This window comes from Diadema antillarum, unplaced genomic scaffold (assembly GCF_040938485.1).
Source record: "Diadema antillarum isolate AM-2024a unplaced genomic scaffold, OU_Dant_1.0 scf00000057, whole genome shotgun sequence".
Taxonomy (NCBI): Eukaryota; Metazoa; Echinodermata; class Echinoidea; order Diadematoida; family Diadematidae; genus Diadema; species Diadema antillarum.
Window position 1 is genome coordinate 3,945,815 of NW_027270946.1, and position 144,179 is coordinate 4,089,993.

The 144,179-nt window shown below is 38.6% G+C and overlaps 2 protein-coding genes across 2 annotated transcripts; both read left to right on the forward strand.

The window, feature by feature from the left end:
• The first annotated feature begins 15,794 nt into the window (after nt 1-15,794).
• Nucleotides 15,795-78,361, forward strand: LOC139715938 (uncharacterized). Its single transcript, XM_071627488.1, has 19 exons — nt 15,795-15,854; nt 41,609-41,747; nt 45,530-45,777; nt 46,157-46,429; nt 47,975-48,068; nt 49,460-49,782; nt 50,615-50,744; nt 51,598-51,747; nt 52,282-52,375; nt 53,648-53,922; nt 54,589-54,682; nt 57,264-57,496; nt 58,477-63,359; nt 63,922-64,077; nt 65,900-66,051; nt 67,023-67,202; nt 75,989-76,180; nt 76,789-76,953; nt 78,059-78,361. The coding sequence occupies exons 2-19, from the start codon at nt 41,687-41,689 to the stop codon at nt 78,270-78,272; spliced, it is 7,917 nt and encodes a 2,638-aa protein (XP_071483589.1). The 5' UTR covers nt 15,795-15,854; nt 41,609-41,686; the 3' UTR covers nt 78,273-78,361.
• Nucleotides 78,362-99,879: 21,518 nt separating this feature from the next.
• Nucleotides 99,880-107,605, forward strand: LOC139715894 (uncharacterized). The gene has a single exon (XM_071627447.1). It carries the CDS (start codon nt 99,944-99,946, stop codon nt 106,601-106,603), a length of 6,660 nt encoding a protein of 2,219 aa, XP_071483548.1. The 5' UTR covers nt 99,880-99,943; the 3' UTR covers nt 106,604-107,605.
• The last annotated feature ends 36,574 nt before the right edge of the window (nt 107,606-144,179 follow it).

Genomic DNA, 144,179 nt, shown 5'->3' on the forward strand with positions numbered 1-144,179 from the left:
GGGTTTGTTGCATAAAGAGTTATGACTGATCTTATGCTTGATTTATCAAGACTATCTCAGGAAATCGAGCTCAAGATCAATATTGATCATAAGTCTCTTTCATAAAGATACATGTTCGATTTAAAGCACAAGTTGTTTGGCAGATTGAGTGCAACTTTGTTGTATATCATCAATCTGAGGTCAATCTTTAGATCAATCTTTATGAAAAAAAAAGGCCCCAGATATTTTATCTCTCCTCTAGTGACAGTAGCAGCATAAATGACTCTCTTTATGTAATGATGGTAAATTCATCAATGACCGCGGTCTCCACACGCTTTTGGTATCACATTCAAATTTGGTCGGGTTTCAGTTCTGAAATGGCATTAAAACCATCAAGCGAACCCTACACCAGGCAGCAAGAGGGTCACTGTGTGCAAGTGGCAACTTCTCCTATAAAACTGGATCCTTCAATCAATCAGACCAGCCTGCCAAGTTGGTACAAAAAGAAAGTACGACAAGATTCTTGAAGGACCTGATATCCAGCACTGAAGTGTACTATAATGTATTTCTTTATCGACATCAGAGAGATGAATGAAAATGAAATATAGGATATTATCATCTACTAATTGTCTCTGTCATATATTTTATCAAGTTCTACTTTCACTTTGAAGAAATTACTTCCTTACAGCTTACACAAACGCTCTCAAACAATAAGGCAGTCCAGACGTATCTCATGTGCACATTGGTACAAATGATCATCCTTTTTTTTTTCTCAGTTCGTTATTTGTTTGGCACGTCACTCATTTCAAAGCGACATCCAGATTATATGAATAAGAAACTATTAAATCACAGAGAATAACAAACTATTAAATCACAGACGCTTACATCTCCAAGTGAATCCACTAACGCCAACAGGTCTGTTACTACATAATGACCTTTTTTCTGCTCATGCGAAGACTGGAATCCCAAACTGGCTTATTACCACAAGGTAGCAAATATCACAACAGATCCATAGGTTTCTGTTGGAAAACGCTTATACTTTTAAACCGACGACAATTGGGTAAAACTATAAAGAGACAACTAGCTGAATTGACAGAATTATTTAGATACACAGTGATGTACTGGTGAGGCTTTCATCCTGCTTTGGGCAGTGTCACACTACCATTTGCAGCTGAAACAAAAACCCAGCATTAGCGCTTCAAAATAGTTCTAAAACGTAAGTTAGGGATAGAAACAACCCATGTAAAAATTTGAATCAGTATAATCGATGTTAACTATTGTTTAATATGTAAAATGTGAAAAAAAAACAGTTATAATAAAAATGTTTCGGGGCTAAATCTACAGTAACGGTTTATTGAGAAAAACAGTGATATCTCCTTATATTTCAGCTTTATTGCAAAATATTTATATGGTAGGATGTTTTGTGACACAACTGACCAACACATATGCATGAAATGTGATATCTTGAAATTTTTGTAAATCACTCCTCCCAAAGGTAAACAGGACCTTTAACTGACGTAAGATGGCAATTTACTATGAATATCAAATTTTCAATTTTGCTGAGAAGGTGCACGTGAACATTTTCAAAAGCCAAGATTGTTTTGGTGATCATTTGCTCTCCACTGGAGTACATTTGAAAAACCACAAAAAGTGCAGGTCTGCAAAATAGAATAGAATTACCCTTCAGTGGAAATGTGCATCAAAGTGTATGCTCATTCAGTAATGTTCAACTCGAGTCAAGATTCTTTGGCTTCATGACTGTGCACTCACACAGAGATTAGTGAAAGAGCTTTATACATGATTTGTCACGAGGACTTCCGAAGATATATTCGAGTTGGGCAGGCTCTTGCATAATTATCATGGTATCCTCATGCTAATGGACATGCACATATAAACTAACAAAATATTCATTGACTGCAGATCCATTGACAATAGTGGAATGTTGATGTATTATACACTGCAACAGGTAAGATATCTGCTGGTCATTTACTTCAGTAGAAAGTATAAGCAAGTTGTAACAACAAAATACAGTTAGACTGTGTATGACATTCTTTTGCATAGGGAAATAATACATGTACATGTATTCAAAAAAACATACATGTACATACGAAACATGTTTAGTAGTTGATTTCAGTGGTCTTTCGCTTAATTCATGCACAATGTTCTGATGACAGATATGGAATGCAGAAATGATATTGGTATGAAAGACAATTAGTTGAAAATACACAAGACAAGCTGGTACCCAATGGGTCATAAATGCACTTACAATATTTTGCATCTCAAGCTATACACATTGAATACATACAGGAAGTACTGGAGGCGGGAGGCAAAAGGTAATAACTCAAAACATTATACAATTTGTATCTATATACAAGGTTGTAGAAGACTGTACACAATGCTGACTCTCTCAGAACTGCATCAGTACTATGGATGCATAGCTATACACTTGGTGATCAGAGTACCATTTTCGCAAATACATGTAAATTTTTCATTGGCAATTTTTTTTTTTTTGTCGGTTGGGGAAAATATATGATGTGCATTACAACACAATCACGCTTCAAACAACCTCTAGTCTACATTTGACTGGTTAGCATTGGTCCACATCTGTGTGGACATACTCAGATCAAATGTTCCCTTCACATACTTGCCTCCTGGCTGGTGATGCTTTGGTTTTTATTATTATTTTCTAATATTATTGTTTTTTTTTATTCAAACCCAACTTTAGGCAATTAATCAATGGTCAAAAATCATTCATATGGAATGGTCAAGTTGGAATGTGCAAATGAAGGTTACATAGGAATTTGATTTGCCCAATGACCTCTCATAGGTTATTATTTCACATTTTTTTTTTTATATCACTGGGCTGATGCCATGGCAACATCAAACACGGGAAGTTTTGAAATCCTTTTTTTTTTTTCGAAATACAGTTTGGAAATGGTGTACTGATCACAGGATTGTAATGGGGCGTAAATAAGACTTTCCTGTCATTATAATTTTGGCATGTTGACCCGAGCAAATCTCAGATATATCCTGTGAAAACCCAGCCAACTTAATTATAACAATACAAATATATGTACAAAAAAGTACATAGAACTAATAAGACAAAACAAATTTTGAACATATTTTTCATTTTGACATTAAAAAAAAGAAATAATATTATATCAATATTAAGAACACAATGATTGTATGTCATTACAGACTTTTCCCTCTTTGCTGAAGAAAAACAAATGTAGAGGAATAAAAAATGAATACAAATTACAACACAAATGTGTAAGGTAAAAAACTATAGACATTATATGACGTCCATAAAGGAAATGTATTTCGCAAAATGAGCATAGAATATGAAAAACTATGAAGCAGCATTGTTGACATTTGATGCCTTATGAAAAGCAAAAAAAAAAACAAACAAACAAAGTACACATGATAAAATATTTGAATATCAATGCGCATCAATCTGCACATTCTATTGTTCCTCAAAACTCACTGTTCTATCACCCTGTGACAATAAATGATGGCCAGTTATCACTTTTCAACAATATGCATTATAGTATCAATAGCTACAGAAATGGAAAACAAACCTATCAGTACCTGTATCAACACCTAGAGAAATGAAAAACACAAAAATCTACGCCCACTTGAAAAATATGGCGAGAAAAGGAATGTTTAGTTGTGATAACAGCATGTCATACTCTCACAAGATTTCAGTATGATTTTAGTGTGAAAAAGCTGTGTATCTTGCCATAACAATCAACAATGTCTTTAATAAATAAACAAACATTTTAGTCTTGACAACGGTGGTCCAGCATTTCTCTATCACCCTGAGTTATTAGGAAAATATTATGTATTCAAGGTACTACCTAAAATTTTCTCTCAAATGATGAACAAAGTGTTTAACTCATCAATCCCCAAAACTCCACTTCTGTAGTTTGGTTGCACTGTATCTTTTTTATACAGTCAAACCTGTCTAGAATGGCCACTGAGAAATGAAAAGAGTGGCCAATGTAGACAGGTGGCCGCTATAGGCAGGTTATCCAACTTTGTGTGCATTGCCTACTATGTACATATCATCGTTGTATACATCTGTAAGTACTGGTATTACGTGTATGTGTATACGTATGCACACGTGTGTTTCATGCATTGGACAATGCCGGTGCTTATCACCAGTTGCACAGTAGCATGTGTACAGCGTGAAGAAAGATTAACACTAGTGCATTATCATGACTGAATGAGTTATGAATGCAACGGTGGCGATCACTGAATGTTGCCCATGAATGACTGGCACGGCTACAAAACAGAAAAACACAGTGAATTATCAGCTCGGCTACGACTCCATCAGGCCTGTGGCCGCTATGGATAGGTTAAAGGAACTGTACAGTACTGGTTGAGGTGGGGATTCATGTTTTGCACATTCCTATAAAGTGAGATAATGAGAAACCTCTTATGAAATATGAAAGAGCATGTAACTTTTAGAAGGGTTCAACATTTATTTGATGAAAATTGGTTTTCAAATGGCTGAGATATCCAAAAAAGTGATAATAATAAAAGGCGACAGGCCACAACTTTATTAGGATCTCTTTGTTTCACTTTGTTTTTGGATATATCTCAGCCATTTCAAAACCGATTTTCATCAAATAAACTTTTGATACCCCATGGAATTGCAAGCTCTTTGACATCTCATAGAGTGGTTTCTGAATATCTTGCAAAACATTAAAAGCTAAATCCTCACCTCAACCAGAACTGTACACAGCCCTTAAAATCTACTGCAGGAAACAAAATTTGTGGCCGCTGGCTGCGTTAGACAGGTGGCCGCTCTACACAGGGTCTTTAACAGGGCTTTTCTCTCGGGGAGATTTTTCAGTGGCCGCTTAGGCAGGTTTGACTGTAGATACACCTATAACAAAGTTTGATATTATTGGTGGCCCAGGGTCACCAGAAATACATGTTGGGTCACCACTTTTTAAGGAAAGGTATGTTCTGGTGACCCAAAAGAAAAAGTTAGTGACAAAACCTTGGATATATAGTTTTTACTCTTTTTGGATGTATATACATACATCAGGTAAAGTGGAATAATGTTTATTTCAGATGAGGATTATCAATCTTCCTTCTAATAACTGCTCAATCTATTACAACAGCTCCATAATTTGGCACCATATTTGAGGATTACTATTTTTTTTTTTTGCTCTCACAATGGGAATTTTTACCCTGAATTTGTGCAGATTTGACAAATTTAACGAGTCATATATCTAATCTTTCTTCATATAGAAAGGATATGAAGCAAAAATTTAGAGTTATCCATTGAGATGACACAATGGTAAATTGAACTGCAGCAAATTTCCACTGGAAGGGTATAGGTTAGTTACTGGTGGTCTAATCTAGGGCAAGTACAAGCTTGTACCTCCTGGGCAATTACCCCAGACCCTTCCCCCGGCCCTAATCCTAATCCTAATCCTGATACGCTGTTGGTCATCAGATACCGAGGAAAGCAGCCAGATCACGGCAACTGTAAAGATGGAAATATGCATGGTAAATTATTTTTTTTGCAGACTTCATGCTACTTTATGCTCTTGAGCGTGAATTATTTTAACCCACAAAAATGTCTTTGCAAATTTCTCTGCACATACCGGTAATGTGCTTCGTCCGCGATGCCTCCCTAATACGAGTGTGTGTGTGTGTGTGTGTGTACAATAGGTGTATGTGTACATGTGCCCTAGTACTATCAGTAGTATTCAATTGAGTGCATGTGTGTATGCAGTAGTTTGTGTGAGGGCTATACATTCAAATGGATCGGGCAGGACATATCGATACAGTGCACTCCCGTTATAACAAAATTCCAGTTACACGAAGTAAAAATTCAGGCCGCAACATTATTCGGTCCATTGTATTCTTATTGTCTATCTCTTCAGTTAAATAAATGTAACAAAATTTCGATATAACGAAAGGAAACTGCCGGTACCGAGTACTTCGTTATAACAGAAGTCCATTATATTCACACACTTTCTGTGAAGTGGATGAAAACACCAGTTTTGCCAGCAAACTTTGCAGCACAGATTCAAGAGCTCCAAATATTTTTTGAGCTACACAATGTAAAAATACACATTGCTTGACACTTGATAGTCTACAGATACTTAATAGTGAAGGGTGTGGCCCGCAGAGACTCTTCACTCTAATACCAGTATGTAGTTGGCAGGAAATATACCAGTCTGTCCCCTCACAGTGCCTTCCCACCAGTCAAACTGCTTTTCGGTCCTCGTCAGAATGACGATCTTGTCGCCGACCTCGAAGGTCAGGTCGCAGCGCAGGATGGCCGTGAATGGCTGGACGGCCTGACCAATCAGGGGCTTGTTCCATGCACTGTTTGGATTCCATGAGCCTTTAAAGGGAAAGACAGAGAAAGAGTCATTTTTTCACTACTTCTATTATTTAACAAGTGCAAACAGAAAAACTGACCAGAAATGTAATATAAATATCTATCAGTGGAAAATTGAGCAAAAAAAATGGGATTCCATCGGGATTCGAACCTGAGACCTCCGGATGCTAGCCCGGTGCTCTAGCGACTGAGCTATAGAAAGCCCTAGTGCAGTGTTCGTCCCAGAAACCCTTAATTCTCAATGCTCGAGTGGTCAGAAGCAATAGCAGTGTGTTTGTGTGTGGGACACACATACACACTTGAACCTGGCATGAACCTGAAGGATAATTCAACTTGGAGATAAATTTATGCGAGGGATCACCAAAGTGATGCAGCTTTTTGAGTATGTAACAAACGCAAACAGAAAAACTAACCAGAAATGAATATCTATTAGTGGAAAATTGAGCAAAGAAAATGGGATTCCATCGGGCATTGAGAATTTAGGGTTTCTGGGACGAACACTGAACTAGGGCTTTCTATAGCTCAGTTGGTTGAGCACTGGGCTAGCATCCGGAGGTCTCGGGTTCGAATCCCGATGGAATGCCATTTTCTTTGCTCAATTTTCTACTTCTATATGAGTAACATTTTCTTTAATTCAGCTTCAGGATCTTGTGATAAAACATCCCCCAGTTTACCACTAACAAACTTGATTATTTCATAAGTTAATAATATGATACAAGAACTTTCTGCAAAGGGATATCAGTGGTAAATTTCAACAGCAACAAATGTCATGGATGCGAATACATGTATGACATGATGATATACAAAGGCATGCATTTCAAGATATCTAAAAATTTCATCTTGATCGCATGTAAGTAAAATGAACTTGAACATTGCTTTTCATAGATCTCCTACATAAAACTTCAATATTAGCTATAGGGCAAGTCCAAGCTATTTTGCACCAGTAACGCGTGGGACATCACAAGAAGATTTAGCCCTATATTGCAATGTTAAGATTGAAACTTCATATGTTGGGTTGCTTTTGATAGCTAGTAGGTATCTTTGTTCAAAACAATAGAAATAATGAGAATCACGCATTCAGTATTTAATTTATGCAAATTTATTCTCCAGTAACGCGTGGGACCACAAAAATTGGCCTTTTTTTCTTCTTTTACTTTTATCTCAATTATTGTGAAAATACTCGGTAAACTATAAAATCATTGCAAACATCTTTTTCTACAATAATAACTGTACCTGAAACAAAACATTTCAGAAAAAATCATGAAACTGTTTTCTCTCAAGGTCAGTTATAGAAAGATAGGTATAGTAATGCGTGGGACAAGTAACGCGTGGGACATTTTTGTCACTATGAATATTGTGATGTGAATGGCACATTTGCTCAGAGAAACTTTAATATGGGGTACTAATTATCTAAATAGATGTATTTCTAATAAATTCTTGCAAATTCAAATGATTTAGACCCATCAGAACAATAGATATAATAAAAAATATGAAATGCCTGTGTTATCCTTTATTTTTTGACATTTGACTTTGAATGTGACCTTGAAAATAGCATGTAATGATCTTTTGTGAATTATTTATCCAAAGTGGAACTTTTCACCAAATTTCAAGTCAGAATTCAGAAAATTACAAAAAATCCCTCAATAATGTACACATTTCCCATGGAAGACTAAGATTTAGTACACTTCCATAGACTTGTACACAAATCGTCCCACGCGTTACTAAAATGTCCCACGCGTTACTAAATTTAATTGAAAATTGCAAGTATGAGAATTATCAGACTAACTTTTTATCTCTTGGATATGATTAAGTCCATTGTGAATTTGGTCTTTTGAAAGTTTCAAGTCAATTAAATCATTGACTTTTATGCAAATGAGAAATAATGACCTAAAAAAGTAACGCGTGGGACATGCTAACTTTGGCCCATCCCTCATTAGCATATTTAATCAGTTGAGAAACTGAAAATCACAGTCATGATAACTTGTTATTCAGACTTAAGGTCACCATACTTATTGTCATAAAAACTTGTAAAAATTAAAAGATATATTTTAAAACGCAGAATTTTTGAATGTCCCATGCGTTACTCTAAATTTTAATTCATGCAGATTAATTAATTTATTGCTGGTTATGCGGAAGGATTTTTACTTTTTCTTTTTGAAATTCATGTATTTTAACATCTTAGCTTTAAAATGATACCAAGTTTATGTAGATTGACCTATTTTGAATTTTCAGTCTTGTGTGATCAAATAGCTTGGACTTGCCCTATAACTAACAAAAGAAACAAAACGAAAAAAAGAGAGAGAAAGAGAGGGAAAGAGGGAGAGAGATTCTATAAAGAGGAGAGAAGGGAGAAAAGAAAGAAAAAGGAGAAGAGGAGAGAGGAAGGGAAGAAAGAGAGAGTTAAAACCAAAGAATGTAAGAATGAGGAGACAGAAAGATATTGATAGAAAAGGGAAAAATGAATGACATGAGATGTGAAGTGAGAGATAAAATGGAAAAGAAAGAAAAGGAGAGAGAAAATACTGAGACATACAGATATTGAGAGGGAGATAGAGAAAACAAGGAAAAGTAGAAATTACGCGGTGCATGTCCCCGCCGGAAGTAGCATTTAGTAGCAAAATGTACAATATAGGTAAAAAGATGAAGGTCAAAGGTCAAAGAAGTCAAAGGTCAAAATTCTATGTAGAAGTTCTGAAGCCCTCACCTAGTGCCATCACATAAAGCAAACGGAATCGAAATCGGGTTAGAAATGGCGAAGGAGTAGCATTTTGTAGCCAATGTACAATAAAGGTAAAAAAATCAAGGTCAAAGGTCAAAGAAGTCAAAGGTCAAAATTCTGTGTAGAAGTTTTGAAGCCCTCACCTAGTGCCCTCACATAAAGCAAACAGAATCAAAACCGGGTTAGAAATGGCGAAGGAGTAGCATTTGGTAGCAAAATGAACAATACAGGTTAAAAATCAAGGTCAAAGGTCAAAGAAGTCAAAGGTCAAAATTTTGTGTAGAAGTTTTGAAGCCCTCACCTAGTGCCATCACTTAAAGCAAACGGAATTGAAATCGGGTTACAAATGGCGAAGGAGTAGCATTTTGTAGCAAAATGTACGATATAGGTCAAAAATCAAGGTCAAAGGTCAAAGAAGTCAAAGGTCAAAATTCTGTGTAGAAGTTTTGAAGCCCTTACCTAGTGCCATCATATAAAGCAAACGGAATCAAAATCGGGTTAGAAATGGCGAAGGAGTAGCATTTTGAAGCAAAATGTACAATATAGGTCAAAGGTCACAACTGAAATTCTGTATACAAGTTTCAAAGCTCCCATGTAGTGCTATCATATAAAGCAAACAGAATCAAAATCGGGTTAGAAATGGCGAAGGAGTAGCATTTTGAACATTTTGATCACACACGGACGGACACAGGACGGACACACGGACGGACGGACACACGGACACACACACGTACGGAGCCCGTTTCATAGTCCCCTGCTCGAACTCGTTCGGCGGGGACAAAAAAGAAAACCTCATATCATCAAGATAGATTTGATGAACTTCTGTGTATGCTGAAGAGACCGACATCGTTGCAATCTATAAGAGACAGCAAGTCAACCAGATCAAATTCACAAAGATCTAATTAAACTACTGTAAAAGTGGATATTTTAGCGCTACTAATTTTTCGCGCTTGGCCCGGTAAGAAGAGTTTCGCGTGTTTCTTATTCTGCGGAATCAACACATTGACTACAGTCCGAACACATGGCATGCAAAAATATTCACATGCTTTTATTTTCGTGCTAGCTTCTGGTTGCGCGAAATGCGCGAAAATTTCAACACCGCGAAAATTTACACTTTTACAGTATCCAGCTCATATCTCTATCAACAGAAAGTATGACTCAGTCTAAACATCCTCTTTTTCATTTCCTGTCTTTGGGAAATTTGAGCTGCATATAAAACATGCAAGACTGAAAAACAAAAAGCTCATTTGACCCTTCTTGACTTAGAACTTTCACTCTCCCTCAAAGATGACATTTAACTCTCCATACAGATCAATTCCTTGTTTGTTCTCAAAGCAGAGTTTTGCCAATCAAAATATTTTCCACTGGAGAGAACAGCAATGCGATTGCTCTATTCCATCAAATACAATTGAAGCCTTGTTAATGCACTTAGAGGCGCATTTTCCAATGTTTTTATAGCTTTTTAACGACTTGTGTATGATCAAGAATTTATGTCTGTCACTTTCCACAGTTTCAACATCCAGCGTATTGACTTTTACAATGAAAATTATTGGAAAAATAAAGAGGTAAATATTACAGCAACAGCCCCATTACATGCTGCACTAAATATCTATCATATGGTTAGAATACATGACTGCTACCCTCACATGTGTGAAGGCATCAATAGTAGTTTGTATAAGTGTTCAGACTGGACAATCAGGTTAAAATTTATGACTGTTCAGTTTTGGTTATGTCTACATGTCTAGACTTACAAATTCTCTGTAGATTTGAACTTATCAACAACTCCTGATGTCACAATACAACTATAATAACTGAAATAAAAGTCACAAATCCTTTTGATGCTCAGTATGAACAGTAACCTGCTATATTGTTTAAGTTCTCTCGAAGGCAAATATAATTCCCCACATTTCTGTCATAACTGGTGTTCTGAGAAAATGTTATTTGTCAATTGTCCAAAGTTCTTCCAGATTTCAGTGCCTATTCCACAAATCTTTCCGTATGATACTAAATCCTCATATCCACATTGGTGGAAACTTTCTTAACATGAACTCTTTAACGGGATCATACAGATTTGGTTGAGACCTAACTTCAGGTTTCTAACATTTTGGGGTGAGATAATGAGAAACCACTTATGAAATAAGAAAGAGCATGTAATTCCAAGAGGAATTCAATGTTTATTTATGATAAAAATTGGTTTTGAAATGGCTGAGATACGCAAAATAGAGCAATCCTAATTAAAGGTGGGACCCACCATTTATTACATTCTTTTTATTATGATCGCCTTATTTTACTTTGTTTTTGGATGTCTCAGCCATTCCAGAACTGATTACAAAAAGTTAAAAGCCTAATCCTCCCCTTGACCAACACGTTACCATCCCTTTAAAATGCAGATCTTTGTTTTGAAATTTGCAAGTTCAATGCCTTCTAACTGCTCTGATTAATCAAGACCTAGTAACTCTAACCACTTGGGCCCCCACTTTTTTTTCCCCCCTTTCGGAAATGGCACCAGGAAAATGTGATTAAGGTTTTGTTTTTGTTTGCTTTGAAGTTGATTAACTCCGGAAGTTGTACCAGAAAAATTGGCACCAAAGGATTTTTTTGTTTTGTTTTTTGTTTTGTTTCTTTTTGTCAGCTGATGAAACCTGGCAGTGACACAAGTTACATAAACTGCCCCACCCCCATTTTTAAAAATGTGGCTCTGGCCCTGTTTGTAAACAACATGCAGCTTAGTGGCATATGATAGGGAAACTTGGCACTCAATTTCATTTTTATATTTGCAAGGAGTAACACCGAAGAGACTCAAATAATATTGTGAGAAAAGCTATAAAAGGTGATCATTTACCATTGGGAGCAGAGATTTAAAAAATGTTTGAGTTATCACATTTGATGCATACATTATATGTGTAGGTCAGTTGTGTCACAAAAATCCTACCATAACAGTAAAGCCTCAAATAGAAAGGAGATATCACTATTTTTCTCAAGAAAACCATAACTGCAGATACATATAAAGTAGTTTATTCTAGAAGCAATTCTATTATAACGATTGTTCACATTTTGTACATATTTAATAAAATATTTAGTTAACATTGAGTATGCCAGCTGATTGAAATTTTACATTTTGTTTCTATCCCCAACTCACATTTAAGAACTATTTTGAAGCACTATAAATGGGTTTTTGTTTTATCTGTAAATGGTAAATAATACCTTTAAAACACTTTGCGTGCTGGGAATGATGATTGGCTAAAAAAAAAAACCAACCAAACAAACAAACAAACAAACAAACAAACAAACAAACAAAAACAAAAAAACAAAAAAACAAACAAACATTTAACGCAAAATTAAATAGAACTGTACACACTATCCGAAGTCCCTGGTACAGAAACGGTTACGAGTGCAAACTTGATCTTTACATTTTCTTCTGGAGAAAGATTTGTCTGGTAATCTGTCATTGAAGCATAACTTACCAAGGTACATGCAAATTTAACGGGGTGATGATGTTACATGCCCTGAGCTCTTTCACTGAGTTTGTTGTTGTTTGATCCAAAGGGATGGCGTAGTTTTGGTTGAAAAAGAGGGATTCAGATTTTAATGTTTTGCATGATAAACAATTTATGAAATATTAACGATTATACAATTCTAAGAGGAATTCAAAGTTTATTTGATGAAAATTGTTGTTTTTTTTTTTTAAATTTGCTGAAATATGGACGCAAAAAACAAGTGAACCAAAATGGTCCTAATAACTGGCGGGCCCAACCTTTTACTAGGACCTTTTGTTTTTGGATATCTCAGCCATTTCAAAACCAACTTTAGAATTTTGAATTCGTCCTAGAATCGTATATTTCGAATATATATCATGTAAATTCTTTCCTATTTTCATTGAGGTTTCTACTTACCTCACAAAAAGTTGGAAACCTGAAGCCCCATCTAAACCAAAATTATATGATCCCATTAACTTCATTGACATCCTGGAAGAAGCTTCACTTTCAAAGTGAAACATTGTACAGTGTATCACCAAAGCAGTATCTAAACTCTGCCCTTAACCACACAACCTAAGATGCCTCTACCAATATGAGGCCATAAACTGTAGCAAGAGCTTTCAGAAAATTCTTGGAAATGCAGCCTGGCAACTGAGACTTAGACCCCGTTTACAGTGCAGGGCTGGGCCGAGCCCGGGCTGAGCCCAGCCTAAGCCCGGCGTCAATTGCGGTTCACGGCCCGGGCTTTTAATTCAAACCTTTCAATATTTCGTCGTAGTGGGGCTCTGCTTGTAAACAAACTATCATTACTGGCAGCACGCCGGTCGCAATTTGGTACCGCATTTGGCCCAGTTTGCTTTTACAGTGAGAAAAGGCCGGGCTGAGCCGCTGCTGAGATTACCTCCAGAGCTTGCAGTACCAAAATCGGCCGTGCATTTGGCCTTTAGCGCGTTTACAGTAAAATGAAGGCCGGGCTCGGCCGAGGCCGAGCCCGGCCCTTTCACTCACTGTTAACGGGGTTATAGAGACCCAGAGGTGTGGGGAGAAAGGACAAGTGGCCCGATTCTCGGTATCGCCAATATCTCGAGGTGCTGTGTGCAGAGCAGCATTATAGATGCATTATGGGATAGCTCAAGGAACAAATTTTCTGCCCTTATCCAGCCTGGGTATTTTTTTGTTGAAGATTTCTTTGCTTTCCCTTATGTGCACACCACATTGAAGCTTCGCAGTAGAGAGGCATTACTCGAGTGACAGCAAATTACAGTGTAGTAAAGTTTAGACATTATAAACTCCTTTTTAGATGAATTCTAACTGAAGAAAAAAAGCAGGAACAAAGGAAAAGCAGACAAAAATTGTATTGAATCGCAAGGGAACTAAGACACACGTGCAGGACAACCGAAAGCGACAATGGCACCGAGGAATCCCACAGTGCGCCTGTGACAGGGCTCTTGTGCGTGCTCGGGAGTTTTCTGTGCATTGCCGATACTGAGAATTGTACATCTATTTTCATTAGCTGGTAACAGCAAATTAAAACCATTACTATTACTATTACCTGAAGCGGGGGATTTCTTGATTCTTGAGGGTGCCCTTTCACCCGTATTCACAAGTGATTTCGGTCTGCTTGTGGTCGAGGCACTTCTGGTTTCGGAAGAGGAACGGCCACCAGTAGAACGTGACTGCGAGAGCGATGCATCGGAAATTGACTGCGGCCTCACGCTCACCTTCTTTGCTGCTTTAGAAAAAAAAATGCAGTCATAAGACGACAAGAACAATAATAATGATATTAATAGATAACATTCATTCTTAACAAATATCTGAACTACATGTATCATCAGCAGAAAACTCTATTTGGTATCGATGGGAGTGCACTGTACTTGTATTAATCAGTCTGGTATATACGAGACACATAACTACAGTAAACTACTCAAGGGGCAGACTTTGGGGATGGAAGCCAAAAATCACAACTACTTTTCTTCTTGATGCTGCAATAAATTTTAATTCAAATTGCAATTCATTGAATTGGAACCCAATATCCCCCAGATTCACAAACAGTGGAAATTGCATACATTTGTAGTAGATGGGTTTTACATTTTTACTGATGAATTTGGTAAATTTGTCATGAGTAGCCAGAATGCTGCTCTAAGCTTACATAACTCAATGAAAAAAAAAATTGGTTGTTACATCTTGCTTACATTTCAAATCAAGACAGTGACTCCAACCAAACAAACCTTTTCTGAAGCTGATGTTTCTGAGGCTAAACCTCCTCCTTTCTTTCTCCGCCATTCCATGTGATTGATGGGATTCTCAACCTCAGCTCAGCATGCCAGCCAGCAACATCAACCGATGGTTGGATTACAAGCAAGTAGGCCCAAGTGAAAACTATTACGAAAATGTTCAACAGAAAACTGTCGTAGATGTATTGCCTATTGGACATGAACATGTCATTGAACGCTGCTGTGGATCTATCCGATCGGTTCCTCAGCGACTCCTTCCCCGGGGCGTCCGGCCAGTGCCACAGCGACCTGACCGTCACTGTGAAAAAAAGCAGTGCTGCAGCAGCCCGCCGGTCACGCCATCATTCTACGATCGTATCTTGTCTAGCTGTGTGTATCCGTTTCCTTCATGTGCAAAAACTCCACACTTTGCCCAGATGAACAAAAGAGAATGTAGTTGGTATCACTGACTATAATCGTAGCCGCACATTCAATCATGTAGCACCATCGTCAGTGTAAAACAAGCTCCTCTATCATCTAGCTACCTCAGTTTCGCGTTGACTTCAACATAACTTCTCTATTCACGTACGTTCGTGTGATACAAAATGTCATAGGCAAGTGTGTATTCAGTTTCGTTTCGGTAGCTTCATCGCGGACTAGCGCCATCTCTAGTGGAAACTTTGTTTCTTGATTCTTGCTATCTGTTTGGATAAATCTATTATTATAGAGGGGATAGAAAAAAACATTTACTCAAAATGTTTATCTAAAATGGAGCAAAACATACGAATAACATGTAAATAATACCTTTTTTTATATCTTAAGGATGTAAAATATAGCCATTACATAAAACGATTTATTCTTAAATATGGAAAAACTCTTAATTAAGAATTTTGCACCCCTACAAGAAATATCGACTCGACTGTTTATTTCTGCCAGGTACCTCTCGCCCGCAGCAGGTGGATTCCGTGCAAGTGTGGTGGTGTACATTGTACGTGGGATTGAATGGGTATGATTCATAAGAAGAACCAAAATGGCGAATGAGGATATAGCATTCCCGTAACCAAGGAGGAATCTAACGCAAAATGTATTCTGCCAAGGAGGTGAGTTAAAATCTTTCTATCTTCTTTTTACTCTATCAATTATGATCTGTGTGGAAACGATGTACGCGCGTCGTGATCCTGAATTCTTTCTCGGGAATCGTGTTTCGATGTGGTATCCAGGATCAGGACGGGAATCGTTTCTCGGTGCATGCGCCTTTGATGACACATCACATACAAAATGTACATCACACAAAGCTCCCACGCACGCACAAGCCTCATGTTGACAAATGTCAAAGCTTCATTCAGCCACACGTATTTTACGGTACTTAATTGACGCATCACGCCTGCCCGCGCCTAGAAAAATATAAATATCATGGCAATGTATGTATTACACTGTAGTCAAGTTCTATTGTGACAGTTTATTTAATAAAAGAATTGAGTTCATGATTAAGAATTGAATGACAGCAATCAATATAGGCCGATGTGATGATGATATTGATGAGATAGCATTTAAGATTTTTGATATTGACAGTGACATCACCGGCATATGCATCATCATTATCATGACGGAGCCGAGATAGCTCCTTGTCCTGTATGCAATAATCTCAGGACTGAAGTAAATGGGAAGAAGAAAAGATGATCGAACTCCGAAGGAAACAGAAACTGTGCTCCCTGCTGAGCTGTGACTAGCATCTCGATAAAAGTTCTACTTCTACCCTAAAATGCGCAGGATGTATTACACTTGCTGTAGCTAGGGCTAGCACATTTGTGCGCACACGGATCAAAATGATACTTTTCTCTGATCCATCCATATTCTACACACACACCTTATAGTATACCCTAGCTATCGTTTGTACATAGTATGCACAAGACGGCACCTAGGGTACGTACTACTAGTACTGCTATCCCGACCAGACGCCGTGCGACAGCGACTGGGCTGTGTATAGTTAGTATAGTACATGTTGGTTGTGGTTGCCTATAGCTAGTACCGGTACACAGTATGTATAAAACTTTAGTAGCAACGCGGCAGACGTCTACTGCTACGTGATGACTGCTCGAGAAAAAACATGCTTTTTTTTATAATAGGTAGTTTTGTACTCTTAAAGGTCCTGTTTACCTTTGGGAGCAGTGATTTTAAAAATGTTCAAGATATCACTTTTGATGCATATGTGTAGGTCAATTGTATAAAAAAACATCCCACTATATAAAATTTTTGCAATAAAGCCTAAACTATAAGGAGATATCACTACTTTTCTCATTAAATCATAACTGTAGACGGTTTAGTCTGGAAACATTTTTATTATATCTATTGTTCACATTTTGTGTATCCAACAAAACTTAACATTGAATATACTAATTCAAATTTTTACATTGGTTGTTTCTATCCCTAACTCACATTTTAAAACTAGCTCACTAATACTGGGTATTTGCTTCAACTGCAAATGGTAAATTATGCCTTTAACACTGAACGATTTGATACTATAATGCATTTGGTTATGAATTTGTACATCTGTCTTAATATCCATACTGAAGTAATAAATACACAAGCTATCTAACTTGATAGGGGCTCCTTCCAGTAGGCCTGTTGTTCCCTAGAGCTCGAGGAATCGGTGGATTGTCGCTCAGAAACAGCATCCGACTATGCAGTGCACTGCGAGCATTAGCGCGCTGCAATGTTAACAGGGATAGGAAGATATGGTGCAGAGGATGTATACAGACCCAGTGCTGTAATATCTTAAGTAGCAAATTGCAACTTTCGATAAAACTATCAGGGAAAGATCTAAAAAAAAAGACTACCATTATTTGAAGAGTTTGTTCGCAAAAACCGATAAGTCCATATTTGCCAAATGGAGATATTTGTGATTAAAGGTCAAGAAAAATAAAGAGAATAATAAGAAATTTTTTGCTTCTTTTGACCATAACTTCAAAAATGTACCTTATATGTAGTGACCAATATACATCATTTAAAAGGTATTATTTTGTACTTTATGACAGAGACCGTACTTCAAAATCTTAAAAAATGGACTTCGGTTTTTGCAAACAAACTCTTCATTTCCTATTGACGATTAGGAAACATCATAACATTAATCTCAAGCTAAAATCCTCTAGTTTTAGAATCCCCCCAAAGTAAATTGATACCATACTCCAGTAAAATTTGACGAGCCTCTGATTGTACACCAAGCCTTAGAAATCGGAAAATTTTGCGAAAATCTCATAGGGAAGATGAAAACTTGGATGTTTTGATGCCAAGAGGGCTACTCTTTCTTCTCAGTGCGAATCTAGTATTATTGTATGCAAAGCATTTTAAAGTTTCAGAATCCGCTCAAAGGTTTTCGAAAGAAGTGACTTGCTTCGCATAATTACAGTCAATTCATAAAAAACAAACAAACGCTAATTTTGATGTTCACTTCCCGTGTTAAACAATTTTGCGCGGGTTGTGCAGAGCAGATATGCACAACTTTTCAATTGTTGCTGGGTCTTGGTCCTTTGCTGGTGACATGATTCTTGCAGTGCACAGATCTTTGGTAATACAGCAAGGAGCTGTTGTAGCTGAGTGATTTTCAAGATTGTATGGGTTAGACCTGATGAGCTTCAAGGCATGCATAAACTAAGTCCCTAGATTAGATCTGACACCCTGTTTTAAGAGTCCCCCTGTCTACAGTGTAGGAGGACTTCATAAGGACCTCAGGAGGACATGCCAGATGAAAACAAGTGTTGCATTTTTTGTCTTTTTATTTAAATTTACTAAGCTGGGGGGGGGGGGGGTGGGAAGACGCCCCTACTTAAGGTGCTAGGTCATTGGTCATCTAGCACGAGGGGGTATGACTGGGGATCTTTCCTAGAGAGAGGCTGCAGTGCAGTTTTTGTGTGCACATCTGTAATATGCACTCCGCCACAAATAGTGCAGGTCAGTAGAAGTGTGTTGTGTGCGCTGTAGCGCAAGTCCAGCACAACTTCATTCACAAATGTGCTCAGCACATTATACACGTGTGTAAATGCTAAGCTGTAGTCTTGTTCTCACAATGTATTGTCATAGTTCCAGTGCTAAAAAAAGAGTTGTATGTATATCACCTGGCTTGTTTTTTGCATTGTATGTCATGTAGATTACATTTCTAAGAAACCCACAACAAGTGAAAAATACACTTGATTTTTTTCTGAACTCTTTCGCTTCAAGTACAAATAGCACACTCCTGATGTCATCAGAGGCACGGCTGTATTCCATTTTGAATGAGCTACTTGCATCCAGTTACCATGGAAACCTATTCATGATTCCATGATGGTGGTGCAGGGCAGGAATGGCAGGTGTTTCTTCAGAGAAATCGCTTGAAAACCAAACACTCAATACCTCATGGAATGCAGAGCTTTTGATTGAAACGTAAGAATTATATTGATACCGAGACACCATCATTGATTGCACAATTGCATTGAAGAGGCAGTTATTTTGAAATAACCTTGAAATCTCAGTCCAGTCAATACAGACTGGTTTTTGAGCTTTCCCCAGAATCTGATCTACAATATTTTTTGTAGTGTCGTGCTCTTCAAGATACGAAGTTATATTATGGTGATAAGCACAATCATGGTATGCAATCATGACTTTCTAACTTTAAAAAATTATAACTTCTAAAAGAATGCACCAACTGACTTAAAAATTCACATGAAGCATGCTAAGACATCAGTAATCACATGTGGTAAGACAATAGCTGATTTCTTCTCATTTACTGTTAATTATAAAAGATTAATTACCAAAAAGTCCCCCAAAACCCACGTAATGCATCAAAAAAAGCATTTTACAACTTACTTTAAATCAAGATTCGAGGTCCATATTTTAAGTCTACCCCTACAAGTTGTATACATGTGTTTGGTATCAAATTAATTGATTTTTTTTCCTGGCATTGCTTGCGTGCAATAAAAAACAGTGGTTCTTTCAGCTGGAGAAAGTTATAAGGTGTGAAGTCCCAACCTGGTAGGAGTGTAATGCTGGCTTATTTTTGTGACATTGTGACCTTTTAACCCATGCTGTACAGCTATACATGTATGGAGAAACAGCTTATTTTTGTGCTTTTCCCGAAAGTACTGAAGACACACTACAATATGGTGCGCTGTTTGCCAATAAATGTTCAGCCAGTTTTGAGTTTTGAGCCATTTTCAAATGCTGAGGAAAATAAGTGCAGTCGTTTTTCAGTATTTTCAGTGAGGTATATCCTAATTTGACTACTTTAAAGAATCTTTTCCCCTTATTGAATATCCTTGTTTTTTTAACCATGAATTGTACATGTATGTAGAAATCTATTGTGTGAAAATTTTAGCAAATTTGAGCAATAGGAACTTATATTTTTACAAATTGCTGAGCATAAAAAAGTGCTATACACGCCCATGTTATACTGCATGAAGGTCATATGATAAGTGTTCAGTGTTCATATTTCAATGCTTGTTCAATTTCTAAAGATATCATACAAGCAAAAACATAGTATTTTGGCTTAATATGTCATTGTTTGAGTGTCACAGCTTGGATATCAACTCAAGTCATCATAAATCTCACATTCATTCTTCTATCTGTGTTTACAAATATGAGAATTGATCCAAACACTGTGCGCACATTCAAGGTCAAACTGTAAATAATTTTTTGATGAAAAATATCATATCTTCCAAAGTACCAGCCCTAATTTCATAAAAATTTGTAATAATGGCCACTATATGTCTGTTACCTATTCCTGAAAGTTTCGCCTCTTCACTCTTTGGCAAGAGTGAAATATGATAAAATATGTAAAAGTGGTTTTATTTGAATTCAAAATAATGCCTCCAAAATTGATCATCCATTTTGAGAAGTGAAAATATGAAATTTATTCATATTTTGTGATATGTCATGGCTATGTGCTGGTGGTGAATGAAAGGGATATTTGTTAGGAATATCAGCAATATCAGATGAAAAAACCATTCTTTTTTTAATGAATTTTTCCAATATATTAGTCATTTCAATGCAATTCGACACCCCTAATTTAAATGCTAATTTATGCGCAGTTTAATGCAAAATTTTGACTCTTTCTTTACATGAAATGAAAATTTGAACACTCAGCTACAACAAACAACAAAAAAATCATTTTCACCAAGTTTTTTCATTTTTGCCCTGTTACACAATTGCATACCCTGATTGTGCTATTGACCAAATAAAGATTTTTTTTTTTGCTTCTGAGGAGTATTTAATCATTTATATGAGAATTATTATCAGTTTTATTGTTTTTGCCTATTTTGATACAATGTGCATACCCTGATATTTCAATTTAATTTATGTCACACTCATGTGTTTTTTAGTGGTGTATCAAAGTGAAATATTGTATTTCATGATGAGGAATTAATTAGAAATTTAGCAAAACAATGGAAATGATGTGAACTTTTCATCTTGTCTGAGTCTCTCCAGTATCATAAACTTGCACTCAATTACTATATTTTCTGAGATCTAAAAAAAAAATCCTTTTAAGACTGAACAAGTCCTATGATTGGTATCTAGATGCTTTGTGAACATTAGAAATAACTCATGAAGTCTGCAGAATGTTGAACCCTTCAATAGGCTTTTATTCAAAAGTCTGAGCAAAAAAATATAGTGGAATTCTCTATAGATCATCATGCCTATCTAGATACCATTTTGACGTTCAAGTACTGAAGATGTCTATTACATTACACAACCAAGGAGGTACCTCCTTGTTACAACTAGAACAGTTTAATAGTGGTTTAATACACCCAAACATGTTAATGATTCATTGATAATGTGCATGCTAAAGTCTGTGAGCACTTAAAACAGTGTTTAAATGAACCTGTTATCATTGTAAATCAAGGGGTATTTTGATAAGGAAAAAGAGCCTTCTGTCCTTGTAATTTATCCACCTAAAACCTTTCTTCTTCACAGGAGTTTGACTTAATGTACAGTGTATACAGACTAGATATGACCATGATAACAAGTAGCTACAAAATCTACCCCCTTGTACACAATAGTGCAGTATATCTGTAGCCAAGGAGAGATTAGCAATTGAGGGATTTAATCCCCCGTATTATCTCCCATTAGCAGAACCTCCTTTGTTCAGACCCCTTAGCTATCTACTTCCTGTCCTCATGATGCTACCATAGAGGGAGACAAAAGGAGGTCATGCAGTAAATGGCTATTGAAAGAAAGAGAGAGAGAGAGAGAGAGAGAGAGAGAGAGAGAGAGAGAGATGGGGAGGGGAGGGGGTGTGAGAAAAGAGAGCTTTTTGTTCAAATGTGTGAATAGCCCCCAAGAGCTAGGGGCAAGTTCAAAGCTGTTGTGAGCCAGCCAGTGTCCCTGCCTGCACTCCCCCATGCCTGCATCCGAACACCTGCTGCATGAAGAACTGCGGTTGTCAATGGCTCAAAGATTGTTAAGTTTCTACCAGTGTCTTAATTCGGAAAGGCCTTTAAGTTTGTGATCTAGAAAGCTTGTGGAAGGATGCACCTTTGAAGCATTGCTCTGGTCAATTTAGACTGTGACATTTATGAGGTCTACCGATCTTTGGAAACTGATTTGATTCTGACGTGATTTGAACCTGTTCAAGGAAGGCAATTGAAGTCTCACAGAAAGGGGAAAAGCTGGAATATTAGTTTATATGGTGTACGCCGCTTTCTCGTGAGTATTTTATGAATTCATTTTCCACCAGCAGTCTCTACTAGAAGTTGAAATTGAGTTCATTTCTGAAAAATTGTCAGCCAAATTCCAATGCATTTAATTTCTTGGATGCGTGCAAATATTTGCATATAAGTACAATAGTAACTGTAAAAATGATGTTTTTAAAATCAATTCCAATTCCAAACACAGAGACGTGCACTAAAAGAAATACAGTTAGATGACTGTGCTAGAAGTGATACCATGGACTTTGGCCTCACCTCAGAGTGAATGCCATGAGCTATTCAACAATTTTGAAGTTTGATATAAGATTGTGTGATATTCAGAAACATTTACAAGTTTTGAAATCCCAAAGAACTACAATTCATGTCTACATACATGTTCATTTCATACAGTCTGTGTAATTACCATATATATGGTATTAGCTTTTTATTATCCTTTTTTTTTCTATGTACAATTGTATACTTGTTGAACTGCTGTGTAAAATTGTCAAAATTCAGCAGGTATGCTATCCTTGATTTTTTTTTTTTTTTTTTTTTTTTTTGGGGGGGGGGGGGGTGTCATCCCCCTCCCCCATGGGATGATGCACTTAGTGGACAAGTGGATAATCAACAGCTCAACAGTCACACTGTATCTTAGATTTAGTGGCAATTGATTCTGAATGATTTCTGTAAATCACAAGTGACATCGTACCGGTAGGCAGGACTTTGTGAAATGATGAATAGATGGTAGCTATTACAAGTCTGAGGAGAGTTTTTTTTTGTTTTTTTTTTTTTTTACAAGAATGAGATCTATATACCTGCTAGAACTTTTCTAAGACCCATCATAGATTTAAAGTATGCTGTAATGCACATGATGAGATATCTAGCTAAGTATAGATCTGTATAATATTGTATTGTGGATCTTCAATAGTCATAATTGTAAATAGATTGGCACACTTGTACTGTCATAAATACAGTATCAGATAGACTGGTAGATTGATCGATTGAAACATTGTAGATCTTATAGAGAGATAGATATATATGTCGGGAAGATAGAAGATAGAAACTACTGTATAGAAAGACAAAGATCATTATTATAGGTAGATAGATAGAATGATAGAAAATAGATAAATGGATCGACGACCAATACATTGCAGATGGATAGAGTCAGTAGATAGAAGGAGAGAGGGAGAGATGGGACCTATACTCAAAAAGACAAAAATATATTACAAGCACATACAGTATCTTTAGAAGATCTGTACACTGTAGATGCCAAGTAGATAGATAGATCTATACACGTAGATCTATACATGTAGATCTATATATACAATGTAGATAGGTAGAGGTAGATACAGATACTACTAGGTAGATGGAAAGGTAGCTAGATAGATAGATAGATCATTGATAGCAACTATAGATTTAAATCGATAGATTAGATACAAACTGTCGGTAGATCATAGATAGATAGACAGATAGATCATAGTATACGATAGATAATATAGATAGATCTGATAGATAGATCCACAGACAGAGAGATAGAGAGAATGTGTGTGTTTGTGTACATGTGTAGGGGGTAGAGTAAAGAGTGGGGGAAATGAATCCAAGTGTAAACATCTTAAAAATGAATTTAAGAAGAAAAAAGTAGGGAGAGCAGTGATCACTGTTTGTTCAGTGAATTACGTCTAGCTGCTAGCACACAGTACCTGTGAATACATTCATAGTCAACAAGCTTGTGCCCTGTTTACCTCATTTGCATAGTAAAGACACATCTTATTGTCCTATAGCCTTGCAGATCTTTGGTTGCTTATCTTTCATCTTCCTAGTATACTTGTGGAGTTCAAGACCACACTAGCAGAGTTCAAGATGGTTCTTTATTGATGCCTTGTCTCTCGACCCCCCAAAGGTGGTCTTTTCTCCGTGTAGTCATTCAAACTGCAGCGTACCTTACGGGGATATTCAACTTTTGCAGTGTCCAGTAAGTACATGTAGTCATTATGTACAATGTATTTTACATATACACATTGTATGCGTACATATTTCTAACTGATAACATTTCCATGTGTCTCCAATTAGTGGTACATAAATTAGAGTGTTTCTCAAGAAAAAAAGTGGTTACTAAATAATGTACATGTTGTAGGGCCTACTTGTATGTCACGAAGACTGGATTGATGTACAGCTCAAGCAATTTGTGACTCTGCCATTGCTCTATATGTAGGCCTTTGTACACATTATGCTACAGAATATAGCTGGATTGAAGAATGTATTTCCTGTATCACCAAGTGTGAAAACTAAATTATCACAAGTCTCAATCGTTAATGTTATTCCAGGTTGAATGACTTCAAAATAATGATCAGTCAGATGTATCTCTAGACTCTATTTCAGAATGGGGTTGAATTGCATCGTATTGATAAAAAGAATGAAATCTAATGTTGTTGTTGTTGTTTTTCATTATACATGTATACTGCATGACAAATTTTGAGGAGATACATGTAACATTACCAATTCAGTAGTCCCGAGTATAAGAGTTTGTGCAAGGTGTGCGGACAGCGGAAATGCATGAACCTCATTGTAGCAAAATCAAACCATCCTCAACAGGTGAATATTGACTATTCAAGAATTGTTTAGAAAATCTGTGTATCTTCACACAACACTAATTGTCATAGCTTCTTTTATTTTTCTCCCAATGTTGATCAAGCTTTACACTGTTCTTGTAAGATTTTACTCTTTGTTTTTAGACTAACCTTTATCTGTTGGGATGGTGAGACCTGCTAAATACTATTGTACGGTGTATTCCTAAGTAATATAGATGGACAATCCATTTGCTTATAAAATATCTTCTGTGGTCATTTGATAAGACCAGGACTTCAGCTGGATGCATAATATATCGTGTACTTCCTGTTCAATTCCCCAGGTTCCACTATTCTTTGTTTAAATAGTGCACATTTCAGTAACCAGGAAATCATGCGTGCCCTGAAATCCCTCAAATTGAGGCAGCTAACCCTGTCACGCACCATATAGGCCTAGTCCTTGGACAGCTTTGCATTCAACTGTACATACATTGTAGATTTTCTTCTCTCTGTATTAACCAGTGAAATACACATTTTTGTGTTTATCTGTAGGCTGGACTTAACAGTTGTTTGATTTTGTAGTGTTTCAGAATTTTATCGATGAATTGGATTTTTGAACTCCTGAAGTGCTCCTGCAATCCTTGCCAATAATTTTAGTTCGGGCTGAAGAATTTTGCAGAGTTTTTGTCATCGGGTGTTCCACAAGGAAATGTTGATCACCAAAGTTTGCCATCATCTTCCAGTCCAAAACCTCTCGCAGCATTCCATGAGAGTCCTCTGTGTTTCATTCGGTAATGCTTGTTTGACACTTCCCTGTATTGAAAGCTCCAAACCTTTTCATCTCTTTGGTAAGTTCATGCTTTTAAATACATTTTTGGACCTGCTAAGATATTATTGAAATAACTTATTTCTTTTTAACTAAAAACCAATTTGAAATGAAAACATGTAGATTACATTGTACCTGTCCATAATCAACCCCTTGAGGATGAACTGATTTTGCCCCAACACACATTTTCTATGGGCACAGGATCTGCTCAAATCAAGGGAGACTAGTCTTCAGTGGTTATTAACAGTTCTGATGGACCCCGGAGAATTCTAGTATTAAGTGTTGTTAATTTTTTTTTCCAAGCCTGGCAAATGAATTCTCCATATGAGCATCTACAAATGCAGGGCATTTTAATGTTAAGTTTAGTCTACATACCCCATTGTTGCTTCTAATGCTTTAAATAATGACAAGCTGTCTTTCATAATCTGAGTTCTTCATTGTATGGGGATGATACAGTCACAACCTTGCTTAAGTCGACTTCACAGCTAAGTTGAATAAAAGCCGAAGTTGAAGATCTTACTCCTCTTCTCAATATATCCTATTGATTTTAATCAGTCTTAGTGTAAAATTTTCTCAAAGCCGAAGCTGTTTCTTCAATCCAGATAGATTTGACTTCGGCAAGGTTGACTGTTTTTATGCCTCCGCTACGAAGTGGTGCCGGAGGCGTATGTAAACTGCTTTAGTGTGAGAGATTAGATCAAGATTGTTGGTCTGGAATCTGTGTGTTCCCACATACACTATGGTCCGAGATCCTTTGTGGAAAAATTAAGGATCCATATGAGGGACTGTTTCGAAAGGATTTTGTTGTTGTTGTTGTTTTCTTCCCTGGGATTTTTTGTGTTCTTAGTCTCAATATTAAGTGAATTTCATGGCCAAATTTACGAGTACAGAGCTGCACTTCATCACACACTCACACACACACACACACACACACACACACAGACACAAATCCTTTTTGTCTCTATGCAGTCCCCATCTTGCTTCATCTAATGTCATTGGTTTTATTTTATTTCTGCAACCTCAAAATGTCAAATATTTAATGCATACCCATTCATTGTGAAAAAGGAAAGGAGAAGGGGGGGGGGGGGGATAAGCTACAATGTACCAGTTTATTTCATCCTTGATCTCTGTATTATTTAAATGGGTGTGGTTTTCATTTTGTAGTCTGGGACTTTAATTGTTGAACATGTTTCTCTATATTTCATTGTTAAATCTGCATCAGTCTTTTAATGCTTTGCATATATTGCTCACATTGTCTGTATTCAGACATACGGACATACGCACACACACGCACACACACATTGTGAGTTCTCACAAATTATGCATGGGTTAGTAGCAATGGAAAACATTCAAGAAAAAGTACATGGTATTCCAATTGGGGAAGGCTGCAGTTTTTCAGTACTGAGTAATTGATTGGGTGCCTGTGAATGTATGAATGTTAATGAGGCAATTTACATGCAACTGTATTGATTAAGCCACCAGTGTTTGATGGTGATGATGAGAGAACAGATACAGTACACTGTGTACTAGAAATAATCTGAGACCTTCGGTGGTACTACGTTGCGGTAATGAAGCTTTTTGTGGGTTGACTGTGCTAAGTGCACATGCATTCGTGATGATTAAAAAATTAAGAGCTGAACGATATTGAGATCAACATTTACATTCAACTGTCACTTTTGATTATCCCTGACTCTTGCAGGGATTAATTATTAGTAACTGAATATACTGTATCTCTCTGTTAGAAGAAACCTTTCTCTTTGATCTGTACTGAGTACAGTGTAGGGCTGAGTGTACAAAAGCAGTCATTGCGTGGATTCTAGGTAGTGCAGATTTTTCTCAAGAGAATAATTAGGTGACATGTACAATGTATGTTCCTTTAAATGAACAGTGTAAAAGTGGAAATGTCATTATGAATATTTTTCTTTTTGTTTCATAATTTTATATTTTTTCCCTCTTTTTTGCAACTTTGTGCATTATTTAGTTTTTAAAGTGTACATCATTGAGTGGCTTTTTCTCTGACTTCTTTTTTTTTTTTTCTTTCTGTTTTTGCTTGGCATGTGCATCTAGGCTTGTAAATGAGTTGCTATTAGTGCTAGAATGTGCATATTTTTTTTTTACATTTAAAAAAATGTCAATGAAATCTGTATCAAGGAATATTTTAAAGCATTCTGTAGGATTAAAACCAATCAATGGACCATACTGAATATTCTCTTTATGAAACTTTGTATCATACTGTGCATCACTGTACATTTAGACCATTGAGTATGTGTAGATATACATTCACTTATAAGTACAGAACTACATTGTAGATTTAATGTGTGGATGTTCCAGTCTCAGGTAGTGAGGGAATTATGAATTACAGTACACGTCTCCAGTATTGTGGAGCCTATAGCAGCATAAAGCATACTTTACTATATTTATGCCTCCTAATGATTCAATAACAAAGAACCTGATGTGCTGGAATGAAATATGCCTACCCTTGTTCTGTAATTAAATGATAGATCCATAGGCCTACATGTATTTTGAGAAAGGTTTGCCCAGAGCTACGATTACAAATATAAAGTTATTGTACATCCTGCTTCTTTGTGAGGTGTGATTTCTTCACTACAACAATATAAAAAACCAAAATGCTGTGTGATGTACACGTACAGTGTAGGATGTGCTGAATGCTCTCGATATTTAGTACAATGTACTGGTACTTACAATGTATACTATAACAAAAACAACACAACCATTTGACAGTCAATCCATCTTTGGGTCTGAAAAACAAGACTAGCCCAGCTGGTCAGCTCATTCAATATTCATATCATATTCCCCATAGCGTTCTCTGCTCCCCCCCCCCCCCTTCCCCCCCACTTCTCCCCATCCCCCATCCCAACCCCAGCTGCTCTTGCTGGGGACACTGGCATCATCCTGGCATGCATCAGTAACGAGCCGTCAATCATGCACTCTATGTATATGCCGTGCAATCTCTTTGTCTGTCCGTACGTGTGTGTGTCTGTGTGTATGCGCGTTGGAGAGCGTGCGCATATTAAATGGAGAAGCGGCAACTTACAAATGTAAGCTGCAGAATCATCTGCTAGAGCTTTCGTTAATAGACCACAGTTGAATTTATTGGTAGCTGTGAATATACTGCATGAAGATGCCATCTTCCTTCTGTGGAATATAATACATGCACACGTGTTTATATGAAGTGGAGATAGAAATATTACAGTGACTGCCATATTATATTTATGCTTCTGTGTGCCAAGAAATTGGAGTTGTATAGCGGCAGCTGCAGTGAGAATAATATCTTGTCTATTGGAGCATTCATTTTGGAGGGGTTGCGTGTTCACAATTTTGCAGTGTTTATCACGGTGCAGTGATTCAGAGGTATTGATCAACGTGGATTGCTCATTTGGAAAAATATTGGCTACAGGGTGAGTTATTATTGTATGCTGGGCTGCCTGCATACACTGTTAATAACAGTGTTATATGCATGACTGAAAGTATTATCCCTTGGATACAAGTACTGTACGATGTAGCATGGGCCCTTGTTGAAGCGAGAGATGTTGCTGGTAATTTGGTAAGGGTGGAATTGAATCGTGTGTGATTGATAGATTTTCTTCCTTGTATAATTTCATCTGTTACATACAAGGTACTGTAAACTTGGTTGAATGGGTAATACACATTTAATAGTATACGTGTACTAGATCTCTTTATTTATCTGTTAGCTAAAGAAAGTTATCAACCAGATACAGTGTGCCACTCAAGAAAAAGATCCTGTGAAAATGATGGTATTCATCATATCGATATATTTTTATTTGTGCATAAGGTTGTACGGATCTAAATCTTATTTCCAATGTGAGCAAGATATCAATGTGGGGACATGTGTACACACACATGTACATTAATTGTATGCATACAATGTGTGTGTGTGTGTGTGTGTGTATATAGTGTGTGTAATAAATTCCGTGAAGTCATCTTTTTTGAATGTCAAAAGCAATTAAATACAAAATTTGAGAATTAGTGCTCTATTGTCTACCAAATCAAGTCACTTTACAATGCTGTAACATTTGAATTACAATGTAAATCAGATTACTTTGTTACCACACTGATAATGTACACGAATGTACTTTGCGATGTGGCAGAGAACTTTCAGGTGCCTCAAGATGGTTGAAATCCTGAATTAAATCCTAGAAATTGATTTTGCTGCACACTGTAAACTCTTTGAAAGTTGAACAGATGTACACATTGTAATCTCAGTAAGGACTTGTGTGTTTTCAGGGGAAAATTAATGAGAAAAAAAAATAGTAGGCTACAGAGGAAAACTAGACTATCCCCAGTATTTATAATACAAATATAATGTATCCTAGGCTAAAGTAGATCTACACAGTGCACACTTGCAAAATTGTAATCATTCAGAGTGACATGATATTCAGAGAGAAATATTCCAAAGTTTAAGGGACTGTACAGTTCTTGTTGAGTTGAGGATTCAGCTTGTAACGATTAGCGAGATATTTAGAAACCTCTCTATGAAATGTTAAAGAGCATGCGATTCTAAGGAGAATCAAAAGTGTATTTGATGAAAATCAGTTTTGAAATGACTGAAAAATTTAAAAACAAGGTAAAACAAAGAGATACTAAAAGTCTTGGCCTGTTATTTTTATTGGGATCGTCTTGTTTTTATATCTCAGCCATGTCAAGACCCAATTTTCATGATCAAATAAACATTGAATCCTTCTTGAAATTAGGTGCTCTTTCATATTTCATATTCAAGAGGTTTCTCATTATCTCATACACACACAAAAATTTTATTATCCTGACATTAGGTCTCGACCAAAACTATACAATCCCTTTAAACCGGTACTGGTGCTATTAAAGTAATCCTTGATTTTTGACTGATTTTTACATGTAGACTGTCACAGCACCCGCTTTGTTGTACTTCATTCTGTTTTCATTTTTGAATAGAAAATATACCAGGAGAAATTGTGTTGAGTGGGCCAGTCGCCTTCGTACAATGTAATTGGTCCTTTATCTGTTAGACGGCTGTGTGATGATTGCAATATTCCCTATGTTCTGGTAGTCTTAGACTAAAAGGTACACATTACCTTTGAACAATAATCATCTACAGCTTGATATGGCAAATATCAGGTCAATAGCCATACCTGGAGAAGACACACATATTTACCTTTTGTCTACATGGCTGGACATTGATTGACCGTAGTATGTTGACGTGACCATGGACACAGATTTATCCACTTACGTATTAAAGTACATTATAGCTTATCAAATGCTTTCTGATAACTTCTTCATGCAGGGACTTACCAGGAAATTCCCCCCAAATAATGTCCTTGAAAAGTGTCTAGATTTCAGAAATACTTTGTGCAAAGAAAGAGAGAGAGAGGGAGAGAGAGGAGAGAGAGAGAAGGAAAAAATATATATAGTGGAAAAGAGGAAGAAAAAGATTGCTCTGTGTTAATTGGATTTTTATATGTCTAGATGTTGGCAAAATTCTCAGGACTTTCATCGCGATCCAAATCGGGGGGGGGGGGGGGGGGGGGGGGGAGGGGGTGGGGGGCATTTCATAAAACTTGTCATCAGTGACAAACTGTCGTAGATGTGACAAGCTACTGAAATCCGTGCATCGATCTGATTGGCTGAGAGCAAATTTGTCATAGAAATTATGTTGCAATTGTCACTGATGACAAGTTTTATGAAACGGGCCCCAGATTTGCATCTTGCCTGGGAATTAATATCAGTATGAATTCCACCCTACAAACTGACTTTTGACCAGATCTGAAGTATTGCAAAGTGACAAGAAGGATAAGGAGACAAAAAGAGGAAAAGATGTTAGAAAGATTACAGGCCTACATGATAGGGAGAAGAATAAAAAGAGGAGAAAAAAGAAGGTTTGTGTACATGTAGAGTGTATTGTACATTCGTAGCATTAGTTACGTTCAGACAACAAGCCCTAATCTCAAGGTCTGGAAACCTTGAGGTTAAAGGACAAGTTCACCTTCATAAACATAAGGATTGAGAGAATGTAGCAATATTAGTAGAACACATCATTGAAAGTTTGAGGAAAATCAGACAATCCGTTCAAAAGTTATGAATTTTTGAAGTTTTTGTGCAGTACCCGCTGGATGAGAAGACTACTGCAGTGTATGAATAACTTAGATGTCACATGCGTACAACAATATAAGGAAAATATAAAGAAAATTTCACAAAATTCCATCTTTTGAAAAAAGTACACATTCCCCTGACTCGTTACCGATAAATGTTATGGGTAATATTATTCCCCCTGCCTTTAGAAAGAGGCAAGTCAATTGCTCTTTTATTATGCGAAAAAAGTGAAAATATGTTGAATTTTCTTTTATATTTTCTTTATACTGTTGTACGCATATGACTCACAAGCTGTAGTAGTCTCCTCATCCAGCGGTTCCAACACAAAAATTAAAAAAATTCATAACTTTTGCATCGATTGTCCAATTTTCCTCAAACTTTCACCGATGTGTTCTACTAATATTGTTGCATTTTCTTAATCCTTATGTTTATGAAGGTGAACTTGTCCTTTAAGCTCTTGCCCCCCAACTTCGATGTACGTCCACAGGACGAAGCTTAACCTTGAGCTTAGGAAACCTCGAGGTTAAACTCCTGCCCCTTTGAGTGCGTTGATTTTTGTGTCCACACGGTGCTTAACTACGAGTGGAGACCCCCCTAACAAAAAAGTCCTGTGGTACTCCCTGTGGTACTTGTCGGTACCACACAATGTACCACACACTTGTAATGTTACCACAGGAACTGTGTGGTACTGTACCACAGGCTTGTAGGGTACTCCCTGTAGTACTTGTCAGTACCACACAATGTACCACATAAATAAATGTTACCACAGGAACTGTGTGGTACTGTTTTATAGGCTCATGTGGTACTCCCTGTGGTACTGGTTGGTACCACACAATGTACCACACAAATATGTGTTAACACAGGAACTGTGTGGTACTGTGTCACAGGCTCGTGTGGTACTCTGGGATGTACCACAGGGCAGTACCACAGGACATTACCACAGGAAAGTACCACAGGACAGTACCACAAGACAGTATACACACAAATTGTCCTGTGGTATTTTGGGACGTACCACACGACAGTACCACAGGACAGTACCACATGAATTCTCCTGTGGTATTTTGGGACGTACCACAGGAGAGTACAACAGGAAAGTACCACAGGATAGTACCACAGGACAGTACCACACGACTTGTTCTGTGGTATTTTAGGACGTACCACAGGACAGTACCACAGGGCAGTTCCACAGGACAGTACCACAGGAAAGTACCACAGGATAGTACCACACGACAGTACCACAGGAATTGTCCTGTGGTATTTTGGGACGTACCACAGGACAGTACCACAGGATAGTACCACAGGACAGTACCTCACGACTTGTCCTGTGGTATTTTGGGACGTACCACAGGACAGTACCACAGGACAGTACCACAGGACAGTACCACAGAGCAGTACCACAGGACAGTACCACAGGAAAGTACCACAGGATAGTACCACAGGACAGTACCGCACGACTTGTCCTGCGGTATTTTGGGACGTACCACAGGGCAGTACCACAGGATAGTACAACAGGAAAGTACCACAGAATAGTACCACAGGACAGTACTACACGACTTGTCCTGTGGTATTTTGGGACGTACAGGACAGTACCACAGGGCAGTACCACACGACTTGTCCTGTGGTATTTTGGGACGTACCACAGGACAGTACCACAGGATATTACCACAGGACAGTACCTCACGACTTGTCCTGTGGTATTTTAGGACGTACCACAGGACAGTACCACAGGGCAGTACCACAGGACAATACCACAGGGCAGTACCACAGGGCAGTACCACAGGACAGTACCACAGGAAAGTACCACACGACTTGTCCTGTGGTATTTTGGGACGTACCACAGGGCAGTACCACAGGATAGTACCACAGGACAGTACCACACGACTTGTCCTGTGGTATTTTGGGACGTACCACAGGCAGTACCACAGGGCAGTACCACAGGATAGTACCACAGGACAGTACCACACGACTTGTCCTGTGGTATTTTGGGACATACCACAGGACAGTACCACAGGAATTGTCCTGTGGTATTGTGGGACGTACCACAGGACAGTACCACAGGATAGTACCACAGGACAGTACCACACGACTTGTCCTGTGGTATTTTGGGATGTACCACAGGGCAGTACCACAGGGCAGTACCACAGGACAGTACCACAGGAAAGTACCACAGGATAGTACCACACAAATTGTCCTGTGGAATTTTGGGACGTACCACAGGACAGTACGACAGGAATTCCTGTGGTAATTTTTGATGTATACCACAGGAGAGTACCACAGGAACTGTCCAAAATCCCACAGGAAAATCATAATATGGTGCTATTCCACACAGAAGTACCACACAGCAAATTAAATTCGTAAGTACCACAGAAAAATGCTACAGGATATTCTTTTTTTTTTCTTAACATTTTATACCAGAGGACTATCACATCAGGAGAATATCAAACAGCAGTACCACACAGGAGTACCACACAGGAAAATTGTAAGGCAGAATCAACTGAAATTTATAACAAAAATACAAACAAAAAAGCACATATTAATATTCCTCAATTAATTGATAGATGAGGTATGCTGTATATTATAACAATTGATTTGCCATTACTTATCCTGTCCTATACTCCTACAGTATTACCTATTTAGTGAAAGTGCTGATGTAAAGCATGAGAAATTTCATAAGGACTTCTGTGGTACTCCTGTGGTACTCCTGTGGTACTCCTGTGGTACAAATTTTTACATAGCTCATGAATATTCATAAAAAGCACTCTAGATTTTTAGAAAATACATATATGACTTAAAAAGTCAAAGTATTAATGATGGAACTTACTTTGAACTTTATGAAAGATTGTCTAATTATGTTATGTTATTCCCAATATCATAGATATTGTTATGAAAGTGTAATTTCATATCTTGATAATAAAGTATAATCGAGTTAGTAACCATGCCTTAATGCTTTACGGATAGACGGCCATATATATATATGTACTGATATGGACGATGGCTACCTAGGAATAGAATATGACTGTATAGATCTATGGCCCCCGCGGCTCGTGGTTAGAGCTGGTTCAGGCGCTAACCATAAGATATCTCGTAGCTCTAAACATCGAGCTAACCTGGAGGTTAGCTAACTACGAGTGCGCCTACATGTTCCCTATCATTTACAAGCTTACCCTCGAGGTTTCCTAACCTCGAGGTTACGGCTTGTCGTCTGAACGTAACTGTTGTGTAATGGAAAGAGAGAATTCATTGGGAGATAGTAAGTTTACAGTACATCATCAGGAAATAATTTTCCTGGTGTCGCATCCCAATTTGCTAATAATGCATTTTTACACCACTGCTATGCAAACCAGCTTTTGTGATAGCAGATTTCTTCCGTAGACATGTACAGGATACCATTTGAAATACTGTTTATCAGCTGAGATTGCTTATCAAATTTGAGTTTGAAAATTATTCTTTGCACTATTGTGAAGCTAGAGTTTGTTCGCAAAAACCGATAAGTCCATTTTTAAAGATTTTGAAGTACGGTCTCTGTCATAAAGTACAAAATAATACCTTTTAAATGATATGTTGCTCACTACAAATAAAGGTATATTTTTGAAGTTATGGTCAAAAGAAGCAAAATTTCCTTATTATTCTCTTTATTTTTCTTGACCTTTAATCACAAATATCTTCATTTGGAAAATATGGACTTATCGGTTTTTGCGAACAAACTCTTCATATTTTGCATTGAATAACATTTAAATTGTCCTCTGTTTTCACATGAAGGAGCAAATGTGCCTAATTACCATCTCTCTCTCTCTCTCTCTCTAGAGGTAAACACACTTCAGCAGTGATATTATCAATTTATTTACAAGACACTGTGTGTCCCGCTGGTCCATTCAAACCTTTTGTTTTGAAACTTGCAGTACATGTTTGTGTACAGATATACATTGTACACCCTACACACATCTGGGCAATTCCGTATGGGAAGGGCAAAAACAGCAAAATTCAAAGTTAAGTAAATGCTCAGAAATTTCAGTTTCCCGTACAGACGGACTGTTGTATTTACGGAAACAAAAAACCCTTTACCAATAACTTTCCTCGTTTTTGTTGTACACACTTTTGAAGTTGGAAGACTATTTATTGTATTTATCTAAAATCTTACAATATTAAATGAAAATTTAAAATGAAACAACTTAAATATCTCTCTGCTTTATCCATATTTCCACATCTTTATTCCTATGCTTCAACAATCACATTTAATGAAGCATTCAGTCACTCTCATTATGATATTTTTTGGAGAAATTTTCGAAATCTACTGACAAATTGACGTAATTCCGTTACCATAAAATTGAAAAAAGTTTTCTCCTGAACAAACTAATCACTGATTTTTTTCTCCCCTTGTAAATTTTTTCTCTACATGTGACTCCCTGAAAAGTCACAAAACATTTTGTGAAATATCTCCTTCAGTTCTTCTGTAATTGTGGTAACGGAATTACATGGTAACGGAATTACACGCACATCTAATATGGAAGAGAATGACATATCCTACTTTCGTGCCAATATGTATGTGAACTGTCCATGAAAATAGCTTCAGGGCATTATTATTGAGCTTAACAGTGTTAGTGATTGGCAGTAAAGGAGTGAAAGTTGAAATATACAGTTGTATGTATGGTATGATACACATGATGACATGACTCAGCATACAGTGTAGCTGGATGCCTCTGACAGTGAGTCCTGACATCAGGGCACACGCTTGACAAGACTTCTTGTGCTGAAAGTCTCCTCCCTTCCTTCACCTTCTCTCATGTACATGAACTACATGTGTACATGGAGACTGTGCTAACTGATAACTTTATAAGGTTTGCTGCAGATACTCATTCTCAAATGTTAAAAATCATACTGAATTCTGAGATATCAATTTGTATATTTTCTTGCTAAAAAGTCTCATGGTTTCATAGAAAATCTATTAAGTATAGTGATGAGGGACTATTGAATGGGTGTGATGCAGCATAAATTGAACAAAGGTTACAAAGAAGAGGAAGGACATAAAATTTCTTTAAAAGAAAAGAGAGCACTGCTACTGACAGAGAGAAATGAACAGGATAATTTTTGTGAGGAAAGATCAAGAATTTAAGAGAAGGATCATACAAAATGTGATAGAAGTCATTACTTGACACGGGATGCCCACTGAATGTGACATCTTTGATCTTTCTGTACACTTGTATGCTAAAGGCTTTATTATCACCAAGTCGATAGTGTGACCTTTTATTGAACATGTCCTGTTTTCATCCTCAAGTCCTTTATCTTTAATGGTAAGTGTATGACTATTACCTTCTTTCATTTGTTTCTTACATGTAGATCTTTCCTCCACAGAGACACGTATTTTGATTTTCATGCCCATTTGATACAGAGCATCTGCTACCCTTTGAAATTTGTTCTTTAATCCTTTCTTTTTAAAAGGAATAAAGACAAAAACACCATTTGTGATGAACATTTACCCAGTCAATAATTGTGATACAGCTCTATAATGTAACATTTAGGCCTATACTTTCCAATCCTAAGAAGATTTTAAATATTAAAGTCAATGGGCTTCTGCTTCTACCTTTACTCTTCATGTTACCATTTGCTGTACAATCCAGTTTCCTTTCATACAAGTGCCATTACAGTGTATTTTATAATTTGCTTTCAGGCAGTCAAAATACAACTTACTACAAAAGAGAAGATGCACATTTCTTGTGAGTAAATATATGGCAACACTCAGGATGAGAAAATAGACAAAGTCAAAGAAGAAAGACAGAGACAGGAAACTTGTAGGAAAATTATAGGCCAAGTCATGATTGTGTTTCTGAAGATGTCATTTGGAAATTTTGTGTGGTCAGAAGTAAATACTAACATTATTCACAGGTTGATTAATCTAACTCTAACACAGTGAGCTGCAGATGGATAAAAGAGGCCCTCTTACCTTTCTATGAATTAACAGAATTTGGTGGACTCACTCTAATGGTTCAAAAAGTTGTAGTTTGTTAAAGTTATTTTGCTGTTTTCTATCCTTTTAGTTTAGTTCATTTTATTTTGGTGGGCTTAAGTAGGACTTACACTGTAAGGGAATTATCAAATTATGCACTACATTATATACCAGGGGGCAACTTCAGCTATTAGTAAAATGTCACAAGTTTTTAGTGATTAATATATGCCACAACATATAGATAATAATGATTAAGCACTGGTGCAGTACCATAATCATATAAGAAAATTTTCTTTTCTATTTATGATTGAATTGTAATTTGTTATATTTGTCATTGAACCACAACTGCATCTTTTCACTTAACAAATTAAAAGTTACAAGCATCTTTAGTGTTCATCCTTAATATTAAACATTGTGTTCAATGATGGGGCTGCACACTGTGCTCTTGCATTGTAGATTGGCACTTTATGATTTAGATTTAAATTCAGTGTCAATCCCGACAGTTTTTTATTATTTTCTTATGCATGTGCACATAATATTTATGTAGAAGACTTGTAAGTAATTCACACATATTGTCAATTATTGGCATATTTATGAAGAAGAAAACAGAGAAATCTGTCTTGCATGTTATCAACAAAAGAAATACAAGAAAATTTGAGTATTGTTGACTGGATTTATAGAATTGTACTTGTGTAGGGCTATTCTAGCGTAATTCCGTTACCATGTGTCTTACATGTCATTTACCTGCAGAGTGTGAAATTCTTAACTTGAAAGTAGACAAATTTTGATGGATGTGGTACTTAGAAGTTACGAGATCTTGATTGACATAGTTACAACTTCAAATCACAGTCGTTAGCATGAACATTTTATGTTTTTTGACAATAAAAACTCATTTGGCACCTATACACTTGTAGCAGTTCAAGGTCAAAGGCTAGAGAGTACTTATTTAGTGGTTATATTATAGCTAAAGGCATAAACAATCTTTATCAAGACATTTCAGAATACATGAGTACCAAGAATGTGTATTTTTTCCAGTGTATTTCAGAAAGAGTAATTCCGTTACCATTTGTGTAATTCCGTTACCACTGACTTTACAGGGAAAAAGCGTGCTGCTTGGAAAATGTGATGAAATATTTGAAAAACAATACAACCGAATTGAAGTCGACACAATCAAAGATGAAATCAGATAACAACCTACAGTGTATGTGTTATAGATTTCAGAGAAACAACTCCCAAAGTCAGAGTTGAAGTTGTGACTAAATTCTCTGGTAATTCCGTTACCATCGCACATAGACCTCCTTTGTAACCAACCAAGTGAGAACATTGAACAAATTTGTATTTGGGGTGACAGTGTGAGTACCTCTGCATCTTTCAAATGTATCAAGAGAAGGCAAAGTAATCAATCCTGTATACAGGGTGAAAGAATATGAGCCAAAATTCTCTGATTTGTAATTCCGTTACCGCGGAATTGCCCATCTACACACATCAAAATAGGAGCCCATCCCCTTTCCCTTTGAATTTTAAACCTATCCCCAACAGTTCCATTCATTCAGAATCAATATACACACACTCTTGCATGCTCCATCACACACACACACACACACACACACACACACACACACACAAAAGAGCCCTTTCAACACACATGCACACATGAGCACATAGTGTATTAAGGCGTCCCTGAATTTATAACAAAAGATTCTGCCCTTTCTGTACAATCCACGCATGTTTATTCCCAAACACAGACCTTATGGCATGTTAATTGTTATGCAAATCAATTTACTTATTGTAGTCCCAGTTTGAATCTGGTGCAGACTCAGTCACCCCTATCTGTACTTTGACCAGATTCCTGAATCTGAATGAAGTGAGTATATGAGGTGTAGATCTATATAGCTGGTAATAAAGAGATAAGTACGCTTGTCTTTTAGTATCACTACCATAGGTATGACTCGTATGATCTACAATTGTACACAATGTAGATAACTCATCTGCAATATTGTATAATTGATCTAGAGGAAAATGTTTGTGTGTTCATGTTTTATGTTTGTATAGTAATTGACAGATTGTTAGACAGGTAGGACCCAGAGATAGATGGTGGTACACTTTTGTAGTTAATAATAATAATAAAATTAATGGCTTATCTTATACCAACAGAGTACAGCTAGGATATTAGAGACAGTCTACATAAATTTGGATAGATTCACGTTTGCTAATATACATTTGTATCGTATGAAATATATTATGTATTTTGTTCAGATTGCTAGATTTGTGTGTGTGTGTGTGTTTCCTCTGATAGCATCTACATGTATGTATATGATAAGTTGTGATCTCCCAAGTTTGGTATTCTAGATTATTTAGTTGATATTGCATTCATTGATTATAAATTTCATATTTTGCCTTCTGGATTATGGCATACTTTTCAACTCCCTTCTACAAAGATTGTTTAATGCATCTGTCTGTCTACCGAAGTGTCATCTAGATCCTATAGTCATCCCTTTTGTCCCCAATCTGCCCCTCTGAGTGATAAATCATGGAACCCCTTACACCGTGACTAAGTGACTCATGATAGATATACTGACAAAATTAACAATGTTACAGCAATGTTACCTATCGTGTACATATGTTTATAGATACACGTTAGGACAGGGTTCAATATACAGAAATACTTTTTTTTTCCCCTCAGAAATTACAAAACATGTTACAATGAATGATAAGCAATACTGTACCACACATTGTATTTGATATGGTTTCTTACCGGCTTGTTAGATTAATCTCTCACACAATGGTATGATTACGAACTAATGATGTTAGCATTTACTGCTTTTTAGTCAAAACAGGGTGGTATTTCAAAGAACGTAAAGGATCCTGAAAAGATTAAATCTGTGATTGACATGGTCTGTGTAACTGTAGACTGGACGTTGAACCGATACTGAAATCACCTATTTCATTAATTGCTCGAAAATGTCCAGTAAATATACCACCCCCCAAAAAACTACCAAAAAAACCCCCAAATCATATTTTAACTCTAAGGGGCAGATATGTTGTGAAAGTTCCATGTGCAGAATGGTGCGTATGACTCACATTTCTTCGAGAGTATTGTATATCTGTTGCCATCAGCAATGTACAAATGTGTGCTGGGTACACCGTACATGCGTATTACAAAATTCTCCAAATTCCTGGCATATTTCTGGCTGTATCCCATTACCTCCCCTGGTCCTGGGAAGGCATGCCAGATAAAACTTTCACCCTGGACTCGTGCAGTGACAAATTGTTCAAAGCAAAGATTTCTGTTTTTCACGGGAGGGAACCCTTCAGGCTCTACCGCCCTCTAAAGCATTCACATCATCATGATCTAAATAGGAATTACAATATGTACAGCAAAGATGATTCCAGTGAAAGTTACATTGTACTCTATCATTTAGTGTCAACTCTAATGTTTCTTCTGAATGCAAACACAATACATTTGTACAGTATGTATGCTTGAATACTGACTGATTTCCTTCCACCTTCTGCAGTCAGGTTGTGGCTCAGAAAGTCTGCAAGTCTGATGGGGGGGGGGGGGGGGAGTGAGGGGTTATACTTTTTCCAGTTCTATCTATTCCTCTTTGCTATACTTTCTATCTATCAATATCTCTCTTTCTCTCTCCTTCTTCTATTTATCTTTCTGTCTCTTAAACTTTTATACAAAGTACAAGCTCCCAACACAGGTATAAGGTATTTTTCTAATTTATATATCTTTTTTTATTTTCATTCACACACTCAGGTTTACAGCCTCCCATTAGACTGCCCGTCGCCATGGAAACGGTGAGAGAGCGGACTAGTCTTATCCCAGCCACCCTCAATGTATTCCTCCGGCAAGCTTGGTCCTGCCATGGCCACTGATGTTATCCGGTCTTCATCAGGTAAGATAACCAGATACAAACCAAAAAACATGCAAACAAACAAACTAACAAACGAACGAACAAACAACAAACAAACAAACAAACAAACAATTAGAAATGTCGAACAAACTTGGTAATTCCACAAACATTAATTAAAAGCAAACATGCAAGCAAATAAAACTGATGACAACAGCAATCAGTGTCAATGAACTTTCCTTTTGATTGGATTGTTATTAAACTTGCACTCCAAACCTTTCATTTTGTACATTTCATAATGTTTTCTCCTCACACTGGAATTGTTACAAATTTTGTGAGGGAAAACAAGTAGGTACATCAAATGACTTCCATTAAAACATCTTGTATTATATCACCGTGGAAATACAGATGCTACTGTGGAAGTATAGTAAAATAGAAAAAAAAAAGAAGAGGATATATAAGCAAACTTCTACAAACTGTATGAAAGTTTCCTGAAAAAATAAGAGAAGATTGCATAATGTTTTGCTGCAAACCCAAACACACTGTTGCCAAGGAAATAACCATTAACCTTCGAAGAAGGAGAAATAAATGTGAAGAGCCTGAATTGCAAAGAAATGATGGCGAATTTTTTTGCAGGTGTCCAGTTGATGGCCGACGTCTATCAATGTTGAGCAAATATGAGTGTTATGCAAGTAGACTCAGAGTCTACCGCTCCAGATAATGGGTTTTATGGCTATTAAAGGAATGGTACTCTTTTGGTTTTGATGGGGGCTGCAGGTTCCCACTTGTGCTTGTGTGTGTTTGTAAGGGTCTAGGGCAATTACCCCTGGGCAAATACCCTCGACCCCACCCCTGACCCTAACCCTAATCCTAATCCTGAATCTAATCCTAATCTTAACCCTAACCCAAACTCTAAACCTAAACCTAACCCTAACCCTAATCTTTACTCTAAGTCTAACCTCATCACTGACCAGTATTTTTTTTGGGGGGGTGGGGGGGGGGGGTAATTGCCCTGATAGGGTTTGTAAGATAATGAGAAACCTCTTATAAAATGAAATATGAGCGAACATGAACTCTTGGTGACATACAAAGTTAATTTGATAAAGATAGTCTTGAAATAGCTGAGATATCCACACAAAATGATCTTTGTGAAATGCAACAGGCCACAACCTTTATTAGGATTGATCTGTTTTTCCTTGTTTTTGATTATCTCAGTCATTTCTAAACCGATTTTCGTCGAATAAACTTACCATTCCTGTATATGCTCTTTAACATTTCAGAGAGTGGTTTCTAAATATCTTGCAAAATGTTGAAAAGCTGAATCCTCGCCTCAACCAATACCTATGCCATTCCTAAAGTATATATTGTTTAAACTCAGACATCATTGTGGACACAGGACTCCTTATTTTGGTGAAGTTGATTACTGTTTATTAGCAACGGTCTTGTTTTCTCCTTTCTCTCTTTCATATATTGCTTTCTTGTAGCAGCCCCCCCCCTCCATGATCAGTCATGCACATTTGTACTTTGTACCATCCAGTCATGAGTTTTTAATCTCTTTAGTTCTCATTGTAGTAGCATTGGGTAGATTCTAATTCAGTCATACAAAGTAGTAAATTTCCCTGATGCAGTAAACCGTGGGAAAGATATATTGTTTGGAAACTTTTTTTTTGGTCCCATTTTTTTTTTTTTTTAATGGTGTGAGGGCTGTGCTTACAGCGCTCCCTTTATATAGCTCTTTAGGAATTCTTGCTCCTTTTTCTCCCTGCACATATTCCAATGTCTAAATCTCCTCCGCACATAAAATGTGTGTAAACATATTTTCAGCTGAGAACCAGAAGGACCCAACCCCTAGATCCCTTTCTACAATTTGAGCATAAATAAAAAAAAAAAGAAGAAGCAATCAATTTTCATGGAATGAAAAGTTTATGAAATCAGGGAATGAAGCTGTTTGTTTGCTTAGTTTGTGTCTGTCTTTCAGTAACAGGGTTCGAAATTGGCGATGGTCCGCTGGCCATTGGCCACCCAAAATCATGTCGGACTAGCTAAAAATCATAAAATTCTGAAGTACAACTTGTCCGTCTGGCTAGCCAAAAATATTGCTTCAGTGTCAAAATTGATTCTAAGTAGTCCGCCTGGCTAGTTTAAAACAAAGTTAAGTGCGACCCCTGAGTAACCATTTACAAGCGATGTCAGCTGTCAAATTTTTGAGCAAATTTCACAAGTGACTTAAAGGGGAAGGCTAGTAACTGATCAGTGGGAATCAGTGGAAATGCTGGGAGATGATTGTTCCAATCCTTATGGGATTCATTCAAGAGTTCATTGCATATCTATTATTGTGTGAAAATGATTTGCTTCAGAATGGTCTCATATTCAAGTAATGTGCAGTTTAATGCTTCCAGGTTAGCGTCCCTGGTCAGTGACGGAGCATTAATCTGCACATTACTTGAATATGAGACCGTTCTGAAGCAAATCATTTTCACACAACAATGGATATACAATGAACTCTTGAATGAATCCCATAAGGATTGGAACAATCATCTCCCAACATTTCCACTGATTCCCACTGATCAGTTACTAGCCTTCCCCTTTAAAAAGTATTTCATATTTGACAAAATCAGAAAAAAAAAATCCAGTATATTCTATGGTAGAGATTTATCAACATCTGACTTGAAATGGGTAATTTGTGGAATTCTGAACTTCCACAATGTTTTCTTGTACATTGCGCTGTAAGTGTTTCATGCTAGAAGTCTGCGAGATTTTGATATAGAGTGACTGTAATATGCTGACATGTGATACACAGTATGTCAAAAAAAAATACAATCGGATTTCACATTGATAACTTTCAAAATAATAGAGCACTCTTAATGCTATTTCAGGGGATGAAAATATGATTTCTTACCTACACCATGCAAAAAACCCCATTCAATTTGGTGAAGTGGTCACAGAGAAATATAGGTCGTTGTAAAGCATGTCACGGATCCATCTCTTTCAAGTTTAACACTTGGATGCTCTTGGGATAAAATGTACATTTACCACGTAGCAGTGGACTAAACTTGGAGGGAAGGGATTTCTGACATGCTCGACAAGGATCCCAATTTCTCTTTGACCACTGAAGCAAATAGGATGGGGTTTTCTGTAGTAAAGATGTCAGGTGTTAGTTATAGTTTCCTACCTTGAAATTGTATTTTGATTGATTCACTATTTTTAAAGGTATCACTGCAGAAAGTCCTGAAAATAGTTGAAGACCTGAATATAAGAATGACCCAAGTCCAATTTTTGGCCAAATTCAGTTTGACATGGGAAATTGTAGCTTATGCATGGACTCATCTTGTGTATAAATGATAAATCCTAATTACCCCCGGAAGTGCCTGAAATAAATGAGTTAAATCTTATATGAATATAAGAATGAAGGACTTGGGTCATTTTTACATTCATATTATAGCGCCCTCTCTCATCCTTCTCTCATCTCTATAGCAGAATATCATGTATATGAATCAAAGAACGACCCAAGTCCATATGATTCAAAGAACGACCCAAGTCCATCACACAAAATGGCCTCTCCACAACTAATGTAAATGTTAATTGCCATAATAATATGTTCTAATTTGTATATGAAATGTTGCCTTCCCATCACAGTTAGATAGAATATTATTGGACAAATAAAAAAGACATGTTAAAAAGTTTTTTTAAGTTTACTCGAAATGGTCTTCCATGGACTTGGGTCGTTGCTATATTCAGATACTCCTTTTTTGGGGAGACATATGGTACAGTGTACCCAGAAGAAACAATGTCTAATGGACTGTGGGTCATTGAATCCATGCTTCCAGGAACCCAGCCAGGGCCCAACTCAGCACGCCGGGCCCCGCGGGGATCTGAGCCGACCAGTCCCCTGTCCAGCGCAGGGTCCAGCGGCTCGCACCGCAACAAGCAGCTGCTGAAGTCCTACCACGACTTCACCATGCAGCTGTTTAGCTCCAGCCAGCTGTACGGGGAGGGCGATGCGCTCTTCGTGGCCGCCGTCCGCAGCGGGGACTACGAAAGAGTGGAGAACATGCTGCATCGGCGCAATCACGAGGTCCGGTGACGATCCTCTTTTTTTTTCTTCTTACTCGTTTTTAAAGTGGCCATGACAATAATTTGTGAGCAGTGATTTTGATGTAGATATTACTACTGATTGCTTAAATTTGTGAATAGTTTGAAACCAAAACAAATATTAGAGTGCCAATTTTATTTTTCTTTTTTTTTTTCAAATAAGGTCAATCATTAAATTGAGTAGAAATAAAAACTTTTCAATGATGCTGTACTTTTAACATAACAAGAAATATTTTTGAGGGTATGATTATAAAATCTCATTAATCATGACATGCATTGTAATTACTGTCTTTGGTTTTCTGCAGATTTAATCTCAAATATCTTACGTTGTTAAAATGGATTTTTTTGTCTGTCCATGTCAGGTGGTCAACATTGACGCACGCGACAAGGAGACCGGTACCACCGCCCTCATGTGGGCTGTCGGGATCGGCAGCATCAAGATCGTGCGGCTGCTCCTCAAGTACGGCGCGGACGTCACGCTGCGCAACGGCCGGAACGAGACGGCCATTGACCTGGCCGGCGAAGCCGAGATGCGGAAGGTCCTCCTGGAGTCGGTGATGCGGACGGGCGTGTCCCCCCGCCATCTACTGCAGGCCGCCTGGCAGGGCGACGCCAAGGTGGTCCGACGGCTCCTGGTAGGTGGAGAGTGACGGAACGTGTGTGTGAGGAAAGAAGAGAAGACTGCTTTGAAAGAAAGACAGAATACTTGGTAGAAAGAAAGACAAACAGGATGCATGAAAATTAAGAAATCATGAAAGAATAAATTGTCAGTTGAAATGAGAAGGGCATTAAGTTGCCTAAAGGCTATGGGTTTAATGGGACTTTTACACCCTTATCATTCTCACGCGACGAAATTTAACGCACAAAAGAGTAAATGCATGAAAGAAAGAAAGAAAGAAAGATTATGAGAAAGAGTGCAAGAATTCTTGAAATAAACAAATAGAGTGCATAAGGAACATGGTTGCGATGAAATTCCAGTTACAATGAAATTCAAATTCAGTCTGCAACATTATCCTCCCTGTGTTTTTGTATTGTTTATATGTTTGAATTCAGTATTATGAAATTCAATATAGCGTAGGAAACCTGCTGGTCCTGAGGACTTCGTTATACCAGGATTCCACTGTATATAATATGAGGAAAAAAGAAATGCCATGTTTAACTGTCACTAGACAAATTGTGTTGTAAATAATGAAAGTACTTTTGGGACATTTACTAATCAAAATTTGCAAGTATATTGCATTACCATTTATCTTTCATGACCTTTCTCTTTCTAACATTTTCCTACACTTGTATGGGCTGGATGCACAGTAAGGATGAGAGATTACAAGATAATCTTTATTCATAAATGACCTCTACTTGTTCAGATAGAAGTTATTCTATGATGACTATGCACCTCTCTGTGCAAAAATAGGCAAATTTTGGGATGCGATGAGTTGTCAAGATATTGCATATTATGGATTGAACAGAATGTTAAAAATTATTAACGGCAAAAGAAACTTACAGATTTCTAGACCAGTGATGGAATGCCCTAGTATGGTGTCCATGCCAGGAACCCTGTTAATTGCTGTTTTAATCTAGACTGGTCAGGGTCAAATCTCGAATGAAATCCCATCTTAATTCATATCACATATTTCTGACCAGTTCAGCTACTTGAATTTATAATAATATAAAAACGATATGAAACTATGTCATGCACCAACGAAACACGTCATGCACCGACAAAAGAATCTGTCATACACCGACAAAACATTCTTGGATCAGCACCGAATGAATACAGCTGTTCACGCCATGTTTGCCAACTCCAACTCTCATGTCCCGGATGGACCACTTTTATTACCCCACCCTGGTTTCACGCTGGTACATCACCGTTCTCCATCACAACTAGTAAAGCTTAGTAAGATTTAAAAAAAAAAATGATAGAAATTGCTTCTTTTGTGCCCTGAAGAATGTCCAAGGTGTGCTCAGACTCCTCACAATCTCATACAATATATGGGCTGTTCCTTTTAGAGGATCTTCATTCGCCCACTGAAGCCAATTGATAATTGGCAAAACATTGTTTCCATTGAGTTTATTTCTACATTTTGTTTTTAATTTAAGTAAACATGTTGATCTACTCTGACTGGATGAATGAGAGGAACTTTATTAGTGATATGTAAATTTTGTTTGGTCTTTGTTTGTAGGGAGAGAGCAAGGTACTGGACATCAACTGTCGTAATGCCGATGGCTACACCCCACTGCTTCTGGTCACCAGGGATGTGCAGCTCTTTGAGAGCAGTAAGACCTTTTTTCAATTTAAGATTGTCAAGACGTGCGTTTGAGAACTCTAAAGCGAACCAAAGCGTACCAAACCAAAGCGAACCGTACCGAACTGTGCCAGATTTGGAGCGTTCCAGTTTTCTGTTGAGAAATTGTACCCCATGAGTTATTTACGGAAAAGGTCATGCATTTTGTAGCAAGAATGTCACTCACCTGAACTACTTACAGCTGTCTCGAACAAAGAGAATGATGTCTTTGCATTGTGACGTATGCACATGATACGCGCATGCATTACAGCGAACTTTTGGTACACTTGTGGTACGCTTTTCGAGCACATCGGGAAGTGGTCCACTTTTGGCTCGGTACAGTACGGTATGGTACACTTTAAGAGCGTTCGAGCGTTCCTCTGGCGCGGGTATGGTACTGTACAGTTCGCTTTAGGAGAGCGTTCGAACGCACCCAAGATTTAATAGATGAGGTTCTGTGACATCAAAAGTCTGAGGGGCAAAGACCCAACACGAGTGCATGAAAAGCGCATGGCCTCTAGCGTGCGCAAGGCGTACCATATACCCACCTGCCTTTTTGGCCTGGTAAAATCGCACATGATGATGGGACGTGGGATGTAACGAGTATGCGCTATATTGCCACCCATACACAGTTCTTGCCCCTCAGCAAGTTGAGCCATGGCTTGATGATGTCATTTGAACCTAGGCTATGAATTCACCTGTCCTCATGCTGGATTCCTACTGTCATAAGATTCACTATGCACACCACGATTAGCCGTTAGTAGCTGATTGTTGAATTTTTGCTTATGTCTATGACAATTTGTGCCACGATTGAAATCATTGTCCTAATCGTGGATCGGTTGTCAATGTGATCTCTTCAGGTGTCATCAGATCTTTGCATTGTGGATTGAACGACAGTTTGAATCGACAGTTTGAATCCAGCATCAGACTATGGTATACTCTGTACATTTAGTGAGTCTGATTTGTTATGAATCAGGAATTCCAAACAATTTCATGCATTATAAAAAGCGTCCTGTTCACGTTACGTGCTGAACAGCGGTACATTTTTCAGTGGATGTCACATTCACATCGTTATCACAGTTGATATTTATTCAGTCTGTTAAATTTGCTGATTATGATTACGATTATTATATTTGATTGATTATGACAATCATCATCATCATAAACATCGTAATTATTATTGCCATAAGATGCTGAAAAGCTACAGATGCAATCAACAAATCCTTGATTTATAGTTATACCTGTGAACCACACCTATCCTGCTAGGTATATCAAATTTGTGTAACACACACAATCCAAACTGTGAATTACTACATTTGGAAAAAGATGAGTTTCATTATATTAGCACTTGTATAATCCTTCCCTCCCTTGCGCATTTATCAGTTGGCTCTGCGCTCGAGTCATATGATCCTGTGGCCGTTGTGGAGGAGCTGCTTCGTTACCGTGCCGACCCCGTGGCGACGGACAAGGACGGCCACTCCCCGCTCCATCTTGCTGCGTCGGCGGCGAACTCCGCGCTGTCCGACGAGATGGCGCTCCGTCTCCTGCAGATTCCCCTGACGGCCGAGGCTCGCGACGACCGCTCCTCTGCCCCGATCCACGCGGCCTCGCAGAGCGGCAGCGTCGATGTCGTCGTGGCCCTTCTTGGCCAGGGCGTGGACGTCAACGAGCGAGGACACGCCGGAGCCACACCCCTCCATGTATCGGTGAGTGAACCATCTCTGTTTTATTTATCCAATTGCTGGATTAATATTGTCTGTAGCATCATTTCCAGCAATGCCAACTGTTAATTTTGTGGGGAAATTTTTTGAACTTACTATTTTTTTTAATTACCAAAAATATTTCAGATTTTATGAAAAACAATGGCATGTCCCAGATTGTATTTCTGTCTATATTTGTTCCAGGAAAGGTGGCCAGATACTGTTTATACTGAATATTGCATTCTTTGTGTGCTTACTTGTTAGTTTGTTAGTTTGTTTTTTTAGTCTCCGTTCTCATGTTTTCTGCATGTATTATTCATGAAGCATCGTGAGCACTTAAGGTGGACCTCTGTGCTGTATGAGGACCATAAGAGCATTCATGTATAAGGCACACCTTTTTTTGTCCTGAAAAATATCAAAAGTTGGGGGTGTGCCTTATACCCGAATGCAGGTACCTGCGTCTGTGTATTTTTGTTCCATGTGATGTCCGAAATTAGGGAGCACCAAGTCCTAATATACATGTATATGAGTGTGCCTTATTCATTAGTGTTTGCAGTAGCCACTATTATTATTTTTTATTATTCTGCAGAAGCACGCCAAAACTAAGTAGGAGACAATAATCAAAGCCAAAACTCACACAAACTGAATGTCATATGTGTGCTTATGATGCTCGTAATCTTCTCTTTTAGAGAACATTGAGGGTCTGCTATTGCCAGTAACTTGAAGATTTATGATGAGCATACCAGAACTGAAAAGCAAAGGGATATGTATCAAGGAAATATTTAATTTTTTTTTTTCCAAATGTTGATGACTTATTCTTTTTGTTCTTCCTCTCCAGGCCTTAGCAGGCCAGACCCAAGTTGCGAATACATTACTCCATCACGGAGCCGACGTCACCCTGGTCGACGACAGGGGGAAGACGGCCGTCGATGTCGCGAAGACCAAGCGCATGAAGTCAGTCCTTAAAGGTTTGTGATTTTATGTGCACACTTTCTGCGAGTAGTTCAACAGTTGTTAGCAATCAAGTACAGAGATTCCAACTCTCCAGCTTTCGACGGGAGATCTCCCGCCGAAAGCCCATTTTTGCAAAATCTCCTGTTCTCCCGCTTGAAATGATTTCTAACTTAGTGTCATCATATGTTGAAAAATAAGCCTTAGATAGCATGAGGTAACATCTAGAACCCTAGAGCTGGACCCCGGCCACAAGGAACTTCGCGCTTCATGCACATCAAGTTGGAGTCTCCCGTTTGCTAGGGGTTTCAGGCGGGAGAATCTCCAGATCAGAAGGTGCTTGGGGTTAGAGTCTCTGCAAGTACAAGTGTATTAGGAGACAATCATGCACCTCATACAGGGCATAGGGAGAACCCTAGGGGCACTCCTGTTGCCCTCTAAACTATGTTCAAACAGAATGTCAGGCCTAGAACTGCTCTGAGGTCACGCCCACTCAAGGCTAGGTTACTACGCTCTCCTGAAGCAGTCAAAACTCTGTGTAAACGGCCATCAATGCTCAGAGTGCCCCAGAGGTGGCACGTGGTGTGCGATGTGCACACAGCTAACATTTAAACTTCCATTTTGCATAATGGCTGCCATGACAATACTCTAAGATGATCCAAAAATGGAAGGCATTATTTGTTTTCCCTCTTTCATCCTGAAATGAAAAGTTTTGTTAAAAGAAAAGTGGTTATATACTCTTTGTCCAAAAGCCAAATATATATATTTTTTTTTCTGGTATTGCAACATTTGGTATTGTGTGGATAAAGTTTAAACACTTAATGTTTCCCCCTGTATTGCTGATTTATTGTATTTTCTGCCATCCTGTAGAAGCTTGGACGGAGGCTACTCACAACAAGCAGGAGGCGGAGCTTAGCCCAGTCAAGCCTCCTTCTCGCATGGGATTGGTGGAAGAGGACAGCCCTCGACAAACACGCCTCCTGAGCCTCTCTTCCACCTCCCCACCATCTGAACTGGGAAGTAAGTGAAAGGCATGATAGTCTCATGAATGTACTGTATTTCTTTAGCTTTCCTAGTCTCTGTTCAAGCATGCAATTATTTTTTTTCTCTCCTCACAGCCTCCTTTATTGTGAGTGTTCATCCAATGAAGGAGAAATTAGGTGTCACAGTGCACACTTTCATATGCTCACAAACAAATCCTTTTTGTTTGTGGCAGCTTATGGACTGAATAAACATTTTCATTCTCTGGCAGTCTCGCAAATTGTTTGTTTTGATTTGCTGTGAATGGATACCAGGCAATGTTTATGTATATTGAATAGCAACTGAGCTCAGAAACACTTTTATTGATGATGAATTCTTTACGAATGACCTCTGGATAAAGTGTAATCACTGAATATTTATCTATGTTCTGAATAAGATAGCTTACATCAGAGTATGGAGTGCAGGCTATTTGCACTGAAGTTGGTCTCACCGTCACTGTTTGGATGGTAAGTTTTTGATTGAAAAAAAAAAATATATATATATATATATTGGGTTGTCTTCTTGTGTTTGTAGAGAAAATGCTCCAGAAGTTGACTGATGCCCACAAAGCAGTCTTGGCTGAGGAACAGATGCTGAAAGATATTGAGTCAGGAAGATTTACTCCAGGGTGAGTGTACTCTTCTTTTGGATTACTGATCTTTTGCACCCCCCCCCCACCCTTTCCCCTTTCTTTTTCTTACTCCACCTTAATTGAAAATTAAAATAGAATTTGCAGTGCCAGCAGAGGCCTAATTCAGATGCATAATGTTGAAACCAAAGATAGAAATACCTGCTCATCATCTTTAGATAGCATGATCAGCTAGCTATCACTAAGCTAGTATCTCATGCAAAGTCCTATCCTATCCCGGATAGAGAAATATATTTATGGTAAACGTCAATATTTTTGAGCTGCTCAACTCAAAACTTTTGACATTTACAGTATATATGTAAATATATTTCTCTATGCAGTGGAACAGACAACGTGTATTGTTTGTATTATAAGTGTATGATATGTTTTTGTAGAGACCATAAAGAGGTTATGAAATTTGATGAGTTACTGCAAAAGGGCAGCAAATGGAACAAACTTTGATTCATGATTAGTTGAGTGTCAAACATATGCACTTGTGTTTTGTTGTAGAGTTTTTGACTCCAGCAATTTCCAAAGTACAGATAAGAGTATTTGTAAGAAATGCTTCCAAAAAACTCTAGCCTCTAGAAAGTAAATCCTTTTCACACCTTTTTTTGAGTAAAGCGTTTCTTTCCCGTGTCTGTTTTCCCCTCTTGTTTTTTGTCGAAATGAGCTATCCCATACTTCAAACATTTAATCGTTCATCAGGGGAGAGCCATATTTAGATGAAATTTATTTTTTTTTTCTTTTGCACTTAGATGCTTTAGTTCACTTGATGCAGTCATTCAACAAATGCACATGGAGAAAACATTGCCTTCTAAAAGAGCAAATTGTATAAAAACATGCAACATTAATGGTGCACAAATGTTTAAAGGGTGAGATATTCAGAAACCACTCTATGAGATGTCAAAGAGCATGCAATTCTAAGGGGTATCAAAAGTTTATTTGATGAAAATCAGTTTTGAAATGGCTGAGATATCCCAAAACAAGGTGAAACAAAGAGATCCTAATAAAGTTGTGGCCTGTCGCCTCTCATTATTATCACTTTTTTGGATATCTCAGCCATTTGAAAACCAATTTCCATCAAATAAACGTTGAATCCTTCTTAAGATTACATGCTCTTTCATATTTCATAAGAGGTTTCTTATTATCTCACTTAAAAAGTGTTTAAAAGATGAATACTGTACAGTCCCTTTAATACATTGTACATTATGCACTTTTGCTTAATTGTCCAGCTCTTTTTTCCTCTTTCCTCATGCCAACTTCCTGCAGGTTGCAAGCGCGTAAGCTGGGCCTGCTCCGCAGTCAATCCCGCAATTCCCCCTCCCCGTCCCCCAACTGGCCCCCCGCCCCGCCCAAGACTCCCCGAGTGCTGGATCCGCTCTCCACTACCCCCAGCAAGCTGGATACCACTACCACCTCCGCTGCATCATCATCATCATCATCATGCAGGAAGGCTAAAAGGTCACTGACCTTCTCCGGTAGGAGTAGCACCCATGCCAAGGGTCAAAGGTCAAGGGGTCACGACAAGCTGGAAAAGACAAGATGTAAGTAAACATCAGTATGGCCATAATCTGGCAGAACTGCATATCTCCGATTCTAATCATGCGAGAAATTGACTTAAGAAATTCGAAGTCGAACATTTCTAAGGTGGGAGATGTCGAATTGTCTTTTTCTTCTTTTCTTTGACGAAAGAATTAATTACCAGCAAAGTGATAAATGATATTTAGTTAAATCTTGAATGATAATGAATTCAAACAATTGCTAATGGGAAACTGTCCAGGAAGAAAGAAAAATATGTAATATATATGAAAATGAGCGAAGAAAATGCAATTCCATCCTGATGGAATTCATGTTCTTTCCTCATTTTTCTTTTTCATGAATTGCAGATAATGATAATTGTATAACCCTGCAAAAGGAGATATTTTGTTCTTTAAAAAAGGTAAAACTAGCATGTGATTATCATTTTTGGGATTGTGCATTGTGAACATGAAACGTTTTAGAAGCTGAACTAATTTGGGAGCTTCATTCATGATAAATGTGTAATTTTTCATTTTTTCCTGAATGTGAGAAATCACAGAATTCTCCATGCCTCTGGCTGCAATGACCAAGCTTGCCATTATGGCTGTATTACTTTAATACCCCGAAAGGTAATTTGCTATGGCCATGGATTTTAAGCTAATTATGCCATTTTTTTTCTCGTTTTCCCACAGCTGACCCGACTGGACATCGTCTGCTGGGAGAGAGCTCACAAATTCCCGTCACCGTGGTCGGCCTGGACCTTGATGACAGCCTACGGGATGTGAAGTACGTTTCTAATGATTGCGAAATAACATGTTTTTTTTTCTCTCTCTCCCTCTCAATCTTATGAAGGATTTAAAAGAGGTGTCGTGAAGTAAATCTCATTTTTCAAGTGGTGATGCTCCAAATTTGAGGCCTATTGGTACCGAGAACTATATGTGTGTAGACATTTAGCTTAGTGGTATAATTTACCATTTGCAGATGAAACAAAAACCCAGCATTAGTGCTTTAAATTAGTTCTAGAATATGAGTTAGGGATAGAAGCAACCACTGTAAAGATTGGAATCAATAGAATTGATGTTAAGTATTGTTGAATATACAAAATGTGAACAACAGTTATGATAAAAATGTTTCCAGACTGAACCGTCTATACAGTTAGGTTTATTGAGAAAAATACTGAATCTCCTTACATTTTAGGCTTTATTGTGAAAATTTTAACAGTAGGATGTTTTCGTATGTTGAGAATGAGAAGGGTGTTAAGTTGTCTCAAAAACTGTGGGTTTAGTGGCAACGTATTATGCCCTTCTCATCTTCAACCGACGTTTTGTGGTTCAACAGACCTACCCATATGCATCAAGTGTGATATCTTGAAAATTTTTATGAACACTGCTCCCAAAGGTATTCAGGACCTTTATCCCTAACTTACCTGGGCTATTTAGCGAGCTTGAATTCCCGGGGGGGGGGGGGGGGGGGGGGCATTATGGCCCCCCTTAGATCTCGGCCGTTGATCGCGCAATCGCTGCAAAATTTTGCATGAACATAAAGCCGGATGCAATCTACAAGACTGTTATGTTAAATTTTCAAAAAAATTTGCCTCATTTTCGTCTGTAATTGGCTTATAAAAGCTTATGGAATGCTGATTTTTGGTGTAAATATTCCTAGTGACATTCAAAACATTTGGGCGTAAAAAAAATATTCAGTATCAAAATTAATTTCTTATGTTTTTTTATTGTTTTATCAATTTTTTATGTACTTCATTGTTTTTTTGAACTTTTGTTTTTGTTACTTTTTTCAGCAGAATTTGTCATACACATTTTTTGAAGCATAATTATACTAAAATAAATGGATTTCAGCCATTAGAATTCAAAATATGACTCTTTATATGAATTAATTGAAAAAAAAACACAATTTGTATTGACTTTGTACACAAAATCACGTTTTTGAGCAATTTTGGGGTTGATGAAAATTTTTTGAAGGGGCGTGGCTTCGGAACGGTATGCCCGGGGGTGACAGATTTGGTTTCAAAAGTTGCGCGAGACTTGAAAGTAAAAAGTCAGCGAGCGGCGCGGTCAAAAAAATTTGGGTGCCGGAATGGTCGCGGAATTTGTCGAGGAGGGGGGGGGGGCATTAACCTGCTGAGCCTTTTCACCAGCATACAGTAATCCAGCCAGGCTTGACCAATAAGAAAAGCTCTCTGAGAGCACAGACCTCCGCCAAGAAGCTACTTCCACCAATGATCTTGCTCTTCTCAAAGAATTTTTTGTTCTCCATTCCACCACTGGGGAAATGTTTTTTGGGCTCTTCCTTAGAGATCAGTGATTTCCAGCCATAGGTTGACACTTGACATGCTGAAAAAAATCGCCCGATTTCCCAATAGGTACCTGTAGAAGCCCTTGTGACGTCATAAGCCCTCAGCTGCAGGGCGCGCCTCGCCCTAGCAGAGCAGAAACTAGAGCACGCACTTTAGTGCGCGTGTGCAAACCTAAAATACACGCAGCCTGAAGTCCCAAGTTCATTGACCCTATTTGCCAAAATATCAAAAATTCTTCATAAATTCCCGAAAATTATTGGATCACCACCAAAAGTTAATCATCTGTTACTTGTATCATTCTAAACCTTTCCTGCAAGTTTCATCCCAATCCGTTAACCGCTTTTTGAGTTATTTTGCTCCCGGACAAACTGTAACTAACTAACAAACAAACAAACAAACCAATGGTAACGAAAACATTACCTCCTCCCTTGGCGGGGGTAATAAGAATGAAAGAAATGTTTTGCAGAGAGAGAGAGTATAGTTACAGACTGGTTTTCCGTTTCTTCTTCTTTTTTTGTGTGGCTAATTTCTTCTTTTTCACTTGACATTCATCATACATTGGCATTTAGCATTTAGCATCCCCTCAGCTGTGGAATAATCTACCTGGGCCCCGTTTTATCAAAAGATGATATGTTATCAATTTTAAATTTCCTTACAACGTAGGCTGCCATGGACTTACGGTTGAAATCAACTATATAATCAATTTTAACTCTTCATAAAACAGATTCCATAATGTGTAAAACAAACTGACTCAATAGAACAATTCAAGTCTGTATTAAAAACTTATCAGTTTAATCAATAGTCTCATGGATAAGCATGTGCAACTGGTAGTTGTTTATATGTCTGAACATTCTGAAACTGCATTCTGAAACTGTACATTTTTTGTTCCTCTATCTTTTAAATGCTTAAAGACATTTTATTGTTCTAAGTGCCACATGAATTGTGTGAATAGTTATCATTACCAATAGAGCATAGGCCTAAATATATTCATGAAGAGTAACATGTCTGGGGGACATTATGGGCTACATGTTTAGGAATTCTTCTTGCATTCCACAGATTTCAGCGCATCATGGCCTCACGACCCATTGACCGGCAGTCCACCGGCCAGGGCGATCTCCCCGCAGCGAGACACAGAGGACGCCTGGTGCAGCACCGCGGATCAGACAGCTCTGTGACATCGGACCTCGGCGCGTCGTCCGGAGGCGGTCTCTTCCCCCAGCGAGATTCAAACGCTAACCCCCCGTTGGCCTCAATCACTCCTCTACGCACTTCTCATTTGTTGAACCTAGGTGGGTGTGTCGCATAAAACACAGCCAAGTTGTCCAGGGCCCCATTTCATAAAAAGATGATATGAAAGCATCTCTTGCTGGAATGGCAATTGTCATAGTAACGACAAGAATCCAGCTGCCTGATTGGCTGTTGCTATTGGAGGTTGCCATCCTAACATCTTTAATGAAATGGGGCCCTGATCCCTAGAGGGTATCTCACTAAGAGGCGAATGTTTGCGAAACTAGAGTAGATCTTACCTTTGGTCAAAGTTTATAAATATTTAGTTCACAAGAGTTGCTATCAAAATTCGCAAACAGTTTTTCTTGAACCTGCTCTCAATGACTCTGCAGAAATCAAATCTGTTTGCGACACTGAAATCCATTCGCGACTTTCAGTGTGTTTGTAAACATTCGCTGTTCAGTGATATACTCCATGTGGGATTGCAAGAATAAGATTTCTCCATCTACTGTTGAGGCCTTAATCCAAGTGAGGACCTCCTGACAATCTCCTGAGCGGTTAGATTCAATGTCGTGGATTATAAATAATGGACAGATAAATGTATGCTTGCATGCTACATTCATGCCAAGATCAAAGTTCGAATTCTTATGCGTTGTTGAATTCACATATGTCACGCAGTTTGCCAAATTTGTAAAAATAAGTGCCATGCAAAATAGATGGCATAAACAGTAATCTTATCCTATTGATGATGAGCAGATTTTATATGCTGAAGTGTGTGTGTTTGTTTTAATGAATTCCGAAATTCTCATCCTGCTTTGTCAGCAGAATTTGACAATTTTTGACCAATTCTATACAGTGTCTGTAATTTGGAGTAATTGTCCAAAATAGATAGCTTGGCACAGTTGGTCTATTGACTTGTTTTCAAGGCAATGCGTATTGTGTGTATGTGTTTGCTTTTACATATTGGGGGACGAAATTGGGGGAAAGAAAGTCTGGAAGAAAATTGACGGGTAATATGATGTTTGTCCATTCCTTCCCACAGAACAAATGCACCTCGTACTTAACAGTCCAAGTCCCAATCCGGAATCTGCCAGTCTTTTCCCCAACTCAAAGCTGGTCCTGCCGCTGACACCATCCTTGGCTGCCGACGGACGCCCGCACCAGGAAACCATCTTCGAATTCGAGGACGAGGAGGAAAACGATGGCGATGCTGTTGAGGGAGATGCAGCTGCGGACAGTGAAAACAACTTGAGGATTGATTTGAGTGCCATGAACCACGAGGTGCAGCCCGTGCTGCCCCACCGCGCGATGTTTAACATCGAGGCTAGCCGTGTGAATGCTCTGAAGGAGAGTTCGGATTCAGGTCAAGGGTCGTCGAGGTCAACGGTTAGCCACACCTCATCCTCTGCAAGCATCCTCACTTCGAGCCCCAGTCCACAGCTGGAAGTGGACCGCAAAGAGGCCGCGAAGAATCGCCTGGGGATCAAGATGACGCCCTCGGCTACGAAGCTGCCTGAAGAGAAGGGCCCCCTCTTCCAGCGCGCCCAGACCAGGTTACCGAGTCTCGGGCGGTCGTCCCCCATGCGGCGGCAGACTTCGGGTCAGGGGTCCAAGCGTAAGACCAGTGAGGACTGTATTTCTGTGCTTTCCATGTCGTCTGTGCATGGACACATGTCGGAGATGGGAAGCCCAAATGATAAGCAAGAATTTGCTGAAGCCCCAACATTCGTTACGGAGATCGAAACAAAGCCTGTGCAGATGAGAGTGAATGATGGTAGAACATCTAGTAAGCGCCGAATCTCCCTGGAAAATAACTCTGCCCTTGTAGATAGGAAAAGACAACCATCGGTGGCCACAGATCATAGAAGCTTGTCAAGAGCTCCTCCAGCTGTCGACTCCAAGGTGAGCACCGTCTCTACCTCCAAATCTGTTGTACATTCCAACCTTGAAATGTCTGGTCAGGTGGACTCAGTGACAAGTCAGAGACTTTCTCTTGAAGAGGAACAGTCAGCAAAGGTCGCACCGCTCTGTGCTGCTTCGGCCAAAGTCGCTCCGTTATCCTGTAACAGCCTGTCATCGTCTGAGCAGAGAACAATTCATGTGGAGAGTCCAGCTTCAAACAGGACTTCTTCAACAGTTGGTGGTTCTCAAGCCACGGGCAAGTGCACTTCGCAAAACCAAAAGCAACTCTTGTCACAAGGGACACGAGGGCCGGCCTCATCCTGTGTTCAAAGTGGAAGCAGTTCCTCTCTTCCAAGGTCCTCAAAGCGATCTCCCGGAACTCTTGAAGTCTTGCCCGTGGCAAAAGTTTCTGATTTAAACAGCGAAAGGACTGGTAAACAACAGTCAAAAGAACACGCTGTGGCTGACAGCAACAGCAATCTTAAAAATCTGGATGAAAATCTGGATAAGGGTGTGTCAAGAGGAGCTGAAAATAGAGGGAAAATTGATGAGGGTCAGGCAGCGACAACTGGGCTTCACCCTGGAGTACAGTCACAAGGTGCAAGTGAGAAGGTGGCAGAGCAAAAGGACACTAAGTGCAAAGCATCGGCTGGACAGTCAAAAGTTGCTGCAATGATACAAAAGGTTCCAGGTGTGAAAACTTTGAGTGGAATATCGTCAAACTCTGACAAGACAACCTCAAAGCTCGGGCAGAAAGCTAAAAGCTCTGGAAGAGAGAAAGCGGGGGACAAGAGTAAAAAAGAGACTTTGATGAAACCTAGTGGGAAGAGTGCAATTACTGTCAAGAAGGAGAGGACACCAGCGGCTGGTAAGAATACACCAAAAGTCAGGAAAAACCAGGGTAAGTCTAGCGAGAAGGGCATTGGAGGGGAGGAAGAGAAGATGGAGATGACATGGAGGATATCGTGCAATGATGACAGTTCCTCTGAATCAGACTTTGAGAGTGGAACGCCAAGATTTGCAGGGACCACTCCCAGGAAGGGTCCCGCCACAAAGCAGTCTAAGGAACAGAAGGGAAACAGAAGCATTGTTGCCGGAAGCAGAGTGGGCACCGTGCCTAAAGCCACCAAGACAGATCAGATGGAGGATCTCCTCGAGAGCAGTGAGGCTGAGGAAGTCCTTGAGGAAGTCATCTTCAGTGGAGAAGATGATGATGAAGCTGAGAGACATAACGGGTTCAAGAGAGGAGGACCCAATCCCAACCACCGGATCAAGAAAGAATCGTCGATAGCTGGTTACAAGGAGAAAGGAGTCACCAAGAAGGCTGGAAGCAGCACAGCACCGACAGGCAGCAAAGAAGGCTTGGTAATAGTCCAGCAGAAGGTGCGGAAAGAGAAGGAAGTCAAAAAAGGGAAGATGGCCGTGAGGAGAGTCCAACCTGTTCCATCTGCAGTAAATGCAGCTGTGAAAAAAGACACAAATGTGGAGCAAGACACAAATGTGGAGCAACATGGCAGTACAAGCAAACCAAAATTGGAGCCGCCACCTGCCTCGACGAAACGAATCAAGGATACAAGAGGTAGCGTAGAAAAGTTGGCATTGCAAAAGGTTTCATCCCCGAGGTTAGAGCAGAAGAAAAAGGAAGAACAGAAAAGAGGTAATGCGACTCCAAGGAAAGGTCATGCTGCTGCAGCAAAAGGCGAACAGACTGTGAGCTTGACATCTCAGGGTAATCTAAAGGAAAATACTTTACAGAAATCTTGTGAGGGGAAGGGACAAGTATCAATTGACAGCAAGCCAAATCCGTCATTACCTGATGGGACCAGTATAGGAAAGACTTCCGATGTGCCTGTTGAAACAGTCGAGAGCATGAGAGAAGTGGGAGAAGCTACAACTACAAGAGTGGTTAATAGTCCACGCAGTGGTGATGGTACGATTGACAAAAAGGAAAAGATTGAGCAAACACGAAGAGAAGAGAGTGGTCCTTCCAGCCAGAATCACATAGACCCTGCTGTCAAAGTCACTACGTCTGAGTTTGCAAAGGCTAAGACTGGCAAAAATATGGTGCTAAGCCCAACCAGCCCCAAGGAACCAAAGCCTGAAAGTACCTTTATCAGAGTCAGCAAGTACAAGTCACCAGACACATCCCCGCGGGAGGCAGGCAAGAACGCAACGGCCAGTCCCAAGGATAAGAGACCGATAAAGAACCCGATGGCAGCCAAACAGTCTCCCGTCATCATGGACATTGTGGAACTCTTCAAGTCTGCTGGGACATGCTCCTCGCCCAACGACCTGCGGATTGAGGTGCTGGGAAAGATCAAGAGCAGTGCTGCCTCCGTCAAGGAACCTGTGCGAAGACTTGTGAAAACAGGACCGAAGAAAGTGTCAGGTTCTGCTCAGAGTTCTCCAGGGAAAGGTGGAAAAGGAAAAAGTAAGGAGAGGGTCGGAAGTGGAGGGAAGAGTAGAGGAAGAGGAGGGAGCGGAGGAAGGAAAGGAAGTGATGAGTCAAAGACAGGAATGAAAAAGTCTAAGAGATCTGCAGGAAAGGGGAAAGGGAAGAGAAAAGTGAAAGACACGGACTTAAAGCTGGTGCCAGAAGTCGAGACCAATACAACAGCATTCATCACAGGACAGGGATGGCATATCAAGACCACCCGAAATGAGGATGACGGCGATGTCATCGTCAGGGAAACACTGCAAAAAGATGACTCATCTGAAGAGGACGCTGAGCTCGATGTGCAGTTGAGTCCGCACCACTCCCTCAAGCTGGATGAACTCACCGTTATGAGGGAGATCTCCGTTGAGGAGAAGAAGAACATTGTCAACATCCTCAGTCCGCTGGAGCTCAATGCTCCGATGTTCATCCCAGACACCATGGGCACCATCAAGGAGTTTGCAGATTCGCTCAAGAGCACCTCCTCCTCAGAAATGAGTGGGCAAGCAAGGGGAGATGGAGGTGGAATCTCCAGAAAGAAAGGGAGTAAGAATGAGAATGATGAGATAGTGTTGAAAGACAGATCAGTCAATGAGAGTCAACTTGAGCATCAATTGGGAAAAGCCAGTTTGCAGCCACCCATCACGCCACGTTCAGGAAGGTCCAGAACCGACGGAGAAAAGGAGGGCATTACTGCAGATCTGTCTGACTATGAAACCAATCCTGAGCTCCTGAAAGTCTTCAGGATAAAGGACCACTTTGAGACCCCCTCCCCTCGAGATTCTCGAAAGAGCTCCCTCAACTCTGATGAGGAGCAGATCAGGGAACGGCTGAATCTCATCTTGACGACCCGCCAGGACAGTAGTAGTGAGGGCACGGAAGGGAAGGAAGAGCAGCAATCCGCAGAAGGAAGGGAGATGGGAAAGCCTCTCAGGAAGAAGCCACCCTTGCCAAAGCAGCTCCATGCACATCAGATCCAACCCTCCAAGAAACACAGTCCAAGGCAGTCCAGCCACAAAGACTCTGCTTCCCAGTCAGCCAAACAAGATTCGCATGCAAATAGCGTGGTGCTACCACCACTGGACCTCGACAACAAGTCGGAGGGAAGGCAGGAGGACACCCAGACTAAGGTTTCCTCAGCAACGACAAGTCCATCTTCTTCATTGATTGACAAGCACCATGACCAGTCGATAGGTGATCCTTTACCCAATCAACAAGGTGAGGAAACTCTCCAGCCAGACAATCAAAGGAATAAAAGTATTGAGGAACCCGGCGTGATTGAAGAGGGCCAGGATGACGCAGAAGGCGAGGACCCCTTGACAAAGCATGTCCAAACCCTGACAGAGCAGACCCTCCAAGAACTGTCGAGTGCCATCGCCAGCTCGCAAGAGGACATCAACCGGTCGGTTATCCACACCCGTCCGCAGTCGATAGCCACGGCCCACTCCCACAGGAGCCTGTCTCCGGCCCCCAGGGAAGTCTTGGACCACCAGGAGAGAGACTTGGACGAGGCGGAGTTCCTGGATCAGAGCTTGGCGCTGTCCGAGGCCAGCAGTGAAGTCTTCAGAGATCTGATGGAGACAGGAGAGGTGAGCATAGTTTGTGGACTCACATTCTTTTTTTGTGTGGTTAACTCTTTGTGTGCTTTGAGAGCCGAGTGGGTCAGAAAAACTCCATACAGTTGTACACATTGTCTGAAGCCATTCGTGCACAAAGTGTAAACTTATTCTGGAGTTCTGTGCATATGTAAATCCATCACATCCAGGAGAGGTTTTCCATGAAACATTTCATCTCGTCATCATTAACATGACCCCTCTGAAATATTCCGTATTGAAGAAAGATTACAATCAGAGCAGGTTAAATTCTTTAAATCTGCACGAAATCCGAGGGGAATACCTTGGTACAGTGTATGTGGAAAGATACCAACTGAAGAATAGATTTGAGATTTAGCAATTGGGAGACTTTTGTTACTTCATAACAAAAATAAACAGTGGTGTATGATGAAAATAGAGCTTAATAAATAGGAAAATTGCATGAACTCTTATGAAACGTAGCGGTACGTGGCTTTGCTGGTTTGATGAGACTTTGCAGAGAGAATAAGGAGGATTGAAGTTGAACCTTGTGTCTAATTGTTTGTCTCGATCCTTCTAGGAAATTATGAGCCAGGGTGGATCGGCTACGGTCTCAAGCATCGTCAGCAGCACGGATCGCAGCCTGAGCTCAAACACAAACCACTCGGAGTCGGAAGGGACGGAGCTGCTGCACTGGAAGAAGGGCAATCTCCTCGGTAAAGGAGCATTTGGCATGGTGAGTACCTCTTAGTCCCATGTATATACTTCTCTGTGTGTGTATAGGCCTTTGGCATGGTGAATGCCTCATTCCCAATGTATTCACTTCTGTGAGTATACTGGTACTGCAAAAGTGGATATTTTTTGGCGAGTAATTTTTCGTGCTCGGCAGGTACCTAAGATGGATTTCACATTTATTTAATTCTGCGGAATCAGGACATTAACTACTGGAAAACACGGCATGTAAGTAATATTTGTGTGCATTTATTTTTTTACGCTAGCGTCTGGTTGTGCGAAATGCACGAAGATTTCCACGTTTACAGTACATGGGTCCCATATGTAGATATACACTTTTGTGTTTTTGTTTTCTGTCCTTGCAAAAGAGACTGATGTGTCAGGAGAAGCTCATAGCAGTTTTTTTTTTTTTCTGCAAAGGTAAAGGAGTTGAATTTGCCATTCCAGCCAAATGAGAGAATGCCAAGTAGTTTTCACCTTCAATTAATTTTTTTCTGAATTGTTACTGAGCAGAAATAAAAATGCATAATTTGCATTTATAACCTTCCCAATACACTTACAGAATATGCTGAACAACTAGTTTGATTGATATTAATTTTTATTGTTGTTCTTATCATTCTAATCTATTGTGTCGTTAACATATTATCATTATGACTGTGAAGATGGGCATGATAATGGTACTGCCAATGATAATGATAATAACATCATAAACCCTGATGTTGCAAATAAGAGCTTTGATATACACTTTCATTTCTTCCATTGTTGTTTTAATAAATATTTGCAATACATTTGGGAATATATATATATATTCAAATCCTGTGACATTGTTTATTTCAATTGAAAGTCATTATTATACAAATGATGCACAGGATAGTGTGCATTAGTGGAGCTGCATTTCCATTAACGCCACGAAATAATCCTGTGCATCATTTGTTTTATAAAATGGGTCGAAAACTAACAGCATTTTTCACGTACCTTTATGGGTCAATACCAGTCAGCTACATGTAGCACTCGCTCAAGAGTCAAGATGTCCGAAGATGTTCGTCCCAAACATTTACGCACGTCGCACTCGGAAATCCCGCACATAATAAGTACTGTACGTATAAGAGTATACGTACGCCACTCATGTTATGCACAAGAAAGGCCGGCCGGCAGTCCGAACTAGAAGTTGTTTACAGGATTGACAGCGCATATAGTAGCGCGCGACGTACTTGTAACGACTGATTGAGTGCGCACTGCTAGTGTAAACATTGTGATGTCAGGCCGTGCATGTTAGTGAGAAATTAATGCACGCACACGTGACTCATTTCAGCGCTTCCAATTGGCTACTCATTCTTGAACCCATTTTATAATATCTAGCTAACGGTCGCCATCATCTTGGTATTTCAGTTGGTGTTATGATGAAAAATCCCACCTTCATGCCCAAATGACCCTCTCCTTCCGGTGATTCTTCAATTCTTATCATTATCATCGTGAGCATCATTATTGACATTTTTGATATCATTGTTATTAGATTCTGTGGTATTTCTGTACAGTATACAATGCCTTGGAGACATGAACCATTCAACCCAAGTAGAGTTCATCATTCATTTCCTCTGAAAGTTGTTGATACTATCATTGGTACATACCCGTGTGGTATTATAGAAGCTTACAAATTACTCCAAGTTTATACCCATACTGACAGTTAACCTGTTGAGGATGAGTCCCGGGTATACTCGGGCAGGTGTACGAGAAATGCGTGTTGTAGCAAAATCAGCCTGTCCTCAACGGGTTAAAGTTCAAAGGTCATAGATCAGTGCTATCCCCTCCCTTTTTTTCGCCTCCAGGTCTATCTCGGACTGACCAACACGGGTCAGCTGCTAGCGGTCAAGCAGGTGGAGCTGAGTGAGAGAGACCAAGAGAAGGCCAAACACCAATACCAGAAGCTACAGGAGGAGGTACAGCTACTTAAGACACTCGCACACAAGAACATTGTCAGGTGAGTCGCTCAGTCCAACCCTTTCATTTCTGTGTTGGTGTGTGTGCTGCTCCTTAAGACACTCGCACACAAGAACATTGTCAGGTGAGTCACTCAGTCCAACCCGTTTGTTTCTGAGTTGGTGTGTGCAACTCCTTAAGACACTCATATACAATTCTAAGGTGGGCCCTGAAGTCCACTTTGGTTTGCTTTGATTTTGGATATGTCAGCCATTTCAACTTGATTTTCATCATATAGATTTTTGATTCCCCTTAGAATTGTATAGTTGCTGGGGCAACAAGACCTCGTATCTACAAAATGTCAAATGTTCAGGAGAGCTTAAGAACATGGCGAAAGCACTATAGCGAATGGGATAGCCTTTTCTTTGACATGCCGTGGGGGCTTCATTTTTGGGGTAAGACAGTTTGGATTGGGACAGGACATCACTTATACCATAGTTTGATCATTCATCCAAAGAAAAGTGTGCAAAGGATTTTAAGAAATGAAAAGGGGCCTTTAAGACATACCTGATCATTCTTCTCTTCCCCTAAAAAAGGGTTGTAGAAAAACTGCTGAAAACACACTTTCCCATTCATGTTATGATCCCAAACTAAAGAATAGAGTAGAAGAAGGATAGCTCTTTCAGGAAATATGAAAAACTCTAGATTGACTATGTTGACCTATTTCACCCTTTTTTGAGTCCTCACGTAAAATCAAGGGGTGCGACTTTTTGTTCGTGTTGTGATGCACGGTCACATAATTATTATATAAGTAGTTTCTGATTACCAGTACCTCTCAAAAAGTTAATACCTGAATCCCCATCTCAAGCAAAACTTGAAGACTCTGCATTATTATTGTAAAAATGGCACTGATTCCTATGACAAGGTGATGTTATTATGTGAAATATTTGTAGCACCAGAGAAAAGTAGTACAAGTGCCACAAGGAGAGGAAACGACTAGATTACTAATTATGTTTGTCATCTTTGTCGCAGTTTCCTTGGTGTATCGCTGGCGGAGAACATCGTCAACATCTTCATGCAGTACGTCCCCGGCGGCTCCATCGCGTCACTCCTGGCACGGTTCGGCGCCCTCGAGGAGACCGTCTTCTGCCGCTACACCAAACAGATCTTGGAGGGCACTCAGTATCTCCATGAAAACGACGTCATTCACAGGTGAAAATTTGCTCATTCCACTCACAGTAATATACTTCGACCAAGATGTTCCGTAAAGGAAGTAGTTTCCATGGTGTAGTGAACATAAAAGTGCATGTATAGTGTATGGTTCACCATGTGAGTATAGAGCTGACCAGGTCTGTTGTGGATAGTGAAAGTAGAGGAGTAAAGTTTGTAGGGTAACAAAGAATGAGGGATATGAAAAGAGAGAAAGAGAATAAAAAAAATGTCAGGAGAACATTGCAGAAAGATGAAATGAGAAGAACGGGAAAGCGTACTTGCCAACTCTACTGCATTTGGCTATAGACTGCCGCTTTTGAGAAATTTCATCAGCAAATCACTGAAGGTAGTGTTGCTCTCGTAGGCAGCCTGTTATCATCTGATTTCTCAAATGAAAATGTTGGCAAGTATGAGAAAATGAAAGAGGTGATTCTTTCTTCAAAGTCCATGGAATAACTGTGGGTAGACCTAATGGTGATGAATGTCACTCTCTGCCTGTATACTCCAACCTATCTTATGAATCAACCTGTATGTGACGCGCTACAACAAAAGGATCCGAAAGTCGGGGGAGGACAATTTTTTTTAAATGGCACTGCATTATTCCATTACTCTTCTACGTTAATGTCATAAATATAGCACAAATCATAAAAATACTTGGTTGCGGAGATATCAATGATTTTATTAGTTAATGTCAAGTGATTGAGGAAATCAAGAGTTTCGAGAAAAGCGCAAGGGGAGGCTGTCACATAGTGACCTAGCACCTGGTCACTCTGTGGTTTTATTTTTTTTTTTTAGACCTGCTAGTTCATCTACACTAATAGCAATAATAACTACCGTTATCGCTACACAGCCACACTAAAACTTTAATAGGCCCATGATGTAAACACGATTGAATTCACGTGCACACAAATCAATGTTTGACTGACCGTTTGACACAACTTTGTTTATTTTTTACTCATGTGTAAATTCTACAACAGGGTAATGATGCCTTGTGAAGGAGCTTGGCATTAAGTCTATGCAATCACATAAAAATTATCATTAGTGTGAGCACTCAACTTAGATACTGTAGTCGACGTCTGCATTGGCTATACCAATACACGCAGCCTCTAATACACCACACGTCCAATACAGCACTGCCACTGTCTGTGTTCGCAAGATGTCCCCACAAAACGTCTCGACATCGTCCGTCCTTCCCAAGCCGGATCCAGATCGTCGACCTCCACTGCTAAACCCTCAGCACAGCACGACGAGCGTCACGATCATTGTCTTTGATGAGAGCTCACCGACCTCCACTGGTAAACCGTTAGCACAACGAGCGTCACGGTCATTGTCCATGATGAGAGCTGACTTGCCTATCGTGGTCGTCCATGCTTCCTGCTTATCCTCTCCCCTCAGCTGTATCTCATTTCCCGCACGTCTACCTTACCAATCTCCCGACTAACAAATGCATAACCTCCCATACCGAATGTACGACACTACAGTACGTCCTATCCAGACCACGGCGCACGGAATGTGGTCGCGTGTCAGCTGTTTACCTATGGTCTACTGATTTGCATACGATAAACAAACAACTACGCAAATTTTCAAACCCACCATATCTTGGCTATTATACTTCCATTGATCTAAGCTTACACTGTTCTCTGTAATAAAAAAAAAACAACTATCGTGATCTATCAATACATGCTTGGAAACCTAAGGAAATACATGTTTCATCCTGACAATATCCCCCACCTTAAGATATAATTCAAGGGGAAATCTTAATTATATCAACAACAACAAAAAATGTATTTTCCTTGTAAAACACTGGCATATACGTGTACAGTATAACAGTTATGTTCTACACAAAGAAAAACCTAGCAACTAAAAATCACCTTTATTAAACTATAACAAAAACCAACCATATACCCTACAATTATATGCAACCCTGTGCATCAAGCAATTACACCTTGTACATACCAGTTCTAATTCCTTTCTGAAACATTACCTAATGACAAACAATGATTTCACTACTACTGACTAAGCAAACAATAAGCTTGCAAAAAGTGTGCTCTCTATGTACTTCACATGTGTAGCACATAATTCTAATCGGTTTCACCTAAAACTGATGTAATTGATAAACACTTGCAACATACACTGATCACTACTGTGCCTATCGTTTCGAATCAGTCACATTATACGCACTTGTGTAGATGTTTAATAAACCACCAGAAACTCTCAAATATCACAACTTCTCTTTAATTAATGCCAAAATTATGAAAACTACAATAAAACTTTCCAAAACAAACAAAACCAATTTCCCTTTTTTTTTTGTAAAAAAAAAAAAGAGTGACACATTCCAAGTTCAAACAGACTTATTAAACTTACATAATAATCATAGAACAATTCTACGAACAGCATGATTTTTTTTTTCACACTGCACATCATGCTTTGCGTGACTATGCATACATAAGTTTGAGATTTGCATAATACATGTATGTGTGTCAATGATGCCCCATAGAATTACAGAGTATCAATGCTAACCTTGCAACCTCTCGACTGTCTGAAGATCTGGTGTCTAAGGAGAGACATTAAACCTATCTCACTCCTCAACTCTGAATTATCACCTATATGATCCTGTATAGTAGTATCCAGTAATAGTTGGATAATAACTCAAGCTATGTATTACATATGCGATAACAACTCAAACTACAATCTGTACATGTACATAATTACACACTACAACGCGATTGCCCTACACCTAATCAATAGCGACGTTGATGTAGTGCGGGTGTAGTCTTGTCGCAACGCTGAAAGAAATAACAGAAATAAAAACAAGCATCATATTCTTTGCTTCGCGCATTTTGTTCTTAGCAAACAAAACATGTACAAAGGAGTTACTGAACTTATTGAATTTTCTGCATGTATATGTCCATATTAACACCTGTCTACAGCCAACCATGTTGCCTGTACATTTAAAGTAGACTTCCATAATAATGCTTCTTTGTAACATGAAGAAAAATCTTATAATACTGTACTGACGTCAAATATATGCAATAAACACTGTATAAAAAAAAATGGTTTGTCAGAATTTGTTATTTTGGCTTTACTATGTTCCATTTGAATTTGACCGTCTACTCTGTGTTGTAGGTTCACACTAGGCGGCTCATGGCATCTGCAGCCACATTGTCTTTGCCCTTTACAGAGACAAGCCTGAACCTGTGCTCCTGTAGGCTCATGCACCATCGCATGATTCTTTTGTTGTGCATTTTCTTCGCCTGTATGTACGTTAACGGCTTGTGATCTGTGTGGACTTCGAAAGACCGGCCACACAGATAGAACTCGAACTTGCGAATGGCCCAAACGATCGCAAGACACTCCTTCTCGATAGTGGCATAACGACATTCCCTCGGGAGGAGTTTCCGACTTGCGTAAGCCACTGGGAAGTCTTCGCCATCCCGTTCTTGCATTAGAACAGCACCCAATTTCATCATCATCTCAACCTCCTTCTGGATTTCACCTTGCAACGCTTGGGGTATGCGGTATGGTGGTGACCGCACCGGTTCGTCTGTGGTCAAGTGTATCTTGCACTCTGCAATACTTGACTTCTTTGGTACATCTGTGAACACATCCTGATACTCACACAATAATCGTCTGATCTGCTCTTGTTTCACCTCGTCTAGGGAAACATCCAGCTGTACATCCTCAACGAACTCTCTCTGAATCGGACAAGGCATTTCTGGTATCTCAGTGACCACATCATCGTTGTTTTCCATGCCTTCGTCACTCCACAACTCATCTACACCACCATCATGGCACACCTCGAAACAACTTCCAGCAGTTTCTTCCTCTGCTACCCTGCTGAAGTATCGCTTGAGCATGTTTATGTGGAATGTCTTTTTCATGCCATCTACATCCACTACGTAGTCATAGTCATACTTGGCACCGACCACCTCATATGGCCCTTTCCATTTGACCAAGAGCTTGTTTTGCTCCGTCGGCAGTAACACCAAGACTTTGTCTCCGATCTTCAACTTCCGTTTCTTCGCACCTTGATCATAGTAGGTCTTGTACCGCTTTGCCGACTGCTTCAAATTTTCCTGTGCCATCTGCCATGACTCAACAAGTCTCTTTCTCAACTCGATGACATACTCATACTCACTCTTTCTTTCTGGCTCGACAGCATCGTTTGTCAACAGCTCTCTCAAAACCTCCATGGGTCCTCTCACATGCCGACCGTATAGTAATTCAAATGGAGAAAAACCCAGGCTTGAGCTTGGTGCCTCTCGCAAAGCAAACAAAAGGGCAGGAAGATACCTATCCCATTGGCGTGGCTCCTCTGTGCACAACCGCTTCAAAGACGATTTCACCACAGCATTATACCGTTCCACTAGCCCGTTGCACATGGGATGGTATCGGGAACTCGTCAACTGCTTGATTGACAATAACCGGCAGACTTCTTTCATCAAGTCAGAGACAAATTGGGGTCCTAGGTCAGACATAACCTCTTGCGGTATACCCACTCGACTGTACACTGTCACCAGTGCTTCTGCGACATCGACTGTCGTTATTGACTTCAACGGAATCGCTTCCGTATACCTCGTGGCATAATCTACAATTGTCAATATGTAGGTGTGACCACGTTCAGAGGGAGTGAACGGCCCCATCAAATCGATGGCGATACGCTGAAATGGTACCTCGATTGTTGGTAGTCTACCTAACTCCACCTTAGGTACTTTGCCTTTGCTGATGGTCTTCTGACATATATCACATGATCGGCAAAAATTGGCAATGTCTTCATACATGCCCGGCCAAAAGAACTGTGTCTTTACCTTTGACAATGTGTTGTTGATCCCTAAGTGACCGCCAAACAATGACTCATGTGCCAAATGCATGATATCAGCACGATATGCCTTTGGCACCACAACAAGTTTTGGGCCAATCCCCTCTGTCAGGTTTTCCAGATCTCTTTCCTGCCTCAATAGGCACCCCTGATCTACCCGGAACAGATACCTGGAATTATCAGTCACACCAACCTTATCCCACGATGCTCGAAGAGTGGGGTCATCTTTCTGTTTCTGACGAAACTCTGGCGGATCTGCGACTTTGACCGAATCGACCACAACTAACCCCTTCTTGGGTTTTGCACTGCGTGCTCTTTGGGCCCGTGTCTCCACAGCCATGACAGTTGGCACTCCACTGTCATCATTCCTGACTGAACACTCTGTCTCGCCCAACACCTGGTCTTCCTTCTGAGATCGGGTTTCGACTGCCATCACCTGTGGATCATCTTCTTTCACCTTAGAAAGATTGTCAACCTCTTCCTTGTCAACGCCATCAACCTTGGTATCTACAGTTTGCTCAACATCTCCAATGATGTATCTACCACCATCATCCTCCTGATCAGCATCGTCACTCAATGCTTTGCCCCCTCTGGGCACCCACTTCAAATCTGGATCATTGGGCTCACGTGCACCAGTGACATTCCCAACAATCACTTCACACAAGCAATCCGGCATACACAATGCTTCAACCTCACCTGAAAAATATGGGGAGTCTAACTCTACCTTGGCGACTGGAAATTGCTTGACTGTTCCATCAATCAACCTCACTATTTGACACTTCCCAGTCAGCTGATGTCTCTCAACCAGTCTGGACTTAACAACACATGTACTGCATCCTGTGTCACGGAGTACTGAAATTGGAACTTCACCAGGATATAACCTGCCTGAAACAACTGGCATACGATTCATCATCGCACTTACTTGTCCGTAAGCCATTCCCAGCTTTTCAACTTTCTGATACCCGTCCAAGGGCACATGATTTCCAACAGGCATGCACGCAGCTGATTGCCCTGTTGCCTGTGGCTGTTTGCCACCCCCGTCATTTGACCTCAAACTACCTATTGAGTTTCCTGGACTGCCAGCTGACGGCGTGCTAGCATCCATGTTTGACCGTGTCATTTCTGATCCTTCAGTTAGCACCTCTGTACCAACCATTGCTTGAGCTGATTTCACACGCACCATGGGACAATCCCTCTTCAAATGTGTAGGACTCCCACACTGATAACAACCCCTCGGGCCATCTCCTCGCCCAGCCCCATACTGGGTCTTCTTACCCTGTGATGGCTGATTCCTTCCCGTCACTTCAAATGGGCGCTGTGGGGGTTTCGGACTGCCTGGTGTGTTTTTCACACCACCTTGTGAGGGCTTTGAACCTCCCCATTTCTGATTCTGATCAGATGTCTTTGATTGCTGTCCAAATGTGTGCACACCATGTGCATTTACATACACATCAGCATTCTTACTGACCGCCTCCATTGAATCACAATCCCTTTCTTTCAAAAATGCCACCACTTCCTTCGAACAATTATTCAAAAATTGTTCCCGTAGGACTAGATCAAACAACTTATCATACTCTTCATCGATCCCTGACAACTCAATCCACTGCACCAGATACCCTCTGAGCCTCGTCGCAAAATGATGTGGCCTTTCTCCTTTCTCTGGCCGTGCAGTCCTAAACTTCCTGCGATACCCTTCTTCAGTCAACTGAAAATGCACCATCAACTCCTGTTTGACTCTTGCATAATCATCTCTATCAGCAGGCTCCATTCTGTTCACCACTTCAAGGGCTTTGCCACTCAGATTTGAAATCAGATATAAGGCCTTGAATTCAGTAGGGATCTTCTGACTGTCAGCAAACAACTCAAACTTGTTGATATAGGCATCGAACCTATCCCGATTCTCGTCAAACTTGCCTATTTTCAAGTGCAAACCACTCAAATCCACATGCGTACTGGAATTTGTCGATCTCATTTCAGCCATTTTCATTTCATGTTCCCGGACCTTGGCTCTTTCCTCAGCCCGCATTTTCTCTGCAGCCTCATCACAACGAGCATTCACGAAACTATTCAACTCTCCACCGGAGTAACCAAGTTCCCTACCGAGGGTGGCAAAGTCCCTAATTTGTTCTGGAGTTGCCATCGTATCATCCAACAACAGCCAACCAAAAGAACATCAACCAGGAGAAAAATCCACTCCCAATTCACAACAATTCACTGAATACTCCGCTCAGACTTTTAACTGCGAATTCGACACAACCTCAACCAGGTCTACTCTTAACCAGTACACACCTTAACACATGCATACACTGCATACAATACCATGCTCAACTACATAGCACCTTAAATCAACCACATGATAAAGAAGCCTTTAATTTTCTTTACCAGCCTATGGCTGTGTCTTACACCACCTAACATAGATTTAACGTTAGCAGGTCTCGGTGGGACCTCCAAAATTGTCACATAGTGACCTAGCACCTGGTCACTCTGTGGTTTTATTTTTTTTTTTTAGACCTGCTAGTTCATCTACACTAATAGCAATAATAACTACCGTTATCGCTACACAGCCACACTAAAACTTTAATAGGCCCATGATGTAAACACGATTGAATTCACGTGCACACAAATCAATGTTTGACTGACCGTTTGACACAACTTTGTTTATTTTTTACTCATGTGTAAATTCTACAACAGGGTAATGATGCCTTGTGAAGGAGCTTGGCATTAAGTCTATGCAATCACATAAAAATTATCATTAGTGTGAGCACTCAACTTAGATACTGTAGTCGACGTCTGCATTGGCTATACCAATACACGCAGCCTCTAATACACCACACGTCCAATACAGCACTGCCACTGTCTGTGTTCGCAAGATGTCCCCACAAAACGTCTCGACATCGTCCGTCCTTCCCAAGCCGGATCCAGATCGTCGACCTCCACTGCTAAACCCTCAGCACAGCACGACGAGCGTCACGATCATTGTCTTTGATGAGAGCTCACCGACCTCCACTGGTAAACCGTTAGCACAACGAGCGTCACGGTCATTGTCCATGATGAGAGCTGACTTGCCTATCGTGGTCGTCCATGCTTCCTGCTTATCCTCTCCCCTCAGCTGTATCTCATTTCCCGCACGTCTACCTTACCAATCTCCCGACTAACAAATGCATAACCTCCCATACCGAATGTACGACACTACAGTACGTCCTATCCAGACCACGGCGCACGGAATGTGGTCGCGTGTCAGCTGTTTACCTATGGTCTACTGATTTGCATACGATAAACAAACAACTACGCAAATTTTCAAACCCACCATATCTTGGCTATTATACTTCCATTGATCTAAGCTTACACTGTTCTCTGTAATAAAAAAAAAACAACTATCGTGATCTATCAATACATGCTTGGAAACCTAAGGAAATACATGTTTCATCCTGACAGAGGCGAGACAGTTTTCACCTCTTGACAATAGAAGCTATGCTCCTAGCGACCTCCACAATGTTCATTCAAGCTTAGTGCCAGCGGTCTATGCACGACCAATCAGTAATCAGGATGCCACGCACTGAACGATAAGATCACTCCCTTGTTGCTAGGGGCGGAGTCTAGCTGCGATGCTAAATCAAAATCTTCGGACATGTTTCTGTTAGGTTGAAAGTCAGAAGATCATGGCCCAGAAAAACACTGATTTCTTGCCTTTCCTTTGATCATTTAGCTTCAAAATTTTGGCAGATGGTAGACAAAACATTAGACTACAGAATTATGCCAAAAACAGAAATCTGATTGTTTTGACCAATTTTGATGATGTGACTTCAAACTTGATTTTCTCAGCTTAGCCATCAGCGACTTTAGGATCCCTTTGTTGTAGTGGGCGTCACACATCTTATGAATCAAAGTCATATAACTTGCATACCAGATCGCTGTGGGCTTCCACCCTCTAATCTGTCCCATTTAATTTCATGTTCGCACACTGCAGGGACATCAAGGGGGCAAACATTATGCTGATGTCGAACGGCATCATCAAGTTGATCGACTTTGGCTGCGCCAAGCGTCTGTGCATCCAGCTGAGCCAGAGCCAGAACGTGCTGAGGTCGATGAGGGGAACCCCCTACTGGATGGCCCCTGAGGTGATCATGGAGACTGGTCATGGCAAGAAGTCCGACATCTGGTGAGATTTTACCGCTTCATGAAGAGATGGAATCGAATAAATGTTTTAGTCAGAATATCAAACAAAAGTTGGGTATCAGCCAATCAGAATTTAGTATTCAGAGATTTATCATCCATGGCAAGAAGTCGGACATCTGGTGAGATTGTTAGCACTTCATAAAAAGATCGGAATCAAATACATGTTTAGTCAGAATATCAAGCATAAGTTGAGTATCAGCCAATCAGAATTTATTATTGAGAGAGTTGTTTGATTTTGAATTATTATTTTTTGCCGCATACATCCTTAGCTGTACCATGAATATAACATCATTTCTATTTTACTCTTTATGTGCCATACTAGTGTAAACCTCCTCTGTTCCAAATTATTCTGAGACAGCAATGTAGTCATGCTTTGGGAAAACATTGCGTTGTATCTAATAAGAAGAGTTATTGAGAAAATGTCAAGCTTTGCCTTTGCCATAATATGCGAACTTGGCACGCTGTCAATTGAGTCTTCCATGGCACCTACAGAGTTAAATGGCATGAGTCTCACTAATCTACAATACAATAGACCTGTAATATCTTCATCATTATTATCTCATATCATCTGTATGTAATGCTGCCCTCTAGGTCCATCGGCTGTACTGTCTTTGAGATGGCCACCCGCAAGCCCCCCTGGGCCGAGATGCCCCCCATGGCGGCCATCTTTGCCATCGGCTCCGGCGACCCCGTCCCCCAGCTTCCGGAAAAGTTCTCGGAGCAGGCCAGGGCGTTTGTCAACGTTTGCCTGTCACGGTGAGATATGTTTGTGACCGAATGAAATAAAAAGCAATCAAATGTAAGGACCCCTATTTGAGCAGCCAGTAGTCCCTTCAAACTTGACCTAGATGTAAAGCTAGCAAGCCCCTCAGCCATAGCAGTGTGATTTATTTGAACAGAAAGGCCATGATAATGCAAGATAAGCCAATTTGGAGTTAGCTCATGGGCACATTGGTCCGAATGACCTTTCTTTTTTCTCAAGCCGTTAGGGGCACTTCACTTTTTTTTAGAGCAACATAATGCATAAACTTTACATTATAATATATGGGATTCATCAATTCTGCTCAAACAAAGAATGCATAGACCGGATGACCAGAATGATCTGTCAACACTTGGAAAGCATCCATTGCACAATTTTGGCATTGAATGTATTACCAATCTGTTTCTTTTGATACTGCCAAATACCACTATTGATAAGGATTACATGAATAATCATTACATCACAGATGTTTATCCTGGTGAATTTAAAACCCAGCATGCTTGTTGGTACAAATGACCCTTTTTTCTGCTCATGCGTAAAGAGGAACTGCAAACTGGTTTGTAGGGATTTGTTAATCTCTGTTCAATTGACAATCATTTACAAGTCAACTGTGTAAATTGGCAAGGAATTAAAGCTACGTTCCAAATTATTTTCACGTTATTTCACATCATGTAGTAGTCAACTTTTTTTGGAAAACACTTCTTGACCAGTTGTTACGAATAAAGGAATGTGTTTTTACCTGTATTAGTTAGAAATAACAAATTTTCCGAATTTCATGTATGACGTACTTGAAAAATTGTGATGTCATGACATGATCAACCCACTCATTTGAATATTCCTAAGGACTGGTCAAGAAATGTTTTCCTAGAAAAATGTATTTCAACATTTCATATCTTCCTTTTTTCTTATCTGATTTTTGTCATTTTTTGAAATATTCTGTAGGGATATTTTTTTCCTCTTTCTTTTAGATTCTTTTTTTTATTGTTGGGATGGATTTCCTTTGTAAAAGAGACTGATTCTAACAAGGACTTTGTTATAATGGTAGTCACCTGTAAGTGTTAAGGTTTTTCTCTTCTGTTTGTGTGATATTTGTTACTGCAGTGATCAGAGCCAGCGGCCCACGGCTTCCGATCTCCTGAAGCACGACTTCATCGGGCGTCGGAAGGAGCGGAGTCGGGCCAGCTACAAGACGCGCCTCTCCTCCTCTGCCATCGAGGACGGCCCCATCGTGTTCCGCGAGCAGCCCATCTCGCGCGACTCGTCGGACGCTCGCGGCCGCGGGAGGCGGAACTACGCCCCCGAGGAGTTCAGGTGATATCGGCCAAACATTTGACAGAATCTGCTGATGTTTTCTGCAGCTGCTGCCATATGTTCTTCTTTGATCGCCTTTTGAGATTTGCGGAGACACATTACCCTGTTGGAAAACAGCCAGTGTTTATGGATGAGCTGAAGAGAACCTGCCGTCTCACATATCAGGCTCGATAGCTGACTGCATCGTTTTGGTGACAGAACGAGTATAATATAAAAAATGATTATATTATTTGTCATATCGTTATAATTTATACTATGATATGATCATCGTTAATGATATATCTCACCAAAACAAGTCAAAATTGTACAATTGCATGAAATAAATCATGTTACAGTTTCTCCGAACATACCGTGTAACTGGACATTACGGTGAAATTCTCAGTCTTCAATTAACACAAAGTTTTGTGTTTTTAGAAGTTTTTTTTTATGTTGCCAATTTGGGTATTCAGGAGTGAGGAGATTCAGAGTGAATTTCTATGAGAACTGGGCTCAGTGAGTTATGTCACATATCATGTGTGACACAGAATTGCCAATTTAATGAATTCAGTATTATCCCGAGCCCAGGGCGGGTACAACACATTAACCAAACGTAGCAAAATCACTGATAGAGGATTTGTTAGCAGATAGATCAGGTATGTCTTTGTCGCAATATCATAGGACTGTTAGGAACTTCACATGTTGTATATGTGGAGAAAGACATAGACATGATGTTAATAATTATTGTTATTCAACAAATGCAACATTAAACACTTTGAGATTATGCCTCTCGCAGAAAAAGAGGGATTTTTGTTTCTTTTTTTAAGTATTCCTCTTAATTTTCACTCCGTCCAACTTGATGAAGTCTCTAAATTACTGGCAGCCAAGATGCCTTTCATATCCTGCCTTTCTCATGTGCCTGCATCATGGCATTGTATGTTTGCACAACTTCTAGAGTTTTTCTACATTTCTAGAAGATATGTGGTCTACACAATCGGAGCTTACTGATGAGAAGGTGACCGAGGCGAGAGTTCCGTGAAATCTGACGATCATTTTGTCAGTCTGTTCTGAAGCCTGAAATGTTCGAATGTCTTTCTAACTGATTTATGCAAACGAAGGTAATCTGTCCACATTTTCCAAATATGCACCTTTGACTTATAGCCTTCTGTGATGCATCTGGTCATACATGTAAATGTTTCAGTCAAAAGTTTTCAATTTAGTTTGAGTTGTGAGTAGGGTAATACTACTGTACAGTGATTGAGTCTGAAACATTTCATCTAAATATTTAGAATTGCACTGAGTTCAGGATCTGTAGAAAGTAGCTCCGGAAATGTCGAGTTCAGTAACCCCTGTGTGCTAGTCAAGTGTGTTTTATCCAGATATTGTGACAATACCCTTTGCCATGCAAAGTTCATGTCAAATTTACCAATGAAATGTAATTCCTTGATTACATGTGGATATAGACATTCCGTATTTTCACTGTAGTTATATGAAATCTGCCTGTTGCCTTATTCATTGGACTTATCACAGAATTCCAATGTACTGCATTTCCAATATGAATGTCATTGTCTTGTCACAATCCTACCGAGTGGATATTTTGTTTCATATCATTCTACAATTATAAGCAATAAGTCTACTAAAACAACGAGTTTCAGAGGTCTTTCAGCTGACCACTGCTGCTTAGCGACAAAGGACAATATGGCAGAAGATATCTTGTTTACAGTTCCAAAACATTATACTCCTGCAACAATTGCTCCCATGAAATATCTGCATGCTAAGCCAAACATAAATTCTACCCACAAACATAACCCTGGACCTCATCGTAATCCGCACACCAAACTAAACCTAAAGCCCTATCACAACCCTAACCCCATCCCTCAGTCCATGGAGAAAAAAAGACTGGAGCAATTGTTGCAGGAGCAAAATGTGGTGTCCCCCTCGTTTACACACCACATGATGCATGTAGAATCCACTGATTCAGTGTCGTAGAGTTAAAAGCCAGTTGATGGGCTTTTAAACATTTAGATCTCTGGCCACAACAAGCACAAAGTGCTACAAATTTTATTCCATGTATGCAAAAGAATATCTTTTCACATTTTTTTGGCCAAACTAGGAGTACTCTTAGTGTATTCAAAATGTGTGTGGTTTTGTAAGAGCATTTAGCAAGCCTGTGATGTTCGCTGTGCATGCCAAATTGAAAAAATGAGTCTTTCTCACCGCTGGCGGAATGTTTTCAAAAGTGGGGGGGGGGGGGGGGGGGGGGGGGCAAGCAAGCAAAAGCCTTCAGCGCAACGTCTGGTGCCACTACCCGGTTTCTTCAGCCCCCCAACCCCCCTGGTTCTGCCGGCCATGTTTCTCTCTATGCATCTGTTGTCAAAGGATGCAAGAGAATACTATTCATTTTAGCACCACTTAATTCTCTTCATGCCTGGTGGACTTGTAAGAATTTCATAGACCTTGATGCGTGCAGTCCTCTCTTGTCAGTGTGTGTGTGTAATCCTTCAGTGTGCTAAAAGACACGTAGCTGAACTTGCTGAGATTTTTCCATCAGCATTTACGAGTCCATCGAGTCTCGACCCGGTTGTAAAGTTACCGAGCCAACTCGTCTGGTGAAGCAGTGTGCCTCAGTCCAACAGGGAAGGCAGTGTGACGCATTAAGCAGGGCTCGACTCCTAACCTCTTTTCCATTCTCATTAAAATCTGTGAATTTGAAATAGGAAAATGTAGAAAAGGAAATATGATAATTCAGTTTGAATTTCATGTGCCTGATTGGGTCCACCAAAATATAGCCTTTTTAAAAATTTGGCGGCCCTACATCATTTTTTTTTTTTTTGCACCTGGCCATCTGGCCACCGGTAATGCCAGGCCATCTGGCCACCGGTAATGCCAAGCCCTGTCATATGGATTAAGGGGATTAGGTAATCTCTAGCCATTGACTGTTAGTTTGAAGCCATCTCTGCCAATCTCTGTGCAAAGCACTGTAAAAGTAAATGGAGATTTTCCAGCTTCTATGTACTTTCTACTCTGAAAAAATACAATACTCTCAAATGAATTCTTCCATTATCTGTCCGTCTGTCCGTCAGTCTGTCCATCTCTTTCTCTCTCTTTCATATGTATTCTACTATATACATTGTATATAATAATTATGCAGTCTTTCAACTTTGCATGCAAAAGAATGACATTTCTATGATACACACAGCTGCATTGTGTAGAATAGGATGGGATGAATGTTTAGCAATACACTCTAATTCTTTTTTTTTTCAATACTGATCATGTACGACTTTTGGGTGATTTTTCTTTTCTATCAAGATGATAATATGTGGGAAGTGTTGAAACAAGAGATGAAAGAAGTAAACTGAATGTTTAGCAATGTTATATATTCCCAATTTTTTATAGGGATCACATATCATTAAGATTGATTTGGTTGTTTGTTGATATCTAGATGACATGTAGAAAAAAATGGAAACGGTGATGATGCAACTGTTGGGAATTGAAATTTGGTTTTATTTGAGATTATGCAAGTGTTGTACTGTGTGTATCTTGTGTGTATTCAAGCTTTTTATTTTCTTGATGATAGAGCTGTAAGTTGTTTGCCTTCGAGTATCATGTATGTTTCGATTGTCACTGGGTTGGAGCACTCATGAAATGAACTTTAGATGTGGTCAATTCTCGATTCCGCAGTGCCCACGGTTCACAATAATTGAAGTTGTGCCATCAAGAGAGTCTTTTCTCACTAGAGAGCCATGTCCTCTGCGTTCCTAATAACATGGTGTTCTTGTCGTAGATGAATGTGTATAACATGTTTTCTTCATGTTTGGTTTTCGCTTATTTCTGCCTTTTTTTTTTCTGGAAATGCCAGTTGACATGACTGTCTTCATTGAGCATTGGCATTCATTCACTCAATTTCTACCAGATGTTTATGTCTTTTTAGATGACACTTCAGGCTATAATTGGATTGCGTCCTCCATTTTTTCAATGGTTGTCAAGATCACGCTTAAGAATTTGGTATAATTGAAAATTTGTTGCCTATTAAAGGAGATATTGTGCAGGTTACCATTCAGTTAAAAAAAGATTAGATATCAAACTTAGTAAATTTGTTAATTTTGCATGGGGAAAAAAGAAATTGAGACAGAAATATGCATTTTTATCAGCTCTAATGCATTTCCAATTTACTTAGATCTGATGATGATTTTTTGTTATTTATAGGCTTCGATCATTCTGCAACTGGACTCAACATTTTTTTTTTTTCTGACCAAATATAGTGTTCAATCGAAAAGAAAAGTTTTATTCTGAAATATGAAATACTAGCAATGATTGATGCAATTTTTTGTAATCAAAAACTATGCCATCAAACCACAAGAATGTGGTTTTGTAGCCTTGGCGAGACTTGTATTCCAGCAACTGTCTTCTACCACTCTGTGCTGTTCATGAACTTTGCTTGGCTCCTCCATTCTGCCTCTGTCTTTCATATTTCATGTAAATATTATCAGCAATAATCATCTGCATACAATATTTTGTGATTAATGGACTTTTTTAAATTGTATTTGAGCTGAAAGTTGCAGCCACAGTGTGAAAAGAGTCCACAGAAATATAAGTATTTCCATTTTTCTCGAAACTCTCTAGACCTTCATTTGTCTCCTTTTTTCTTTTTCTTTTTTTTTGTGAAATTGTAAGAAAAAAAAGTGGAAAGTTGTAAAACATTTCTTTCAACTGTCATGAAAGCATGACAAAAGATGTGCAGAACATCTTTACCTAGCTGCACTGGGAAATGATATTTCTTGCAATGATGCAAAACTTAATTTCTTTAATTTTCGTTATGATTTTTTTTTTTCATGAATTGGCAATAATTGTTGTAATCCCATATTATTAACAGATTCATGTAACATATGGAAACTTGGTTTTTGGGATTACTTGTTTGTTACTGTATTTTGTTTTGTTTTGTTTGCTGTCATGAAGATAAACATACAGCCTGTAAATCATAAATGTGTGTATCTATGTGTACAATAATCAAACAACATTCATCTAAAACTGATGTTTCAGCAAATTTCTCAAAGACGAAATAATTTCCTCTCAGCGTATCTCTCTGTTAATGCATGTACTGTAGACAGACTGCTATGTACCTAGAGAATCTTTTTCTTTGTATGGTACTTTGGTTGATACTGTTTGCCAACTATTAGCCATTCACCAGGGGGCAAACCGCAAGGAGTCGGCATCATTCATATTATTTTCTTGGTTCTGTTAAACTGATTTTTTCACTAACTGTTACTACAACAAACTTTTCGACTATTGTAGAATGAGGTATACACCTCAGACACGTGCCAAGTTTCATGTAAACCACCATGTACATTGATCAATAAAATCTATGTGAGACTCTCTAAAATTCTGATGCCAAATTCAGCCCTCGCTGGTCAAGTTTGGGGCAAATTTAGGACTCACCAAAGAGGGGTAAAGACTTTGATGTGAATGTACTGAACCAAGTTGTGAATGTAATGATATCTTTTTTACCTTTATTTTCTGCGATCCTCCTTTCTAAACAAGTGCTGTTGTTGAGTTTCTTTTTCATCTTTGAGTTTTCATGTCAGTCAAGCTGCAGGCTTTGACATAACATTGGTAGCCACATTTTGACATTCTCTTCAACATTTCTTGTCACATTATGACAGTTAGTGTCCATAGCAGCGGCTGTCCAACAGCTAATCACGTGTGAGCATTTTGGCTGTTGCTAATAATGGTAACTGCAGGTATCTAAACCGACCGTCGAACCACGTGTGAGAATTCAGTTCATACGAGTTCTGGCTATGCATTTTGAAATGTTCACCCAATGCATGAGATATGTTATAATATCCTGCATGAAATTAGAAGACTAAGTATTGATCAGCCCATTTAATACATAATTCATTTTGCTGTGGGAACTTTTGTTTATAAGTGTGTGTATTTTTTATTTTAGACTTTCCTGCTAAATTGAGTATTTGTCATGTCTTGCCAGTTCATTCTGATTCTCTCTGATATTTCATCTGACTTGTTCCCCAGTGGGGACGAGTCCTTTGTCCAAAATGACAGTGTTTAATATCATGTTTTGTGTTTATCTTCTATCTTGTTTATACCGTCGGCTGAGAGCCAGAATGGCTTTATCACAATTTAGGGAGGTATTGAGTTATTGGTATCATGTTGTAGAGCATGGTCTCCTTCTACATTATGATGTCACTTTGTCACTTTTAAAGGGGATGGCTAGTAACTGATCAGTGGGAATCAGTGGAAATGCTGGGAGATGATTGTTCCAATCCTTGTGGGATTCATTCAAGAGTACATTATATATCTATTGTTGTGTGAAAATTATTTGCTTCAGAATGGTCTCATAATATTCAAGTCATGTGCAGTTTAATGTTTCCAGGTTAGCCTGTCTGGTCAGTGACGGGGCATTAAGCTGCACATTACTTGAATATGAGACCGTTCTGAAGCAAATAATTTTCACACAACAGTAGATATATAATGTACTTTTAAATGAATCCCACAAGAATTGGAACAATCATCCCCCAGCATTCCCACTGATCAGTAACTAGCCATCCCCTTTAAATCATTTTCAGACAAAAAAAATTTTGAATTAAAATCACAAGGGCAGTATTTTACTCGATATTTGGAACAATGCTTATAAATGTACTGATTTTTAATTAGATAAACTGTTCACTTCATGAAGATCGATTATTTCGTTTTATTTATGCTCAAATCTTAGAATGCGATGTTGCCCTTCCAGTTCTCATCTGTGACAATATGTTAATTCTGTGGCTCTCTGCCATAAACTTGATCTAGTTAGTTGATTTTATTTTTCTTTAATGTAGAGAGAAATGTTTTTGGAGATTTTTGTCATTTCATGTTGAGACATTGTGACACAAATCATCACACATGATGTCTCAGAGGCATTAGCTAAAACAAAAGTGTTTATGTGGACAATGTATCAGTCGTACAATAATTCATATTCTTTTTAACAACTGTTTGCAAATGCAGAGTATGGATGGCATTTTTCAAGGAGCAGTTCTATGTAGTGACAATGAAGAATACATTCTATTCCTCTTATCATGGAATTTGTTGTCTATTTAGTACACCACTTCACCGCCTGTCATTTCGATCATGATCCTTTTAACAGATTCTTCACTATGATATGAAAAGTTAATAATAATAATAAGAAGAAGAAAAGTAGAAGTACTTGATACCCAATGAAAAAGATGCATAGCTCAGTGTAGATGCGCACTTTAATGACAGCAAGATAACTCGAGTGTAGAATGTCTGTTCAAGCTCCCAGGTGTAGCAGTCAGTTTAACTATCAGACTTAAAATCTACCCCCAAAAAGGAATGATTGAATATAATTTGATCATTGATGTCCCTTCCTCCATAAATCAAGGAAATATAAGAAAAAGACTACAGATTCTAGTACTGCTTTTAATGCAAGATTTTGCCAATGTCACTTGTATAGTAAACTAAAGGTATTTGTCAACTAAAGACAGGCATTGCAAAATGAGTTTTTATTTTGTTTCATATCATTATTTCGTTTTTAGCTGTCAATTGTTGTGTATTTATGTTTTAGGTTTAGTATGAAAATGGCTGGAAATTACATTTTTCTAACCACATAGTAATATATTCCATGTGTGTTCCTGTGTTTTCCTCAACAGATGTAATATATTATTAATTTTGCCAACTGATGTTACGAATGACATCACCTGAATTTCCTTCTTGTCTGTCTTTGTTTTTATTGTTTGTTTGTTTGTTTGTTTTTTATTACTATTGGTCTGAATAAGGCTTGACTTTGTTTGTAGCAGGGGTGTATCTGTCAATATTTGCATGTACATAATTATGAATTTTTGATTGATATTAAGACGGCATGATATCATCCCTCCATCTTTTAGCATTACAATATTACTGAATTGTTGTATGATTTTAAGTTGTCGTACCGCCGAGCACTATTTTTCTGTATATAATTTTGTATCACGTGTTTGTGTAGATAACAAAAAAAAAGTGTGACAAACTATGGTGCCATTTTCATGCCCCATTTTCTCCTTTTTTTTTAATATGTGTGTGGATTTTGCATAAAAAGAGAAAACATGCGAATAAAACATACAAAGACATAAATCTTGTCGGAAGGGTGTTTGATATGATTCAGCATGCATTAGTAGTCATGTTATACTTGTAAAGTTCTTCTCTGCTGACGTGACATGCATAGTTTACATTACTGTTTCCATTATTATACAAAAAAAGATAACTAGAACTATCACTCATTGTGATTAATATACCCCCACCCACAACTGAGAGAATTAGCTCAACAAGGACTAATTTCTTTTTTTACTTTTTAATGGAAAAAAATGTTACCATGGCAATGCACTGTTTAAAAGTGAATAAATGTATTGCTCACTGTTAGTCACATGTCCCACATCTCAAGTTAAGTGCTCAAAAACTGAGTGAGCAAGATATAGACTGATAATTTGTATGGTTTTCATCAAAAACTGTGTTATCATGGCAACACAATGTTGCACATTAAGAAAAAATGAAGTTGGCACAATAGCCATCACATGTGCCAAATTTCAAGCCAAATGATAAAAGGCCGAGGGCCTTAGTTGAATTCATGATATTAGTGTATCATTTTCATTCAAAATATACTGTTACCATGGCAACACATTTTCAACACTGACAAAAGATTTTTTGCACATCTGGGTAATGTAGAGGCAGGGACGTCACCAGCTTTTTTTCAAGAGGGGTGCGTTTTGACACTAAATGTAACGAGATTTTTTGGACAGACATTTGGAATATAGGAAGCTCTCAATCACTAGACTTTTAACTGTTTTTTGAGGGAAACCAAGCGGGGAAAGGGCACCGGCGCACAGTGAGCCAGAGAGATACCAAAGTGCGCCAAAAGTCACTTTGGGCACTTGGGATTTTTTAATTTTTGACATGCGCTCTTGAGAGGTAATGCTTTGAAGAATATATCATTAAAATATTTGAATCAGGTATGTACTTTAAAGGGGTATATTTCCTACCTGAAGTAGCAAAATACAATATTTTAAGAGTTTCAAAGCAAATTGTAACCTCTTTAATAAATAAATAATTTCAACATGTAGCTTTTGAGATATCAACCTGTAATTTCTCCCACATATTTCTTAGAGTTCATTTTACGTTATGAATGCCATAAAAATGCAAAGAAACTTAATGTTCATGAACATTTTACGCTAAATATCCTGGAAAAGAGGCTAATTATTTGTCTTTTTAATATATCCTAATGAAAAGTTTAGATTGCCACGGATTTCCAACTAAATTTTATTACCACCACATTCCCTGATGTCTCAGCTTTAAGCTGATACCAGATTTGGCTGCCACCTTTTGCCACTTTTTGTGTTAGAGCCGATTTTCCGCGACACATTACGCCTATTTTGGACCTTGCAGCCGCTTAGGAATGCTGTTATATCATACGGGGCCGCATGAGGGCGGCATTTTTTTTATTCATTTATTTTTTTCTCGCACGTTAAAGACACAGAAACATGAATAACACTGAATAAGAGGCAAACAGAGTTATAAAATACATGTATAGGGCTAGTCCGGCACCTAAAAGACCCCTCCTCCGAAGATAAAAGAGTACATAATTGCACATAGCCAAGGCCATGTAGCCATATTGTCCATATTGTCATAGCCACTACTGTAAACATAGCTATTCCCACTGCGATACATATTTTATGAACACCTAAATACATGTACTTCGATGCTACTCTTGACATATGCAGATAAACCGTTAAACACCAAAACACAGAGATTTTATTCTCATCGGCTGCTCGTTGGAAGCAAAGACTGTTGCTTTCCGGCCGCTCAGCAAAGTGTATAGTATCGCAGTTTGTGAATCCGATTGCAGGTCAATGTCAGACATTGCTCGCTTGATCCTCATCGGACGATCTTGCCTCATCGGATCATGCCTGACATGTCTGACATTGACCTGATAGGCGACCAATACAAGTCGGATTCATCAGACTGTGATCCCATACACTTTGTGGGTTGTCGGAAGCAAAAAAAAACTTTGCTTCCGACGTCTGATGAGAAAAAAAAAAAATCACTGTGGAACGTGGATGAATTTATAATGTCATATGATTGTGATTTCGATAAATTTTTCATTAAAAAAAAAATCTTATTATTCTAGCTTTTCCAAGTAAACTTTCATACACGGCAGACTCATTCTTAGCTGCTAAGTCATAACCTTTCATTTTCCTGATTACTGACTTCACAATTTGTTATCCTTCCATTTAAATTAGACAAAATGGTTTTTGCGCTTGTATGAATTGATATGGCATAGGCCTAAGGTTATATATGAACTATATCGGAGATTGATTTTATATCGCGCACTTATGTCCTGCTATAGAATAAAGTGAATAGATTCACCCAAACGTACAGCGTACGTCATAAACTTATATTCTAATTAGTTTACACGGACAACAGTATCATTTTGCAGTACGTGTGTAATATGGAACTTTCAGCATAAATTCGATTCTTTTAACGAAACCCGAATGTTTATACACTTTCTATGACATGTAAGCATCGTGTATTCAATGGTAGTAGATAAGCAGTGTCAGTGAAGGTGACAAGATAAATTAATCTTTAAAGAAAAAAATAACAGCCTAAGATTTGCATTGCTTTATTCGTCATTTACAGACAGATTTTTGGTAGCCAATGAAAAAACAGCATCACAGTGACGTCATATGAGTTTGAAATTATGTTCAATCAATTCTACGCCCCTAATTACTCTAAGACACCAAATTTGGGTAAAAAGAAACCACGGAATATAATTTTGGCGCACTTTGAGCTCATTCTGGCCCACTGTGCGGCGCAGCTAGGATTTCATCTTTTTTTTTTTTTTTTTTTTTTTTTTTTGGGGGGGGGGGGGGGGGGTGGTGGAAGTGCCTGTTGTTCCCCCCCCTCCTCCCACGGTTAGAACTAAAATTGCATTTTGATGCATATTTTGCTTATTTTATCGACTTGAATCAGTCCCACTTGTTTAAGGTATCAGTACATTTTGAAGTAATTTGTTATACAACACGTTGCCTATAAATGGTATAATTCAAATAAATTTCTAGTAATAATTCTTACACTGATGTCATGAACGCGACCGAGCCCGAGCAAGGGGGAGGTTGTGGGAGGGGGTTGTTCCCCCCATAAATGGATTATGGAATGACGGTGTGAAACGACAAATTACGGGCAGCAATATTAGTCCAGGCTAGAAGGCACCCAACCTTGTTTTTTGATATATACAATGTTTTTTGATGGTTTCTTGTCAATTCGAGAGTGCTGATTCCAAATCCGATTGATGCCACTCGCTTAACCTTGAGCATTTTCGGCAAAATGCAAAAATCCAAAATGACCGCCAGATATGCTAATTCGGCCGTGATAAACATAATAATGTGCATTATATGACAAATTATTCCACCAAACTTTGAACATTTCTGTTCCTAGAGTTACTCCATCTGCATTTGCAAGAGAATTTTCATTTCATATAGGTTCATTTAGTGTTTAAAGCTAATTTTTTATTCAAAATGGCCGCCATTCCTATGCTTATGTACCATAATAATTAGGAATGGCAAAACATAATGCATGGAATATAGAACAAATTTACTGTATTCCAGTCCCGTACCTACGCTGTCATAGAGTGTTGCATGTGTAATACAAATATGTTGGGTGTCACTTACAATATAGAGGGCCTACATGTATATTTGAGCATTTAATATTCATAAACCTTACTATGTTTAACACAATTTCTTGTCTATTTCATTTTGTCTCAACAACGAATATAAGTTCACCAAACGTCTCGCAAGAAATAAATATACCATCATTATTCTACACGCAGGTTGAATGTAAAAATGTAATACTAACGCAATAAATTAAATAGCCTAGATGCATGGTATTTACCAAATAATGTTGAAAATGGAGGGGAAGCTAGAAAGCAAAGCTTCTAATATACATTCCCCTAAAACCATGTTAACAAAGTACAGATAATTCCTATACAGGAAGTGCAGAGATACATAGTTGCAGACAAAAACATACCGGACATTAATGACACAACTAAAAACCCTTTACATTGTAGATTTTTCTTTCCAGCAAGGAGTTGGGGGGTTGGGGCGAGTTTGAAATGGATCATAACCTCCAGCACTTTGGTATGATATAATTTAGAAGTACCACCTTGATATTATAGAGCAAACTTGATTTTCTTCTTGAATTAAAACAACGACAAAAACTGGTGAAGGCATAAACAAAACTGTCTAAACGCAATACCGTACAAACTATTCATCAAACATCAACCAAGGAGCAATGTGAGATACCTCTTTCAGTTCTGTCACAGTTCCCAGGTGTTGATAATATACACTTTGACATCATGATCTCATTCAGTCTTGCCTTGAAACTAAAACTGTCATTTTTATTGTCTTAAAAGAACCCTTTAATTGGATGTTTGGCAGCAGGTGACATCAGCCCCAAATTTGCAGAATTCTCAGACTAAAGATGCATATTAGTCCTGCAATTCCTTTAATTGCAACCACATCTGGTGATGTTCAGCACTTCCTCAGGGGTCAGAGGGCGATTATTTGCCATAGAAACAGAATGAAGACATGAAGACTTGCTTGATCACCACCAGTTGAAGCCCTATGGCTTTGTTGCCAGGCCAGAGACAGTGTTGTAGGTAACTTAGGTGGAGTCAGAGATGACATCAGACCAGCATCTTCAGCAACCGGTTTTGGGGTCAAAGCTTTCTAGTTACGGGAGGGAAATCCATAGGCTTGTGGGATTTCAGACGCATTGATGGCCGATTGTTCAAGGGGGCATTTCATGAAGCGTTTTGTCAGATCTTTTCTTTTTGACTAACTGTTGTAAGCTACTAAAATCTTTGCATCTGATTGGCTGAGAGCAAATTTGTCAGACAAATTTGTCAGACAAAACGCTTCATGAAATGCCCCCATTCTATCGCATTTGGAAGGTCAGGGTATGCGTTGACAGCACTGGTGACACTTGCCATCCTTCCTTCCAGCGTGAGGGAGAGTGATCGAGTGCCAGTGAAGGAGGATAGACTTCCTTAGCCTATGCTTGGAAGGCTTGCCATAGAGGACTACCTTGAACATAGCATTGGCAAGGTGGTTACTATAAGATGGAAGGCATGGGTCGGATTATAATCTTATAAAGGTAGGGGCAAAGTCTCCAGAATTGAAGAACTCCCCTATTGTCTTGAGATGGGTCAGTACTCGGCTCATGCCATCCAAGGACTTTCTATGAGACGCCGGGGGCAAGATCATCTGAAAACTTCCTACAATGTAGGCCTACGTGAAGGGAATGTTATGTCACCATGTATATAGTAAAAAGAGCTCTAGTGGAGTTAGTAAACAGCCACCATTAAGGAGGCCATCATTCAGAGTCCTAACACTGCTGGTCTGGTTACCTAGAGCAATCCTGAATCTGCAAGTGCTCAGAGACTCCAACCCCAAGTACCTTCTGATCTGGAGATTCTCCCGCCTGAAACCCCTAGCAAACGGGAGACTCCACCTTGATGTGCGCGAAGCGCATATCACGAGCGCGAAGTTTCCTGCGGCCGGGGTCCAGGGCCCGCTTGAGCTTTGGAAGCTCCAGGGTTCTTAATGTTCTCTTGTGCTATCTAAGGCTTATTTTTCAACATACGAACACACAAAGTAAGAAATCATTTCAAGTGGGAGACACAGATCCAGGGCAGGAGAAATTAAATCTCAAGCGGGAGAACGGGAAATTTTGCAAAACGGGGGCGGGAGATCTCCCGTTGAAAGCTGGAGAGTTGGAGTCTCTGAGTGCTGAAGATTAAAGACAAGCAGTGTGAAGTTGTTATAACACTACTTTCAGAATGAGGCAGCACTGTACATCTCAGAGTCTCCCTTGACATCATATATAAAAGTAAACACATTCACTCAGAAAAAAAAAAATGGAGGTAGAATTCATCTACCATACATATCTGGGTTAATATGAAAAACTTTTGGGCATTGTTTTCATTTCAGAGATTTGACAACAGGAGGTGAGGTGGTCCCTTTTTTTTCCACTTTCCCCTGCCTCATGTTCTTTCTCGGGTGAGGGAACTGAAAAGTTTGTACAATATCGCTTTTAGATAATGTAGAACAGGACAGTTAATTGGAAATTTCATTGTGTCATCATCTATGATTCAGCCTTTTAATTCAGTAAATCAGCGTGAATATTACGATGTTGAACATCTCAAGGCAAGTAAGTATCAAATTGTTCATGTCTAATAATTCCTGATAGACGATCTTGATCTTGGCGTCAATTCAAGCTTTGGTGGGTTTTTCCAAATTTCTTGGAAAGAATTCAGATTGAGGTAGCAAATCTGGATGTTTGCATCAAAGAATAAAACAGCTTAATTTTTTAGTAACAATCCTCTGATTCATAATCAGCACACAAATTGATAAACAGTGTACCCGGGTGACAGAAAAAAAAAATAAATTTTGTTTTTTTCCATGTACACTTTGCCGTTCATATTGTGCAGGGGTATATGAGTGGCATCCATTTTGAAGATTTGTATTAAGAAGAATAGCCTGAAAACAATACATTTTCTGTTTGTTTGCTTGTTTGTTTGCTTGTTTTGCTAGTGGCACTCATCAGATTTGCATGGCACATGCAAAATTTGATAAAAGCGTAGATATGTGACTGAAAATTCGCCTTCTATTTCTATGCGTATTTTTTGCCATTCATATAGTACATGAGTATAAGAGTGGCGGCCATTTTGGATTGAAAATAAGCTTAATATACTAAATGAACCTCTTCAAATGAAAAATTTCTGGCAAGTGCAAGTAGAAGTACTCAAGGAACAAAAATTAAAAAAACTTTGATGGAATAATTGGTCATAAAATTGACATAACTGGGATTATCATGGCCAAATTAGCATATCTGGCGGCCATTTTGGATTTTTGCATTTTGCCGAAAATGCTCAAGGTTACGCGAGTGGCATCAATCGGATTTGGAATCAGCACCATCGAATTGACAAGAAACCATCAAAAAACATTGTATATATCAAAAAACAAGGTTAGGTGCACTTTCTATGGAGCCTAGCCTGGACTATATCAGGAGAATGACATAACGATTACATGCGAGCGAGCTTGAAAATTTTGACATTTTACAGTCCAAAAACTGCCGTTTGTAGCCATATTTTTTTTTTTTTTCGCTTTGGAAATTAAGGGGGGGGGGGGGGGCGCACCGGGCGCAACTGCTGGCAATTACTGGCAGCAACATCAGGTGAGCATAACAATTACATGTGAGCGTGCGGAGCGAGCGAGCTTGAAAATTTTACATTTTACAGTCCAAGAACTGCCGTTCTTAGCCATTTTTTTTTTCGCTTTGGAAATTAAGGGGGGGGGGGTGCACCGGGCGGAACTGCTGGCAATTACTGGCAGCAGCATCAGGTGAATTGCAGAACGATTCAATGCGAGCGAGCGAAGAGAGCGAGCTTGAAAATTTTGACATTTTAAAGTTAAAAAAACTGCCGTTTGTAGGTATTTTTTTTTTCGCTTTGGAAATCAAGGGGGGGGGGGGGGGCGGCGCACCGGGCGCAACTGCTGCCTGGCAGTAACATCAGAAGAACTGCATAAAGATTAAATGCGAGCGAGCTTGAAAATTTTGACATTTTACAGTCCAAAAACTGCCGTTTGAAGCTATATCTTTTTTGCTTTCGAAATTAAGGGGGCGCACCGGGCGCAACTGCTGGCAATTACTGGCAGCAATTATATCAGGAGAATTTAAATGCGAGCGAGCGGAGCGAGCGCGCTAGAAAATTGTGACATTTTACATTCCCCAAACTGCCGTTTGTATCTATATTTTTTTTCGCTTTGGAAATTAAGGGGGGGGGGCGCACCGGGCGCAACTGCCGGCAATTACTGGTAGCAACTTCAGGAGAATGGCATTACGACTAAATTTTACAGTCCAAAAACTGCCGTTTGAAGCTATATCTTTTTATGCTCTCGAAATTAAGGGGAGGGGGGGGGGGGCGCACCGGGCGGAACTGCTGGCAATTACTGGCAGCAATATCAGGAGAATTTTAATGCGAGCGAGCGGAACGAGCGAGCTTGAAAATTTTGATATTTTACAGTCCAAAAACTGCCGTTTGAAGCTATGTTTTTTCGCTTTGGAAATTAAGGGGGGGGGGGGGGGGGGGGAAGGAACGCCCGGTGCGCCCCTCCCCCTGGATCCGCCACTCGTAGCCAAGGGTGTCGGTTTATGTTCATGACTGGGGGAGGTATGACCAGCGAGGTGGCGTCGAAGTGACCAAGCGGGGGAAGGATGTCCAAAATCTGCACTTTAGAGCATCTCCTAATAAATGTGCGTGTTTGATTGTGTGTGTGTATTATATACATGGAAAAGTTAGGAATTAGCCAAGGTCAAGTCTTTTCATTGACAATGCAAGACATTTTTATATAGACTAGTATGTAAAGCAACACTGCAAAATCACGAAGCGAAGCGTAAGGTACAAAGGTGTAAATTCTACATCACATTGCGCAACATTGTAGCGACTCTTTTTACCGTTCGGATGTTCTGATCTGAGTACACACTGTGCACATCCTGCTTATAATTATGCAGAATGCCAACCAGGAATCACGCTGAATCACAATCTTTTGTCGGCTCCGGGCTTTTTGAACAATGTTTCACAATACATATACCTATTCAATTATGGTTAAAAGAAATCATAGAAAAATATCTTATTTCTTGATCACCCTTTCATTCAAAAGCAGTTTACTAACTCTTGAATTACTATTTTGGTAAGTCTTTTTTTACCAGAGGATGGGGGAGGGGGGTACCCCCGCCCCCTGTGCGCCCCCCCCCCCTCCGTTGTACAGATTTCTAACAAAAAAACAAGAAAATCTCTTCATCGCGGGAATTATGATTATGTGGGGTGGGGCAAATGGTGCGCTTACCTTCCAATATTTTTTTATGCATGGGGGCAACAATTTTTTTTTCTTTGAAAAGCAAGAGAATGTTCTCATTTCGGGAATTATTAATTGTGTGTGTGTGTGGGGGGGGGGGCAAAATCATAATATGCTTGCCCCTCCGATATTTTTATGGGGGCAACTTTTTTTTCTGTCAAAAAAAAAGGTAAGAAAATCTTCTTGTCTCTGGAATTATGGAGGGGGAGGGGTGAGCAAAATGATATGCTTACCCCTCCATTTCTTTTTTTTTAAATGAGGCTAAGGCGCACTCTTGGGCTGGCAATATGGATTGGTCAGAAGTAACGTAAATAGACCCTACATACTTGTAAGTAGCACACGTACATGCAAACGTGTACGTGCTCCGTACCGTACGGATGTACAGTACGTTCGATAAAATAGTAAACACTGTATAGAATACTAGTAGATATGTATAAAATCAGCGCTGCCATAATATATATATATATATATATGGTAGTCATCTATTTTACACAAAGAATGTAGACATGACGAGCATAGCTCTTAGATCTTGTCGTCTATAATCATCTATTCTACACGATGTAAACATTGCAAGATCCAAGATCTTGTCATGTTCTAATATAATCTACAGCATGCAGACATGACGAGATCTTCGATCTAGTCTTTTGATCATCTCTTCTAAAAGGAGTCGTCGCTTTTGGCTACAGATAGGCAAAATGGCTCATACGAGAGACACATTCCATAAAATATCCTACAGCCAACGAGTTTGACACTAAGTAAAAATAGGCCCAAAGATTTTACACTTGGTAGATAAGGCTCACGAGTTCTACACTAAGGAAAAGAAAACGCCACAAGCTCAATTGTTTCTTTTCTTTTCTTCTGTCTTCCTTTACTTTGTTGTTCTGTAAAGTCACTGTACTGTCTTTCTTGTGTCATGCACATCTTTTTTTTTTACCTCTCCGACTATTCTTCTGTATTTTTTTTTTTGATAGAAGTACAGATAGTTCAATATTCCTATCCTCTCTTCAGGTTTTATGGAAGAGTCAGGGTCTGAGTAACCCTACTCATAGACCGGGGTCCCAGAAGATTTATTCAGCCGAAAAGGGTCACAACGTCTGTTGAGAATGAGAAGGGCTTTAAGTCTTCTCGAACACTATGGGTTTTGTGGTCACTTAACGCCCTTATCATTCTCAACCGACGACAAGGTTTGATGGTCTCATCATATTAGGATGTGACCAAGGGTCAGGATGTTGAGGTTACAAGATCCTTGATATTGTCTTCTGATAATTTTAACTGGATATCAGCGTGAGTTGCTTATTGTTTACAGTTGTTTAGAGCTTGTAGTTATAAGATACCGATAGAAATGGAGCAGAATAAAAGACGCTTATACTGCAAAATATCAAGAAAAATTGATATGAAAGTTAAAGGGGGATGAAATGATTAAAGTGGCATTAGTTTCTATAATCGATATAAATTGTGTTGACCGAGGAACTACTGTATGTATGCGAAGTGGCTTTTCTTTGACATGATGTGATACAGTAAAACACATTACTGGGGGGAACGTGACTTATCACAACTTCATCAATGACGAGATTAGGTAAATTCATTTAATGAGCTTTTGTGCTAGTTTGAATGTTATTACATCCATGCGTTGATACATGCTGTCGAGTAAAATTGATGTCATTCTTTTCACGTTTCGTTCAGAGTCGTTTCTGCTTTTTACAGATGATACAAAAGTTCTGCGATCGGTCTAAGGAATTACAGATATGAAATATGAATTAGAGGTAAGCAACTTGGGTTTTACTGTCTTTCTACTTCAGGAAGTCGATACTATTCGAAACATTATGATGGTACATTGCGTCAGTTTTGTTTAACTACTAGGTTAGAGTGCTCTTCTACCTCCCTGGCCCCACAAAGTACCTTGATTTACGGAGGCTGCGGAACTGGCGGGGGAGGGGGGGGGGGATGCTGTAATAGGGTGCATATTGTTTTCTTAAGAAAAAAAAAATGTGTTTTCAACCTCCTACTCGCTACCTACTGTCATTCTTTGTCCCCTGTTAATACCCGTGTTCACTGTGTTGTTCTTCACTCTGACTTTATTTTGACGTTGCATCCTCACAACCACATTTGTGGGTGGTCACAAGGTGACCACATTTAATATCAGGATTATGTAGGTACATTTCTATAATCATCATCATTATCATCATTAATCAATCAATCAACCAACCGATCAATCAATCAATCAATCAATCAATCAGTCACTTATCTAATGAGTGCAAAAACAATGTTTATAGAATTGTACTGCATTCATTTTTCACATTCCTAAAGTAAAACAATATTTCCATTCAACTTCAGGAATTATTCAGAGTTACAAAATCATTTAAAAAATATACCAAAAGTATGAATAAATTCGCACGATGACCAACATAGATATAAATAATCTCCCTTCACCACCTCCCCCCCCCCCTCCCCCACCCGGCTCGCTCCGCTCGCACGGGTTCGGTCGCTACCACTCCCTTGCTTTGCGCCCCTTTACGGAATTCCTGGCTCCGCCCCTAACTTTACGTACAATGTTGCTCAATGACTGCGCTGTGGAATGTATCACATACCGTATGTATTGTGGTCCCAATTAAGTTTGCAGACTGACAGCGAACGCATACACACGCACACACATATACACAAGCACGCACGCAGAAGCATACACACCCTCAAAATTACTTTTCCACAAGGTGTCCCCCCCCCCCCCCCACTTATGTCTTGACCCACTGTACGCCACTGCCAGCCATATACATGATTGGCTCTCTGCTCTTGATAGCACATGCCCTCACCTCTTTTGCTTTCCTTGGCCGTCCCCGGACTGTGCATGTTCGTTTATTAATGTCTGATCTGTATAGGCTCTCGATTGCTTTTCATGTTTGTTAGGCTAAAGTTTGGCCTGTAGCAAAGATTCTGCTAGAATCAAAATTTCAGGCGCCTACTTAATTCAGTTTTATTCTACACGCCTTGAGCCATTTACAGCAGCTCCCCCTCCCGACTCTCTATCTTTTCCAGTGTCTTCCCTCAATGGGAAGCTGCTTGCGGCATGTGGTACGAGACACTTCTGAAAACGGTTTAAAAGAACTGTTGTGGTGGAAAATATGGTAAACGGGGATCGACGTGGTCCATGATTTTGCCAGGATTTGAACCAGTCTCCTTCTAGTGGCTTTAGTAGGCCTACGTAAAGAACAAGTCTCGCAGAAACGAAAGACACTGTTTGAAGAAATCGTCGTCTGTCACGCAGCCATGATCATTTTGAAGTGTGAATACATTGAAGGTTGTATACGCGTTGGTTCTTTCGTCGTTTTCATGTTGAGTGATTGTCTGAATTGTGTATACATGATGACTTGTGATCCCTGATAGCAGAGACACGTCAGAATGACGTCTATTTATACATTAGAAAGGCGACGTAATATGTCGTCTTTACGTCGTAAGTAAGCAAAGATAATGGACGTCATTTAGACGTCTTAGACTTTATCTTAAAATGTATCTTTGCTCAAATGGAAGGCGTCAAAAAGACGTCATATTTGTGACGTCTGTCTGACGTCTGTGTGGTCATACAAGGACAGTTTTATGACGTTTAGAATATTAGTTTAAAAGACAAAATATCACATCAGAACGTCACAAACATGTTGTTTACACGCTGTTTACGTCACAAGTATGTGGCAAATCGACGTAAACTTTACGTTATCAATTGATCGCTAATATATCGTCACAGATTATACTTTGCAAAGCAACGAAATTTTCTACTTGTCAGTTATACGTCGTTAATATGACGTGAAGAATGCTAGTAAAACTGACTTAAATTGTATGTCTTTTATATGACGTCATAGATACGTCGCAAAAGTAAATTTCACCTAAAACATATACATCGTTCATATAACGTCAGGAATTCGTTGCAAAACAAAATAAATTCAACGTAATTAATATGTCGTTTTCATAACTTGCTGAACACGTCGCGAAGCAACTTAGATCTTAAGTCATTAATACGTCATTAATATGACGTCAAAATACATTGAAAATTTTACGTCATTAATAGGACCTACATCACTAACAGTAGGTTAAAAACTCACAAAATTTTAACGCCATTAGGAGGTCCCTAAATGCCTGAGTATCAAAAGATAAAAGCAAACACACACACACACACACACACACACACAAATCTTGCGGCATTGTGAATGCCAAACTACACGGTAAATGACGAGCTTACAGAATTGTGTAAGTATAATCTTTTTGGCGACCGTCCAAAACTTCGCAACACAATTGCATGCTCATGCATTGGTACCTTTGCTGTTCAAATGTCATGTCATGAGCAGTCAACCAATGGCATGGCAAGGATTATTGTTCCGTTCTGTTTCAGGGTTGTGGTATCTATTTTCTGGCCTGTGCTGCATACTTTGGCAGTGCACTGAAGTAAAGGCCGCAAGAGACAGACAAGATCCTCGAGCAGTTTCCATGTTCAGCAGCGTTGGCGTTTTGTTTATAAAATTCTGCCTGCATTTGACAAGTAACATCGTACTGCGAGTGTACGTACAACAACGCCTTAATTAGTACTGTCCGTAGGCTACCTACTCCATTGAATCTGAATGTCATCACCTTAAAACTGCCGCACTGTGATTTCGCTGTCAAGGCACTCGATTAAATCGGCTCTACTTAGCAAAACTGATCAGTTCATCCGCACATAGGTTGATCAACTTTGCGTGATTCTGTCTTAATAGGCTCGAATACAATTATGGAAAACAACTGTTCCTCAAAGATATGCCGTCGGCGTTGTCGTGACGATACGCACGACCCTGTTGAACAAAGATCATCAGATGTTTCTTATCTTGAAGATTATGGAGACGATCTCTGTGCTGGGGGCAACAATGACTGCAATCAATCACACGCTACATGTTGTGATGAACATCTCAGTGCAACCAATATACTCGTTCACCATGGAGCAAATGTGATGTCTTACAGACAAGGTATGACGGTATTACATAGTCCATGCCAAAACGAATATCCGGAATTCTGGAAGTTTCTGGTTGACCATAAAGCAGATGTCAATTCTTGCGACGAATTTGGGAATACTTCTTTACATTATTCAGGTCAATATGGACAAACTGAAATAGCAAAGGACCTCGTTGACCGTGGGGCTGATGTCAATTCCGCCACCAAAGATGGTAAGACTCCGTTACATTATGCCTGCAAAAATGGACATCTTAAAGTGACAAAGTTTCTCCTTGAACAAGGAGCTAATGTGAATTCAATCGACAACATTGGAACCACTCCTTTACGATGTGCATGTGAAAGTAAACAGACTGGCGTGGCAATACATCTGGTAGAACATGGAGCAGAAGTGAATTTTGCCACGAAAGATGGAAACACTCCTTTACAATACGCATGTCAACACGGACATCTGGAAATGGCAAAGTATCTTACTGAACAAGGAGCCGATGTAAATGCTGTTGATAGATACAATCGCACTGCCCTCCATTTGGCATCTTGGAAAGGACATCCGGATGTTGTTTCTTTTCTCGTTGATCATGGATCTGTTATCAATCATGAAAAAAGCAATGTCTCACAACCTCTGCACATTGCTTGTCAGTATGACCACCTCGGTGTTGTCAAAATACTTCATGACCACGGAGCAGACATGAATTCTGTCGACAAGGAAGGACACACTCCCCTACAAATTGCATGCTACTATGGACACCCTGAGGTGGCAAAGTATCTTGTTGAACAAGGAGGTGATCTGACCTGTGCCACAAAAGAAGGAGAAACTCCTTTGCAATTTGCATCAAAGAATGGACACCTCGAAGTGGTAAAATATCTTGTTGAACAAGGAGCTGATGTAAATTCTGCCACAAAAGAACGAAACACTCCTTTGCACTTTGCATCTAAGAATGGACACCTCGAAGTGGTAAAATATCTTGTTGAACGAGGAGCTGATGTGAATTCTGCCACAAAAGAAGGAAACACTCCTTTGCACTTTGCATCTAAGAATGGACTCCTCGAAGTGGTAAAATATCTTGTTGAACGAGGAGCTGATGTGAATTCTGCCACAAAAGAAGGAAACACTCCTTTGCAATTTGCATCTAAGAATGGACACCTCGAAGTGGCAAAATATCTTGTTGAACGAGGATCTGATGTGAATTCTGCCACTAAAGAAGGAAACACTCCTTTGCAATTTGCATCTGCATTTGGATATCTTGAAATGACAAATTATCTTGTTGAACAAGGAGCTGACGTAAATGCTGCTGATGAAAACACTTCCAGTCCCCTAATCCAAGCATGTTTGAAAGGAAGTAAAGATATTGTGTCATTCCTTTTGCATAACAGAGCTGATATCAGTCCAGTTAATATCAACGTCTTAAAACCCCTACATGCTGCCTGTCAAGAAGGAAATATCGTTGTTGTGAAAATACTCGTTAAACAAGGAGCAGGGGTAAATTCTGTTGACAAATATAGCGACACTCCAATTCACTGTGCGTGTCGCTTTGGACACCTGGAAGTGGCAAAATATCTTGTTGAACGAGGAGCTGATGTGAATTCTGCCACAAAAGAAGGAAACACTCCTTTGCAATTTGCATCTAAGAATGGACACCGCGAAGTGGTAAAATATCTTGTTGAACGAGGAGCTGATGTGAATTCTGCCACAAAAGAAGGAAAGACTCCTTTGCATTTTGCATCTTGGAATGGACACCTCGAAGTGGTAAAATATCTTGTTGAACGAGGAGCTGATGTGAATTCTGCCACAAAAGAAGGAAACACTCCTTTGCAATTTGCATCTAAGAATGGACACCTCGAAGTGGTAAAATATCTTGTTGAACAAGGAGCTGACGTAAATGCTGCTGATGAAAACACTTTCAGTCCCTTAATCCAAGCATGTTTGAAAGGAAGTGAAGATATTGTGTCATTCCTTTTGCATAATGGAGCTGATATCAGTCCAGTTGATATTAACGTCTTAAAACCCCTACATGCTGCCTGTCAAGAAGGAAATATCGTTGTCGTGAAAAAACTCGTTGAACAAGGAGCGGGGGTAAATTCTGTCGACAAATATAGTTACACTCCAATTCACTGTGCGGGTCGCTTTGGACACCTGGAAGTGACAAAATATCTTGTTCAACAAGGAGCTAATGTGTATGCTGAGACTGAATTAGGAGAATCACCTTTGCAATACGCATGTGAAAATGGACACCTCGAAGTGGCAAAGTATCTAGTTGAACAAGGAGCTGAAGTAAATTCTGCCGACAAAGATGGTAACACTCCTTTACATGTTGCTTGTGAAAATGGATATGTTAAAATGGCAAAGTATCTTACTGAACAAGGAGCTGATGTAAATGCTGTTGATAAATACAATCGCACTGCCCTCCATTTGGCATCTTGGAAAGGACACCCAAATGTTGTTTCCTTCCTCGTTGATCATGGATCTGTTATCAGTCATGATAAAAGCAATGTCTCACAACCTCTGCACATTGCTTGTAAGTATGGGCACCTCGGTGTTGTCAAAATATTTCATGACCACAAAGCAGACATGAATTCTGTCGACAAGGAAGGACATACTCCCCTACTAATTGCATGTCAGGAGGGACACCTGGAAGTGGCAAAGTATCTTGTTGAACAAGGAGTTGATGTGAATGCTCAGTGTAAATTCGGGGAATCTCCTTTACAATACGCATGTGAAAATGGACACCTCGAAGTGGCAAAGTATCTAGTTGAACAAGGAGCTGAAGTAAATTCTGCCGACAAAGATGGTAACACTCCTTTACATGTTGCTTGTGAAAATGGATATGTTAAAATGGCAAAGTATCTTATTGAACAAGAAGCTGATGTCAGTGCTACTGATGAAAAGTGTAGGAGTCCCCTCATCCTGGCATCCTTCAAAGGACACACAGATGTTGTGTCCTTTCTTTTGGATCACGGAGTTGATGTAAAGGATTCAAACATCAATACTGTGGATCCTCTACTTTTTGCAAGTTACAACGGACATCTCGAAGTTGCTAAAATACTTCTAGATCATGGATCAGGCATGAATTGTGTCGACAATTTTGGAGACACTCCGGTCCATATTGCATGTCAAAACGGCCATTTGGAATTGGCAAAGTATCTTACTGAACAAGGAGCTGATGTAAATGCTGTTGATAAATACAATCGCACTGCCCTCCATTTGGCATCTTGGAAAGGACACCCAAATGTTGTTTCCTTCCTCGTTGATCATGAATCTGTTATCAGTCATGATAAAAGCAATGTCTCACAACCTCTGCACATTGCTTGTAAGTATGGGCACCTCGGTGTTGTCAAAATATTTCATGACCACAAAGCAGACATGAATTCTGTCGACAAGGAAGGACATACTCCCCTACTAATTGCATGTCAGGAGGGACACCTGGAAGTGGCAAAGTATCTTGTTGAACAAGGAGTTGATGTGAATGCTCAGTGTAAATTCGGGGAATCTCCTTTACAATACGCATGTGAAAATGGACACCTCGAAGTGGCAAAGTATCTAGTTGAACAAGGAGCTGAAGTAAATTCTGCCGACAAAGATGGTAACACTCCTTTACATGTTGCTTGTGAAAATGGATATGTTAAAATGGCAAAGTATCTTATTGAACAAGAAGCTGATGTCAGTGCTACTGATGAAAAGTGTAGGAGTCCCCTCATCCTGGCATCCTTCAAAGGACACACAGATGTTGTGTCCTTTCTTTTGGATCACGGAGTTGATGTAAAGGATTCAAACATCAATACTGTGGATCCTCTGCTTTTTGCAAGTTACAACGGACATCTCGAAGTTGCTAAAATACTTCTAAATCATGGATCAGGCATGAATTGTGTCGACAATTTTGGAGACACTCCGGTCCATATTGCATGTCAAAACGGCCATTTGGAATTGGCAAAGTATCTTACTGAACAAGGAGCTGATGTAAATGCTGTTGATAAATACAATCGCACTGCCCTCCATTTGGCATCTTGGAAAGGACACCCAAATGTTGTTTCCTTCCTCGTTGATCATGGATCTGTTATCAGTCATGATAAAAGCAATGTCTCACAACCTCTGCACATTGCTTGTAAGTATGGGCACCTCGGTGTTGTCAAAATATTTCATGACCACAAAGCAGACATGAATTCTGTCGACAAGGAAGGACATACTCCCCTACTAATTGCATGTCAGGAGGGACACCTGGAAGTGGCAAAGTATCTTGTTGAACAAGGAGTTGATGTGAATGCTCAGTGTAAATTCGGGGAATCTCCTTTACAATACGCATGTGAAAATGGACACCTCGAAGTGGCAAAGTATCTAGTTGAACAAGGAGCTGAAGTGAATTATGCCGACATAAATGGTAACACTCCTTTGCATTTTGCGTGTCAAAATGGATATGTTAAAATGGCAAAGTATCTTACTGAACAAGGAGCTGATGTAAATGCTGTTGATAGATACAATCATACTGCCCTCCATTTGGCATCTTGGAAAGGACACCCGGATGTTGTTTCCTTCTTCGTTGATCATGGATCTGCTATCAATCATGAAAACAGCAATGACTCAGAGGCATTGCACATTGCTTGTCAGTTTGGGCACCTCTGTGTTGTCAAAATACTTCATGACCACGGGGCAGACATGAATTCTGTCGACAAGGAAGGACACACTCCCCTACAAATTGCATGCTACTATGGACACCCTGAGGTGGCAAAGTATCTTGTTGAACAAGGAGGTGATCTGAACTGTGCCACAAAAGAAGGAGACAATCCTTTGCAATTTGCATCTAAGAATGGACACCTTGAAGTGGCAAAGTATCTGGTTGAACAAGGAGCTGAAGTGAATTCTGCCGACATATCTGAGATCACTCCTTTAGCAAATGCATGTAGGAATGGACACCTTGACATGACGAAGTATCTAGTTGAACAAGGAGCTGAGGTGAATTCTTCCAACAAATTGGAGATCACTCCTTTAGCAAATGCATGTGGAAATGGACACCTTGAAGTGACAAAGTATCTACTTGAACACGGATCTGAGGTGAATTCTTCCGACATATTTGAGATCACTTCTTTAGCAAATGCATGTAAGAATGGACACCTTGAAGTGACGAAGTATCTAATTGATCAAGGAGCTGAGGTGAATTCTTCCGACATATTTTGGAACACTCCTTTTTATTATGCATGTGAGAATGGACACCTTGAAGTGACGAAGTATCTAATTGAACACGGAGCTGAGGTGAATTCTTCCAACATATCTGGAATCACTCCTTTAGCAAATGCATGTGGGAATGGACACCTTGAAGTGACGAAGTATCTCGTTGAACAAGGAGCTGAGGTGAATTCTTCCAACAAATTTGAGATCACTGCTTTAGCAAATGCATGTGAGAATGGACACCTTGAAGTGACGAAGTATCTCGTTGAACAAGGAGCTGAGGTGAATTCTTCCAACAAATTTGAGATCACTCCTTTAGCAAATGCATGTGAGAATGGACACCTTGAAGTGACGAGGTATCTAGTTGAACAAGGAGCTGAGGTGAATTCTTCCGACATATTCGAGTTCACTCCTTTAGCAAATGCATGTTGGGGTGGACACCTTGAAGTAGCAAAGTACCTAGTAGAACAAGGAGCTGAAGTGAATTTTGCCGACAAATTGAAGAGAACTCCTTTTCATTATGCATGTAGGAATGGACACCTTGAAGTGGCAAAATATTTCGTTGAACAAGGAACAGAAGTTAATTCTGCCTCGAAAAATGGAAACACTCCATTACAATTTGCTTGTGACAATGGATACCTTGAAGTGACGAAGTATCTAATTGAACAAGGAGCTGAGGTGAATTCTTCCGACAAATTGGAGATCACTCCTTTAGCAAATGCATGTGAGAATGGATACCTTGAAGTGACGAAGTATCTAATTGAACAAGGAGCTGAGGTGAATTCTTCCGACAAATTGGAGAGAACTCCACTGGCAAATGCATGTGAGAATGGACACCTTGAAGTGACGAAGTATCTACTTGAACAAGGAGCTGAGGTGAATTCTTCCGACAAATTGGAGATCACCCCTTTAGCAAATGCATGTAGGAATGAACACCTTGAAGTGGCAAAGTACCTTGTAGAACAAGGAGCCGAAGTGAATTTTACCGACAAATTGGAGAAAACTCCTTTTCATTACGCATGTGAATATGGACACCTAGACGTGACGAAGTATCTTATTGAACAAGGAGCTGATGTTAATTCCGCGGACAAATATGGTATCACTCCTTTAGCAAGTGCATGTATTAATGGACACCTTGAAGTTGCTAAGTATTTGGTCCACCATGGGACTAATGTGAATTCTGTCAAAAATGGCACCAGTCCTTTACACTGTGCATGGCAGAATGGACATTTTGAAATTGCAATGTATCTAACTGGACAAGGAGCTGACATAAATGCTATTCCTTAAGAAAGTTACGGTCTTCTCATCTTGGCATGTATCTTACAGTGACAATGGACACCTTGAAGTATACATTCAACGTATCTTGTTGAACTAGGAGGTGATGTAAATTTTGCCGCCAACCTTGAGAAAACTCCTTTACATCATTCATGTCTAAATGAACACTTTAGAGTGGCAAAGTATCTTGTTGAACAAGGAGCTATTATGAAGTCTGAGGAAAAATGTGGGAAGTCTCCTTTACTATACTCATGTGAAAATGGACACCGGGATATCTAGTTAAACAAGGAACTGAAGTGAATTCTGTTACAAAAGATTGAAACATTCCTTTACAATTTGCATCTCAAAATGGACAACTTGAGGTTGCAAAGTATCTTTTTGAACATGGAGGTAATGTGAATTCTGCTGATAATTTTGGGAAGGCTCCTTTACACTATGCATGTGAAAATGGACATCTGGAAGAGGCAACGTATCTTGTTGAGCAAGGAGCTGATGTGCATACAGCTGATACTAAAAGTCGCACACCTCTACATGTTGCTATGCTTTTGGAACTACCATGAAATATGTATATATCTTCTTCTAGATGCAAAAGCAAAAGTAAATGTCCAAGAGGAAAAGGGATTAACCCCTTCACACATTACAGCAATTAATGGGCATCTTGAAATGGTGAAATATTTGGTCCTCAACAGTTCAAATGTCAGCACTGACAAAAAAAGATGGCGTTACGTGTCTTGAGTTGGCTATCCACAATAGGAATTACGATGTTATTGATTAACTTATCAAAGAGAGAGCTGATGTTAATTGTGTCAATTCTGCTGGTATCGCACCCATGCACTTAGCTTGTAGAAATGATGATGTTGAAATCGTTTCCTGTCTTGCTGACAATAGTGCTGACTGCAGCACGAGTGATGACGATAGTATCTATCCTGTTCAATATGCATTATTTCACGGAAATAGAATTTAGAGGTACTCAGGTGTCTCACTGAGAATGACTCCAGTGTAAATAAAAGGACTGAAGAGGGATTCAATCCTCTACATATGGCGTTTCAAGAAGACCACTTACAGGCGTCATGCTATTTGATACAAAGAGGAGCAAATATAAATGAAGCTAATGAAAGTGGCGTGACACCGCTACATATTGCTATTCGGAGAGGTGATTTGGAGTTGTTCAAATGTCTTCTCGACAATGGTGCGGATGCTTATGTTCCAGTGATGAATGAAGGAACACCTTTGTACATAGCGGTGAGAGCAGGGAACCTCCAAATAGTCACAGCTGTTGTGAACAAAGATGCAAATGTGAATGCAACCAATCGGAAAGGTCAAAGGCCTTTACATATTGCAATCCAAGGAGGAAATCTTCCGGTTGTTTCAATTCTCATGGAGTCAAGTGTTCGTCTTGACATTTCCATAGATACAGCCTTAGGTGTTGCAACTGCAGAAGGCCAAGTTCGCATTGTGAGACATCTCCTCAGCAAAGATGCTGATGTCACTGACTCAATAGAAGGCACGACACCCCTAATAGGGCAGCTGAGCATGGACATCTAGGTGTTGTCATCTTTCCGGTCACTAACGGTGCGAGGGTAGGTATCACAAATCTCCTACAGCGCTGTATGCAGTTTTTGATTGCTCTAGGAAAAGAGGGATCTCAAGATCCGTCAAGAACTCCATGTATAAAAATTTAAGTATCATGACGCCAGGCGAAATAAGCAGAAAGGAACGACTATGACAAGGACAAAAAACGGCAGAAGGGATGGAGCAGGCAGGAAAACAAACTAAAGATAGGCATATTAAGAAACTAAAGCGAGTGGTCTTCAATTCAGTTTTCAGGAGAGATCGCCAAGGCATGGGTAGAAACTTGAAGTTCAATTTAAAGAATTGCCAAATAGTGAAAGCCTTACTCTTATTAAAAAAAAAACATTTATTCATTCGTTAATTCATTTATATGAGATCACAAAAAAGATAATTCGTTCGTTTTTGTGGGGATTACTGAAAGATTTATTTCTTTGATTTAAAGGAAGGAAAAGTCAAATTCAAACATACATCATCAATCAACAGTTTAAAAAATCTCCTTAAAACATATATTTTATGAAAGTTTTCCATAGTCACAGATTAGTACGTCACCTACATGGTCTCCAGATATCAGATACCTTTTATGGAATGTAATAATGCAGTTATCAGTCCCTTAATTGTACTTCTCTTTATATTTAATGACTTCCAGTTAAGAATCAGATTGTGTTACTTCTTTATGAAGCTGACTTTCTTTCTTTGATTATACCTTATTGTTATGCGCAGTTGAGTATATAATCATGCTTCATAGAAACTGCGCAATATAAATTCACAATTATCATTATTAAGCACCATTTAGAGTGTTGTCAATGCTGTTCCAGAACCTCGAGCCATTTCTTCGAAGTAATGGTATGTGGTATTCAATGTATTATCAATGCAATACTCATTTCTTCAGGGATGTAATGAATGTATGCAGGTATTAGTGTGATGCTTTGTCTTTGGTATAGAGTTGACTATTTTTCCCCAATTTTTCTATGCTGTTGAACTGATTAACAGCACTAATTGGACAGGTTTCGCGCCATTGCACCTTGTCACATGGCATGGCCACTCATCTGTGATAGAGGCTCTTGTGGATCACGGTGTTGACCGACGTGTCTTCACACAGATGTCAGACTCTGTAAAGATGACAAATGACAAGTTGAATGCTCACTTTCGATAACAAAGGTATCCGCTGTACATTTTAAAGCAGTATAGTCACAGTTAAGTGTAGTCAGTCTATTCGTATATACATAATGTATACAAGTATATCCTATTTTTTGTGTACAATGTACAGTTGACTTTCTACAATTAATCTGATTTTTTTTTTTTCAAACAAAACTATCTCAAGACTAATATTAGGCAGGTGATGACGATCACTTGACCCAATGGGTCCCCTTGTTAAGCAAAGTTTAAGATTTTTCAGATTGATTTGCAAGAATTCCGAAAAAAAATCATTTCTTTTTTAAAGCAAAAGTAGAACATTTTGGTGATTTGATTATTGATCATTGAGCAGTGATTTACATCATTGTCCAGTGGTGACGTCACGAACTGCTGTAGTCTTCTCAACGATGGCAGCGCAAAAACTCAATGAAAGACATTTTTACTTGTAAATGGATGGCCAGATTATCTTCAGAACTTATTGATGTGTTTTGCTGATATTTCATCGTTTATTTTTATTTCCTTCGATTTCATTCTATTTCGTCACGGTACTGGGCTCAACCAGATGGCTGTATTTCGGTCTGTCCGGAAATTCTAAAAATCACAAGCTTATAACACAAATTAGTTACATAACAAAACAAAAAAGTGAAACATAGTAGATCTGTGGTACATGCATGAAGCTTAATTCCTATATTATATATTTCATATGTTAGCTTGTTACAAAAGAGAAGAAAGAATAAGAAGAAAAAATAACGCAAACAAATCTAACAAACGAAATTACAGGATGTAGACTGAAATCAGTTAGTGGAGAATAATCACCCCTGTTCCATGCATTTATATAATCAATCATTAATAGCTATCTAAATCAAACTATTATCTAAGTTTTTTTCCCACCCAAACCCTTTTACCTCATTTATTGACCAATTCTCAATTCCTGCCCCTAGTTATATATAACCTTGTGTGGAATTCTGGGAATTGAGATTTGATATCTGAACAACATTATATATTGTTCCTGCATTGAAAGAAAAAAAATAGGCCCTATAACATAAGGTACATCTTTTTTAACCATTGTGTACAGAAAACCTTCGAATTTCATGTTTATCAATCAACTTATTATGTAATGTCGCAGACGAAAAATACCAAATTCACTCCCATGACTGCTCGAAGAGCACGATTCTTTAGTCCTATTTCCATAGTTACCCATTCAATGACAAAATAATCATAATTTGATGACAAATTTATCAAACAACATTTCAGGGTTTTTTTGCTACCTCCTCCAAGGGAGGAGGTTATCTTTTCATTACCGCTTGTTTTTTTGTTTGTTTGTTTTTTTTTTGGTTGTTGTCCGTGTTCAAAATAAGCCGTAAACAGATTTGGAGGAAACTTGCAGGAAAGGTTGAGAATGACAGATTCAAGGAACAGATGATGAACCTTTGGTAGTGACCCAGAAACTTTCGTGGATTTAATAAAAAAATTTCAATATTTTGGCAGGTATATGAGCTCAACGACATACACATTGACATTTGCTTTAATTTATCTTATGTCATCCAAAGTATGGGCACTGAAGAAAATTCGAAGAAAACATTGTGACAGATAAAACCAGTTCATACATTATGAATTATGTATATCTATATATAACATGACCCTGGAAAGTTGAGGATTGATGAAATAACAAGAGGCTTGTAATGTATATTGTGGATTAGAGCATCCATATACGTATGATGGAATTTACTGTTCTCTATGGAAGAGCAAGGCCATTTGGTGGGAATTTATTACTTGGCAGAGGTCTGCCCTCTCAGAGTTCTTCTCTGGCTTTAGATAGCTCGCTTTAAAAAATCAATGTCTTGCTAATTAACTTTTGAACCCTCGTTGTTTTAATTTGCTTTAGGATACATGAGCCATTTCAAAAATGATTTTCATCAAGTAGACTTTGAATTCCTCTAGAATTGTATGATTTTAATCATTTCATAAACTACAAGTATTTTGGTAACAGTAAAAAGCTGAATCCTCACCTAAACCAAAACTATGGACCCACTATACCTTGTAACTTCTCATGACGAATCCCTTATGCATATACAATGTATTTCTCTTTATCAAACGCAGATCATTCATGATTCCTTTGATGGCAATGTTCCACCTGAGAAAGCCCTTATCCTCTACTTTCTTCATCACGGTGCAGACCCCAATATTACCGACTGCAGAGGGAAATTCCATCTGCCATATGCACTTGATGTTGTGCATAACTTGATTATAAGGTGAATTTTATATTTGATTTAATAGATATCTAGATGCTTTGTACGTAAGTAGTATAACGACTTAATATCATTTCTTTAGCATATTGAAACTTTCCTTAAAACTGTGCACATTTTGTATTATGTTATCTTGATCATGAAAATGACATCTGATTGTATTCAATTGAATTGATATAGTACTTTTAACTTTTTGACAACATGAAAGGCAGTTTGCTGCTTTTTCTTTACTTTTTTGGCGTAAGTTCCTTTTTGAGATAATGTACATATTAATTCTTACTTGATTTTAACAAATGCGGTATCGATATGCTGAAAGAGCGATGGAACCCAATTGTTTGTGTATTATACCATGTTATATTCACCATGGCTATAAATGATATGAACAAGGCAACTGGTACAAACATACACAAAAATTGCAAATTATCTTAGAATACTGACGTCACGAGGGCAGTGTTACAAATGTGGGTACCATCATATTATGTGACCTGCAGCAAGCACTACAAGGTGTACAATCTTCGGACTGAAAGAAAAATAAACAAAATAGTAGTGCAACAAACCAAATTCCAAAGCCTTTTTGTCGTCCACATAAACAACTTTCTCAAAATATTATCATGTTGGGAAACCATGAAAAGACTACTCCTGTTTTTGGCTGCTTCCAGTCTTTGTCAATGAAATTACTGTTCAATTCAAATTGTATTTGTTTCTGTTTCTTCAAAATACTTTTTTTCTTCTTTTTTTTCAATTGTTAAGAGAGAATAGAACACATCAGCAAGAGTTGCGGAAAGTCTGACAATCCGTTTAAAAGTTATTTTTTTCCTGCTTAGTCACTGCTGGATGGGAAAACTACTACAGCTTGTGATGTCATATGTGTACAACGATATGAAGAAAATATAAAAAAATCAAAGGTATTTTCACTTTTCTTGGATGATAAAAGAATACTTGACTTCCCTCTTCCATAAGGCAAGGAGGAATAATATTACCCTTATCATACATCAGTGACGAGTCGAGGAAATATTCACTTTTTGAAAAAGTATAATTTCGTGAAATTATCTTTATATTTACCTTTTTAGGGTTGTAGGCATCAAACCCACAAATCACAAAGGTAGATTATCAGATGAGATCCAATAACTTTATAACATTGGCTGAATGTCCGAATAATTCTGTGTCCATCTATCCAACATCGAACTCGTGGGCTGTATGTCCTATGGGCCAATTTTCAATGTCGAACTCGTAGGCCATTACTCGTGGGTGTCGGTCTAATGGGACGACCCCGTTTTATTACCCAGTGAAATTCAGTTGATGAAAAACAACAAAAATATGCTTAGTTGAGGTTTTTTCTTTCTTTCAACATGTGTTTGCTTTTGATATTCGGGCAAGTATTGGGTGCGGCACCTGAAAGTCAAGTTCTATAGCCAGCCCCTTTGGAACATGTTAATTATCAGGGGAAGATGTGAAGACTTTGCAAAAACCGATAAGTCCATATTTGCCAAATGGAGATATTTGCGATTAAAGGTCAAGAAAAATAAAGAGAATAATAAGAAAATTTTTGCTTTTTTTGACCATAACTTCAAAAATGTACCTTCATATGTAGTGACCAATATATCATTTAAAAGGTATTATTTTGTACTTTATGACAGAGACGGTTTTTCAAAATCTTCAAAAATGGACTTGTCGGTTTTTGCAAACAAACTCTTCATGTTTCCATAATCGGTGAAGCACATGTACCTGAATTAAATATCACTGACGTTTGTTAGATATGTTGTAATGCGACATATTTCTGCATAATATGTGATAATTTTTATATAGCATACTTCTGCCCTCCCCTTGTCTTGTGGTCTGGTCTAGGGCTGAGAGTGTTAGGGATCACTCCAAAATCTTCGAGTGATCCCTTAGGGCACTCCAAAATTAGTGAAGGTGAAAATTTTCACTCAAAATTCACTCCAATTTCACTCGAAATTCACTCTTTTCTGTTATTCACTCCTTCAACATTACGCTCTATTCCTATACGCTGACGACACTTGCCTTTACTATGCATCAAACAATCCTTATGACTTTTAGAAAAGAGTTTAAATCAGGATTTAACGGCGATTACGAACTGGCTCAGGTACAATCGACCTCTGCTAAGCGGGAAAAGTGTGGATACATTATTGTCACACCTATGCGCAAAAAAACCCCAAAAACAAAACACACAGCTCTTTGATAACATTAATGTTATGGTTAATGATTTTTGCGTACAACAAAGAAACTCCTGCAAGTATTTAGGTGTGATCCTAAACGACACTCTCACATAGAACAATCACATTGCCAATGTAAAAGCCAAATTCTCTTCTGCGGTGTACTGCTTCAAGAGAATAAGGCCATGTATGCCGCAAGACGCCGTCCTTATTTTATACAAAGGGTTTAATTAAGCCCCATTTGGATTATCGTTCAATTGTGTGGAGGACTGCCTGTAAAAATCTAATTAGTCAATTAAGTGTTTTGTAGAAAAAGACTCTACGCACCATTTTGCCAGTAGATAATTGTTTCGGAAGTCGAGCGTGATATGAATTATCTGGGATTGAAGCGATTAGTAACCGTTGCGAAATGCCCAATATTCATTTTTTAAATACTCCATCAGTTATTGCCTCCATTATTTGTCAAAAATAGTTAATAAAAGACAAAGATAATATCTAAGCAATTCACGTAGTGTCATCACACTTTAAAAACCTAGAACAAGTTTTATGAAATTTGGGTGTATTTATTCCAGTGGATATTCAATAACCTCCCTGAAAATGTAAGAATAATATAATAGGGAATTCAAAAGCTTTTGAAACAATACTAGATTATGTGTGTTAGTATGGATTCATAATTGTGTTTGAGCTAATTTGTCTGCTTTATGTGAACCTACTTTGTGTGCTGTCTACTTGCTATATGGTTTGCATGGAAATTTCTGTGCCTGTGTTAGGATCGTTTGTTTGTTTGTTTGTGTGTGTGTGTATGTGTGTGTGTTCTAATGGATAGAAACGAATTAGGATGCATGTTTTGTGTGCACAAAAGGGGAAAGATCAATCTTTTGTCCGTCAGTCGTGGTCAAGATCAATAAATATCTCAAAATGCAAGTGAAGGGTCATTATACTTCCTAGACGATAGCGTGAGAAGAGGAGGCATAATATACCTAAACCAAACCTGCAGAAAATGCCAGTCAGTTACAGTCAGCCTTAGTAGTGTCCTTGTTCTATAGAAAGACTCTGTTCTTTCCCACATACTTCGAAACCGATACCTGCGGTAAAGTGAACTCTCAAATTTCTATAGTACATTGTATGCTTGTCCAGCACACTATGTCTTACCATGATTATTTCTCACATTGTAGGAATTTCAATCGCTCTGCTGAACGAGGATATCAAGTTTCTTGGAGTAATAATAGATAGTGGTCAAATATGCAATGTTCAACAGGAGTACTTGTAAAGATCAAAACCATGACGGAATTCAATGCGAGATAAAAATCAGCTTTGTCACCCATAGCCAAAGGCACTGTTCTTAAAGTAGCATATTGACATGCTTCTTAAAGAATCCCATTGTAATTCAAACTGTAACGTTGTCAAAGTTGTGCCTATATAGACCAGCTCACGCTCATGCCCCTAAGTCTATATTTGTAGCTTTTACACACAGACGTCGTTTGATGCCTTGAAAAACAAGTTAAAGTACTTCACTCCTGCTTCAATACTTAACCCTCTTGATCTGTCAATCGTTATCAATAGCACGCACATCACTTTGACATAGCAGTTGAAGTCTCTATTACAAGACATCTATTATTAGCTTTGATGTGATATGATGTGTTTGTCATCTTATCTATTCATCGTTAGAAAGCAAAACTCCTTTCATGATTGGAGCATGTAATAAACAACTCGTACCACATTGTTTGCCATTTACACTTTCATATCGTGCAATGTTCATGTTTTCTCGCTGTCTGCTTTGATAAACTAAAATCGACAGCCCACTGACCAAGTAGTTTCATACTGTTGCTCAGCAGTCATTTTAACTAGAAAGTTGCTGTTTCAATCTGTTGATGTTTTTCACGGTAATGGTAAAGACCGTTATAGGAAAATTAATTTGTGTTACCTCATCAAGACTAGACTGTAAAATGTTAAAATCTCAAGACCAGCAGTAAAGATGGAAATGTAGGAATGTCATTTTGATAAAACGGGTTCTGATGTGTGGGTCTGTTCAGTGCATTGACCTCCCTTCTTTGTGTGTGAAATGGGATATTCTAAGCACCATGATAACACCAACTAGGGTTAATCGTTGATACAACCATAATTCGCTGCACTTAATAACAACATGTTCTGAGTATGCCAAAGTAGCAAGTTCCGGATGCTTGATTTTAATGTTTCTGTTGGGTTTCAATGCAAAAGTTTGACATAGGCCTATACATGCTTTATGAGTAAAGAAAAAACGGAGAAGATAATCATGACACTGAAAAAACTCACAAAAAAAGGAGAAATATTGCTTTGAATTTTAACTTTCAAAAGTATGATTATAGCATGTTTATATCTGGATAGAATTTCTCTTTTTGACCTAGCCAATTTCAGACTTAATCAGTTTTGACTTTAAAATACTTCGTTTGTTGTTATAGTGAAATATTTTTGAATTCTAATAAAGCATAACCTTAATTCCACGAAATCACGTCTAAGTTTTGCCCGGAATTTCGATTGACTTTCGAGCGCTTCGTGCAAACATTCACTGCAATTTCGAGCATTGAGCTTGAACAGAAATTCAGCATTTATTACAGCAACAGTTTTATGCCAAACCCCAAATGAATTTGTATAAACACTGTTACAGGTAAGGTATAACCCCTGGTAAGAGGCTACTCCATTCCCGACAGAATTACGAAGTGGGGTATACAAGCTGCGGGTATGATAACTTTTGTTTATAAGTTATGATCTTCTTGATGGCAACCACATAACAACAGCAGAATTAATGATTATGTAGCCCCTGTATGCATTTGTAGTAAATTATGTTATTCTAAGCTGATTTGTATGTTTGGTTGCTTAGCATTGTAAAGCGCTTAGAAACATGTTGTATTAAGCGCTAAATAAATATTTTATATTATCATCATTATTATTATTATTATTATTATCATAACAACTGGTATCGTCAATGCAGTGGATATTTTCTTGTGCAAGTCATTGTAACAATAACTGAGAAAGATGAACATTAGAACGTTTTTCACTACAGGAACCAAAAAGAAAAGTGGTATTCGTATTCTCTTACAATAGCCACTTTTAGTTTGGTACCTGGATTGTGTAATTCAACTACCAGTATAACAACAAATTGAGTTTCCTTACATCGTAGTGCAATCTATTGTAAGCGCATGGAGAGGAAGTTTTCTCACATATGACTATATACATCGAACGATTTTGTTTGTTTCCATCCATTGAATCGGCACATCTAAGTCAGCGGTAAGTTATCTATTGGATTTTAACTCCAAACACTTTGTAAGGATTCAGCTTTCTGGAATCATGCATGCAGCTAAAGAAGCCTAAAGTTTAACTTGCTTAGAATGTCGTCAGCTTTCACTTTAATGTTTGTTGATGTTTTGCATATGGCTGCAGTTTATTCTTTAAAGTATCCATATCAATTTCAATTTTTGTGTGTTTTTATTTTCTGCATTACTTTCTTTGAGGTAAAATACTGTCATAATTTTGAAATAAATAGAATAAACATTCAATACCAAAATTATATTTTGGAAACTGTGTGTTATTTTAAAACTAGGAGTATTGATTAACTGAAATCACTTGGACATGCAATATAAATGTGGTTTATACAAGCGGCTGTATACATTTTTCTTTTGTTTGATTATTCTTAATTCGAATTTCGTTTAATTTCATGTCAGAGCAACAGAAACGTTTACAGAAACAAAAACAAAGCATCATACAAAGACAACCTGCATTATACACAAACATAAACATTGTTCAACATAATGTCAATCTTTCACTATGTAAGGACAAAATGCAGTAACACCAACATTGTGCAAACTAATGTCAAACTTTCATTGTAACTCTTGAAACCAAGGAAACGAAATCCACTTTTTTAACACATATTCTCGCAAAAATACATAATCATGCAGATCCTTTATCAAACACACACACACACAAACACAAAACTGTTCATGTTGGTCAGTGTATCTGTAATTTGTGACGTTAAAAGATCATATTATCTTCAGGTGCTCCTCGTTTAACTCTTTCTTTGACAATGGGTCAAATATGCTTAAATTTCATTTAGAACCCTACGGAGAGAAAATGACGGTGGCGCACAGAGGGTTAATTCAGATCTTCATAGTTGCATTCAACAGGAAGACACGCAACAAAACTTTACATCCATATTTTCTTATCATTCCAGTCTGATTTACGACCTACGTGCTTTTGCGAGGTACGAAAAGAAGTTGAAAAGAAAAAAATGTGTTTCAGGTGAAAAAAGACAAATTGTTTGGCTGATGACACTTTGCGAACAATCGAAGGATTTGACTGCAAATCTTATAAAACTATACGGCGTGAATGTGACCACGATAGTAAGTCTAATAAACAGCATCCGATCTAACAAAATATTCTCGGAATTATACAAAGAAGTGACGATTAGCAAAGAAGTCTGATTCCGATCCCTGGCCTCCAACACCTCCATAGAGTATTTTCCATATGCAAAATGTAATACATGCAATGAAAAATAACTACCCTGCCATATTTCATGTATTTACCAAAATCTGGCTAATTCTTTCCGACTCTCTGAGGTATTTGACAAGCAGAAATTTTGGAAAAAAAAGATATATTATGGTGGACTGATGAATGAATGGACAAGAAATGGTTAAGGAAGACTATCCATCTAGCATCAGAAAGGAGAGATCACAATCTCAATTTGTGAAGTGAATGCAAAAAGTTAATGACATCAACTTTGCAACAGAAATAATGTTCTCACAGCGTTAGATTTATTTTTTTTTTTCAGAAACAGCTGTATTTGCAACAAACTGAAAGAACTTGATAGATATACAAGTCATAATGCTGGAAAGTTTCATAGATTTAACAATGTATTTACATGTAGATTAAAATTCAAACATGTACACACAATAATAGCAGTAAAAAGTTATAAGATGGCAATGGAGATTTTAGCAGTACTGTATTGACAGCAAATTGAAAGAATCTTGTATTGTAAGTATATAAAAGTCATCATTTAACAAAATGTACCGTTGGTGAGTTGAAGAAATATATAACATTAATAACAAACTGCAAAAAATATCATTTCACCACTTCGTGTAATTCATAGAAAATACAAATCCTTACGCATACCATATATTCGAAAACAATACACGAGAGTCGAAAACAATTGTATTCAATAACGACTTAATAGCATAGATATGACAACTTAAACTCATCATTTTCTGTAAACTGATATCAATGGAAAATGATAGTAATATGTTAGAGCATATATTTCCCTTTGAACATAAAACAGCATGTACTTATATTCTAACTGCAAAACTTAAAGCCCTGTATATTACATACATTATGTCGCAAAAAGATTAATGAGTCAATATTTTACATGCAATTTCAGCAGCATCAATAGCATAGGGAATGTACAAATATGCACGTATAAACATCCATGTATAAGCATTCAAAGATTTACATAGGCCAGAAACATCATGGAGACCTGCTGAAAGGCGAACTTGAAGTCATCATCTTTAATAAACAAAGTACGAACACCTTCAAAGTGAAAATATGTTTAGGAGATATATCTCATTATATACATTGTAAATAATCATTCAGAAACGATGGATTTATTTCAAAAGAACTACATTATGCGCACATCAGAAGCATCTGAAAGGTATGTGAAGACAGTGTACATAACATGACTGTTAATGCAGGTAAGTAATATGTTGCGTTCGCATTTCGGCATGTTCATTCTAACATGAATATAAGTTCTGCGACAGAAACGTGGAAGCAATATAATTATAAATTCCAAATAACTGGTAGGTTTCTCTTTGATGCCTCACAATCTGAGTTTGAGCCTGAGTTTTTTTTTTGTGTACTAATTACAACATAACAAATTATGTACAAGAAGATTTAAATGTATAATGGTGATTTAACAGTACACTTCTGTGTTAACATCAACATTGATACGTAGCACACGTAGATGTCCAAACAATCTATGAAGCACATTAAATACATAATTCATATATGATTAAATCAAGTAGAACCCCTTTAAAAAAGGTCTTTACTGAACTTACAATTGATGATAATAATGTTCACAATGAGATTGCTAAAAGAACCGAGAGATAGCATAATATCTAGCAGGTGTTGTTCATTTAACACGTGTTCCAACATAAATAAGATGTTTCCAAATGGTTTCAAAACGTTATCGATTTGTAATACCTTGGCTTTACAGATTGAATGTGTTTTGTATTTTGACAATACTCTTCCAGATCACGTAGCATATTCAACTTAGACAAATCAAACATGAATATACTGATGGAATGCTTAAGTAATTCAAATATATCCACAACCCCCGTTTTTTTTTAACAGGGGATCAAAAGGTGTTCTGAGTGGACTGAAGGTGACAGCTCGCATGGCCATCCTTTCAACTATTAAAGACAAAGCGAATTCAAATAAGATTTGCATCTACTTCCCCACACTTCAATGTCATACATAATGTTGGACTGAACAGAAGATTTGTATAGGCAAGCAATTTCAATTTTTATCATCTTATTTTCGTATTTCTCGATGGAAAATACATGAAATATAACAAAATATGATAATATACAACGTACAGCTTGGATATACAAAAAAATGCAAACATAGCAGTTGCTGTCAGTGTCATTCTCAGTAAAAGTAAAGCAATAAGTATATCTGATATATAGTACTAAAATTTGACGAAAAGAACAACGTTTTACTTTAGATTCTGCTTCTTTCGTACATTGATAGGCCTAAATGGTATAAAATCCGCATTTCAAACATCAACCTGAAACTCTACATGTATGAGGAACAAACCAGGTGCAACTCATACGTAAATACAATACATACACAGTACTTCTGATTGACGGTCATATATCATATAATATATTGTATGTATGTATATTTTCAACATGATTCAATTCTGAAAATTGATCTGGACTAACAAAAATGTCACATCAAAAATCAAAATTTCCTGCAATATCTGTTATTACAATAAGATAATACATTCAGGTAAGGAATATGTATTACAAGAGACGAGGAAAACATTTCCACGGTCGATTCTTTGTTATGATCCAAGCAGTCACAAATGTCAACGATAGACTTGCACGGTTGTTTTTACATAATTCTTCAAATTTAAAGTGCCAAAAAAAGGTGTTGATGTTGTAAGAGATTACACTCGTGTACGTATCTTATTGAATTAATGCATGGTAGATAGAGCAAGAAATAGACATGGCAGGGAAGAAATTGAATGTAATAACGAGTGAAGCGGTGACCTGAATTGAGATTAGATCAGACAAGGATGCTGTAGATATCAATGTTCAAGACAGCTTTCACAGCTGCAGCTGCATATATATATATATATATATATATATGGATCAATATCCAACGCTTCACTCTTGCAAAACTAAATTTGTGGTATACATACATACCAGTTCACTGTCTATATACAGTATTTTCTACCTTTCATTCAATTCAATTCAATTCAATCTAGGATTTAAAAAAAACCCACAAAATAAAAGTCCGATGAATAACCATACTTGGTTTACATTAAAATTCACAGCTTTACAACTTTACAGGGAGACATACAGAAAAAAATTAAACAACCCCCGAAAGAAAAAAAATATATACCACTTTTTAATTACATCATTATGCAAATTGATAACATCAACTTTAACAACAAAAATAAGCACCAACGGAAGAGAAATTGCACACACCGTCCCATACAATATACATATGATACAATTTATCATATATAATTCACACATTAAAAATCTTAGAATATTTTCAAAACGATAAATAAGTATTGGATTTAAAAACCAGCAACTGAAAATGTTACTGATTACACAGCTGTGGCCTCTATCCTATCGTTAAATATTGCAGTTAACAGTAACAGAAATTAAGGAAAGGAGACAGTATATCTGTATGTGATACTGCACAATATCATTATACAATAAATTTTAGAAAAAACAAGAAAACACATTCTGCAAACAAAATGCTCCCTGTTATACCATACATGTAGGCCTACACATAACTGTAGTTTGATTCAAGAATTGGCGAAAGCAAAAAAAAAAAAAAATCACTATATAGATATCAAAGACAACACATTACATACATATTCAAACTAATAGTTTTTTTCACATGCATCGTAAGTTTTACTCATTACATTCAGACACACATAGGACAAGAAACATACGAATACACCCATTCTGATTTGAGTTTTGTAATAAATGTTTGTATATTCAGGGGTACTCGCCTATAGTATCAATTACGACTATGTTCATGATATCATGTCCAAATGGGGGTATACAGAATAAGATAATCACAATTTAAATTCAAAATCACATATTGCATGTCTACCACCTTGTAATGAATGAAGGAAAAATAAAGAGGGAAATGTTTATGCGTACCAGGCTACTTCATGTTGTGGAAGAATAAAAATATGCAGTTATTGTAGTACACGTCCTGCTGAGGAGTTCAAATCTGCTCTGATGCTCTTTTTACAAACCTGAGTAACACAAACTGATTGCAGGAATTAGATCAAACATCTTTGTGGAGATTTATACAAAAGGGAATCTGCTGAGCTTACACATTGAGAGCAATAGGATTATGACGATGACTTACAAACTGTCCAAGCTCTGAAAAATGGCTAACAACCTGATCGAATTGTGCAGAAACATTTGGATCACACCTTTGCATGATTTCAGTTCAATCTTTCCTCCAATCCTCCAAGCCCGCAGTCCTCTAGGGCCACCCTAAGGTCATCAAAGTTACCACCGGTGTCATTCTTCCAGTACTGTAGACATTGTCGCATAGCCACGTTAAAGTCCCCATTCCTCTTGTGAAGAGCCTTGTCAGCCATATCAAAATCAATGTTTAGTCGGCCGGAAAAATTATAGTACTGGTCTGTTGGTATCAAGGACGACAGCTGCTGAAGTTCGCTATTTGATGCCTTGTGACACCTGAAATCAGTTTTTGGCATCAAGCATGAACATAAATTACCTCGAAAAATGCACCGAATAACATTAACAATGGTCTCAGATCACATTTCACCATTTACTGGAGGAAATAAATTTCCTAGATTTTACGCAAAGTACAGTGAACTTTGAACTTCATTTTTTACCTATTTAGATAAGCATATGTATACAGCAGCCACCCAAGGGAGACAGAAAACATGGTCCGTCATAGACAGGCGGTTATAGACAGGTTCTTTAACATGTTTTTTTTTTTTCTTTAGACAGATTTGTTCTTAGTGGTCGTACCAAGGCAGGTGTCCCATGTAGACAGGTCACCGCTAAGACAGGTTTGACTGTACCATTATCATGTTCATGCCGATAATTACAAATGTTCGAACCTGTTCAATGACATTATCTTTCAGGTCCAAAGTCAAATGAGCACATTTCCACTTCATTTCCAATCATCATATATTGACAAGTTTCATGATAGCAAGACGCAAACCCCAAACCATAATGCCTCCAGTACCCTTTTCAGTTCAGCTCCACTTGATTTTATTTGGTTTTTTTTAATGAAAGTCATACATATATACACTGAGCAAAAAAACCCTACCAAACACACTTTTGTAGTGCATATCTCTCATAAGATATGTGGTTGAATTAAAAAAAAAACTATGTTAAAGTTAATTTAACTGGCTATCGACCTGGTAGGTCAATACAAAGGGAAACTTTACAATGAGTGAACACATTTGTTCTTATTTTTCAATGTATGAAAGGAAATATTGCCAAAATTGACAAGTTGTCATTCATGCGTAAGTACATTTCTATATAACGATGAGAACAAAAACAACTTTACACAATTTGAAAGCTGAATTAACTTCGAGAGTAAACCTAGGATCTCTATATTGATTTTGTATTTCCCAAAGATAAAGGCAAAAAAAAATAATAATAGAGAAATTGAAGAATCTTACGTCAAATCCAAATTCAAATGGGACTTTAAGAGGCAATTTCAACAAAATTGGTAGAAATGTGAAACGTTATTTTAAATTAAGAAAATTGAAAATGATATTCAGTTCTTGGATTTGTCTCATAAATTTGTCAATTCCTGAATTGAATATAGAAATATAAATATAAGAAAAGAAATTCTGTCTATTTTATCACCCCTGCGATTTACAATGCTCTTGATATTAAACAAAATCAGGCTTTGCCTTATTGTCAATTGAATGAAAACCGAAGTTAAAGACAGAAATCCTAGATATAATTATATTTATTTACCTTCTTCCACTGCTACTTCTGGCACTGTTTGCTTCTGTATGCTCTGCATTTCCCTCTGATGAAATAAATATAGAAAACACTACAGTTTGTCTGAAATCAATACTTTTGCTTTCAACGCACTGATCTCACTGATTGCAAACTGTAAAAGTTCAATACAATATAACCCAACCCAACCCATCCCCCTCCCGATCCGGAGTGTCCATACGGCTTCTGATGAGCACCAAGTAGGGAATTTCAATCACATATGAGCATTATGTAATAAACTTAGCAGTGAGTGATGGTAATAACAATGAAAATGGCCATTGCACAAAATCCATATAAGAAAGTGTTCAATGCTCAGCAAAAAAGTTCCTGCATAGACCTGAAAGAAAGAAAAGACGAGTGGAATATGTGGACATTTGTATTTATATCTTGTGCGGTTTGACTTTACATGAAGCAAATTTCATTTGTGCATGTGGGCTACATTGGGTATACACCTTTTCTGAGTTGTAAGTATGATCACGACTGAACTGATGTATTAAAATAATTACAGTGAAACCCTTTCATTCTTTGTTATAACGTAGTGGCAATGATTTGGCTTGCTATAAAGAACCTTGGCTTGTGTGCCAATCAGTACTGTGTGCTGATATCTGACATTGTATCTGGTGCCGATGTGTATTCTGAAGATATGATAGTGACGTTTTATTATTTTGATACAGATATAGGACTAAAGGCATGATAGCATGAAATTTAGTGTCTGAATATAAGAACTACCCAAGTCCATGGAAGACCGTTTGGAGTAAACTTAAAAGGACTTCATATCTTTTTTATTTGTCCAAGAATATTCTGTTTAACTGTGATGGGAGGGCAACATTGTATATGAAGAGTTTGTTTGCAAAAACCGATAAGTCCATATTTGTCAAATGGAGATATTTGCGATTAAAGGTCAAGAAAAATAAAGAGAATAATAAGAAAATTGTTGCTTCTTTTGACCATAACTTTAAAAATGTACCTTTATATGTAATGACCAATATATCATTTAAAAGGTATCATTTTGTCCTTTATGACAGAGATCGTACTTCAAAATCTTCAAAAATGGATTTATCGGTTTTTGCAAACAAACTCTTCATATACAACTTAGAAATGTATTATAATGACACTTAACATTTACATTAATTGTGGAGAGGCCATTCTGTCTGATGGACTTGGTCATTCTTTGAATCATATGAACTTGGGTCGTTCTTTGAATCATAAACGTACAGATTTTCTGCTACAGAGATGAGAGAAGGATGAGAGAGGGCGCTATAATATGAATGTAAGAATGACCCAAGTCCTTCATTCTTACATTCATATAAGATTTAACTCATTCATTTCAGGCACTTCCGGGGGGAATTAGGATTTATCATTTATACACAAAATGAGTCCATGCATAAGCTACAATTTCCCATTTCAAAGTGAATTTGGCCAAAAATTGGACTTGGATTGTTCTTATATTTAGGTCTTCAATTGCTTGAATGACATTTGGGAGACATTGATTTAATAATTTTAATTAAGAATCTTAATTAGGAAGGAACCCTGCATTACACACAAAAACAGATTCTTCATGAGATAATTTGTAAGAATAATCTCTAGACTTGGGAAGAAGGTTTATAATTTTTCATTATTATTTACATCAAACAAGAATAGTGAGTAAAGTCATTACAGAGTCTGCTGCTTGCAAAATGTCCCTTAGATCTCTGTTGAATAAACATGTTTAATTTCACATTGCCTATATATGCAAACTTAATTTTCATACCAGGAGTAGAAGCAATGACTTACCAGTAAACTTCACCAGGAATCGGATTGTTTTTTGAATGCATTGTTTCACATCAAATGCAACTGCTATGTTCTTTACGGACACTTCCTGAGGTTCAGTGAAGAAAGTGATTTCGTGCTTGTTCAGCCAGTAGAATGAGCGAATGCTCATTGTCTGTGTGTTTAAATCAAGCAGAAAAGTGTTAGCAGTGAGATTTTACAGTAGCAGCAAACATACGTGAACTATTCTACAGACCACACACAGGTTACACACACCCATGCAAAAAAGTCTATGAGTAGAGATAATAATAAAAAAGGCACACAGATTTTTGTTGACTTCAATTGACAAATCCTGATCATCAGGTAGTCATCAAGTGTATCTAAATATTTGCATTTTGTTTTTTCATATTATGTGTCATTTACGCCAACAACAACAAAGAAACTTCCGCTGCGAGCAACTGTCAATGACAGGACATGTAACAATATGATTGATAAAAGATATTTAAACGCACCATCTCTTGGACTTAGCATAACACGTTTCCCTCCGATGTGTGTGTGTATGTGTGTGTGTGTGTGTGTGCGTGTGCGTGTGCGTGTGTTTTCATGATGTTATCAGTAACACGTGCAAGTTATATGCAGTATAGGCAAAGGCGCATCAGAATGTTTTGTTAATCGTATTCGCACTTCAGCATTGACGGCAAAAAAATGATGTCATTGCCAGAATCTTGGTTTCGGAGGATTTTGTGGGCACATTTTAACGCAATCTGTAGAATTGTAGGAAAAAGTTCATAAAACGTGAGACATGAATCTCGATATCAATCTAGCAACACAAGTGAAAATTACCGTATATCTTGGATCAATATAAGAAAATATGCATTGGCATTGCACAGTTCCTTTAAGATCTAGATTCACTATAATACACGCATGAAATTTTGAACGAAGTAAGTAGCAGGGTGTATAACAACAAGTTCTTCCATGTTTGCCTGCGATACAAATAAAGGTACATTACATATGGTTCAGCCCAATTCCGTATGTCACAGAGAGTATCTTTATTGATATTTTGCATTCTTTAAATATCCGGGCCAGAATGACCCGGAACTAGGTTCGTTGGGGTCACACATCGTTCCGGGTCACAACTGACTAGGAATGTGGTCATTCAGAGTCATGAATTGGGTCAGGGTGATCCCATTTGGGGTCTTCATGACCAAATTCCAAGTCATTTTTTACCCGAAACGGTGTGTGACCCTAACGGACCCAGTTGCGGGTCGGTTCTGACCCGGATTTTTTTATAAAGTGTGTGTATAGCAGATAGCACAGGGAAGCATTTAATTTCACCCTATTAATGTTGCTGTTATAGATTGACAATATACTAACGTTCTGATTCTGAAGGTCAGCCACTTTCCGAGGGATTAAAAAAGAATGGTGTCCATAAACACGTTAATCGCATTTTAAGTTTTCATGACAGTAGGAAAGATGAGAGAATGATATAATAAGATTGGCATGATCACGATATCCCATATACCATCTCATCCAACTGCATTAAAAGTGGGTGTTTTCATGCGGATTAACTTAGGAAGATAATAATTTGATGTCTTACATTTAAATAATAATCAGTAAAGAGACATGTATTTAATAAACACAATTTCTTCTGGAGATACAAGTTACGATAAGAATGTGTTATTTCATTTCAGTTGTGTGAAGTGAGTAACCAGCAGGTAACCCCAGCTCAACTGTTTTAATCAGAATACTATTTGGGGTTTGTATGATGATTGAGTAAAGTAGGAATTCTTTATTCAGTGCTTTCTTGTAGTTACTTTAAGTATGTTTGAAAAGATTCAAGGGAAGAGTAATGTCATCTTTGTGACTGTCCGTATTAAAGTGCTTGACGGTGTTTTCTCCAGTTTCCACTTGCAACAAAATATTTATACATATCCTTGCACTATTCATGCTTTTGTAATTTGACACAAGAACGAGTAAATTGTGAAAACCTCACAAGATGTATTATATGAAATTAAAACTAAAACACTCAAAGCTATTGCAAAGCTATTTCAAGCACATATCCTGAAACCTCGGAGGATCCTACTCAACGATATAAAAGCTTGAATATTCTGTGTGATGCCTCAATTGAGAGTAAATGTCACACTACTGTTATTTCCCTTGTTTAAAAGTCTGCGTTATAATAAAAATGATGATATAAATCATGTGTATGTAGTCCCTTAATAAACTGATGCTTATCGGAAGAAAATCCACCCGAAGTGCTCGCGTGCTCCTTTTTCGAATTTTACATTATTTTCTCTTCTTTTTCTTGTTTCACGACTTTCTAGCCTTCTTCTCCCCTCTGTCCTACATCTTCTCTGGTTCACCTTTTATCCTCCCTCTGACCTCCGAATTCTTTACCTGATTCTCCCTTTATTCTTGCAGATACAACGTAGTGTCCCTGTGTCCTATTCTCCCGTCTCCATTACATTCGTGCAACCTAAACTTCCAGCTTACCGCTGCCCTTGAATGTCATTATCAGCCTTCCGTACACTCTCCCTATGTTGTTTTCCTCCTCAACTATTCTTTTTCTAGAGTCTTCTTTCGCCACTCAACAGTCCTCTTAAAAACTACGTACACATGGTGTTACTGAAAATCTGTCTTCCTCAAATGTTTCAATAAATAGGTATGAATAAACATAAAGTAGAAAGCAGCCAATCATTTATTTAAAGCATAAAACACTCACTGCATCATCCGCTCTCTCCTTGTTTACAAACTGGGTAATGTTGACATCACCCTCTCGCCACCTCACATAGAACTGTTCACCATGGCCATCACGTGCCTCAGCGTAGCCCTTTGCTGTCTTTTCATTTTGAATTTCCTGCAGAAAATAAAAGTCATTCATGAACATGCAACTGCAAGACATTTGTTTCTTCATCTCTCTCTACAAATAATGAGGTATGTAATGGTTTTGTAGCATCATCAAAGTTTGATAATGTTGTGATACTGGTCACTGGAAGGAAATATACAAACTAACGTTTCAGTATTATAATGTTTTGATGAAGATTCTGCTATGATAGACAACTCAGCCAGCTTTTTTCACTCTTTTTTTTTTCTCCACTTGCTCGCCGCTATTAGTAAGGCAGTTTTCACCAGCTTTCTGTTTCGCTAAATTTATATCTATCTACGTTATTCAGGGGGTTTAGCAATAAAGAATCTGATAAATAGCACACATTTGTACTGAAGAAAACTTAAATGAATGAATTCCTAATAAATGAAGAGCTCAGTTGCAAAAGGTACTGCATCCATTTTTCATCAAAATCCACTTTTTGGTCTTAATGTACTCATTTTTAGGACCTCTTTACACCCATACTAATGAAAAGCTGAATTTCCAACCAGAAAGTGTTTAAAAATTACATTTCAAAATCAGTTCGGTTTCAAAAGGTGCTACATCCATTTTACTTAGGTTGCAAAAGGTACTACATCCACTCCAATGACATCATCGGGAAATTGACCAATCAGAGAGCAGCATTGGCTTGACCCTCTACCATTGTCTACTGACTTAATCTGTAAACAATAGAAGTTGGCTCTTGGCTTTTTGGCTTTATGTTCAAATCACCACGCAAATCTGACCAATATCTTGAAAAACTCATCACATTTCGATCAAGCAATGTAGGAAAATGAAGGAGAACTCATTGACAAAACGAACCATCTCAGGGGAAGGATCGTGAATTAAAAGCAGTAGACAAGAGCAAAGGAGAAACGGCGGAAAAACTGGAGAAATTACGTGACTCTCATGTAGTCCCACGTACTGCATTTACTGTTAGTTACCGGTACTGTGCGTTACTGCTAGGGTGTTGAGTTTGTTCCATAAGTGTCCCCAAAATAAAGTACAGACACTTTGTAGGTATGGTCTATTTCATACATAAGTAACTTCACAGCTAATAAGTGTTTGACAACTAGTCTGAAAGCAAAGTTTATACACTCTAAAAAAACCCGAGTCAGAACTGACCTGGAACTGGGTCCGTTGGGGTCATACACCATTCCGGGTCAGAAATTACTTGGAATTTGGTCATGAAGACCCCGAATGGGGTCACCCTGACCCAATTCATGACTCTGAATGGGTCATATCTGACCCCATTCCTTGTCATTTCTGACCCGGAACGGTGTGTGACCCCAACGGACCCAGTTCCGGGTCAGTTCTGACTCGGATGTTTTAAGAGTGTTCTTTGTTAAATGTATACAATGGCATGAAATTCTGACATCCCTACCAACTGTGGGTATGCTGTGCTATTCTATACGTGCATGATGTTAAGTACCATGGCTTGAAAGTACATAGTGACATACAGCTTTGAACACTAGATTTATATTCATTCTTCTAAATGTCATCTTTTACTTATACAATGTCACAACGGTAACACCAAATGTGTGTCTAGTATAGGTGGTCATATCACTCATCGACGGTCTTGATTTTTATCAGCTATTAGATTATCAGATTTACCTTACCTGATAAAGAACATACAAGAATGAATTTCATGTAATAAATCTAATTACAGCGTTGAGAAATACAGTACATTCAGATGCTGCATTTCCACTTTTTCCCTTAGAAGTTACATGGAAAAAAAAATAGAGAAAAGATAGTGAATACAGTATTCTTGAGACACGTAAAGGGAGAATTCACGGAGAAAAAATAGCCAAAATTTTAATACAAATAGGAAAAAAGAAAAGAAATCATGAGATAAAGATCGTGAGAGAAAAAAGAAAGGAGAAAAGGGAAGATAGAAATTACATGGTGAGATACTGTAACCCTTCCTATCTAAAACCGTTCACGCATAATGGATCCCCCATGCTTATGACCAATGACAGCCTTTCATTCAAAATATATTGGTCAGCAAGGGAGAAGTGGGGCATTACCGATGCACATTGGTTTGTTACTCTTGCTGCTAAATAGGGCAGGGCATTGTCAATTACCTAGGCCCCCTTGACCTCGTATCCCATCCCGATCAACACCATTGCTGAAAAAATAAATCCGCGAAACATGTCATAACATCACACTGAATATATCTCTGGCATGTAAAATTTCGGTTTCAAAAGGTACTACATCCACCTTAGGTTGAAATAGGTACTACATCCACAAAAATATAAAAATGATTTATTCATTAAAAATAAATGTATAGACCTGAATTTTCTTAGAGAATGGTTTTAATGTAGTATCATTTAGCAGTATAATAGGGGGTAATATCATTCCACTAAATGTGACCCTGCACCTCAAAACAAACAAAAAGTCGCCAGACATGAATTTTTAGTTAAGACCATATTCTGAAAGAGCAGACATTAAGCTGTAAAATGAATCATGTATAACTCAAATCAAATGGACTCTCCTAACCTATCTAAATATTGGAAAGAAAGTACAAACTCAGGAAAAGTGTAAAGTGAATAAAGAGGCTCTGAAATACAGTGTCTATTCAAGCGCTTAATCTTTACCAAACCGTGCTGGCTGTGCGATGAATGGGACAAAAACCACGAAGTAAACCACCAGGGTAAAAAAATGAAGGGATTATTAGATTAAACTGAAATTAAGCATGCCTCATTAGCACATTCTGTCCATAATCGATATCAACTTTCAAAGCAGAAGCATTATCCTTTCAACAGTTATTAGAGTTGAAATTGAAGAGTGTGGACAAGGTTTTTCAGAAATGAAAAAGGGATTCTAAAGACACCTAATCACATTATTCTACCAAAAATGTTCGAGATAAACTGCTAAAAAAACACACTTTCCTGCCCGTTTTATGATACCATAATTTAGCATAATGTACAAGAAAACCCGCTCTTTCAGAAAATATGAAAAAGTCAAGTTCGGCTAGGTTGACACATTTCACCTATTTTCAGTCCTCACGCAAAATCAGTGTGTGCGAATTTATGTTCGTTTTGAGGTGCACGGTCACAAATATGATAATTTAAAAATCGCGTTTTTCTCAGAACTTGAAATTATGGATGTAGTACCTTTGAAACCGAACTCTTCAAATACACCATAAAAGCATAGAGGTTTCCATCATAAAATAACACTTTTCAAATAGATATGTTTGAGAATAAAACGAAACATGAATGTAAAGTTATACATTGCACATGTTTCAAAATTTGTTTGGACAAAGAGGGACTGTGAAATGTATACAGGTAATTTCTGAAGCAAAACAACACGAATAACAACGACATCTGAAGCTGTTATAAAAAAAAAATACAATTTACCCTGAAAAGTGATTGAGAACAGAGGGTATTTTTTATCTACGATCATCAGTATTTTTACCTGAACTTCGCATAAATATGAATTTTAATTTTTGATGTTCCTGTCTAATGCTAAGAGTAAGTAAATAGATATGCCTTTGTTCAAATTATATTTTGCAAAGATAATTGTTCTTTTCCGTTTAAACTTATCGAAGGTAACTTAGCTTCGAGTTTGTGCAAAGATATCGAGTGTCCGGCGTCAAATTTATTTTAAGACTTTAGTTACGCAACAATATTTATCAATGAAGCTGAAAAATAAAAGACACACGAGCAATTGAACTGGCTATCATGTAATACTATCAAACAGGATCTATTGGAGGATACAAAGATTTCATGTCAATTGTGTAAAAGTATGTAAAAGTGACAGTCAGCGGTATACATATAACATGTATGAGACATGTTTAGGGGCATTCACCAAAGAGGACATCGACAAGTTGGGAGAAAAATAACGACAATGATATACCCCCACCAAGGGCAGTAATACCGCCCCTACCCAAGGCTATTTACTGGTCAGTGATAAGGTCAGAGAAGATTAGAGTTAGAGTTAGAGTTCGGAATTTGAGTTGGGATTAGGATTAACATTGGGATTAGGGATATACAGGGTTAGGGGAAGGGTTTGTCGTGGTATTTGCCGGGGGGGGGGGGGGGGGGGGTCATTGCCCGAGACCTAATACAATGTAATTGCGATAATTTATAGTATCCGTGATGGGGAATGAGTGCCACATGTTAAGGTGTAAAAGTCTTGCTTCCTGTTAGCTAAGACAAACCTGGATTTTCTATATTATGTACCATTCCAGCTAGGCAGAGGCTTCAGGCGACTTCCACTAAAGGTAATCCTCAGGGGTAGGCTATAGCAATTTTTCTATGCTGGTGTTCAACCTAAAATTGTGATTACACAATTGAAGACCTGAATATAAGAACGACCCAAGTTCAATTTTTGGCCAAATTCAGTTTGACATGGGAAATTGTAACTTATGCATGGACTCATCTTGTGTATAAATGATAAATCCTAATTACCCCCGGAAGTGCCTGAAATGAATGAGTTAAATCTTATATTAATGTAAGAATGAATGACTTGGGTCATTCTTACATTCATATTATAGCGCCCTCTCTGATCCTTCTCTCATCTCTATAGCAAAATATCATGTATATGAATCAAAGAACGACCCAAGTCTATATGAATCAAAGAACGACCCAAGTCCACCACACAAAATGGCCTCTCCACAATTAATGTAAATGTTAATTGTCATAATACGTCATGTAATATATGTTCTAATTTGTATATACAATGTTGCCTTCCCATCACAGTTAAATAGAATATTATTGGACAAATAAAAAAGATATGGAGTTTTTTTAGTTTACTCGTAATGGTCTTCCATGGACTTGGGTCGTTCTTATATTCATATACTCAATTCTGAAGACAGGGAAGGATAAAAAGATGCTTCTTTCCCATATACACGTATATATACCTGAGACAAACCCTTTATGTCATCATGAACAATGAAGGGAACTGTGTGCATTTCTCCTGCTCTCATATTCTCTGGTCTGAACGCTGTGCAAATGACCATTTTGCCAACAAAGAACCTGTCAATCACTCCGACAATCCACCATTCAGAAAAGTGGTAGAGAGTTAATTCCAAGGTGTTCCTTTCAACAGTGACGGTGCAAGACTCTACAGAAGCCAGAGAAAACCGTTCCGAATCTGAAAAAAAAAATAAAATGCAAGAAAACATTAAAACAGTTATATCCATATTTTCACAAAAGTACACCAAAGGATTGACCTTATCTGAGTAACGCATGAACCTGAGAGGATCAAAACTTGGGTCATTAAAAGAAACAAAGCCAAGAATTAAAAGGCTGCAGCCTAGACCTTCATCTGGAATGGAACATGGAGAGTTAAGTCTGAGACAGGACCTTTATTGTCGAAGCCTATATTATGCATTGAAGCTATATTCTCACAGGTCAAAATATGGACCGTAGCTTCGAAATAAGACAACAAATATTTTGCTGTTTCTTGATTGAGAGCAACACAGTACTTTATACCATCCGTTCCTACAACATGTACAGTAAGATAGTATATGTATGCATTATCTTTTTCTTTCTTTTCAAAATGAAATCAAAATTGATTCTTTTAAGGGCCTTCCGCATTGAACATATCACAAATTAAATAAGTCATTTTGTTCTTAACGGTAAGACCTACTTTCAGTGCATTCTAACATAAATGGAAAGTAGGTGTATAGGACATATAAAATAGAATGAAGACATGTTGATTTAAAGCCAATGTTATTTTAATACCGTCTTTGCGATGGTACAGCAGAATGGATGCGCGGTGAGGTTGGGTGAACATTGCACAGTGGGGCATGGTGACTTTGAATGGGTTTCCAAGTTGTTCCAAGGGTGAAGTGAACTTCAGACCAGCTGCAATCACCACTTCTCCATCCCCGAGGATCAAGTCATCAGGAGCTTTCAGGAGTGGTTGGATTTGAATTTGGCGATGCTCATCTAACTCTTTGGTAACTTGTATACCAAATGGCTCAAGCGCTTGCAGGGATATATCAAAATCATCTTGACTGGTGGACGCAAACTGTTCCGTATTTTCTGTGTCAGTGCAGAATAATGATATAATCCACTTCAAGTCAGTCAAAGTGTAATTCACATAGAAAAGTATCCTGTACTGGGCAGCCACTTAAATATAGCAACGTAATGTGGGAAAGGTCATAGAAACATGAGATAATAATGATCTGGTTTTATTATCTACTTTCATGATCTATACAATTCGGATAGAGCACGCTGTTATTTAGTTCGTATGCGATCTGTTATCACAATGAAATCTAACAAACCCATTTTTTTAAACTGGACTCTAGACAAAAATAATTTTGAGGAAAAATCACGTTCAGAGTTTGTTGCAGTCGATTTCCAGGATACGAGGCATTCATGCAACAACAGATTAATTCAAAAATATTGTGGACAGGATAACAAGAAACTAAGTATTGCATAGTCAATATTGACTAAACTGATTTTATTAGTAGGTCAAGTAGAAATTCTATGCAGATATTACAAGCATGTTTTAATTATACTATGTTGAAATTTAAAACAAAATCGTAGCATTGTCTCTGGTTTCCTTGATTTTAATATAAATAAAAGGATTACTGTATTTTCGGAAACAAATATGAGAAAGAACTTGGACGAAAGGTAGTTTCACTTTAAAATTTCACATCTTAGTGTCATTTACAGGTTTTACTTTTTTACCTTTTTCAACTTTTTTTAAAGTTTTTTTTTAAAGTAGGCTCAGTTATTATTTTCCGCATTTTGGGGCGTTGCAATTTAAGGTTAATAACGGCCATAATTAGAGACACATTCATTTTTGACAAGAAGTAGCTATTCTCATGCCTTTCCAATATAAGAGCAAGTACGGGATTTTGAAAATATCAATGTAGATATGGGTTGAATACTATAGAGCCTAAAATCTTTGTGGATTGGTAGTGCAGGGTCAAGTGAACGAGTATGATGCAAGAGAACAAAGAAAATATAAGCCTATTTATAATATAAACAAATAGTAAATAGGTAGAGTGAAATTTGCGTTGTGATTGGTTGGATAGCATCACGTGATTGTGGAAAAATTCCGGTATAGTGGCACGACCGTGCCACTATAGACCGATTCAAGCGACTGTTCATGGAAGTGCGCCCTCTTAAGGCGACGCCATAACTGGGGGCCAAACAGGCTGGGTCGGCAAGCGCCCTGCGTGCGTAGCAAGGGTGCCAGCGGCAGCCAGTGCTTTTACCACCCGGCGCCAGCCGGCCAGCTAGCTATCTCTGGCGCTGGCAGCGATCGACGCATCTGGCTTTGTGACAACTAGAGTCTACTTTTTTTTTCGCTAGCTAATTAAAAATAAATAAAATTAAACAACTTATACCGACTATGAGCGAATCAGGGTAGATGACATACGGCTGTAGCCAAAACTTGAATTTCAAGGTAAATATCGGTACGATCCGTGAATGTTTGTAGACTATTTCTTTGGCGATGACTTGGGTACTCGCGTGTAAGCCCCGTAGATTCTTTGTGGAAGAGAATAAAAACCGCTGGGGAGAATTATTGCTAGGCGCAGGCAGACGTCTTGCTAATAAGCCTAGGCTGTTGACAAGTTAACTGATATAATTAAATACAAATAATGAATAAGAATCTTGAGCTAGATATGGCGCAATAAATTGCAAGCTATCAGTTAACTTAACCTTTTTAGGGCAGGCTAGGATTTACTCGGGAGTGTCGGGCCAGCAGGGTACAATCTGGCTAACGTTAGATCTTGTCTAGAAATCTAGGCAAGAGTCCAGACTAGATCTAGACCTATTACAATTGACTTCTAGAACCCTACACGACGGTTGTCGATAACTTCAGGCAAGCCAAACTAAGCAAACCAAACGGAATATAAATCAAGGCGTTTCTAGGCCGTATATGCCTAAACTTCCGTAACGACTACGTCGCCTGATGTGATACAAGCAAAACTTGTACTGTTTTAGGTCTAAGTAACCTTGCATAACATCACGCTAACGCCTAATATCATAATCTACAAAAGTGATTTTTAAATCATACTTTCTTAGTATGATTATGAAACGGATGTTTGCCACCATCCATGGTTTAATATCTATAGGTATCACTTTATCAAAAGTCAAATTCAGAGTTCCAGGCCAAAATTGAATAGGCCTATGGTTAATTCAGTGCTGAACATTGAAGAAGTGCAAACAATGTATAAGAATTTAACGCATCTTGAAACATTTATTTAGCTGTAGTGTAGGCTGTAAAATGTTTGTCATAATAATAAAGTCTAGCCAGTTAAGTGTATTCTAACTTTGGCAAGTAGGACACCAAGGATTTGTAAAAAAATAAATAAATCAGTGAATTATCAAATTCTTTGATCTTTGATCTAAACTTGTCTTCTAAGATGAACAACATATTTTACGAATATGCAGTGATAACCTAATTAAATAGAGAATCTAGTAGACATAGTTTGTTTCGAAATCTGTGCATTTTTATACCGTTGTATTTCACTTAATTGTCTTTAATTTTGCCTAATTTATCATGCGTCAGCGGTGTGTGAATTTCACACACTGCCGTGCAGCTTCCATTTCCATTTTTTCTGTTATTTGTGCACCCAACGACTACACGATGTGTTTTCCTGATCCTTCCTTTGAAGCTTTCAAAGTAGATCAATATGTTTGAATCACTCAATTTGTCCAAAAGAAGGGCATTAAAAGCCGCTGAATGACTTTTACATACTAGTAGTGAGTAAACAATCACAATATTAGCGCGGCGCCGGCGGTCGCCGGCCGCGGCGCAGCAGCCAGGCCCGGCTAACTATGCGCGATGGGTACGCTAGGCTGCTAGCTGCAAGTGCAACTCGCTCTGGGTAGCTAGTTCGCGGAAGCCCCCGTTGGCCCCCAGTTATGGCGACCGTTATAGCGCCGCTAGCGGCGGTAGGTGAATAGGTCATCGAAATTGAATCGGTCTATACCGAATGCTTACAGTGCGTGCCTACGCTTTATGTACGCAGAGATTTGCGCAGGGCCCAGGGAGGGACGTAGTAAGACAAGGCCAAACATTTCAACGTATGCGCGCGTAGAGCTCTGGACGCAGAATGTAGGAGTTTATACGCGAGTCTGCTCTGTGATGTGCAATACGCATACGCGGCTGTACTAGCGTCGCGCGTTGTATACGTAAACTAACTACAGTAGGTTGCGGTTATCTCTGCGTGCAACAAGTGCAGTGCCGGCGGTACGGTGAGTCTTGTTAGATCTAAATTAGGGCCTAGACCTACGGAAAATACAAGTAGATCGAGGGACCTATTAACTATAACAATTAGTACATGTTCTATTGATGCACCAGAACTGGACTATAGAACTCCAAATACTAAATTATCCCTAGTGCAGTTCTATTCACCTCGGCCTGCGGCCTCGGTGAAACAAAACAGCACTCGGGATAATTTAGTATTTGTATGTATGTAGGCCTATGTATCAGAGACTCCAACCCTAAGCACCTTCTGATCTGGAGATTCTCCCGCCTGAAACCCCTAGCAAACGGGAGACTCCAACTTGATGTGCGCGAAGTTCCTTGCGGCGGGGGTCCAGGGCCCGCTTGGGCCCTGGAAGCTCTAATAGAATTAGGGTTCTTGATGCTCTCTCGTGCTATCTTTTAAAAGGCTTATTTTTCAACATACGAAGACAAAAAGTACGAAATCATTTCAAACGGGAGACACAGAGCCAGGGCGGGAGAAATTAAATCTCAAGCCGGAGAACGGGATATTTTGCAAAAGTGGGCTTTCGGCGGGAGATCTCCCGTCGAAAGCGGGAGAGTTGGAGTCTCTGATGTATGTATTGTATATATTGTATACAATATGTACCTTGGTACATTTGCCGTGTTGAGCAGAGAGTGTAAAGAATCGAGAGCTTAAGACCCCGTACAATTGCCGTACTGTCCTGCTCATTAAGTGTAGCTAAGAACCTTGGTTAGGAGGGAGACCAAACAACAGTTAACGTTTGTTGGGAATGTAATGTATCATGAAGTTAGAGTAGAGTAAATCTGGTATCATCAGAAAAGATTGAACCTGAATGAATGTGATGTAAAGATTGATTTTAAAATTTCTTATTGTCTCATTTGAAGGCTCTGATATTACTGATGTGACATGTAATGTGATTGTTGATAATAAATTATTGGACATCGGCGTAAGCAGTCAGGGAGACTACCTATTTTGAGGGAAGATTGAAATCCTCCCAAAGAGGGAACATTGAACCGCGAGCAGATGTTACGTAACGGAGCGACGCGATATGGTCAGAGCGAACCGTTACAGATGTTCTTTTTCCAGTCGCTATGAGAATAATTCACCGAGAGGGAGAGAGAAAAACCCATGTACACACACGCGAGCGTACACACACGGAGGGTCATCCGCATCGAGTTGGAGGACGGATCGTTGTGTGTAGCTATTTTTAGCGCTCCTCTCTCTCTTCCATCGTTTTGTTGCTGGGTACCCGTGATCAGTGATGATTCTGATAAGCAAAATCCCCAATCACTTACCTTTCGCGACCCCCATGGCAGAAAAAACAAAACAGCAAGTGAATTGACCATGCACATCGACATTGTGTTGTTGGTAGGCGGAGCATGGTCGTGCAGACCTATGTTTTGATCGAAGTTAGAGCACGAGGAAGAGACATGCAAGTTTGAAGAACAAAAACCTTCACAAGACAAGACTAATTAGTGAGAGGTAATTATCATCTATTAACTTTCTTTCAATTTCAACTAGTTTAGTTAAAAGCATATGTGATTGTGACGTGTTGATCAAACATTTCTAGAGACAAAGTGAGGGTGGATGTCGCAATATAGTTCCCTGGTTCATTACCGTGATAGTGTACGTGTGATGTTGCGATGATCTATAGATGAGGCAACCTTGTGGTTGCATGAGGCTTGTAACTAACAGTGAGCATGATCGCAAGAGAGCAAGAAAGTATGAGGACACTGATGGTCATGTAGCAAAAGAAAGAACCCCGGAGCTCCGCCGGTCCGCAGTTGACGTTCGACGGCTGTGTGAGAGCTGGGCAGCGTCATGCAACCTATTAGAACACCTACGGTGGCGGTGCCTTCCGTCTCTGGCTCTTTTCATTCGGACATTCCACAGAAATACGGGCAAACCAGGAGTTTAGGGGACCGGACTATCTAAGTACAATACCAGTTCTCACCAACTCTTGATCATTTGACGAAAAAATAACTGAATTGTTGATAGAAATATCGACAAAAACATGACAGGCTACCACAATTCCCATAGACGTTGAAGCTCAGCGGTAACAGCGCTCACGTACGCACGGTACGTGCGTGCACTGTGTTAACGCGATTCATGCGGAGCGCATTGCAGACACACACACAGTCCGTCCCTGTGTTTCGTTGAATAATCTCTGCAAAATAAGAACGCCTTGAAAGAAACTATGACACGGAGATTCAAAAAATACACTTTGGATTCGCGTTTTCATCCTTCAATTACAAATTTTCCTCACTATATGTGAATATTGATTTTTGGAGGAGATAAACTTTATTTATTCATCTTTCATTGGGTGAAATTTCAATATCAACATTAAATGAGGATTTTTTAAGGTGAATTTTTAAAGACATAGTCTGCTGATGTGTTACTGGTGATTAGTTCAACTAGAATTATGCATCAGAGCTATATGTTGCACCTTATTTCTTTCATTTTTTTTTTATCGGGTACAGACTTTCGCACCGCGAAAGAATAGATTCGTTTGCCCCACATTATTGTTATTATTATTATTATCATCATAATTGCTTTTCTTGTATGGTCTCGATAGTCTTTTGCGTGTTGACTGCATCCTAGCAATGTGATACTTTCACCTAAAGGCCAGACTGCGACATAAGGGTAGGGCAGAAGTATGTTATATATCACATGCAGAATATTATGTAGCATTAAAACATATCCAGCAACCGTCAGTGACATTTAATTCAAGTACATGTGCTTCATAGATTATGGAAATATCTTTCCCAGAAAATTACCATGTTCCAAAGGGACTGGCTGTAGAACTTGACTTTCAGGTGCTGCACACGATATTTGCCTGAATATCAGAAAGCAAACAGATATTAGAATTTTAAAAAAAAACCTTAACTAAGCATTTTTGCTGTTTTTTTATCAGAGGAATTTCACTGGGTAATAAAACGGGGTCATCCCACGAGACCGACACCCACGAGTCAAGTGGCCCACGAGTTTGACATTGAAAATGGGCCAATGAGACATACCGCCAACGAGTTCGATGTTGAATACGTGGACACAAAACTAAAGCCTTATGCACTTTATCGGGTCACCTTACACAGCTACATACTCACAATTGTTAGTAGGTGGCGCCGTTCATCCTGTCGAAGGGGGGGGGGGGGGTGGGTGGTATCTCCCTTCAAGTGTCGATTTCAAAGTTCCAACGTTCAAACTACAAATTCATTTTCATTTCCGTCAAATAAACTGAGAAAAATAAATACAATGTACTATCAGTGGTGTAATGGTTACAAAAGACGTAGGGTAACAAATTACATGTGATAATGAGTAACAAAATGAAGAGAACATTATTGTGTTCTTCAAATACATGTAAAACACATAAAAGAATGGGAAAGAAAAGGATGGGAATGGAAATGGACATGGTCCGACTAAAAAGCAAAATTTGTACGATACGGGGACCTCAGAAAATACGTAAAAGAACGAATATTAAATAAATTAACTTCAATGAGAAATCAAACAAAATTAAAGGAACCAATGTCGACTGACATGAGATCAAATTAGGGAGATAAAAAAAGAGGCTCTCGTGAGCCTCATTTGCCTGGTGCCGAAGTCGAAGGGCCTTATTTTCCCAGTGTCGAAAATATGAGCTGTATATGGGACTTGTGGGCCTACTTTACTTGATGTCGAACGCATTGGCCTTGTTCACTATCTGTCTAACTTGTGGACCGTATGAGATTAATGCGCTTTATGACGTGTGAACTCTCCGACTCGTGGATGTTGGTCTCGTAACGTGCACCCAATAACACTTAAATGTCAAGATAATTTCATCCTTCAGCTTATCTTATCAATTTGAAGAATTGGACAAATATATTTGAAGAAACAAAGCAAGAACATTTTGAGTGAACAACTATTTCATTGACAAGGACAGGAAGCAGCCAGAAACAGGGGTAGTCATGTCACCGTTATCAGTTGAGGCAGTTACTCACGTGTACGACAAAAAGGCTTTGGAATTTTGTTTTTTTATAATACCTTTTGTTTATTTTTTCTTTCGGTCCAGAGACTGTAGACCTTCTAGTGCTTGCTAGGTCACATATTGTGAATGTACACTTTCACGTGTCACACGTGACTGCACTCGTGACGGCAATATTCTAGGTTAATTTACAGCTTTTGTGTATGTTTGTAACAATTTCCTTGTACATATCATGTATAGTCACGGCGAATATAACGGGTTTTCTTACACAAACAATAGGGTTTCATCGGTCTTTCAATAAGTCGATACGGCACTTGTTAAAATCAAGTAAGAATTAATATCCACATTGTCTTAAAAAAGAAACACAGCCCCCCCCCCCCCCCCAAAAAAAAAGGTGCAAAGTACAGGTTCAATTCAATTTGATAAGATTTCATTTCCATGTCCAAAAAGTGATACGTAATGCAATAGTTGCATAATTTTAAGATAATTTTCAAATAAAGTTTGAAGACAAATACAAAGAAATTCACTTTCGTAGTGTGAAAAGTTGATATAAATACGTTAATGAGACATGAATTGTCGCCCCGTCAAAAATTGTCGTCTGGCGACAATTTTTGAGGCTTGTGCAGCTCCCAATTTTTGACCTCGATAGCGACAATTTGTGATGGCAAAAACAATTGTTGCGACAAAAAATGTCACCCCGTCAAAAATTGTCGCCGGCCATGCACTGTGAATTATGTGGTAGGGGTGGTTCTTCCGGTGTTTTACTTTGGTGGGATTGGTATGACTGGTAAGTTATGCGTATGTGTGTGTGTGTGTGTGTGTGTGTGTGTGTGTTTTAGTACAAAAATTAATATGTGGAAACTGTGCATGTGTGGTGGTTGTATAGTGGTAGCGGTTTGTTTACGATAGTCTACATGTCTACGTGTGCCTGTATGCGTACGTGTGTATGTTGGTACGTGGTGTATGGTATAGGGTGTGTGGTGATGCGTGTTTGTTGGCGCAGTTTTGTGCGTGCATGAGTGTATACCACGAGTAACTGAGGGGTTTGGTGTACGTGGGCTACGTACGTATGTGTGTTGTGTGCGAGCGTTCATATGTCTATGTGTAAGCACGCAGGAAAGAAAAGGAACGAAACATCCAAGCAACACAATTCCCACAACACGCACAGCGCTCCATCACACACACACACACACACACACACACAAACGGACACTCAATTATCATGTGCGCGCGCACATACACACATCCTTGAAACCTCACCGTGACTTTTAACAAGGCTTGTTTGCATGGATGTAGCCATGTAAGTTATGTTTTGGTATTTCAATGACTATGTCAAGAATGAAATTTCCCAGCAAAATGGGCTTTGAGGGCGGGCGACAATTATTGCCGCCATCCCTCATCATAAATTGTCGCCAGACACTGGCGTAGCCAGGGGGGGGGGGGGGCGATGGGGGCGGTCGCCCCCCCTAAGATTTGGACCGGGGATTTGGGAGGCGGAAAAAAAAATGCGTGTATACTGTATGCATGCACATACATTTCACTCAAAGTGTGCACCAGATCGTTGAATTTCAATTCAAAATATGCAAAATCTCTCGTGCTTGGGAGGGGGTATCCCCCTCCCAAACCCTCCCCCTCTGTGCCTCTTTCCCTAGCTAAGTACACTTTTTAGATTTACAAAAAATTCTGAATAATTCTGAGTGCACAAGACTTATCACTTATATTCCGAAAACTGAAGGTTCGCTCATGTATAAGGGGAATTTCCCCTTTTAATCGACCCTTTCCTCCCTCAGCCCCCCCCCCAAATCAGGTGTTTTTTTTTTTTTTTTTGGTGATTTCCCAAATGTTGATTCCATGAAATATGCGTATACGAGATATCTCAAATTCAACCTTAAAAAGATAAAAGCTCCATGGGAAGGGAAGGGTGGAGTTAACACTCGCCCACGCCTTTTCCTGTGGCTATACCCAGATCGCTTTATTTCAATTCTAAAAACGCAAAAGCTCCGCGAGCGGGAAGAGGAATCCCCCTTCCCCTAAGCTGTACCTCACTAGACTAATACATACGCACAGATGGTGCACATTCGGAATAAGAGCTAAATTCCGTGATTTTAACACTTCGATGAAAAAGTATCGCACCAAAAATTTGCACCAGATCGCTGAATTTCAGGTCTGAAAACGCAAAATCACCTTCGTGTGGGAGGGGATATGCCCCTATCTACACCCTCGTGTGCATGCTTTTTCTGTTTGATTGCTGAACAGACAGCGTTCATGATATTCAGTGTAAGAATTAGTACAAGAAGACTAGTGTATTCATATTATACCATTTTATAGGCAAATTGTTCAATAATAATCTACACTAAAATATACTACAACCTTAAACAAGTAGGACTGTTTCAACTCGTTAAAACACGCAAAAACATGCATCAAATTGCACCATTTGCAACATCAAAATGCAAAAAGT

Bases quoted from the DNA above. Each gene is read 5' to 3' on its own strand.
- LOC139715938 (XM_071627488.1), top strand. From the start codon at position 41,687: ATGTATTCCTCCGGCAAGCTTGGTCCTGCCATGGCCACTGATGTTATC. The intron at 64,078-65,899 runs GTGAGTACCTCT...TTTCGCCTCCAG, and splicing joins GTAAAGGAGCATTTGGCATG to GTCTATCTCGGACTGACCAA. The intron at 76,954-78,058 runs GTGAGATATGTT...TTGTTACTGCAG, and splicing joins GTCAACGTTTGCCTGTCACG to TGATCAGAGCCAGCGGCCCA.
- LOC139715894 (XM_071627447.1), top strand. From the start codon at position 99,944: ATGGAAAACAACTGTTCCTCAAAGATATGCCGTCGGCGTTGTCGTGAC.